The 143,265-nt window shown below is 48.0% G+C and overlaps 3 protein-coding genes across 6 annotated transcripts; 2 read left to right on the plus strand and 1 right to left on the minus strand.

Moving 5' to 3' along the window:
• Positions 1–45,865: 45,865 nt before the first annotated feature.
• On the plus strand, positions 45,866–51,186 carry PCBD1 (pterin-4 alpha-carbinolamine dehydratase 1). Its single transcript, XM_087432997.1, has 5 exons — positions 45,866–45,915; positions 46,115–46,328; positions 49,115–49,246; positions 49,791–49,871; positions 50,651–51,186. Exons 1-5 carry the CDS (start codon positions 45,866–45,868, stop codon positions 50,747–50,749), a joined length of 576 nt encoding a protein of 191 aa, XP_087289123.1. The 3' UTR covers positions 50,750–51,186.
• A 2,639-nt stretch (positions 51,187–53,825) lies between these two features.
• Positions 53,826–106,961, minus strand: SGPL1 (sphingosine-1-phosphate lyase 1). Of its 4 annotated transcripts, none has more exons than XM_004427019.3 (15): positions 106,865–106,961; positions 106,040–106,101; positions 85,545–85,710; positions 80,084–80,151; positions 76,743–76,890; positions 74,005–74,081; positions 72,132–72,260; positions 64,803–64,891; positions 63,299–63,404; positions 61,766–61,864; positions 60,931–61,080; positions 59,370–59,608; positions 58,289–58,435; positions 57,215–57,335; positions 53,826–56,411 (listed from the first exon to the last, which is right to left on the minus strand). In XM_004427019.3, the coding sequence occupies exons 2-15, from the start codon at positions 106,064–106,066 to the stop codon at positions 56,271–56,273; spliced, it is 1,707 nt and encodes a 568-aa protein (XP_004427076.1). In that variant the 5' UTR covers positions 106,067–106,101; positions 106,865–106,961; the 3' UTR covers positions 53,826–56,270. The 4 variants fall into 4 exon arrangements, with proteins under 4 accessions (XP_004427076.1, XP_087288187.1, XP_087288186.1 ...); XM_087432061.1 differs by lacking the exon at positions 106,865–106,961 and adding an exon at positions 106,828–106,846; XM_087432060.1 differs by lacking the exons at positions 106,040–106,101; positions 106,865–106,961 and adding an exon at positions 85,827–85,907.
• Positions 106,962–129,593: 22,632 nt separating this feature from the next.
• TBATA (thymus, brain and testes associated) lies at positions 129,594–143,160 on the plus strand. The gene is made up of 9 exons (XM_087432063.1): positions 129,594–129,640; positions 130,875–131,110; positions 132,819–132,974; positions 133,871–133,950; positions 135,308–135,481; positions 137,431–137,512; positions 138,301–138,445; positions 139,998–140,047; positions 141,132–143,160. The coding sequence occupies exons 1-9, from the start codon at positions 129,594–129,596 to the stop codon at positions 141,215–141,217; spliced, it is 1,056 nt and encodes a 351-aa protein (XP_087288189.1). The 3' UTR covers positions 141,218–143,160.
• Positions 143,161–143,265: the final 105 nt, after the last annotated feature.

Below are 143,265 nucleotides of genomic sequence, written 5' to 3' on the forward strand. Positions count from 1 at the left end.
CAGAGAAGGGAAGGAAGTGAGAGGGGCCTCTAGCTGGCCTGGCCTATCACTGTGGAGAATTCCTGACCCAGGGGCTCCACGTCTGCCCCTCCCAGCTAGAAGGCTACCTCCCCAGGGCATTTCCACCAGCCTCAGAGTGGTCCTGAGCACCAGGCCACGCTGACTTGAGAGGGCGCATTCCTGTGGGACACTCTGTAGTAGGGTAACCATCTTGTCCCAGTTTCCCCAAGCCTTTCCTGGTTTTAGTGCTGATAGTCCCACATCCCTGGAAACCCCTCAGTCCTGGGTAGAGCAGGATGGCGGGTCACCCTGCTCTGAGCGCCTGGCAGACCCTCCAGGGGCTTCCATCTAGGGCGGGGCCAGGCTGGAACCAAGGAGGGTGAGCAGAGTCTCAGAGGCCATCCGGTCCAACCGCCTCACCCCTCAGCTCGTTCTCACCAGCCTCTGCTTGAATGCCCCCCCGCTCCTGGGAGCTCACCACCACATCAGGTGGCTTATTTGTTATGGAATATCTCTAAGTGCTAGAAAGTTCTTCTCACAGCAAGCTGACAGCAGCCTTCCTGCGGCTGCTTCTCCCCCTCCCTTCATCCCACCCCCGAGAGCACCCAGAACATACGTGCCTGCTCCTTCTTCTGGGTCACTGCCCTTCAGACACTTGAAGGCTGAGCTCACACCCGCCGGGGCCTCTTGGGCATATCTTCTCCAGCCGGTGATTTCCAGGTCCCGCTTTGTCCAGCCTTGATGTGCTGATGGTAAGCAGAGTGGACAACAGGGCCCACATCGCAGCCCCATTCCCGCCCTGCTGTCTTCACGCCCTCCCCCGCTCCCCACCCCCCAGAGCTCCCAGTCACAGCCAGCCTCTCCTCAAGCGAGTTCCATCCCAGCGGCCCCCTCCCGCAATCTCACACATTAACTGAGCACCTACCATGTGCTGGCCTATGTCCTGGATGCCGGGGACACAACACTGAACCGGACAGACACCATTCCTGACCTCACGGGGCTGCCGGTCTCCCACACACAGAACACAGCCTCACAAACTGGGGTTTAGGAGACGAGGGGAGGTCTGGGGGGCTGTGAGGCTCTCACAGGGGTGGGCATCCGATCCATCTCCAGGCTGAATGTCACCCTGACCCAGGTGAGGGGGGAAGAGAGGGCTGCAGGGAGGGGAGCAGAGCAGGGGCTTAGAGGCCGGGTGGGGTGGGGAGAGCCCCTAAGTGTAGCAGGAGCCTTTCGGGAGCGGTGGGACCTGGTTTGTGGGAAAACGCTTGCTCTGGCCACTGTAGGGAAAACAGACACGATTGGAAGGCAGGGACAGTGGGGGCACTGCTGTCATCCAGAGAGAGACCACCATGGCTCAGAGCAGGGTCATGGCAGAAGTGATGGAGAGAGGTACAGATCCTAGACGTATCTAGGAGGCAAACCCTTTGGATGTGGCAGTGGATTACACACGGGAAAAGAGGAGAAGGAGGCGCATAGGTGGGTCCCTGGCCCCCCACTGCTGCTCCACACTCTCAGCTCACGTGGCTTGACGCTGAGCACCCTTCTGTGCCTTCCACAATGCACCTCCCTGCCCCTACTTTACCTGGGCCACAGGCGACTCTGGGAGCCTGGTGGGGCAGGTGCCTAGGGGTTGCCCACGTTTTCAGCAGGTGGGGTTTCAGGCAATGGGGGCGACCCCAGACAGTGCCACAGCCTCCTGAACTCACCCACCAACTGGGCCACGGGCCTCGGAGATCCTCAGTGGTTCTCAGCTCCAGGCTGCCCATCAGGGTCACAGCAAACCCCTCACCAGGCCCCCCTAGATCTACTTAGTCCCTGAGGGTTAGGCAGGACAGAGCTTTTGTTCAGAGCTCCCGATCTGTTCTGATGCTCAGCTGGGGTTGAGAACCACCCCTCTAGTCCAACCCACTCGCACTAGTGATGGGGAAACTGAGGCCCAGAGAGGGAGAGCAATTTGCCCCAAGTCACACTGCGTGTCTGCAGTCAACCAGGACACAGACCAAGGTTTCTGGCCCCACCCCCTGTGACTCCCCTAGCCCTCAGAAGCCCCAGGCACTGGTGGGGTGGGCATGGGTGGACCGAAGCCCCTGGGAAAGGAGCGAGGGCTGTCCTCCCAGACTTCATCTGCCAGTCCGTCACCCTCCTGCCTGAGCCCCAGACGGAGGCAGCGCTCTCCCCCCTGCCCTGCGTCCCCGGTCTCCTCTGTGCCGTAAACCTGCCTTGTAAAAGCCGATGGAAGGCCTGGCTGTCAGCCACAAAGCCTTCTCGGGCCTCCTCTCCGGTCGCGTGTGGCTCCTGGAGGAAGCAGGAGGGGGCAAGACGCTGGCATTCAGCTGCTCCGTAAATCTATCGAAGATATTTTTTTATCACTTCCCGACATTCCTCTGTAAAAGCCACTCCGCTGCGTTTACAAATTATAGAATTCATTGGATGTCAGGGCCCTGGCTAATGGCCTGGGTAAATCCGACAGGAACAGATGGGGGTCCTCCCAGCTCAGCTCCTATCCGGCTGGGCAACCTTCGGCAACCGAGTCTCGATGTTTCAGCCTCTGCTTCCCTCTCTGTAGAATGGGGGCGCTGGTGGCTATGAGGATTAACGATCACAGATGTACGTGCCCGGCTGAAGGCCTGGCACAGAGTGGGCCTTCAGCAAAGGATGGTGGTGATGACATGTATTAGAGCCTGTTTGGGGGCAAGGGTTGGGGAACGACAACTGGTGCAGAACACAGGGCCTGGCGTTCCCAGCCCCCAACTGGCACCTCTCTGCAGGCAGGCCCTCCTGTATCTCAGGGCACCCCTGGGTGAAGATGCTCTGGAAACAACAAAGCTTACACACACGGGGGGTTATCAACCTCCTCCCCCTCTTCCTCCTCCTCTTCTCACACAGCAAGCTTTAGATCCCTTCACCATGCAGAATCCACATCAAGACTGCTACAGCCCTTAGAAGTTCCAGCCCTCCATGAACTGATTGGCTAAGGTTCCCTAGGTCCTGGGTTAAGAAGGATTCTGAGGCTGCTTCCAGTTGATTAATGATGTCTGCCACTGACCTTGGAGAGTGCGGTGTGGCCCCAAGTATGGCCTCATGCTTTGCCATCCTTCCAAGTTCTGACCCCCTTACCTTATAGATGAGGAAGCTGATATTCAAGAAGGGGAAGGCTTTGGACTAGGGAGTTAAGAAACGGGTGCCTAATATTTCCTAAGCCCCCACCATGCGCTCCATGCCAGTCACCACGTCCATACATGGACCCTCCCAGCAACTCCAGCCATGTGACTGAGCTCTGAGCTTAGAGCAGTAGCCCAGCAGGCAGGCAGCATCACAGCTCCCAGGAGCCATTGCACTGGATCTCCAAGAGCACAGGACAACCAGAGACCAGATCCTTGGAGCAGAGGGGCTGGGGGGCAGGGGCAGCTAGAACGGTGCAGCAGGAGGCCACAGGGACCTCAGAGAGAGGGGATGAATCATCTCAGGCTGGACTTTCCTCTTTATCACATGAGAGGTAAAAGAGAATAAATTATTAGCAGTACTGGAAAGCCGGTCTTCCTCCTACTTGAGCAGTGCCGGGAAATTTTCAGAGAGCTTTCACATCCGGGACATTGTTTGAGCTGCTCGGAGGCCTTGGAAAGGTGAACAAGGTGACTTGGCCTGTCCCATTCCATACAGGAGGACAGTGAGGCTCAGAGAGGTGACCTGACTGAGGTCCCACAGCCCCATCTCCCTAACTCCTGGCCTAGCTGTGGTGCCACAGGCCACTTGCCTCTGGGGTGAGAAAGATGGGACCACAAACTGTCAGGGACACTTTCCCATGTCTTAGCTTATGTTCTGGAGGAAGGGAGTCATTTTCTCTCCCTCCATTCTCTCTGCTCCTCATCACCTCTTACTCTGACCTCCTCTGTGCCAGCCTTGTACCAGGGGCTTCACACACACCATCTCACTTAACCCCACAAAAGCCACAGGTTCCCATTAGCCCCACTATACAGATGAGGAAACTGAGGCTCAGAGCAGTTGAGGTTTCAGCACCAAGCCTGTGACTCCAAAAGTTTACTCTTTCAGCTGCAAGCCTCTGTTGCCTTCGGCTTTCCTGCCCTGGTATCAAGTTGAGGAAGCTTCAGCCAAATTCTGGCACAGAAACACCCATGGGTCAGAGAAAGTCCTCACTCAGTCTCCTCAGCGGAAATGGGGTAATAATAAAAGCGCCTGCCTCCTGGGGTCACTGAGTCAGATGAGATCTGGGACATGAAACTGAGCGGGACACAAATAGGCAGCTTCATCACTTCATCCCTCTTCCTGCCACTGCTTCTGCTGTGCTGATGTCACACAAGACAACAAAGAGGGTCTTGGAGAACCTTCACCATGCTGTCCCCAAGGCAGGGCGTGAGGCGGCAGGGCTGCCGCCACTGGGATCCAGGGTATGGAGGGCTCAGGGGAGGCAGGAAGATAAAGGTTGCTGAGGTTTCACGTTCCAGCCAGGGGTCTGTGGGAGTGGAGCCTGTGAGGCGGCTCTGGGCTGGACCAGACCGAGGCTGGATTCCAAGCAGCCCAGGGCAGGCCCACGTGGCCCTGCCTCCAAGCCTGGGTCCAGCCCAGCCCCCAAGAACCCTGTCTCCCCGCACTGCCACCTCCTTGGTTTGTTAACTCAGTCGACCCTCAGGCTTTGGTCAAGCACTGCTGGGTGCTCACTTCTGCGCAGAAGCAGCACAGGGCGAGGAATGGCCTGCACCAGGGCAAGGACCCAGGTCTCCTCCAGCCGGGCTGAGCTCCAGGCCAGCTCCCTCGCTCCCCGGTGTGGGCCCAGCACGCAGTGGGCCCTCCATGAAGATTCTGGCAAATGCATGACCGAATGACTGAATGAATGAATGAATGAAGCACCTGGCCTCTCTATTCCTTCATCTGTAAAATGGGGTAATAACAACGACCCCACAAGTTGTTGTAAGGTTCAGAAGCAACGTACATAACAACACTTCCCCACAGAGGGCCTGCGGGGTGCTCCGTAAGCAGGAGCTATTATTGTAAGGAAAGACCTTTGTCCGCTCAGAGATCACAAGCTAATTGCCTCTCCACGGCCCTCCTTCACCCCGAATTCCTGGATGAACCACAGGTCAGCCCGCAGCCCCTGAAACTCAGCCACTGTCTAAGAAAATTCAGGGGCTTGGCGTGCACGCGCGCACACACACGCTATTGGGAGCAGATGTTATAGAAAATCAGGATGGCCTGGATTTGAAAAGTTCTGCATATATTTCTGAGTTTTGTTTCAGAAAATGAAGTCATCTTGTGTGCCAGAAATCAATATAAATATAAATGTCCACCAGCCCGGCCAGCCCACAGCGTAAAGGAGGTCACGGGGCGTCAGCCCACAGATTGCGCCAGCTCACAGTCTCCACCTGCCTAAGTGCCGCCCCCACCCCACCCCCGGGAGACCTGGGAAGCCCAGGAGGGGGAGGGGGCTCTCCCATGAGCTTGTGCCCAGTCCACTCTTGTGGCCTCACGAGAAAGGAACTGGGGTGACAGATCTGATCCCTCCCTAAGGCCAGCCTGGCTGGTTCTCTGTGTCACGGAGACCCTCTGTGTTCTGGGCAGAACTGGGCTGAGGGATGCTTCTCTCCCCCGGTGTGGGCCATGCTGGGTCACCAGGGACCTGAAGCAGCTCCACCTGGGAGTCCCATGTGTCCAAAGTCCCTTTAGCGTGGCCCACCACCCTTCCCTCAACTCATCTTTTCCTTTGGCGAACATGCGCCGAGGGTCTGCTGTGTGCCAGGCAGAGGGGCCCCACTGTGAGCTGACAGCCACAGTTCCACCCTGGGGGCCGACAGACCTGAAGGGGAGCCCCAGCAGGTCACTACACAAATTGCCTCCAGCCGTGCTCAGGGCTCTGGAGTAAGCTGAGATGGATGGATGACTCCAGGTGACATGGGGGTGGAGGGAGACGGGGGAATAGCATGTGCAAAGGCCTGGAGGTGGAAGCGAACAAGACACACTCAAGAGAAGGAAGGGAAGTCGTGTTTTGGGGTGCAGAGAGTCAGCCACAGGCCCCATACTGGGGAGCAGGGCCGAATCTTGCGCCAGGTTCGCAGCTCCCCGGACCAGCCCCCTCACCCCATCTCTGTCTACCACAACCATGCACAGAATTTCTTCTTCTCACACACTCTCCCCTTGCAGATCAACTCTTACAAACGGGTGTCGGGGACTGCTCCTAGCCTCCCCATCCGGCAGGGGGAGTGCGGTTCTGAGTCCCAGTTTAGACTCCCTTGGAACCTCCACGTGAGACTTCCCCAGCTACGTCCCTGCCTGCCCCACATACACACAGCAGCCACAGTCAGAGGGAGCCTGTGGTCCCCACCAGCACCTATGATACAGAGCAACATTGCACAGACACGGTGACACCTCCAAGGCCATGGACACGTGTGGTGTGACTAGCAGCTTACTGAACTGGGCAGCGGGCACAGGACTAGGGTGGGAAGAGTGTCATGAACTGAGTCTCAGCACCTCATATTTCACCCCAAAAGGAGACGAGACAGGCACTTGAGGGCTCGGGGTTAAGATCCACGCCGGCTCCTTCTGGAGCCACAGCAGGGCAGGTTGTGCTCCAGGCCCAAGATCTCTGCAGTCTGGCCTGACTCTCCATCGCCGCCTCCTCCAGGCAGGCTGCCCTCCACTCTCCACGCCCTGGTTGCCTTTGTCACCCTTAGAGGCTGAACCAGGGACTTCATTAATCCTCAAGCGTCTGGGGACCTGGACTGAGACCTCCCTGCCCCCTAGGAAGCTGGTTCAGGGGAGGTTCACAGTGAACAACTCAAGATGAGTTCAAAGGCCACCATCTCCAGTAAGCAATCCCGTCTCCCATTAGGAAAGAAAGCCTTGCTTCTCTGATTTGAGAGACAGAGAAAGGCAGAGGGGGACGGGGAGGCAAAGAGAGAAAGAGACTTGGAGGCAGAGAGAGAAATAAATGTGGTGTCTCTTCTCACTCCTTGTCTGTACCCCAAAAGGCGTCTCATCTGTCTTGCTGTGTCCGACACCCAGAACAGAGAGACACCTGGAGCAGGGGCCGATGAAGTCTTGTTAAATGAAGGAAGGAGGAAAATCATAAAGCAAAGAAGGGAAATGGGAGAAAAAGGCAAGTAGCAGGTCTGGAGAGGAGCTCAGTGAGCCAGTGCCTCTCTCTCTCTCTCTCTCCTCCTGTATCTGCATATTTTGGGTGAGAGTGGAGGGTGGCTATGTGACAGCCCCACCTTTCTGACCAGGACAGCAGGTGTCCCTGGTGAAAGGGGGGACTGGAGGCTGCATTCCTTTCTCCCCACGCCCCACCCGCCCAGTCTGCCCCACACCCACTGCTCCAGCCAAACCTCTGCCCGGCAGGGACCACGCCTGCAGACTCGCTCCTCCTCCAGGCCCGGGCCGCAGGGGGCCCTGAGGAGGCCCGGGCAGCAACGCGGCCCCATCCTCTGGCGGCTCCACACGGCCCATGTGCACAGACAACGAAGCTTCCACGTGGGCGTGTATGACTTATGGCTTTAATCTCCCTGATAGAAGGCCTTTAAAGATTATTTCAGGGATGAAAAAAAATAATCCTGGGTAATGAATCACGGCCTTAAGAAGCTGATAAGCAGCAGGGAAGCCCGAATTCCTGATTTAATTAAAGTCTTACAGATACTCCCTGAAACAAAATCCATTGTAGCCATCAAGGTGATAAAAAGACTGCGGTTCCTTTAAACTAACTCACCTGCCTCGTGAATCTTCTTCGGTGAAGAGGGCAGATGAGGCCGTGTCTTCAGGCCCTGGCTGCATCACTACAGATGGCCCAGTCTGCGGGCTGCTGGGGACCCCTGGGGACAGAAGGTACCTCACAGAGACGGAGAGGTGGAGCAGATCAGAGCCTGGAGGACGCAAGGGAATAAGCTTAGACAGGGAGTGGGACACCGTGCGTCCTTGAGTCACTCACTGCCCCTCTCTGGGACTCTACATCTGAGTCTCTAGTTTCCACATCTAGCATCTAGGGAGCAAGAGATGAGGCCAGCTGGTCTCCAGGAGGTCGTCTGGGAGACTAGCCTTCTGGGTCCTGAGCCCCACGTTCCTGAGGAGATGAGGAGAGACGGACGGTGTCTCCATGTGGAAGGCCCTCTCCTCTGGACTGCCCACAGCACTGGTTTCTCCCAGCCCTGGTTTCCTCTTCCCTTCCCTGCCCTTCCTGGTCCCACTTGTGCACACGACTACCTGGTAAATGTGCAATTGCTGACACTCTTGGGGACACTGAGCCACCCTGGCCGTCTGGGCACCCTTGGTCCACTAAGGGGGCAAGTGGATGGTATGTGTCTAGCCAGAATGCACCATGGAGAGCAGGGGCCTCAGAGCAGGCGGGAGCTGTGGATTCCAGCTGGCTCCACCACCAGGCTCTGCAAAGGCTCCAGAGAGAATCTGGGTGGACTGGACCCAGAAGGACAGAAATGAAGAGAATGTGAGGAGGAAAGTGAGGAGAATGGCCAGTGGTCTCTGCATCCTCAGAGCCTAGCCAGTCCTCAGGGAGAAAATCAGATAGGTGGGTGGGTGGATGGATGGATGGGTGGATGGTTAGACAGATGGCTAGATGGATGGGTGGGTAGGTGAGTAGATGGATTGATGGGTGGATGGGTGGATGGATGGATTCATGGGTAGGTGGGTGGATGGATGGATGGATGGATGGATGAACAGGTGGACAGACAGACAGACAAGCATCCAGGGGAGATGACTGTGAGCTGAAGTCGGGTCCAGTCTGCCCTGTGCCAGCTTCCTCTCTAACAGCTCTCAGACCTGGCGGCCTGAGCCAGTGCCCCATGCTTAGTGCAGTTGCGTGGATGACTGGTCTTGTCCCCCATGAGGGCCAGCACCCCAGGGTCAGGGTTGCCAGAAAAAATTGAATTTCAGATTTATGATGAATAACTGTTAGCATAATTATATCCCAAATATTAGATTTATCTGCTACATCTGGCAACCCTACTCAAGGTGTCCCCTGCGCCCTTTGCCTGGCACAGAGCCACCCCAGAGGGAGATCCCCACAGGGTCAGTGTACGGGTGAGTTTCTCATTCATGGCCTCCCCTGTGAGCTCTGAGGCCCCTGAAGCCTCCAGCTGTACTGGAGCCTGTGGGTGGGAAAGGAGAGAAGGTTTCACAGAGAACTGGAGGCTGGGAGGGGGCAGCGCTGAGCCAGGTGCCCTCTAAAGTCTTCCTGGCCCAGTCTGGGGCTACAGGCGTGGCTGCTGGGGGGGGGCTGCCACCTAGTGGCCAGCATCAGAATGGCATGCTATGGCACCCAGAAAAACGGGGCAGGTCAACGCCACCACAAAACAGGCTCCTTAATGCGAGGTTAGGATTATTACCCACTTGACAGAAAAAGAAATTGAAGCCCAAGGTCATCCAAAAACCTAAATCCATGTCCAGACCTTAGCATTGGTGTAGCCTAGTCCCCACCTCCAGGCCTCCCTCTCCTATTCACAGCCAGTAGGGGGGCCCTAAGGCCTGCCCTGTCATGTCCGTCTCCTGCTCACCAACTTCAATGGCTCCTGATTGCCATGGAATAAAGCAGCCCCTCTTTGTGCTGACGTCCAGCGCCCTCTGCAACACAGCCCAACTTCATTTCCCAGATCTTCTCTCTGCCTTCTAACCCTCCTGTGCTCTGCCTCCTGGAACCTTCCCCTGCCCTCCTCTCCTTCCTTCCCACCAGGCCCCTCGAGCTCCAAGCTTTGTGTCTCCTCTCCTTGACCTGCCCTGCAGCTGCTCCCCTGCCTCCTCATAGCCCTGAACCCCTCAAGTCCACCGGCCCTGGGAGCAGGCCTTAAACGTCTTCTCTGTCTACACTCATGCCCTTGATGAGCCCATCTAACCTCATTCCTTTAGATACCATTTATCCACCATCAACTGCAACATGTATGCCTCTGGCCCAAGTCTCTCCTCCGAATATCAGACTCACACATCCGATGTCCACCAGACACCTCCACTCGGAGCCTAACAGGCAGCTCAAACTGACGATGGTCAGAACTGGGACCCCAGGCCCCCCTGCAAAGCCTGCTCCTCCCGCACCTCTGCCAGCTCAGTGGCATCTCCATCGCTCCACTTGTTCAGGCCAAAAATCTCTTTCTTATACACCCCACTTCCAATCCACCAAGGACTGTTGGTGCTGCCTTCAATAGCAGCCTGGAGTCCGACCCCTTCTCATCACCTCCACCTTGCCCCCTGGCCCAAGGAGGGCCAGCTGTTCACAGTCACCACACCAGGGCACCCGGCCACGGGCAGTGGCGGCTCCCGTGTCCACCGTCACCTCACCTGGACCAACACACAGGCCTCCTGTCTGGCCTCCCCGCTTCCACTCTTGTCGTCCAGCTCAGTCTGGTCTCACACATTCATTCATTCATTCATTCAAGGACAGGCAAGGCCCCCACCGTCATGGAGCTCCCAGAGGGTGGGGGCAGGGGTGCAGGAGGCAGACATTAAACAGCCAACCAGACACAGCGCGTTATTTCACTGGAATCAAGATCGCTGCTACAAAGCACAAGGAGAGGGAGTCACAAAAGCAAACAACGGGTGGACCGACATGGTCTGGGGTGCAGAAAAGGGTTCCCTGAGGAAGGGGTATGGAATCTGCACTCTCAAAGATGAGTCTGCGACGGCTGGATGAAGAGAGGGTGGCGTGTGGAGAGGTGGAGGGAAAAAAGACTCTGGGACAGGGAAGCACCAAAAGGCAGCCTGAGGTGGAAGCAGCGGGCCCAGCTGTCGGGGGTCGTGGGTGTGTGGTGTGAGCTGAGCCTGGAAGGTCAAGCAGGGACAAGACCCTTCCGGGCCCTGTGGGCATTGGGAGGAGCTTGGGGTTTATCCTGAGGGCCACCAGGAGCCCCTCCTCTGTGGGGGGTAGGGCAGCGCCAGGTCCATCCCTCAAGACCCTGGACCCCTCCATACAGGTTTGCCCACGCACCCCTAATTCTGGCCAGACAGGGACAATGAGGGGTGAGTGACACACCAGAGACAGATACATGAGGTCAGGCTGGTGACTTCGGTGCGAAGATCCCAAAGCCCGCCCATAAACTCGAGGCTCAGAGTCCTGCACGTACCCCCTGTCCTGCACTCTTGGGGGTGTAGACATCGCTGCCAGCCCCAGCCTGCCCGGACAACACGGGAGAAGGGGACGTAATGGCAGTGCTAGCCTTCCCAGAGGCAGGGGGCGGATCTAGGGACCGCAGCTGTCCTGCTGGCCGGAAGAGTTCCCAGGCCCCCCGACCCAGGGGAGTGATCTGGGGTTGCCACGAGGGCGCCCAGGGAGTGAGGGAGCAGTTTACTAGGGAGCCTAGGGCTTCCCCAGGGGAGTCACAGGCTGACCCACAGGGCTGTGTGGGAATCAGGGAAGGCTCCCTGGAGGAAGGGATGGGGAGAAAGTCTTGCATATAGAAGGAGTGCCAGGAGCAAAGCTTGGGGGTTTCAGGAATAGCGAGTTGCAGCGGCACAGGGGCCGCATCTGCCCAGTGTGTGCAGCACCCACCTTCAGGAGGGGCTCAGGTACTGAAGGACGGACCGAGTGAGTCGCGTTTGACTGTCGAAGGTAGAGGGAGGCAGGAAAGACAGATGTGGCCAGATGGGGAAAGTGGCTGAGGGGTTTCCCTAACTGGGGTGTGGATGGCACTTTGAGATCAGCTGGCCTTCTCAGAGGGGATGGAGGCAACGACGCCATTGTCACTGCCTCCGTCTGGCACAGTGTGGCTGCACCCATGGGCACATATTGAGGGGAACTCTCTCCCCAGCAGGCCCAGCAGATTCCCAAGAAACCAAGTGTTTTGTCTGGGCAGAGGGGAGGTTACCAGGGGCCAGGAGGGGTCAGGGGTACAGTAGCTCTTGCCTCAGTGCCCCCTGGGGAGGCAGCAAACGATGGACCAAGGGCAGAGGGAGGGCACCTGGATGGCGGTTCTGAGAGGTGACATAGAATCTAGGAAGCAATGACGTCAGAGCCAGGGGCACCTGGGATTCCGTCCTGGCTCCTCGCCTCTCCAAGCCTCATTTGCCTCATCTGCCAACTGGGTGGATGATCCTCCTTCCCCCAAAACCATGAGGGGATGAGTGGATGCTAGCAGACAGAGCTGTCCAGGAATGCCGGGCCTCTTTGAGGGAGGGGCTCCTGTGGGGCTGGGGATGGAGTCAAGTCTTAAATAAGGTCTCTGCCTTCCTTCCATTGGAAGAATCAGGAAGGGCAGGGAGTCGTCCTATTGTCTGGCCTGCTCCCCAAAACCCACAATGGCCCCATTGTCCCTCACTCGCCCCACCCAGGCCTGCCTGACCCAGGCAAGAGCGGGTTGTGTCTTCTTTCCCGCCCCCCCACACCCCCCCCCCAGCAGGAGGCTGGCTCTGGACCTCTGAGGCCGGCTGAGGTGCCTGCTCCCAAAGAAGCTCCAAGTTCTTTGGTAGCTTCTGGTTGTTCTCATTTATCAGAGGAAAACTGAGATTTTCTCAGTTAGTCTTTCTCACCTCTGAAGACTAAGATGGCACTGGGACCAGAGCTCTGGTCCTTGTCCTTGTCTCCAGGAGAGGAACAGGGAGCTCCCCAGGCCCTGCAGATTAGCCTGCAACAAGTCCCTGGGTTAGCCCACAACCCACAGGTCATCTCAGAATACACAAGTTATCTCAATACAGGTTAGCCCAGGCTAGCCCAGAACTAGCTCACAGGTTAGCCCAGACTCACCCATTAGCCCAGGTTAGCCCAGAGACACACGGTATTGCAGAATTCTTGGGTTAGCTTGGAATCCCTGCTAGCCCAGGATAGCCCAGAATTTAGAGGTCAGTTCAGAATGCACAAGCTAGCCCAGGTTAGTCCATAACACGTAGGTTTTTATGGCACACCAGGTTAGATTGAAACCAATAGATTGGTCCAAAAACAATGATTTTTCAGATGTTTTTAAACCAGTAGAACTCTCCTTCAAATGAAATCTTGCCCAGAACCCAATGTATAAAACAGACAATGTGGAGCTGCCGTGGTTGGAGGGGGACTGGGCCCAGGCAGGGGTGGTGCTGGTGAATGTAACACTCAGCATCCAGGAAAAAGCTCCGCCCTGTAGTGCTTGCCGATTAGTGCTGTTAATACTCCCACCGGGGCTCATTTCAGGCTGCCAACCTCTAGTCCCTGAACCTGAACGGGGAGCTGGAAAGAGATGCGCACAGTTGACTCCTCAGCCAGGCGAGCCAGCGCCACACCCAGAGCTGCCCGCTTGGCCTCCTGGGCTCTTCTGAGGACTCCCAGGACTCTGAGGACCTCCACACTCGGAGGCCAACCCGAGTCGGGGCTTTCCTCTGCAGCTTCAGGCTTCTGAAGCCCGGCAAGTGTGGGGCAGGCGGGACGGAGTCAGTGGGGAGAGCTGGCCCCAGGAATTCCCCGGGTGACTTTGACCAAGTCCTCTCTGCCCTCTGGTCTTAGTCTGGGGAGCGTCTGTACCATGAGCGACCTGAGGGCTGTGAGCTCACAGGGGCCTGCCCTGACCTCCGGAGGTCAGCCGAGCTCACCTTTGTCACTTCCCACTTCTGCTCCTCCCCAGCCCTGGGCAGGGCCCCCGGTGCGGAGTCAGTCTTCTCCAGCCCCTCGCACACCTGCCTTCAGCCCGCTGGCATCCGAGGGGCACAGAGCTCATCACACGGGCTGTGCGTCCTCCTCAGTCAGAGCTGAGTCCTGCGAGCCGTGCCGCAGCAGCGTGCACGGGCCTCGGCCGATCAACGTGCGATGTCTGAAGGTACAGCAGGAAGGTGGCCCTCACCAGGCCCTAGAGCACTGGAAGAGCCCAATCTGTTCTTTTATTTTTTAATTTAAAAAATCTAAATTGAAATATTTTGAATGTTCAGAAAAGGACATTCAGCCACCACCCGGATTCAGCTGATGTTAGTATTCAGCCGGTTTCCCCCACTGGGACGGGCTGCTCCCTCCTCTGAGCACGCTCAGCGCCCCTCTCCCAGGGCCCCTCTGTTCTCGTCCTGGCCGACGCGTGTGTCTGACATCTCCCCTCGCAGGCAGAGGCTTCTCTGTGCATCTGCAGTGTGCTCCTGTCACATGCTCATCTGCCATCTCATTTACCTTATATCCACCTGGTAGGACGTAGGTGAAGAAAGATTCATCTCCCCATTTCACAGAAGAGGAAACTGAGGCATAGAGGGTGAGGGATTTGTCTGAGAGCACGTACCATATTTGGTGGCAGGTCAGCACTAGACCCAGGTCTGTCCCTGAAACTAATGTTCTCTCTCCAGTCAATCCCTTAGCGCCCTCTCCTGCTCCCCTCCCCTCAGGGCCTCCAGAACGGGCTATTAGTAACCAGGCTGTGTCAACAGGTGTAAACTGGGACCGTCCCAGGCAAACCAGGTTGTGCTTCCACCCTCCCTGGGAAAATCCCCCACAGAGTGGATTGAGAACCAGCCTTGTGTGATGTGCAGGGCAGCTGTGACAAGAGAAGACCCCGTCTGCCCCAGAGGTTCACACAGAAGCCAAGATGCCCCCTCCTTGTTGTTAGTGCCATCAAGTCGATTCTGACTCTTAGCGACTCTGTGGACAGCAGAGTGGAACCCTGCCTGGTCTTTCTGTGCCATCCTCTCACCTTCCAGCGCTGTATCAGACATATGTTCCTCTGCTAGTCGTAGGGTTTTCATGGCCAGTTTTTTCAGAAGTGGATGGCCAGGTCCTTCTTTCTAGTCTGTCTTAGGCTGGAAGCTCCACTGAAACCTGTCCACCATAGGTGACACTGCTGGTATTTGAAATGTCAGTGGCATAGCTTTCAGCATCACAGCAACATGCAGCCACCACAGTGTGACAACCAACAGACAGGTGGTGTGGTTCTCTGGCCGGGAAATGAACCCGGGCTACAGCGGTTAGAGCGCCAAATCTTAACCACTAGACCACCAGGCCTGGCCAAGATGGCCCCTCAGCATCTGTTTATTGCATCCAAAGGTCTACATCCTCTGTCGAATACAAAACACAGGCAATGGCAACTATGTGGCAGGGAACAGGAAGGCCTGACTTCCGAGAGGAGACGGGGTTTGATTTAGGTCTTGGAAAGCAAGCCCTGGGGAGGAGGATGAAAGTGGGGGATACCACCTGGCAGAGGGCACCCCACATTCAAAAGCTCAGTGGTGGGAAACTGCACTGTCCACATGGGAAGAGTGAGGGGCTCTGAGAGGGTGGGAATGTGGGTGATGAAGGTAGAAAAGCACATTGCCCATACATATATCCAGTAGACGAATCAAATCCAGAATATGTAGAAAAGGAAAAAACCTCCAAATCAAGAGAAAAAACAGACAACCAGATAAAAAACACTGGCAAAACTTGAACGGGCACTCTACAAAAGAAATCCAGCTGTCCGAAGGTGTGTGAAAAATTTTCAGCTGCATCAGTCATCAGGGAAATGCAAATAAAAATCACAGCGAGATCTCACGATACTCCCACCAAAATGGCTAAAATTAAAAAGGAATGCTAACTCCCAGTGTTGACAAGGATTCGAAGCTACCAGAATGCTCACACGTTGCTGGGGGGAGTGTTAATTCGTTCAACCACTTGGGAAACTGTTTGGCAGTATTTACTGAAACTACAGCCATGCCTGTGTTATGATCCAGCAATTCCACTCACAGGTATTTACTCAAGGGAAATGAAAGCAAATGACCGCCGAAGGACATGCACAAAAATGTCATCGCAGCTGTAGTCATAACAGCCAAAACCTGAAAACAACTCTAGTGCCCATCTACTGTAGAGCGGACAAATAAGAGATAGCACATTCATTCAATGAAATACTACACAGCAAGGAAAAAGAACAAATTCCTGATACAGACAGCTATGTGGATGGATTTCACAAACATGATGCCGAATGTAAGAAGGCAGACAGGAATGAGTATATGCTGTATGTTTCCATTTAAATGAAGCTCTAGGGTAGAGGAAATTAACTTTGGAGATTAAAGTCTGAATCGTAGGTCCCTCTGGGGAGATTATTGCCTGGAAAGGGGCATAAGAGAACCTCCTGGGCTGTTGGGATTGTTCTGTTTCCTGATGCATGAGGCATTTAATGGGTTCAGACACAAGTAGAAACCCATTGAGCTATACACTTAAGATCTGAGCACTTTATACTAAGAAATACTCCAATAAAATGCTTTTTTTTAATCCCTCCAGATGAAGATTGAGAACAGAGTGGAGAGGGCAAGGGAGGGACCCGCCAGCAAGAGAGGATGAGCAAACAGCAGGAAACAGGTGCTCGGGGTGGGCTCAGCCGGTCGTGCTGCAGGAGGCCAGAGGAGATGCCAGCAGTGTGGGCAGGTGGGGGAGGCTTCTGGAAGGAGAAAGAGGGACTAGACGAGCAGGCCGAGGCTGGGACTCCTTGGGGCACTGAAGCATTTCAACACGCCGAAGTGTCCTCTAGAACGGGCACCCCTGCCATCCTGTCCCAACACTCTGAGCAGCCTCAGAGGGGGTGAGCTCCCCGTCCCAGCAGAGGTCAGCAGGAATAGTCAGCCCATTTGTTGAGCCCCTCTGACGTCCCTGGATGGCCCTGTGCTGAGGGCTTTACAAGAGCTCTCTCATCAAACCTATGAAGGAGGCCTTTTCTCCCCATTGTACAGATGTCTGTGCAAACCAAGGGTCAAAGAGCTGAGTGGTGGCGCTGGACCCTAATCTGTTAACCCACCCTGTTAACGATGATGACACACCAGAGGGGGTGACCACTTGGCAGGGATACAGCATGGTGGAGCCAAGTGGGCAGAAGAGAGCTGGGAGAACGGGGCTTGGGGATCCGTACCCTCTTGGGCTGCCCAGGAGTCCTGGCATGTCCTGGTTTGGAGTGGGCAGGTTGGAGGACAGTGGCATAAACTCTGAACCTGGGCGTGGAGCAGAGGGAGGCTTGGAAGGTGCCCGACACTGTCCTCAGCCCTTGCTCACCCCCACAACGGCCCTCTGAGGTGAGCACCATTATCCCCATTTTATAGACGAGCAGCTGGAAGCACGAATGGGTCACTCCGGGAACGGCAAAGGCCCAGCCTGCAGTCCCCCAGCCCAGCCTGTCACATTGACTCTACGCCTCCCCCTGGGTCCTGGGCACTGGAAGGTTTGGCACTGCCCGGTGGAGGGGGCAGAGATGACCAATTCTGAGACCCAGAGAATGAGAGAGGGAGGAGAGAGAAAGAAACAGATGCAAAGAAGCTGAGAAAAGCAGGAGGGAGAGGCAGAGCGGGCGGGGACCCTGGGTTGGGGGTGGGGGAGGCAAGTGGTGCGGAGGTGGGAGACCGAGCAGATGTTCGCCAGCAGCTGTGAACTCAGAAGACAGATGCTGTTGACACAGCCTTGTGGGGCGGGTCCCTGCTTCTGCCTGCCCTCCTGCACCCACTCGGTGCCCACCTTGGTCCCGGCGGCTAGGGGTGTAAATGGGGGGTGGTCAGCAGGGGACCAGGCCGGACTCTCCCAAGGAGACCACCACCCAGACTGTGTGACCTTGGGCCTCAGTGTTCTCGTCGGGGCAATGGGCCTCGAGAACCCTGCCAGCTCTGTCAGGCTCTGAGCCAGCAAGGCATGTCCCAGCATCACTCCTGCAAAGATGCCACTCTGCAGCACTCCACCCCCTCACCGCCAACCTGGGGCCTCCGTCTTCTCCAAAGGATGGGGCCAAAGACTGCCTGCCCTGTGGCACCTCTGTCCCCGGGGTCCTCCCCACTCCCCGTGAGGCAGACCCTCTTTTCCGAGCTCTGGGGAGGAGGGAGGTGCCTTGAGACTGACTGGATGGGGTGATGCAGGGGTAGGGTGGGGAGGATGCCAGGGGAAATCCATCAATGTCATTGTCACTTCTCCTTGAACTGGCTGGACTCAAATCAAGCTTTGCCACTTAAGATCTGAGTTACCTGAGGCAGGTCACTCAACCTCTCTGAATTGCTCATCTCTAGTTGCTCTTTGCAGAGCTGGTATGAGGGCTGGCTGACCCTAGAGGAGTGAGAATCCCCGCAGCCTAGTGCCTAGCGCTCTGCGGCATAAGAACATCTCCCCAGGCATGAGAGGAAAGATGAGCGAGGAGCTAGAAGGGCCCTTCGACAATGCTGACCCCAACCCTTACTTACATCCAGAAAGACAACCCTTACTTACACCCAGAGAGGGCAGCGGGGAGGCAGGCCACACAGCCCTCAGGGCTACGACGGCCGTAGCCCAAATCTGTCTCCCAGGCCAGTGCTCCCTGGTCTTGGAGGGGATGGGGTGTGCAGAGGTCGCCTAAGGTCCCTCCTGCCTCTTCTGCAGGTGCAGCGATGCCTGCTCTGTGATGGCATCTGGAGATGCCAGGCAAGAGTGGGCACAGGCCTCCAGAACTGCAGCCCCACGGTCGAGGACAAAAGCACAGCCTTCCAGAGCACCAGGCGGGGCACCTGCAGGAGAAGGTGCGGCTGAGGTGGGATCCGGGCTGGTGGGGCAGGGGGTCCCTCTGTCCCTTGTCTGCTGAGGCCCCCTCTCCCTGTCAGGGCCTCTGGGCTTAATTAAGCTGCCACTACCACTTGCAAGGTCACTTCTGATGGACTCCAAGAGGGACTGAGGGACAAAGGTCACAGGAACCACAGGTCCCTAAAACAGGCTGCCCCTGGTGTCAACGGCCTCCTTGGGTCCTTAACGCCCGCCAGCTGCCCTTCGAATGCCCGGCTCAGCCCCTGCCCGCCTCACACAGAGGAGGGGGCCACCTTTTACAGCCCCTGCTTAATTAAATCAATAAACCACCAATGCAAATCTGGCTGAGGGCCAGCTCTTTACGGCACTCCACACAGAGGGGAGGACTGAGTTAACAACTGCAGCAGGAGAACAAGAAGAGGGGAGAAGGAGAGACAGAGGAGGAGAAGGGAGGGGAAGAGAAAAGCCAACCTGGGAGGGGGCTGAGAAGCAGGTTGAGTGTCCCGGCCCCCAGACCCTCTCTCTCAACCTGCAGCACCCCCTAGCATCCTGTTCCCATCTTCAGGGTCTCCTTCTTCCTTTCTGCCAAAGTGAATTCAGGAAAGGTTCTACACTATCAGCCATTTACACCATAGTAAGAACTTGAAGCTGAACAAGACTGCAGAGATGCTCTGATCCCACTTGATTTGGGGGACTAGGCAGCTGAGGCTCAGAGGGCTAAGTGCCCCAGGGCATCAGTGGCTGAGCTGGAAACTTCCGAGTCCCTCGTGCTGCACAGCCTCCCCATTCTTTGCTGTCCTTACTCTCACAGGCTGGCTGGGAAGTCAAAGTGTCTGACTTGGTGGAAAAGGAAGGTATGTCCTAGTGCCACGCTGGCCGGGGCAGGCTACTGGAGCAGGAGTCCTGTGGGTCCCTGTCCTCAGTGTCTTTGGGCCTGGGAAGGGTGGGGCCCCACAAGGGCCCAGACAAGCAGCCCAGCTCGCCCTCTCTTCTGCGTTCCTAGGGGACCTGGGCATCAGGAAGCCTGTCCTTCAGGGGAGGCCGTGTGGCCTGGGGCCAACCGCTGGCCCTTTCTGGGCCTTGTTTTCTCCATCTGGATCACAAGCGGCTCAGAAGTGACAGCCTGTAAGTGACATTCTAGCTCAGACACTCGCTGCACCAGGGTCCACCGGGTGACCTGCCTCTCTGACCGTCCTGGGGCCTGGCCTGAGCTGACACAGCCTATGCGTGGAGCCAGAGCCATCCCAGCCACCGCCACCCTGCTGGGTGGGCCCCAGGGTCCAGCCATGAACCCCAGGCTCCCTCCCTTTTCCCATCTGTGAAATGAGGACAATGACAGGTGTGGATCCCACGTGAGGCAGGATAGTGCGCTAATGAACGCTCTCAGAGCCTCAGATGAGAAAAAGCGGGGCCTCTGCGGGGGCCAGAGGATCTAGGGGGCAGCCTAGGGACTCCCGATGCCAGGCTGGAGCAGGCCCTGCCCACCAGTCTGAGAAATGCCCCCCAGCAATGCAGCACCCTCCAGTCCCCGCAGAGACCTGCCCAGCACTCACTCCCACTGGGACCTTGAGGAAATGCCCCCCAAGTCCCTCCTCCATAAATGACTCTGAAGCCCTGTGACCCAGGTTCTCAACTCCAGGAACAGCAACAGCATTTTACTCCTGCTCCTCAATCTGACTAGGGTCTGGCGAGTCATCACGCGTGGCCAGATCTATGAGGGACAGAGAGGAAGCATGGGCAGGTGCCTGCCATCAGGAGGCTATGTCTCCCTTGGGGGCAAAGAAATGAGAGCTTAGCATCAACACGTGCACAGATGTGAGGATAAACGGCCACGGGCCCAGATGCCTCAGAGGGAAAACAAACATAAGGCACCAGGCACAGCAGTCTCCCCTTCCCTGACCCTGGCAGACATCACTAATCGATCATGCAACTCTTTCCAGCTGAGCCTCCACGCAGCCTCCCTGGTCCTTCTGTCTCGATGCTCCAGGCAGCCCCCAGCCTGATCTCTGGAGTTAGCAAGCAAAATGGGGCTCCCCTGTCCCCTCTAAGGGTTATGGCTGAGCCAGCCGCAGAAGGCTTCCTGGAGGCAGAAATCTTCACCTAGGCCTTAAAAGAAGATTCCAGATAGTTGAAGGGAGAGGAGAGGGTGTTCCGGGTACCAGGAGCAGTGTGAGCAGAGATCTGGAGAGGAAAACTACACAGCATATTCAAGGACAGTGGGATCAGCTGCCAGAGGGGAGAGATGCTCAGGGGAGGAGGGGGAGGCGGAAAGGGAGGTGGGGAGGGTGCCCAAAGCCAGAGGCCAGTTCCACCCCTCTCTCCAGTCTGGAGGATTGGACCTGCAGCCCCATCGCCTTCTGCACTCACTCCGCAGCCCGGGGAGGCTCTGGAGGGGCCTGGGGTGAGCCAGGTGGCGCTAGCCATGCCTGTCAACCTCCTGGGTGACAAGGCAATTTGCAACCTCATTAAAATGACATGTTGCTGCCTGTTCTGAGTTGCAGGGTAGCTGCCTAGGATGCATAAACCATCTCCACTAGCCTGGCTTCAGGGGTGATTTACTGCCATGTCCAGCCCAGTGCAGCCGCTGGCCCAGGAGAGAGGTGTCCTCTATCTCTACACTCCAGGGACCGAGTGCAGAATGGCCAACTCAGACCCCGGCCCTTGCCCAGGCTTCTAGAGCCCCCGGATGCAGGGGGCACGTGGGCCAAGGACAGGTGCACAATCCAGTCCCTTCCCCTTCCCCTGGGGCCCGTCCCTGGAAGGCAACTCTCCACTCTCACTTTCCTTCAGAGCCTATCTTAGTTTTCACCTCTAACAGGGAGCCCACCAGGATTTACCCCCAAGTCCCAGCCAACTGCACAGAGTGGCAGGAGACCTGTTTAAAGTTCCAACCTAACGCTAACACGCCGAGGGACCTGAGCAGGCCATCCCTCCACCCAGGCCTTGGGTTCTCTGCCTGTCACTGAGGGAGTCAGACAGAGAGCCTACGGGCCTCCAGCAACGAGAACTCTCCTGCTGTTTCTGGATGGAGGAGTCCAGTTGCCTGCCTGGCCTGGGGCCACTGGGTCATCTGGAGTCCACTGCCTTGTCCTGCTGCACTCAGAGCCGAGCCCGGGTGCTGACCGGCAACTGAGGAGGGTCAAAGGCCAGAACCTCAGACACCACAGTGGGAGGGGCCTTCAAAGGCCATATGGTCCAAACCTAGCCCTTTCTCAGATGGGTGGTAGAGGCCCAGAGAGGGCAATGACTCGCCCAAGGCCGGACAGCAAGCCACCCACAGCCAGGACTCCTACCTTAGCTGGGTCTTGCTTGGTGATGTGGCTCATGGGTACAAAGGCTGTGCTTACTGTTCCATCCCTGCCTCTCACAGGAGTCCCCCGAGACAAGGCGGGGAGGGCGCTCGTGGACCCTGACTGTAGGGGACACAGAAGAAACGGTCCCCGCCTGCCAGGAGCCTCCAGTTAAGACGAGCAGAGATTCTAGTGGGAAATGGGGACCAGAGAGAGTCCCTGCCCTCTCCTCTCTCCCCACCAGCTCCCCATGGCTGTCATTCCACCGTAAGCGAAGCACCCTCTGGGTTAGAAACTGCCCTCTCCAGAGGAAGTCACAAATCAGTTTCCTAGCATCTCAGTATAAATGACTTCGTCAGACGTCCTTCTCTGGGGCAATAGGGGCCTGAGGTCAAATAAGGGACTCAAAGAGAAACACCCCTGCTTTCTCTAGGGGTGCAGAGAAAAGTGCCTAGAATTCTCTCCCCACAGGCAACCCTGTGGACTCATATGCTGGCTTACAGCTTACCCCAGCATGCACACACACACATGCATGCACACACGCGCGCACACACATACCCCATGGCCAAGGCCAGAGGGAAAGCGTCAGCAGAGCAAAGACCTTCTCAGCCTCCAACCAGGCTTCCTCAGGGGTAGGGAGCTGCCTGACCCTGGGGGCATCCAAGCCGAGGCAGTGGAATAATGAGAGGGGACTTCTCCATCCCAGAGACATGCAGACATTGGTCACTCGCCCTCTTCTTTTCCTCCATTAGCCCTCAAGGCCTGATGGCTTGAATGCGAGACCACAAATGTCCCTTCCCTGCCCCACCTCGGCCCTGCCACCAGGGCTCTGGCATTTGGAGGTGCTCCCTGAACGGCCAGTGGCCATGGCCGTGGCCATGGCCATGGCCATGGCAGAGGGGGCCCCTCTTAGGGACTGGTAGCCCCCCAGTGGCCCCATCAATCAGGCCATAGCCCCTCATAGCTGCTGGTCCTGGGCTGCAGGACCCCTCGCCAGCACTCGGGGGGACGAGTGGACATGGCCCTTGACCAGGAAACCACAGCACCGAAAGGCCTTCGCTCAAAAGGAGGTCTCGCCACATGCCCTGTGGAGAGTCACTCAGTCAGGGCACCGGGACCTGGCCTGCATCTCTCTCCCTCTCTCTCTCTCTCTCCACTTCCTGAACTTGCACACTCTCTCCTGGCTCCCTACCTCTCTGAACCTCTGAATTTCTCTCCACCTTTTTGTCTTTCATTCTCTGCCAGTCTCTCCCTCACGTCTCTTTCTATGTCTCTGATCTCCTCCTCTCTTTCAGTCTCCATCCCTCTCTTTCTCCCTTTGTATCTTCTTCTCCCCATTCCCACCACCACCTCCCCGCCCCCTCTCTCTCCCTCTCCGCACCCCAGCCTCTCAGCCCCCAGAGTTTCGCACTCGGAAGTGAGCGCTGAATCGGTGTTTCTGAGCACAGCTGTGAGCTGACAGTAACTATCCCTGTCTCCCCACAGAGCCCACTCAGGCAGCGTCTCCCCGCTGTTTCCCACTATTTCAGCACCTGGGTTTTAAACATCTCCTGGGTGCTCAGCCCTGAGCCAGACCCTCGGGCATGGAGGCGAGGAGAGAGGCCGCTCAGGGAGAGCCACGCTGAGCTGCGCACTGTCCCAGGCACTTTCCATCCATTTTCCCTGGTCATCCTCACATATCCGAGGGGGGTTCTAATTTCCCCATTCCACATGTGAGGAAACTGAGGCACAGAGACACGAAGAGACCAGTGCAGCCCAGCTGCTGTTCAAACCCAGACCTGCCTGACTCCAGGGCCCCCAGGCTTTCTGATCTGCGTTTCACCAACCCAGAAAGCTGGGCCACCTGGGCAGCGGTGCAGCAGGATTTGAGGCGCATACGGACTGGTTCTGAGGCGGGAGATGCTCACAGAGACCACCACTGCAGGCCACCCTGTGCCAGGCGCCAAACGAGAAGTTGAAGCCGAGTGCCAAGGGCGGTCAGGAGCCAGGCTCGCTGGGCCGGGGCCAGGGAACCTTCGCAGAGATGGCAGTACCACCAGCAAGAGGAGAGGGCCCTCCAGGCCGGGGGAAGGGAGCGAGCAAAGACTTCAGGTGGGCCCGTGAGAACCAGGTCAGCAGAGCCGGAAGGGGCAGTTGGGACCAGGTCGTGGAGTCCCCAAAGCATCAGACAGAGGAGTCTGAGGCCGTGGGCTGAGGAGGCAGATGCTGGGTCCCACTGCCCTCTGCTGCAGAGCTCATGGGCCTCGGAGCTAGAGCCCTTTGATTTGGTTTGAGGCCCCAGGGACTCACCCAGCCAGGTAAGAAGATCCCAGGACAGGCCATCACAAAGCCACGGTCCTGGACCAGCCTGCATCAGACCTACTGTGTGGCTTCAGGCAAGTTGCTTAACCTCTCTGGGCCTCTCTGTAAATTTAAGTAGTGGAGCCAGATAGTCTCCAAATGCCCTTCTGCCCTGACATTCTGTCAATGCCACAAAGGCCCCAGATACTCTGGGGAGGTGATGATCCAGATAAACCCAGGTGGAGCTCCGGCCAGCAGGGGGCCCAGGCAGGGGCCCAGACAAGCACACATTTGCCAAGAGAGAAGGTGAGTCAGGCAGGGCCAGGGCTGAGTATGGGCACTCAGGCTTCCCAGGAACTGCCTGTAAGAACGTCCCAAGTGCTGGGCTTGGAAGTGCCACTGTGGGCAGTTCCATCTGTCTCTGGGCAGCATCTCCCACCAGACATGCCTGCCGGTGCTCTGGGTGGTGCTGGAGCCCCTTGGATCTTGGCAGGACCCTCCCTTCCTCAGGCTGAGTCATTTGGGGTCCTCCAAGAAATGCCTCTGACTGATGAAGGGGAGAGGGATCAAGGGTGGACAGGGAGAGCCGGTCTGCTCCCTGTGAGAGGAAAGGGGAGGGAAGGAGGATGGGGAGGAAGAAGGAGGGGGAAGATCCCCAGACTCCGGCAGCTCTGGGAGAGTCTTGGCCAGGCTGAGGGGGACCCCAAGCAAAGACCGCCCATGGGAGGAGTCCTGCGATGGGCAGACGGGGACAGCTCCAGCACCCTACCGTGCTCAGCCATGAGCCAGGGGAGCCTGGGGAGAGGAAGGGCTGGGGAGAATGGCACAGAGGTCCTGGGGGCAGTGGCTGGGGGTGGTCAGCCAACTGTGTCCCTTGGGGCAGCTTCTCTTGAAGGGACATCTGAGAGGTGCACCTCTACAGCCGCCCTGCTGACCTCTTGGGCCAGAATCCTTCCAGGTGGCGGCAGATCCACCCCAGCCCTAGGAAGGCTCCCCCTCCTTCATCTCAGCCCCTCCCAGGGCAGCCCCGGCACTGTTCGGCACCCTCGTCTCCTCCCCAGGGATGGGACAGGGACGTTGGCCCAAGGGCAGTGCTGCTGGCTGGGGCTGGGACAGCCTGGCCCCAGAGCTGGACCCCGGCCTCCCAGGCCTGCCCCATGCCTCAAGCACGTGCTCCCACAGGGCCCAGCAGGAGCCCAGGGCCTACCAGATGCCCAGAGACTCATCACTGTGGACCACAAGGTGGGTTCCAGGTCTCTGGTCACCCCCAGATCACCACCAGCCATGGCTCCCCATGGTGCACCTGCATATGCACCTGACCTGGGGGTCAATCACCTGGGATGAGGGGCGGGGGCAGACACTGAGAGCTCCCAGATCCCCCAGCTCCAGGCTCTCTGCCCATAGTTGTCAAGGATAGAGTGGGGCTGGGGGATTCAGAATGTCAGGGAGCAGGTGGACAGAGGTGTTTAGCTGAATGACAGCCCTCAGAGAGCTGAACGTATCTGACCTGCCCCTCACCCACCATCAAGAACGTCTGCTCAGATGGCTGGAGCCATCCCAGAATGGAGCGGACTTAAGGAAGTGAGCGTCCCGTGACTGGAGGCACTCCAGTACTGAAGGTGCTCTGGGGACACCTCAGCCTGAAAACCAGTGGCCTCCCGCAAGAGTGCTCAGGACCCTGGGTGGCTCCTAAGCTGTCTTACACGCCTCATTCCATTCAACAACACTCAGTAAGTGCCTGTCTGAGCCCGGCGCTGAGCTGAGCCCCAGGGCTGTGATGGTGAAAGACCAGCCGCAGCCTCAGCCCCTGCAGCGTGTGGACGCGTTCACAGCAAGGTTCACCTGCCAGCCTGTGGACTCGTGGAGGATGGCCTGGCGGCAGCAGCTGCCCCAACTGAGCGGAGATGGGGCGGGGGTAGAGCAGGCGACCAGAGACTACAGGCTGGTGGTGCCCCGAGTCAGGGCAGGTGAGAGACATGGGCCAGTCTGGGAGCAACTCTGGAGGCAGAGTCAACAGGATGTGGTGACTGTGTGGTCAGGAAGAGTGGGGACATGCAGGACAACTACCAGGACTCTGGCCTGAGCAACAAGGAATCCTGGCTCTCCACTTCCTCACTGTAAATTACTTAACCCCTCTGTGCCTCAGTTTCCTCATCTGTAAGATAGTGGTAATAACACTATGTCTTAAGCTTGTTTTGAGGATTAAATGAGTATGTGTACATTGATTAGAATGGTACCTAGCACCAAGTAAGCCCTCAATAAACATAGGCTATTGTTATCATTGTTGTTATGAGGAGAAGGAGGAGACGGATGGATGGGTGGATGAATAGAAGGACGGGTGGATGGAATGACGGATGGTAAGAAAAAAGGAAGGAAGGGAAGGGGAGAGGGAGGGAGGGGAGAAAGAAGGAAGGAAGGAACAAAGGGTGGGTGGGTGAATGGATGGATGAATGGATGGATAGATGGATGGATGGAAGGAATGATGGATGGAAAGAGAAAGGGAAGGAAGGCAGGGAGAGAGTGAGGGAGTGAGGGAGGAAGGAAGGAAGGAAGGAAGGAGGAAGGAAGGAAGGAAGGGAGGAAGGAAGGAAGGAAGCATAGATGGATGGGTGGGTGGATGGATGGATGTGTGGATGGATGGGTGGACGGATGTGTGGACGTATGGGTGGGTGGACGGACGGACGGACGGATGGATGGATGGATGTGTGGATGGATGGGTGGACGAATGGATGGATGGACGGATGGATGGACGGATGGACGGATGGATGGATGGATGTGTGGATGGATGGGTGGACGAATGGATGGATGGACGGATGGATGGATGGACGGACGGAGGGATGGACGGACGGATGGATGGATGGACGGATGGATGGATGGATGTGTGGATGTATGGATGTGTGGATATGTGGATGGATGGATGGATGGATGGATGGATGGATGGGTGGATGGATGGATGGATGGATGGATGGATGGATGGATGGATAAATAGGTGTATGGATGAGTATTGGAATGAAGGGAGCATTAATCCCCAAGTCAGAAAACCTTGGAAGATAAAGGACATAGGATGACTCCAGTCTGAACACGCTGCATTTCGAGTGCCTCTGCAAAATATCCTGTCAAAAGTGTCAGGGGCAGCTGAAGATACAGGCCTGAAGCCCAGAAGCATGGTCTGGCCTGGGGATTTGGGGATTCTCGGCTACAGGAAAGGAGGAACTATAAGAAAGGGCGGGGCAGTGGGGCAGGAGAGGACTGAGAAGAGAAGCCAGGATGGACCCTAGTAGGCCAGTCAGGACTCTTGCAGTTACAGGTACCAAACCCAAACTCCAGATGGCTGGAGGAAAAAATATATATTGGCTCATGTAACTGAAACATCAGAAAGAGCTGGGTCCAGGCGCTCAGTCGAGGGCTTGGGAATCTCTCTTCTCCTTCCATCATGTGGTTCTGTTTTCCCCCCTGTTGATCTCTTCCTCAGGCAGCCTCGCCCTGCGGTGGCCAAGATGCCCTGGCAGCTCTAACTTGACACCCCATCGTCCTACCAAGAGGAAAGACCGCCTTTCCTAATCCAGCAAAGACCCAGGAGAGGCTCCCATGGGCCAGGCCTGGTCACACACATCTCTGAAGCCAGGAGGTGGGCTGGCCCCACTCAACCAACAGGGACTGAGACGTGGTGGGGAGGGGGTCCGAGGAAAATCCACGTGTCGGTAGCCAAAGAAGGTGGAAGGACGCTGGGCAGGCACCCCCACAGCTGCCTCCTTCCCCAGTCAACACCAGCAGTTAATGGAAGGGACGGAGTGGAACCCCCAAAGGCTTGTCTAGCAAGCTGGGAGGAGACCCAGAAGAGTTCAGGAAAAGAAAAGACCAGGTTCCCAGAAGGAGGGAGTGGTCACTGTGTCAGCTGCCAACACGAAGGTTCCAGGCACCAGCGGTCAAGAGTGACTGTGGCAAGGATGGGCACTACCTACAACCTGCTACCGCCCAGGGGAAGCCATCCCAGACCGGGGTGGGGTCTGGAGGGGGGAATCCTAGGAGAGGGCAGCAGAGACAGAGGGGGTGAGGGACAAGGACAGAGAGCCAGGAGGCAGAGACGATGAGAGGAGCAGGGGAGGAAAGGCAGGTGGGACAGGAGGGCTGTCAGGAGCTGCCGGGGGGGCAGGACAGGCAGAGGACCCCAGAGGAGGGCTGGGAAAAGAAATGAGACAAAGGGAAAGGAGAGAGGAAGAAACCACGGCCCCGCGCCCTTCCTCCTCCCCCAATGCCAAAAGTTAAAAATAGATTGTGTGGTGAAAGGGAGACAGAATGGGAGCAGTCGTGTGTAGAGAGAGGAGGCGACGGAGCTGGGGACGGGAAGGAAGGTCCCTGCAGGCCTCAGGAGGATGAGAAACGACAGCAGCAGAGGCAGTTGCATCTCTCCCGCCCAGGTAGCGCCCCAGGGTCACATATTTGGGGGTGCAGCGGGCTGAGCCCTGCCAGAGGGCTGCGGAAGAACAACCCCCACCGTGCAGGGCCCCCCGGCTCACTGGGCCTGGCGTCTGGGCACCCAGACCTGGCGGGGTGGGAATTACAGCCCAACTGTATAGATGGGGAAACTGAGGCTCAGAGGGTTGCACGACAGGCCTACTGAGTCCTGGGCACCACCAAGAGGACTTGGCCATGGAGAGGATGCCCGTGGGCTTCCCCAGGCTCAGAATTAAAGTTGCAGGGGCACGTTGAGTTGCTCCCTGTGTCGGCGCCCAGCATCAAGGAGGCAGAGAGGGAAGGGCAGGTGGATGTCCCATGATGCCTTACCACCTGCCTGCACTGGCAGCTCTGGTGGGGAAACTGAGGCCCAGAGAGGGCAGGCTGTCTGCAGGTGTTCACAGCAGCGGCACAAGTAGGCGCTGAGAACCGGGAGAACTTTCTGTTCCCAGCCCAGCCCCGCCCCTAACCAGTTGGGTGGCTGGGCAAGAACACCCCCTTCCCGGAGCTTCAGCTCTCTCATCACCCCGTGCCCTTCCTGCCTCCCCCGGGCACGCCGTGGAGGAGCTAATTAGCGGCTGGTTTGCAGAGGCAAAGCCCCACATAAACACAGAGGATTATTAGCTCTCAGAGGCTGAGAGGAAGCCCAGCTCGGAGCTGCCGCCACACTGACAGGGCTGGTTTCCCTGCCCAACTTTAGGGCATCATTACTTTTGTTAGCAGACAGCATGATTATTGGATGCTGTTAATAATCTCTTACGTTTATAGACGGCCTTTCTTCCAAGGATCTTAAAGCTCTTCTCCATTTAGCTTCTCCTTGTTGCCAGGAGGTCAATACCACCACATGGAGAAGCATTTACCTCTGTGTTTTTATGAGGCACAGAGAGGTTAGGCCACTTGCCCAAGGCCACACAGCAAATCAGCAACAGAGCTAGAGTCAGCATTCACAGTCTGCTGGGGCCCAGGAAGGACTCATGTTCTGGACACTCTCAGCCTCTCTCTGGCCATCTCAGGACAGGCCCACCCCTTGCACTTGTCTAGTGTTTTCTTTCAGATGTGACCCCATTTGATGAAGGAAGGTCTGGTGGAATCACTACCATTGTGCAGGTGAGGACACGGGAGCTCAGAGAGGTGAAGTGACTTACTCAAGATCACACAGCAACGGGCAGGGAGAGGACTTGAATCCAGGTGTCTGGACTCCACATCCAGTGCTCTAACCTCCATCCACCCCAAAGGTGAGTTGGGGAGGCTCCAGAGGAGCACTGAGGTGGGAGGAAGACACTGTCCTATTAGTCCTTCCTGCAGGGGGTGGGGGAGGGGCTGAGCCAGGGGCAGCTGGGGTGACCGTCTCCCTCCCTTGGCCCACAGGTGGTTCTGAAGGAGGAAAGTGAGGAGGAATGGGATGGCCCAGCCTAGGAGGAGATCCTCTGCGGCCTGACTAAAAAGGCTGAGGGCTCACCTCTCTGTGCCTCCATGTCCACAACTGCCACATGAGGATGGGCTGGCAAGGTGAGCCCAAAGGTTCCCTCTGGTTCTGAGGTCACCGAGGTCTCTAAGAGCCCGACGTCTGCCAGCCAAGTCCAGCCCACCAGAACCACACCAAGATCTTTGGCGGGGAGTGGGGGCAAGCCCTGCCCCTCCCCTCACGTGTCTGGGTGGCCTCCTGCAGAGGGAGGAACCCAGCCAGTAAGGCAGGAAACATGGGCCCAGGACCACTGGACCACAGTGGGCAGTGACCTTGGGCAAGTCTCTCACCCTCTGGTCGTCTGTCTCCTCACCTCTCAAATAAGGACAGCCTCACCTAATGTCCCTCTGGCCCTGGGGCGGCCACAACTGAGGCTCCTGGGGGAGCAGCCCTCACAGTTCCGGCTGGTTTGGGGATACAGGAGTCTGATTCAGACATGGATAAACATTGATCGCCCAGCCTCCCTGGCCACCGGGCTACAGACAGACACCAGTTAGGCCGTGTGCATCTTCCTTCAAAGCCGCTGGTCCCAGAGCTCCAGCCCAGGGTGCCCAGGCCTCAGGAGGCTCAGATGGGGAGGGCTGGCTCCTCCAGGCCCCAGCTCGGGACCACACTGGCAGCCGAAATCCCTGGTTAATGAAGACGGACGGCTCACCTGTGATGCAGGGGCGGTAAGGGTGGGCAAGGCTGAGACTAATGTAACTATTAAATGGGCAGGGGCTGGAGGGGAGAGGTGGTTAATTATCGAGAAGATGAGGAAAGGGGACTAACGGGGGAGGAGGATCCCAAAGCCTCCTCCTGGGAACCCTGCCCCTGGGGTCACAGGGCTGCAGCCCCAGAGGGCAGCTTTATAGGGTCCCAGGTGGATGGCCCATCCCCCTCTACCCTCTGACTTTGGGGGAGGGAAGGAACAGCAGAGTGGACCTCAGCCAAAAGGTCCAGAAGCGATGGGGAAAGAAAGCAGCTGTGATCTCCTCGTCACCAGGCACAGCACTTCAGAGTTCACCAGTGACTTTCCACAGATGATCCCCCTGGAGCCTCACAGCCACTCCACGAGGCAGGTATGACCACCTCACCTACAGCTGGAGAAACCAAGGCCCAGAAGGGCCCAACACTCGCACCGCGTCACCCAGAGTGGGCCTGACCTTGACCGTGGACCCGCCGACTCCCAGCCCAGAAGGCTCCCACCCCGCCTGGCTCTGATCTGTAATCTGAGCAAGCAGGTCTGTGTGCCCACTGCCCCCAACGGCCGCCGCTCCCCCCAGCTGCTGGCCCTGGGAAGAGGGAGGCTCCACCAAAGCATCAATGCCCGAGAGGACCGGCCAGCCCTCTGTCACCCACCCTGATAACAGATGGGGGGCTTCTATTGAGGCTTGGGGGTGAAGGATGCAGGGAAGCACGATCTTCTCCTAAGGACGTATCACAAGGTCAACCAAAGTGACAATGTCAGCCCAGGGTTGACTGAGCCAGCCCAGTCTAATCTGGGTTTGGAGAGATGCCCACAGTGCAGTGGCTGCTGCCTCCGAGGGCTTGCCTGATCCCCCATTCATACAGAGAACTGGGTGGCCAGTCCACTCGGATCTTTGGAGTCCCGCCTCGCCTTGGGAAGGAGGTCTGGGCCTCCACCGAGAGAGGAAAGGGAGGGAGAGGAGAGTTGGTTGGAATCCTTGGTGTGTTGCTGGCACAGGTTAGTAAGTGGGACCCGCACCACCACGCCCTCCTCCACTCCCCATGGGCACCATGGGAGTCGGGAGAGCAGACGGCTCCCTCCCCTCCCCTCACATCAAAGAGCTCCCTCAACACCCCTGTGCCTGAGCCCTGCGCCCCATTCTGTGGCCCGAGGGCTGCAAGGAGGAGTGCTGGCCCAGGTGAGGAGCCAGGGCTTCGGGAACACACAGCTCTGCAAGGTCCCAGCTCTGTCTCCCTGAGCAACTCAGCCCCCTGAGCCACAGTCTCCTCCCCTGTAAAGGGGGAGATAACAAGACCTCCTCCCGGGGGTTGTGAGGGTTGATTAAGACGACGTGTGGAGTGTCTGGCACTTGGCTCCTACCTTCACAGCCCTGCCTGAGCCAAGTTCAAGTCCTCATTGCTTTTCTCCCAGACTCTCATAAGTCGCCTGGCTGACGCCCCGACTCCAGCCCCGGTCCCCTCCTTTTCCTCCTCCACGCTCTGCCAGGGTGACCTTCCTGAAATGCTAATCGGACCCTGGCCATTCCTGGGCTAAAACATCTGTCAGCCCTGGATATGGGATGAAATTACAGGATGACCGTTAACTTCGTTCAGGTGCAAGCATGGTCGTGTGATTATATATTTTTTAAAGAGTCCCTAACATTTAGAGATACATACTAAACCATTGTCATATAAAATGATATGTGATTCGCTTCAAAATAACCTGAGTGTGGGGAGAGTGGGCCAGGGTAGAGCTAACACAAGCTTGGCAAATTTGTCATTGTCGAGCTGAGAGGGTGGTGATCTATGAGGATCATGACACCAGCTCCCTGCTTCTGTGTGTGAAATTTTCTATAATAAAAAGGTTTTAAAATGTGGAGGTAGAACGGATGAAAACGTGGCAGAACGTGCGCATTGCGCGCACCTGGGGGGTCATCGTACTACATACTTTGGCGTATATTTGAAAGTTTTCATAATGAAAAGTTTTTGTTTTTTTTAACGGAAATTCTGTCTGCTCGTCCCGGTAGCCCCAGGATGGAGCTCCTTAGCACAGCTCCGGGGTCCTCCGTGAGCTGTGCCCACAGCCCTGCCGCACTTCTCCGGGTCCCAGCACCCCCGTCCCTCATACCGGACGCGCTGGGATCCAGGCTGCGGTCAGCAACCAGACACTCCAGTCCTGGTCACGCCTCCACGCGCCGTGCTGCATGCCCTCGGGGTGGCTGTCAGCCCAGAGGGCAGTCTTGGTTCAACTCAAGAACCGCCTCCTCTAGGAAGCCGGTCCTCCTCCTCTGGCCTCCACCCTGAGAGAACTGACCCCGCATCCCAGCAGTCCCCACAATGCACGCGGCCTGGGACACAGGCTGCAAGGGGTGGGGTTCGTCTTAGTGCACCCAGAGCCCAGCGCGAAGTCTGAAGCTCAGCAGACGTCCGTCGGGTATTGAAAGGTCTCACCCAGCGCTGCACTTCCTCTGGCTGCCTGGATCCCAAAGAGTGGGTTCATTTCCCGAGGTCGCCCTGCCCCCTGTGGGTGGAAAGAAGCATTGCAGAGATGGCTGGAAGCAAAACTGGATTCCCCTCTCCCACCCGCCAGGCCACTGAGCAGAGCTCTGAAGGAGGCTTCATGGGGGAAGCCCCGCACACAAACATGCAGAGCCTGTCACCATGAGCCTCTTCTGACCCCGCCGGGCCCGGCTCTGACAAGGGTCCCATGGCAGCCCACCGAGGACTCGCCTTAGGAACAGGCCACACCCTCCCTCAGGCCCCCTGACCTTTGCTCAGGCCACCTTCTCTGCCCAGAGTGCCCGTACCCCCCACACCTGTCTCTGCCTGGCCAGCTCCTAGTGAATCTTCAAGACGTTCACCAAACAACCCTCCATGTGAACACTTCACTGTCGCCCGCACGTAGAGTCACTCTGTCACTCTATTACAGCCTGACCACAGCCCGCTCTGATAGCACTTGTCACCCACATTGTTGGTGTGACTGTCTAATTCCCTAGACCACAGGGTCCTTGAGAGAAGACACTGGCTCTCAGCATGGCAGAGACCCACTAAGAACGGAACTCGTGTGTTTGGTTTCTACCACTATTGCGGAATGCTCCCTTCTGTCCTTGGGAAGGAAGGCTGACTCATCAGAAAGGAAGAGATGGCAGTCTCTGTCCCCCTGAGGAGGAAACTAAGACTTCCCATTTCTAGTGTCTAGACCTGTGCTGTTCTGTATGGGAGCCACTAGTCACACATGGCCCTCAGACAGCTGAACGTGTCTGACCTGCCCCTCACCCATCAAGAACTTCTGCTCAGACGGCTGAAGCCATCCCAGAATGGAGCAGACTTAAGGCAGTGAGCGCCCTGTGACTGGAGGCATTCAGCGGACCCTGGGGGGCACCTCAGCCTGAAAACCACTGGCCTCGCAAGAGCGCTCAGGACCCTGGGTGGCTCCTGAGCTGTCTTACATGCCTCGTTCCATTCAACAACACTCAGTAAGTGCCTATCTGAGCCAAGCGCTGAGCTGAGCCCCAGGGCTGTGATGGTGAAAGACCAGCTGTCCTCTGGGGGACAAAGTCACCGCCATCACTACCACCCTGATTGAGAACCACTGCTACAGATCCTTCTGATGGGTAATCGCAGTCCCTGTGATAGGTGCGTGGGAAAGAGCTGTTTGTGCTGGGGGTGGAGGAGGGGAGCAGCAGCCCTGGGGGTGGCTCCGTGGGCCGAGGAAGGCGCCAGAGGTGGCCGGGTTCAGGGTTTCACCAGCAGGGCCCTGACCCTGCTGTCCTCACCCACCGGCTCTGAGGCTGTGCACCTTTGGAGGAAGAGGCCCCTGGGGAGCAGCCTGGTGCTGAGGGAAAGGGGCTCTCCTTTGGGGCATCCTCAGAAAGGCCAGTTGCTGGAATGGGAGCATCGGCAATAAGCAGAGGCCCAGGACCCCACAGCAGCAGCCTCTGCGGCAAACGTCCAGACAGCAGCCCAGGAAAGGAAGCAGGACTCTGGGCTCGCGGAGAATGGGGGCCTTCCTTTGGGACTGTGCAAGCCCTGGGTTCATGAACCCCTCAGGGAGATGGGGTGGAGAGTATAAAGCCATTTTGGGGAGTGGGTCTCTACCACACCGTAATTTAATTTGAGAACATTTTAAGTGACACTGCTTGCATCCCAAGGGTGTAGGCATTACACCTGCAACTGTCATCTCAGTATCTCCATCCCCTCCTTCCTGCCCCTCGGCGCTGTGCTTGGCATGTGGAAATCAAACAAGAACACCGGCCCCGTGGCTTAGCGGTTAAGTGCGTGCGCTCCGCTACTGGTGGCCCGGGTTCGGATCCCGGGCGCGCACCGACGTACCGCTTCTCCTGCCATGCTGAGGCCGCGGCCCACATACAGCAACTAGAAGGATGTGCAACTATGACATACAACTGTGTACCGGGGCTTTGGGGGAAAAAAAAAAATAAATTAAAAAAAAAAAAAAAAAAAACAAGAACAGATGAGGAAGGAAAGGGGGGAGCTGGGGAGGGAAATTGCCCTTAGTATCATGCAGCTGGGGAGACAGTGCTTGAAAACAGACATGGAGACCAGAATTACGAACTCGTAGAAGCTTAGAATCGGAAGGGATCTAGGGGCCATCTGGTCGAAAGCTCTGCCCCATGCAGCAGGCCCCATAGCAGCCCAGCAGGGTGGGTGCCTTCACCCACTGCCATCCAGGTGCGATGGAGCTCTCTGCTCTCGAGGGAGGCCCATCCCATGCGGGACAGGTGTGCTGGTTCAAAATTCTTCTAATCCACCGAAAAATATGAGAACTAAACAGAAAGCCCATCAGCGTGACTGCAGACAAGATGACATCAAAATTCATACCTCTCCTATGTGCCCAACAATAACCAGTTAGAAATGTAATGGGGAAAATGTCCCATGCACAATGGCCAACCCAGGCTATAAAATACCTAAGAATAAACTTAATGAGAAATGTCCAAGTCCCATATGAGGACACAATAAAACTTTACTGAAGGACATAAAGGAGGCCTGAATAAATGGAGAGATATATCATGCTCCAGGATGGGAAGACTCAATAATACAAAGATGTCAATTCTTCCCAAATGAAATCTATAAATTCAATGCATTCCCAATCAGAATCCTAAAGGGATTTTTATAGAACTTGACAAGCTGATTTGAAAGCTCATCTGAAAGAGTAAACAAGTAAGAATAGCCAAGAACATTTTGAAAAAGAAGAAAATGAGATGAGACTTGACCTACCAGGTATCAAAACATGCTATAAACTGAGAGTAATTAAAACAGGGTGGAGCTGATGGATCAAAGGAACAGAACAAAGAATCTAGAAACCAAGCTACAGGGATCGAGGGGACTTGGCATAATACAAAAGTAGCATTCCAATCAGCAGGGAAAAGATGGACTAGTCAAGGTATTGAAAAATAGTACAGGATGAAAATTGGAAAATAAAATAATAAGTACTGTTGTTGTTGTTGTTATTATATCTCACGTAATTTCCAAAAGTAAATTCCAGAGAATTTAATAATCTGAACACTTTTTACCAACTGTCAAAGTATTATGAAGGCAATAGAGACAAATATTCGTTAATCTTGGGGGGAGGAAGTCTTTCTAAGCAAGACATGAAATCCAGAGACTTCTGTGAAGGAAAAGTCAGAGGGATCTGAAGATTTAAAAATGAAACATTTCTCTACGTCATTAAGCTAAAAAGCAAATGAGATTCAGAGCAAATATTTATAACACATGTAATAAACGAGGGGCTATTTTCCTACAAATCAACAAGAAAAGGAGCATCTTGAATTAAGAAAAATAAAAGATGACAGCAGAGTGTTAGTGGGGGAGGGAGGAGAGCCAAGAACATGTGTGTTATGAGCAGGATATCGCTGAGGGCAACGGGCTGATCCTGAGAGACTGTGTAGAACACTCCAGAATTGTTCCACCCAGGGGCAAGGAAGCGGGTATTTACCCACTAAGCCCCAGCCCCCATGGGTTGGGAGTGGGGTATTAACCCTCTTACTTATATCCTCTCACTTACATCCATTATGGGGAGAGAATGTCCTCAGGTGAGGGAGGCAGAAAGGCCTCAGTGGGAAGAGAAACTGTGTGCGGGTGACCTTCAGCGTGGTGTTGAGAGGACACAGGTGGCAATGCCGGGCTCTTGACATGGAATATCCCATTTAGTCGTTACAAAAACCCTACAAGGCAACTACTATTATTATCCCCATTTTACAGTTGAGGAAACTGAGGCTCCAAAAGATTAAGCAACTTGCTCAAGATCCCACAATTAGGCAAGTGGAGGAACCAGACCTCAGAGCAGACGCCGCCCCCGGTTCCTGTGGTCGCCTCTGCGTGGCGCCCCTGGGCAGGTGCAGAGCGGGTGGGAAAGGTGGTTTTATCTTTCTCTTTATGCCCAACCATATTATCCTTGCTCTTTTTGCTCTTGTTTTTGTTTTTTTTTTTTTTAACAACGAGCGTGTGTTCTTTCTATAATTTAAAAAAAGTTGTTTTGTTTTAACTTTTTAGATCCTTAGCCTAGGAACTGGCAAAAATTTAGTTCTACGTAAATGTTAGGTCTCAGAGTCGTCACTGTTAGACAGTCCTTCCTGAATACAGTTTGAATGTTGCTCAGTGGCCATCTCAGCTATCAGAAAACCATACACAACAGGGATTTGGGAAACACTGGGTGAGAGGGTATTAAGTACAAGACAGAGTTCCAGATACCGTGGGGGATTCGGAGGTGCCGTTTTTCATCCTTCAGGAGCAGGGAAAAGAAAGGACGTGTGCTGAGGAAAGAGACCAAATAAAGGTTGGTGCAGAACTGGGTGGGGTCCGCAGGGAAGGCTCCCCGGCAGAGGTGGACTTCCTGGGGGAGCAAATGAAGCCCGAGCCTCAGTGCCCTTCACTTGAATGGGACCCATTCAGGAAGAAATATGGTCATGTTTTTGTAAAATTTGCAAAAGATATTTTTAGTGCAATAGGTTAAGCCCCTTGTCTTTTGTCCCTGCAACTTTCCCTGTGTCACAGCCCTCACGTTGGGCCGTGTTAGAGTTGACGGTGGGCATGTTTGCGGATCAGGCTAAGGGCAAGTCGACTTGAGGATACGCTTAGAGGATACGTGTATGTGGTTCCCAGGCACTTCCATGTCTAGATTAGTTACTGCTGGCCCTTCCGTTTATAGGAATGCCTTCCAGAAATACTCCCACCTCCCGCTGTACTGCTGCTCCAGCGTTGTGACATAAAGGTGCAGGGCCAGACACATTAAGGATGTGTCCCTTGGCTCCTGGCAGAGAGGCATGCGGGTAGTGCAGGAGAAACAAAGCTCCTTATGTACAGAGCCAGCATCTAATCTCTGGAAAATTCTTCCAGTCATCAGATGTGCAATATTTGTAAGCAGATGATTTCATGTTCATCAACATCTAGTCAGAAAAGACATCCTCTCCTTGTTAGGAATATTCTCAACAATGTAACATCCAATTATAATGCACTGTCACTTTTTTCTTTTTGTATTTCACAGATAGAATTTCTCAGAATTTCTTTATCCATCAAGCCCAGCCAGCAAACACATGTATGTGTGAGGTCAGTTTATGCATCTGTGCTATCAACAAAATAATCAGTCGTCTAGCACGGTTATCGAAATTTATCTTCCTATTCTCACTTTAGAAATTGCTAATGAAAAACAATCATTGTACGAAAAGGCAATCAAAATGTAGACAAAACTGCAGAAAATAAAAACTATCATAGGTGTGTGTCAGGGTCCTATTAAAATATTATGTTATTTTTCTGAACTTTGTGATGTTTATAGTAGTTCTTTTAAATTTGCAATTTGTTGCAACTTTCTTTCTCCTTCTGAGTACTCATTTGTACTTAAATCTTTTTTTCCTTGTAATTTGTATTCATTTTCTTGAAGAGGGCCTCCAAAATTGTGTAAGCGTCAGGCTGATACAAAATTCTGGATCTGCCCCTGCTCCGTGGAAGAGATAACTCAGTCATTTTAATGGAGGGGTGAAATTCTAGGGGTGGACTGTGATAATCAGGAGATGGCTCACACAAACCCGGACATCACAAACCTCTGGACTCCGAAGTTTCCCTGGGCCAGACCTCACCCCTGGAGCCTCGCACATTGCTGACCTCCAGTTCCAGGCTGTGTAGCCTACAGGACAACCTCTCTTTCCCCAGGGGTCAGCATCCAACTTCTCTAGGTGCTTCATCCTGGGGGTAGTGGAGCCACTGGGAGTCCTTCGTGTGGTTCATCAAATATTTCCAGCATTGCTTCCCAGGCATACAGTAGAATCGCACTCCCCACTCCCTCTGAAGCTAGGCACAGCCCTGTGAGCTAAAACCTAAGAGCCAGCGCCAACTTTCCCATGCCACCTGTGCAGTGATTGTGGAAATACGTAAGACATGAAACCTCTGTCAGCCTAGGTCCCTGTGTGACCACAATAGATAGAGTCCCCCGGTCAACCTGCACCAGACACATGAGAAAAAGAAAGAAACTTTCATCGTGTTGAGCCACCGAGATTGGCGGGTTATTTGTTACTGCAGCATGACCTAGTCCGTCCTGACAGACAGAGGCCTCAAACAGAGGAACTGAGGCTGCGCCAGCCCAACAAGAGGCCCCCAGACTACCTGTTAGTTCCTCTGTTCCTATTCCTCCCCACAGAACATGGCTCACGAGTCAAAGCATTCCCCATGGGGGCAAAAAGGGCTCACAAGGAATTGAAGTTGCCTTCAGGAAGACAACAGGGCATTTTCACTTTCACCAGAGCCGTTGCCGTATTTAAAACTTGCCGTCTTAACCCTCCCACGCCCAGCATACAATGGCAGGATAATTGCAATAAACATTCCTGTTCAAAAGAGGGGAAGGGGAAGGAGGCACAGAGCAGTTACTGGGCCATAGCAATTCTGAAACCCAGCAGGGCACAGGTTGCCAGCTCCTGGATCGTAGCCCCGTCCTACCCCCTGGGAGTAAATCTTTAGCTCTCAGTTTAGGACACTGAGCTGTTGTCTCTGAAATCTGATTTATTTTTTTCTTTTTGATAAGAAATGCTCATGTTTGAAATGGAGTAGCTTTTTCAGTCTGATTCCTACTCCTAGAAGGTAGGAGGTATAGTGGATTCTTCATTTTGAATTGTCCTGTCCTTTTCCATCCAAGTTGGTACTGCTATTACCAATACAATTCTCTTGAAAATTTTTTGAAGTTCCTATGGATCGAATTGAGGTTCATTCTATCAGACAAAAATGACATCCACAAATCTCTTCAAGAGAGGCCCTCTCTACCTTGGGCCATGAGTCAGAGTGCTGCAGAACAATGCCCTTAAGATTTTTAACAGCCCTCTTGTCCAGCAAAGTTGGTCTCAAGAGTCACATCCTAAAGATTCTTAGAAGCCCTATTGTTTGTCTGAAAGTGTCTGTGAGACACAGACTTAAACCACTCTAAGGTCAAAACAAAGAGTCTTACAGCTTCATCCTTGACTTGATCTTTACCATGAAGCCCTTTCTTACTTTGAGACCCTTTTGCCACTGTCCTGGGCCCTCTATGTTTCCTCTAAATTCTCTTCAAACACTAAACAGCTCATTTTTCAGTTCATTGTTCTCTGTCTTCTCAGTGTTATCATAGGTAGCTAGAAGCTTAGCCCAAGTTCGTTAGGTACCCTTTCTCTCGTCCAGGTTACTGAAGAGACAGTGTCCTCATTGTTCTCGAGTCTTCTTTTTTCCAATAACAGTTTTCTCACTGTCTTGCTATAAAACTTTTTCCTATATTATCATGTCACTCAATCTTCACAACAGTCCTGTGAAGAACATACTATTACTCCAATTTTGCAGATGAGAAGACAGAGGCCCAGAGAGTAGCTTCCCAGCGGTCTCACAGCTAGACCGTGGCAGAGCCGGCCTGCAAACTCCAGCGGTCTGACTGCAGAGCCGTGCTCTGAACCCTGGATGTAAGACCCATCCCACGTAACCTTCGCAATAGCCCTGTGGGGTCTACATTACGCCTGCTCTTTCACAGGTTGTAATATCATTATTACAGATACTAGGAACAGAGGCTTGGGGGCAGTTATTTGCCTGCATTGGGTAGGTCAGAGAGTCACAGTTTGGGCCCAGGAAATCCAATGTTCTTTGCTGCTATACTCTACTGCTAGTGAGTGCTGTGAGAGGTACTCAGATCCTACCTGACTTTTTAAAAACTTTTTATTGAAATATAACATACATACAAAACAGTACAAAATTCATAGATGTGCAGCTTGAAGAATTTTCACAAACTGACATACCCACATGCCCAACATACAGATCAGGACACAGAACATTACCAGAAGCCCACTCACAGCCTTTTTCTGTCACTGATTCGCCAACGGTAATGACTGTCCTGAGATTTCACACCCAAGATTAGTTTTTTTATTCAAGTTTATTGAGATATAACTTACATATTCATCCTTTTCGGCAAAGGCATCCAGTCATGTGGCCACACCACAATCAAGCTATAGAATATTTTGGCCCAAAATGTTCGCTGGGGCCCCTCTGTAGTCAATTCCCTCACCTCCAGCCCCTTGCAATCAGTAATATTTTCTCTCCCTATAGTTTCGTGCTTTTCAGAATGTTATATAAATGGAATAAGACAGTAGGTAGTCTTTTGAGTGTGGCTTCTGTCACTTAGTAATGCTTTTAGGATTTACCCGGGAGTGTCAGGGTTTGCTGTCCCTTTCCTAGTGACTTAGGCTTTTGCTCCTTTGAGACGAGGGTCTGGAGAGGATGGCGGGGTTGGCCACTTCTCCCACAGCAGCACTCAGTCCCCTCCGGCCTTGCTCAGATGAGAGGGTCTTGCTCCCATCCTTCGCCCTTCCCCCACTGTTTCTCCTGAGCACCCAGCGGAGGCTCATAAATAAAAGCTGTCAGTGTGTGCAAACTCTGCCAGTGTCTGGGGTCCCCAGCTATTCCAGACTGATATGCCAGCACCCACCTGGCCTCCAACAATTTGTTAAAATGTTAGCTGATTTCTTCTTCCCCACTTCTATGGAGGCTGTGTGTCTCCCCCTTCCTCCCCGAGTGCTGGCACAGGGAGCCAGGCTGCACATCTGTGTCTGTCTCTCCTTGGAGGGGCCCCCTTGGAATTCAGGCCATTTGGCTGCACTGTGAACTCAGCTCCTTAGCAAGCTGAAGGAAAGTGATGATTTTGTAGTATATCCAAGCTTTTCTCATTGTTAGTGTGGGAGCCACACTCTTTCCAGCTTTCTACATCCCAGTGGAAGCCCAAGGCCTCCTTACCGTCTTTGAACCCTCCCTCCCATCTTCTACTCACCTCCGCTCCCAAGCTAATGCTACACGTTTTCGGTCGGTCTTAACACTCCACTTCAGGTACCAGCTTTGTTCAGAATCTATTTGTCCTGTTATCTTTCCTGTATAACAAGCCACCTCAAAATTTGGTGGCTTAAAATAAAAATGTGCTACTATTTCTCATAGTTCCGTGGGTTGCCTGGTTTCTGCTGGGCAATGTTCTCGCTTGGGGTCTCGTATGTGACTGAAGTCAGAGGGCTGCTGGGGCTGAAGCCATCTGAAGGTCTGGGCAGCCAGGAAGCCCCACTCCAGTGACTGGCCATGAGTAGCAGAAGCCATAGGTGTGAACACTGGGAGTCCAGTTTCATGGGCTAACTTCCCGCCTAATGCTGCATACCAAGGGGACCTTTCACATCTAGGTCTTAAATTTACCTAACTATAAAGTTAACAGAAGAAAAGAGAGAATATTTTTATGGTAGAGGTGGGAGGGGACTAATCAAATAAATCTTCAAAAGCATAAAATTATAAAGTAGAGAAAAAAAGATAAATCTTATTACACCAAAATATAAGATTTCTGCCAACAAAGGACACCACGAAAGAAGTTGGTATACGGATGGCTGAACGGGTGGAGATATTTGCAGTATCTAAAACTGAAAAGCAATTAATTTGTAGCTAGAAACACCTGCAAATCAACTAGAAAAAAGAGCTGTAAGTTCTTAAAAATTGGCAAAGGATATTAAAAAGCAATTTACAAACAGTAAGCCCCAAATGCTAACAAGCATATGAAGAGGTGCTCAGAATCATTAGTAATCAGCAAAATGCAAAGTAAAACAGTAAGCTGTCGTTTTATACCTATTAACTTGGCAAAAATTAAAAAGTTAGATAAAGCCAAGGGTGAGGATGTCTGGGTGAGGAATGCAGGGAAATAGGAGGCCTCCCACACTGCAGGTGAGATGAGGATGGGTGCAGCCACTCCGGACAGCAGCTGGAACTATTCTGGGAAACGTACCCATGAGGCTGATTGCTGGATTTATAGGCTATGCACATATTTAAGTTGTCTAAGAAACTTCCCACAGGCCAGGGAGCTATTTTTTTTGTGTGTGTGTGAGGAAGATCAGCCCTGAGCTAACATCCATGCTAATCCTCCTCTTTTTGCTGAGGAAGACCGGCTCTGAGCTAACATCTATTGCCAATCCTCCTCCTTTTTCTCCCCAAAGCCCCAGTAGATAGTTGTATGTCATAGCTGCACATCCTTCTAGTTGCTGTATGTGGGACGTGGCCTCAGCATGGCCGGAGAAGTGGTGCATCGGTGCGTGCCCGGGATCCGAACTCGGGCCGCCAGCAGCTGAGCGGGCGCACTTAACCACTAAGCCACGGGGCCGGCCCAGGCCAGGGAGCTGTTGAGTTGGAAGAGATGCTCACTGCACCATCACCTCGTTGTTTTGCCCTGCATGTGTGTGTGTGTGTGGCACACTCACGTGTTCGGGGAGGTGGTGGTAGTGGTGGGACTTGGAGGCAACCTGAGTGTCCATCACCGGTGGAACAACAAAGCGTGGGGGATTCCCGCCACGGAATAGTAAGCTTTGGTTAGAAGCTACAGATTAAGTACACACATAGCAACGTGGATGCATATTAACTGTCCACTAACCAGTCTGTTTTGAAAGAAAAAGAATGAGATAACAGCATATAGTACTATTTAAAAAAACAAAAATACATATGGATGAAACAAGAACACACATTTTATTTTTATTGTGAAATTTTTGTTGTACATTATTGTTTATCAGTCACCATATAAGTGCATCCCTTCACCCCTTGTGCCCACCTCCCCACCCCCCTAGCCCCTGGTAACCACCAAACAGTTCTATCTGTCCGTGTGTTGGTTTATCTTCCACATATGAGTGAAATCATGCACTGTTTGTTGAAAAAAACAAAAATACATATAGATGAAACAACAACACACATTTTTGCAAGAACAAGTACAAACAAAAATGCATATTAACACATTAAAATGGTCACTATTGGGAGGAGAGGAATAAAAGTGGAGTTTAGGGAGAAAGGTTAATAGAAAAAAATATTTTTTAATGTTAGAGGACTTATATTACCTGACTTCAAGACTTATAAAGCTACAGTCATCAAGACAGTGTGGTACCCGCATCGAGATGGACAAATAGATCAATGGAACAGAATAGAGAATCCACAAATACACCCACACATAAACGCTCAATTGATTTTTTACAAAGGTGCAAAGGCAATTCAGTGGAGAAAGGAATAATTGAATATCCATATGCAAAAAGTGAGTTTGGATTGATAAATAAATGAAAAGCAATAGGATATATTGGAGTATGTGAGGAAGCCATTTGGTTTAAAACTAATTTGGCCTGACCTTGTTTTTCCAAAAAGGCCTGACATGGCCTGTTGAGCATGCATTGTACATCCGCTTTAAACATTTACAGTGTCCCAAAGACAAGAATGATGCCCTTAAAGATAGGGATGTGGCTTTCCCCCCATGTCAGCATTTCTTTAAGCAGAAGCATCTCTTCCTAGAAACTAAGGATTGATTACCCACCTGCTGTGCTCACCGCGTGACCACTGACCTGCTGTGCTAGCTAAGCATCTTGTGAGAGTAGTAAAAAAGATATTCCTGTCATATGTGATGTATGCTCTTTGTTCCAAGACAGTATTTAATCACTCTGTACACTCCTCTTCTTTGGTGTGCTTCCTTCCTTGGGTAAGGAAGCCCCTGGCCTATAGTCCTCAGACCTGGCTCATAACAAACTCACCCCAATTTTGATTTATAGACTGATTACAGATTATTTGCGTCGACAGGATCCATAACTCAAAGCATATAAAAAATTAACTTAAAATGGATCATAAACCTAAATGTAAAACCAAAAACTAGAAAACATAAGAGAAAAATATTTGTGACCTTGGGTTAGGCAAAGATTTCTTAGTTACAACACCAAAATATCAATCTATAAAAGAAACATTTGTTAAATGGGATTTCATCAAAATGAAGAACATTTGCTCTTTGAAAGACACTGTGAGAATACAAAGACAATACGTGCAAACCATAAATCTGATAAAGTGCTTGTATCCACAATAAAGAACTCTCAAAATCCAATAAGAAAACAAACAACTCAAATTTTAAAAAATGGGCAGGAAATTTGAACAGGCAATTTATCAAAGACGTACCAATGGCAAAAAAGCACATGACAAGATGTTCAATATCATTAGTCATTAAGGAAACTCAAACTAAAGCCACAATGAGATACCGCTACACACCAATTAGATCGGCTAAAATTAAAAGAACTGACCAAATCAAGTAGTGGGGTGGCTGTGAGGGTGCAGGGGAACTAGACCTCTCCTGCACCGTTGGTGGGAGTGCAAAACGGTACAACCACTTGGAGAAGTGGTTTGGCAGTTTCCTAACAAGTTTTTTTTTTTTTTTTTTTAAAGATTTTATTTATTTATTTTTTCCCCCCAAAGCCCCAGTAGATAGTTGTGTGTCATAGCTGCACATCCTTCTAGTTGCTGTATGTGGGACGCGGCCTCAGCATGGCCGGAGAAGCAGTGCGTTGGTGCGCGCCCGGGATCCGAACCCGGGTCGCCAGCAGTGGAGCGCGCTCACTTAACCACCAAGCCACGGGGCCGGCCTCCTAACAAGTTTTAAACATACACCTGCCATATGACCTGGCCATTCCACTCCTAGGCATTTACCCAAGAAAAATGAAAGTGTATATCTACACAAAGACTCCTATGCAAAAGTTCATAGCATAGTCAAAAACTGGAAACAACCCAAACGTCCATCAAGTGAATGGATAAACAACTTGTGGCATGTCCAATACAATGTACTATAAATTTTACTTAGCCATAAAAAGGAAGAAACGATTGATATATGCAATGCCATGAGTGAACCACAAAGTAATTATGCTGAGTGAAAGAAGCCAGACACAAAAAGAGTATAAACCGTAGGATTTCTATTTACACAGAATTCTAGAAAATGCAATCTAATCTAGAGTGACCAGAAGCAGATCAATGGCTGTCTGAGGATGGAGAAGGAAACTTTTAGGGGTGATGGATGTGTTCATGATCTTGATCCTGGTGATGGTTGCACGGGAGCATATGTATGTCAAAACGCATCAAAGTGTACACTTTAAATACGTGCAGTTTACTGCAGGACAATACCTCGATAAGGTGTTTGTAAAAAAGAAAACGGTAATCTCGCGCCCAGGGTTACACAGTTGGTAAGTGGTAGAGCACGATTCACAAGCAGAAGTCCGCATTTGGAGCCGGCGTACTTAACCTCTGAGCCCCCGGTAACAGCACCCAGGAAAGTGCTGGAAGGGAGCAGAGGCCGAGCGCGCGGCCGCGGCCCGAGTTAAAGATTACCGCTGGGCGGCCCCTCCCCGGCCGCGGCCCCGCCCCGGGGCGGCCGGAGCGCGGCCCCGCCCGACGGCTGCCCAGGGCGCCCCGCGCCGCGCCCGCCTTCGCCGCCGCCACCTGTCGCCCGCCCGCGTCCGCGCCGCGCCCCGACATGGTGAGGGGGTCGCGTGCCGCCGCCACCGGGGCAGCCCCGTTGGGAACGGGCGCGTGGGAGGGCCGGAGGAGAGGCAGGGGTCCGCGCGGGGTCCCCGCCCAGGCCGGCCGCGCGGGCGGGGCGGGGGTGGGGTGAGGGTCCCTCCCAGTCCCTGGCAGACCAGCCGCCGCCGGCCTTGGAGAGTGGGGGTCTGCGCCCCGCTCCCACCCGCGGTGGTGCCCCGGGAAAGCTGAGGCCGGGAGGGGGGGCGGCAGGTCCGCGTGTCAGAGAGGCGGGAGCCCAGGCCTGCCCCTGCTCCCAGGCCAGTGTCCCCTCGGCGCCGCAATGCTGGGGGCGGGGCCTCGTGACCTCCAGGGCGTGCGTGGGGAGGGGCAGCACAGTGAGCCCGCAGATATAGTCCCCTCGGAGGCACGGTTCTGCTCCATATTGGAGGTGGGGGACGCGTGTGTGTGAGGGGAGACCGAATGTGTGTGTTCCTCTGCATGCCTGTCTACTGCCCTCCTCGCTTGCACGTCTGGCCACAGGGGCTGGGCCCCGACCTCAGAGCCAGCCCCTGGCTCCTGGTTTGAGGCCTGTGCCCAGCGATGGGGACATGCTTGCTCAGGATCATGCCTCCTCTGGGCTGAGCCTCCCCACAGCAGGGTCTCAGGCCCTGTGCTCAGCTTTGCTTCAACCCCGCCCCCCTGCCCTAAGCTAGGGAGGTGAAGGGGAGCCCGTGGGCAGCGAGGAGAGGATTGGCTAGACCCGGGAAGCCCTACTAAACAGCCCATTTCTGGCCCAAAAGCATTAGGAGCAGTCGGGACTCTGGTGACACCTGAGAGGGCATTTTGAAGGCTGTGGCTTGGAGGGAGGGGAGGTGGCGGGTGAGGTTGACTGTGAGGGGCACTGAGGCCCCAAGGATGGTAATCAGTAACCTCTTCCCACAGTCTCCCAGAGACAGAGGCCACCAGGCCTGACCTGTGATTTACTAAGCAAACACTACCCCTTCCCCCCTCTCTGATCCCAGATCTCAGAGGGGCTTGTCAGTTCAGTCCCCAGATGTGAAACTTGGGGGATTCCAGAAGACTCGGAAGAGAAGGGGAGGCCTCCTAGGAGCTCACTAGTACCCACCCACTGCTTTCAGAGCCAGAGAACTAAACAGTGGGTTCTGATACCTTGGCCGATGTCTGGTCATCCAGCCGGTTGCCTGGATACATGGACCAGGCTTATCAGCCACTGAGAAAGGGCCAGCTGTGGAACAGAGATGGGGATGGGCGCGTGATGCAGATCTCTGCTGCCGGCTCTAGCCTTCTGGAACTGAGAAGACGGACGAACCAGATCAGTCCAGAGAGAACAGGCGTTTTCAGGAGGGAGGAAAAGATTGACTTAAGAGTGCCGCCATGCTTCTGCAGTTCTGCCCCAACCTGCAGGGCCCATGGTAGCCTGCCTGCCCCAGGGAGTCTCCTTTTAACAATGCAGATGACATTCCTTACTAACCGTGGAGTTGACTGAGTGTCCCACTGGCTCCTCCTGCTGCTCTGTGGAGTGGAAGTTCTTGTCCCATTTTACCCAAGAAGCCAAGAGAGATGAGTTCCACTGGGTCACCTGGCTGGAGAGTGGCAGAACTGGGGCCTGAACCAGTCCTGCCAACCCACCCTGCGGCTTCCAGTCCGCGGTCTGCCTCATGAAAGCTAGATGAACTCCCTCAATTCTTGCGCAGAGCTTATTGATGGTTTTTAATTTAGCTCTCTACAGCTTCTGTCCTTGGGTAGTTGTTTCAGGAGCCTAAATTCTGCAATCCCTTAAGCTCCTGGACCTGGCTCCTCCCAGAGGGTGGAACTGACCTTTGCTTCCTTTCGTTCTCTGAGGCTCCGCTCATGGCCTCAACTGGGCCGGTTTGTGCCAAGGGCCCTCACGGCCGCCCAGTAGGTACATAGGATGGGGCACTAGGTTTGCCAGTTGTCCTTGGCCAAGTGACTTCCCCTTTTGGGACTGAGCTCTGTGGCTCGGGCATCCCAAGCCGAAAGAACAGAAAAGAAGGTGGAAATCAGAGAAGCCTAGGCCTGGCTGCTGGGAAGCAGAGGCTGCATAGGAGCGTGATGGAGGACCCACTGGGAGGTAGTGCCCATGGGTGTCAACTGCAGCATGGCTAAGAATTACCTGGAACGTGTTTTAGGTGCTGGTTCCTTGTCCTGGCCGCAGGCATGCGGACACACATACCCACCTTGAGAACGATGCCTGTGCCCTCCCTGACCAGGGGTGAGGGGGTAGGAGAAGAGTGGTCAGTTCCCCTCTCTGGCCTCTTTCCTCTTCCATACAGCTGACAGTGAAAAACAGTAGGGGCGTGGGGTGGACTAGATAAGGTCCATAATAGAAGACGACGGTTGGACTGTCGGGGGACTCTTTCTGAAAGGTTGTGTTGTAACACGTACACATTTGGGCTTGATTTTGCTTTTACTCCCTCATTAACGTAAGAGACCTATTTTTGGGGGTGGCGGGGGGTCCTCTGTAAGGCTTTGGGGGCAGGGGGAGGGGAAGAGTGTTTCTCAGTCCCAATGTTTGCATTACACCTCAGGATTTTCTGTGCTCTGAGTGGGGTGTACAATCTAAGAACCTATCAGTGCGTGAGCCAGGGCGCCACCCTCCACACCTCCCAGTTTGTTGCTTTAGACCAGCTGCCCTTTGACTGTGTCACCAGCGTCCAGAGCAGCCAGTAGAGGCTGGCTAAATTTCCCCAAAGGTCTGGGGCCCTTTCTTTTGTCCTGTAAAAAGAAATGCCCTTGGGCTCTGTTTTTTTCCTCTCCTAGGCTGGCAAAGCACACAGGCTAAGCGCTGAGGAGAGGGACCAGCTGCTGCCAAACCTGAGGGCTGTGGGGTGGAATGAGCTGGAAGGCCGAGATGCCATCTTCAAGCAGTTCCATTTCAAAGATTTCAATAGGGTATGGCACCAGGGTGGGACAGAGTTTTCTGACCCTGGGCTGATGGGGTCACATTCCAGAACTTGTCCTCTCCCTTAAAGTCCTGTTAGCTAAGCCTCTCAGACACGACACTAACCCAGTTTTCTTGGAAGGTGTCATTCTTGGGGATTAGAGTGAGGTGATGAGTCTTGGGCTCTCCATACCTGGAACTTTGAGAAACAGTCCTTCAAGGAGATAGTTCAAGTAGGAAACAGATGTACATCTGAAGACATTTTGGTGGATAGCCATTTTGGTGGACGTTAAGAGTGACCAAGACTAGAAACCTCTCTGGTGCTTCCACCTTGTTAGTGATCCTAGTAACAAGACTTCCTTCCTACTGCGGAAAGACCGCCTCCAACTCTGCCCTCAGAACCAGGGGCAGGATGCCAGGGGGGATGATGAAAGTTAGAGGGGTCTCCTTGTAGAATGCTTGTCCATACTCCTGCATGGTGGCCTTACACCGGGCATAAGGTGCCCCGCAGTCTGTCTCTCAGAACACTAACCTGGGTCTCACTTCACTAAATAGGCGTTCGGCTTCATGACAAGAGTGGCCCTGCAGGCTGAGAAACTGGACCACCACCCCGAATGGTTTAATGTGTACAACAAGGTGAGCGACGCGTGCCTGCTGCACTCCGCCCAGCCCGGGTTCTGAGAACTCCAGCTGATTCTGAAGGCCCCTTCCTTGGACTTCCCTATGGGCCCTTCTCACCCACAGGTTGACTGTCCACTCTTCCTGTCCAATTCCTCTCCTTCCTAGAATCAACACAGACTACTTCCCTCTCACTACAAATTAAAGAAATGCAAATTAAAACACTTGTGAGAGAACCTGTGGTCAAAGTAGACATTAAGAAAGCAAAACCCAAGGAAGGAAGGGCTGTGGCAGTCAGGCCTGGTCATTGTTAAAAGCTTCCAGCTTTCTGGAGCTATGGAAGAATGAAAAAGAAAGAAACCTGAACTAAGAATACCCATGTACAGCAAACACATTGTCTGCTGAATTGAAACAGTCGTTAAATGCCTGCCATGTGCCAAGAGCTATGCTGGACTCTTTCTAAAAACGTTAAGGCTGGAAGAGATGATCTGTAAATGGATAGTGTTTTGGAGCTGGAGTTGGTTTTTGGTCTGGTCTTTAGCTTTTAGGTTGCTCTTGCTATTTGGATATTTCATTTTTATCCTATAGCTGGAGTCACCATTGTTTTTGGAGATATACTAGACGACAGTTTTGCTTTGTTGTTATAGAGACGTCAGGAGGGAAGGCCCTGGAGAGACTGTGTGACTGGCCGCTGCTCTGGAGCTCTTAGTGTGGCTGAGCCCCATAGCTAGTGACCCTCCTGCTCTTAGGTGAAGTCAGTGGAGTCGGCTGGCCCTGAATCTCTGGTTTTGTTTCAGGTCCACATCACCCTGAGCACCCATGAGTGTGCGGGCCTTTCCGAGCGGGACATAAACCTGGCCAGCTTCATCGAACAAGTAGCAGTGTCCATGACCTAGACCCTGCCCTTCCTCTCTGATTCTTCAGGGGACAGGGCTACTGCACAGGAATGGAGAGAGGGAACTAGGGGGCCTCCAGATGTTGCTGCAGGCAGAACTGCCAAGTCGACCCTGCTGCCTCCATTTAGGGGTGAGTGCCTGCTGTGGAAGAGGAGACGCCAGCATCACAGCTAACAGTAGGAACTTCGACCTTTTTCCCCACACCACTCTCTTCATCCTTGGGGCTCTGTTACATGTACACTAATTTGAGTAAGATCTTCCCTTTATAACTTCCCAGCAACAGTAATGATTTTCTTTCCAGGCTATGCCTTGTTCCCTTTTTAATGCATTTCCCAAGAAGCTGTGATAGAAGCTGTGTCTACAATAGAAACCAAGACCCTAAAGTCAACCTTACACATGTGCTTTTATGCCTCAAATAAAACTATGGTCTCACTTGGCCTCAGCCTCTAGAATCTTCTTTTCCATAGGTCAATCCAAATTGGAGTCAACAGGCATTTAAAGTACTTCTTTTGTGCAAGGGCAGTGTTCAAGGCACTGAGAGGGAAAAAGGACCAGATCACCCTGCCTTGAAGGAGTTCATTATCATCTAGGGGAGTTAAGCAAGAAAACAGTTAACTATTACTAGGCAGGATGAATTAACACTAGATGCAAGGATAAGAAATGAGCTAAGGGGCGCCGGCCCTGTGGCTTAGCGGTTAAGTGCACGCGCTCCGCTACTGGCGGCCCGAGTTAGGATCCCGGGCGCGCACGGGCGCGCACAGACGCACCGCCTCTCCGGCCATGCTGAGGCCGCGTCCCACATACAGCAACTAGAAGGATGTGCGACTACGACATACAACTATCTACTGGGGCTTTGGGGAAAAAAGGAGGAGGATTGGCAATAGATGTTAGCTCAGAGCCAGTCTTCCTCAGCAAAAAGAGGAGGATTAGCATGGATGTTAGCTCAGGGCTGATCTTCCTCACATAAAAAAAAAAAAAAAAGAAATGAGCTAAGGTAACACAAAGTGTTCCTCCTCCAGTTTCCAAGGGGAATCTGGAGGCTTCGTTTGAGATGTGCCTCAAAGACCTGAATAGAATGCTTGAGGCAGAGACGGCTGAGGGAGCATCATGAACAAAGATGAAGGTGTATAGAGGACACTGTGTCACCTGCATCATGGGACCTACGACTAGACAGGCAGTAATGAGCCGTATTCTCTTCTTCTGGTCTGCAACATCCAATGGTGAGATTTTAATCCTGATGGTTTCTACAGTTTCTTAGAAACTTAGCCAAAGTCTCAAGGGTCACCTGCTTTTACTTTATAAGGGAGGTGACAAAAGCACAGCTGAGGAGGTGACAGGCTCTTTACCATCTGAGCAGTTAAGGAGCTGATTCCACAGATCAGTCCTCCAACCCAGGACCTCTAGGACAGGATGTTCCCACCGTTGTGCCGACTAGAAGGGGGCACCGCGAGCAGTCTCATCTCTACCCTGTGTGCATGCCACGTGGGCATCGTTCCACGTGTGCCGTTACGCAAGAGAGACTGGGAAGCCCTTCTCCCGATGGGCGCTCACCCATGACCCCTAACCTAAAGCTAAGCCAAATGCCAAGGTCACCTGGAGCAGGCATCTAGCAATATCAACCCGGTCACCTGGATGAGCTGGTCCTGCAACAAGGGCCAGAAAAGAGGCAGAGGCTGGAGGTTGAGAAATAAGCATACTGTTGGCAAGAGGGACTAGCAGGACCCCCTTCCTAGCCTATATGCCAGTAAGGATTATCAGTACCTATGTTAACAGCATGTTCTCAGCAAAGCTTAATATCAAAACCAACAAGGTTCAGACAGCAGTACTCCATCTGCTCCACCTCTGACTTAAGTGTGCTTTGACCTGACGACTGTGCATTAGCGGACAGAAGCCACCAGACCTGGAGGTATGGACCATGTGTTGTCACCTCCCTGCCTCTGCTTACTCTCATGGATCAGAGGTTGAAAAACGCCACCCTAGAGGATATTCCAGTTGTATTAAGCACCTTTGTGTGGGACAAAGACACAGGCAACACTTTTTAGAAATAAATATGTTTATTCTAAAATTAATGGAAATAATTGAAATTATAGGGGAGAATGTTAAAGAAAGATTATGAAAAAGAAGAAAGCACAAGTAGGGCAATTAAGACTCCAACGCAAGAAAAGGCTCTCAAACACCGGACTTTTGCTGACCCAGGCTCGAGTTGGTGGCTATCAAATTAGGCCTCCGTCATTACTTCCGTCACTACTGCGTCTAGCTAAAATCAGCTCATTGCTACCGAGAATCCAGAGAAGGCAAAGGGGCTCCCAGCTGTAAGGAGTGGGTACCAGTATCCAGACACCACTTCTTCGATGGGCCAGGCCTCCTAACCAAGCATATCTGGCCCTTCTTTCTCTAGGGTTTACCCCAAAGCAGGTAGGTGCTCAGGAACTGAGTCATTTGGCAGAAACTATAGCAAAGGTGGCCTTCCTCGGCTTGATTCTGGCAAAGTCTGCATGGGCTGAAAGAATGAAAAGCTGGGTTATCTGAATGACGGCCTTCAGAACCCGAATAACCCTTTGGAAAGACTTCTCACTTCTTACTCCTAATGGAACGAGATGCCCAGCAGTGACATGTGCAAAGATAATCTGAGGGGTTCTACCAGCTCCCAAACCAAATACAGGGCTTGAAGTCAGTGTCCTTTGGTTAGACAGAGCCACACTGCCCAGGTGGCTGGAGACTACCGCAGACAGCTCAATGCATTGTTAGGGTGTAAGCAGAAGTGGATGATGAAGATGACAGAAAACCTAAGGCAGGGCCCTGGCCCTGGGGAGCTAAAGACCTAAGTTACAAACCACCTTAAAACAGGTATGACTGCCACTTCGGTGGAGCTGCCTATGAAAGTGCTTGGAACTGAGCCGGACTGCTGCTCCCCCTTGTCTGCCTATTGGCCCTAGTATCAGTGGTCACACACAACCATCTCGCCACAAGGGGGTGGGGGTCTTTCACCAGCAGGCAGTTCACGAGCTGCCACCACCGGATCTGGGATCTCACGTGTGTGCCTAAATAAACAAATGAATGCAACCATCCACAATGATTAAGATTTGGGACATTTAATTATTTAATTGCTTTTTAAGAGATTATTGCTGCAATTAGGAAGGGAGCGTTGAGATGGGAAAAGGGAGGTTAAAGACAAAAGCTTTAAAAGAGGCAAGTACCATTTTCCAAATATAAAACTGGTAATATTAAAAGTGACATGGCAGTATATTCACACGACTATGTACTTCTAATGCAGAAACAAGACAGTATAGTTTTTGCAGAGGCCAGCGTGACATCTGCGAGCAACATGATATCATTAAGACATCCTGCCCACCTCTGCCAGACTAGGTGTTACCACACGTACAGATACACGGAATGGAAAGCCCACAACTTTAAGTCTAACTCAGGCTCATGATCAGAAATTAAAGTGGCTACAGTAGGTCCCTTTGAAAAACACCACTGCCCCCCGTGGCAATGCTGCCACAGCACAGAAAAAGGTCCTGGGGAGACACTGGAAGCAACAGCACACTCTCTAGGGCATATGCTTCTCCATTTCAGCAGCTGACAAACCACAGTGGTGCCTGCTGGGTGGTTCTGGGTCCCTGGACTTCCTCCAACATAATGAATGCACTGGAGACCCAAGAGACAATTCATGCGCAGCTCCGACCACAGCTCCTCTCAGGAGGTAGCCACCAGTTCAGCAACTGGAGGGAATGACTCCCATGTCCAGAGGATCTCAGCTCTCCCCCTGCACACGCACACACTCACACCCCGCCCCCAAGCCCTGCAATGACGTGGCCAGCCAGTCACAGTTATTGTAGCAAGTACAGTGCTAGAGAACACTTCAGACAAACGTGCTAAGGAGCTTGGAAAGTCTGGTCGTCTTGGCTCTCCCAGCCAGCATTCTCAGTGAGGGAGGCTGGAGGATAGCAGCCTGAAGAGGCTGAATATTCAGGAGTCCCTGAGAAGGGTAATGGAACAGAGGAAAGTTTCTCCTGACTTATCCTCAGTACTCCCCTACCCAAATAAAAACCTCAAAGACTGACCCATCTCCCCTAGGACCTAGTCAGGAACAGCCCACCACTGCTCACTGCTGAGGAAAAAGGCACACGATATGTCGTCATCAGAGTAGGACAGTGGCTCAGCCTAGATCAGGGCCCCATGCAGGGCAGACGAGGGTAGGAAGCAGGCGCAGGGTTTGGTCCTGTCCCTGCACTACCCTGAGCAACTAGTCTTATGAAGGGATCCCAGGCCCTAGACCACAACTGACACTTGCCATCATGTTTTCCTATTCCAAAGTTTATCTCGTCCTAGACAGGGCTGAGAAGCGTCCAGTACCTGAGGCTAAGTTGCCAGAGTACCTTTGGGAGCTGAATAAAGGAGGAAGCGGCAAGAAGAACACACTAGTGGAGACAGAAAATTTTCCTTGTCTTGGGGGCTTTCTCAGGCCCTCCTCACACCCACCTAGGGTAAGTCAAGGCAACTTGTGAAGGTGCTTTGAGCTGTTCCTTCAAACAAACATATTCTCATACATGATGGCTTAAAGCAATGGAGGAGGAGGGGACCACCACCAACTTTGGTGACATTTATTTGAGTTTGGGTGCTCATCCTACTCTGATACTCAGAAAAGTTTGCAAAAGGGTCTGGTTCGGCATCATCACTAGCCCAGGAGAGGGTTCAGGTGTGCTCTGAACACTGCCAATTCAGAGAGGCAGCACCAGGGCCACAAAGTCCTAGATTCTCTGGAAACCACGTTCTCTTCCTAGTCCATGGAATAAACCAGTGGGAGCATAATTTCAAACAAGAATCTCCAAAGATGGTAGCAACCAAGTATCAAATGGGGACTGTAATCACACAAGAGGACCAATGGACCACACCAAACCCTGCCTTGTAGACTGAGCAGATAAGCCTAACCAATCGAATCCTGCATAGTAGGCATAATGGCCTGGTCAATACGTGTCCTAGAAACACAAAACGAGTTGCAATAAAAGTGACTCTAAGAGAGACAACTAAGCTACTTAACGAGGAGGGCTGAAAACGCCTCCTGCTTGTACATCCCATGCCCACCCAGAAGACATCAGCCTCCTCGACACTTCCTATCCGACCAGCCCATCTGCCTGAGATCACGAACAAAGCCTTTTTTGATCTCATAAACTGAACTCAGCTTCCCTAAGGAATCAGGTCAGGTCAGAGCTGCCCCACAATGACTAAGTGAAGTTGGAAGCTAGAGGTTAGAGAAGGAAATGGTTAAAACAGTTGCTAGGGTAATATTTAGAACAAGGGCAAAATAATTACGTAACGGAATCTTCAGGGTTGTCACTTTAAAAACCACAAAAGGATGATAAAAACGAGGAACAAGAATCCTGAGGGTCAAGCTGTCTCATGGTCTGTCTCACTGTGCTCTGTGGAGCAAGACCAGATGTTGAAACTGTGTGTGGCCTGTCCCACACCCTGAGAACCTTCTGGAGGCCAGAAGCCCCTCAGAGCTAGAAAGGGTTTGGGTTCAGCGGGGTTTTGGAGAACCATTCATCTGGCTGCCCTGAGTTACAGTGTCTGTGCTGAAAAGGCTGTCCAAGAAGACCGAGGACAATTCTGCCACCAGGTTCCTGTCAACGGTTGTCTGGGCCATGCCGTAGATCGCACCCTACAAATCCAGTCAAAGCATGGTAATTAGTGACGAGGGGTACAGGAACAAAGACGATGCTGGGGTTCTGTTCTCCTTCTCCCCCCGTCCTTGTCTCCCCTGTGCCCTCCTCTCCCCGACTCCATTCCCACCCAGGAACCATTCCATCAGAAGACAGCTGGCACAGTAAATTTTTTTTTTTTTTTTTTTTGTGAGGAGATCAGCACTGTGCTAACATCCGCCAATCCTCCTCTTTTTTTGCTGAGGAAGATGGCCCTGGGCTAACATCTGTGCCCATCTTCCTCCACTTTATATGGGACGCCGCCACAGCATGGCTTGCCAAGCAGTGCGTCGGTGCGCGCCCGGGATCCAAACCAGCGAACCCCGGGCCGCCGCAGCGGAGCGCGCGCACTTAACTGCTTGCGCCACCGGGCCGGCCCCTGGCACAGTAAATTTTTCACGGGTACTTGCCATTCTGCCTTTCTGCCCAAAGGAACTCTCCTATGGATTTTGCCATAGAAAATTCAAGAGAAAACTAGTTTATTGCCTTTCCTGTGTCAAAATTTTCCTTTCAAATGGACACCACCACCATCTGCCTTTACAGCACTTTCAAATTAACAAGGTGCTTTATATATAGTATATCTCATTTGAAACTAAAAAGCCCTGGGAATGGGTGAGGCAGAGGCCACCAGCTCCAATTAAATAAGGAAAGAGGTTTGTGGATACAGAGCAGAAGAAGGAACAGACTCGAGGTCATCTGATTCTTTCAAACTCTCACCCACACCTAAACTTGCAGAGGAAGGAAAAACCCAAAGTGTCCCTACCATTCCTGTGGTCTTCGCTTTAGGATTCTTCATGATTTGAGTGACAGATTCCCGGATGTCCTTTAAGAACTGTATGGCTACTCGCTTCCGGGTGTGTACTAACGTGATGCAGAAATGAATACTATGGGAGAAGAAAGAGACAGACAGAGATGAACCTCAGAAAAAGAAAAAAAATCCTAAAATAAAGCAGCCCAAAATACAGGAATTTATTGGTTGCTTCTTCATGTTATTTGTGACAAGTGTAGTCATGAAGTTGTTCCCAGTCCTGGGACCCAGGGCTCTCAAATACATGTGTTGTCAAGCATGGGCCAGCAGGAGGGCTTCTGAGCGTGATCAAGAACCATCTGGATACAATGACTACAGCTGGCTGTTCTGTCCCACCCCTCCCCTCCAAAACTGTCAACTGCTAGTCCTTCAACCATGTGACCACCGAAGGGATGCTTTTATCTTAGATGATAAACCCTCGTGGGGACAGGGCCGTAAGGCTGGGGCCTTGAAGGACTTCAGGGCAAACAAGGAGCTCTAACTCCCCTGGAGGGAGACTGGGGCACAGAGGGACTGTAAAGAGGCAAGAGCCCAGCTGGGGCTGGCAATGCGCCAACATGTGACAGGGCACGGGCACATGGAGGACACGGGGAGACCTAGTCCACTGGAGTGCAGTGTTTATTTAGAGGCATCATGGAAAATTAGGTCAGAAAAGCATATTAAAGAAGACACTAGCGCCTGAATGATGAGAGTCCCTCTGGAAGGTTCTGAGCTGAATATCACTCAGGTACTGAGTCAGTTTATAAGAGCAATCTGATGGCTGTATACAAGACGGACTGGTGAGTATGGAGCCTAGAAAGAGTGGGGTGGGGGATCTCATGACCGACCCCACGTCTCAAGAGGCTGCCATCTTGATACTGTTCAGTATCAAGAACAACTCCAGGTGGCAAGAGAGATCCTGCAGACACCACAGCTGCCACTAATGTGCTGGGCTCTAAGAGTCAATCTCTGTAGTTCAGGTCACCTTGCTACCCAAGTTGTTCACAAGTCATGCAGCAAAGGAAGGGAAAGAGGCTTCTTCAAGCTTACCTGGGTGGGAACTGCAAGTGGTTCAAGTTCCACCCCTTCGCAGTCATCAGGTTAAAGAGCCGGTAGATGTCAAAATCCCGGGAGCCCAGAGCAATGACTGACAACTGAGGATTCCCAAAAACAAAGATGCCTTTGATGTTTTCCAGTCTTAAACAAACAAAGGAACAAAAAGGAAATTCAGCCACAAATATTCCTCTGGTCATCATCTCTCTAATCTTTTGCCTCTGAAGCATAAAAGATGTACTTTAAAAAAAATCCTGGAAAAATAATTCCTCCATCTCTACGGTTTAAAAAGTCATCTATGTAATCCCTAAAGCAAGAAATGGTACAGCATTTCTCAACAGACAGATCCATCAGAACCCTATGCGGGCCTTTCTCAAATGAGAAGCACCTACTGGCCGCTTTCGTTCACCCTCGAGATTCTGAAAAAGCCTCCCCATCCCGGTGACAGGCAGAGAGACAGGCAGGTAATACATGAACAGATAGGCAAAATAAAGCATGCGGCCCAGTTCTAGCCTTAGCTTAACCCCAGATTTCATCACCCCCTCCTCCCCACCCCTTCTGCCCCATCTCCAATTCTTTTCTCATTCCAGTGACTCTCCAAGTGTGATTCCTAGACCAGCAGCATCAGTATCTACAAGGAACTTCCTGGAAATAAAAATCCTCACACTCCTATTCCAGACCCAGTGAATCAGAATTCCAGGAGTGGGGCCCAGCAATCTGCATTTTAACAAGCCCTGCAGGTGAGTAGGATGCAGGCTCTAGTTTGAGAACCACCGTCTTAACCACTCAATACACTGTATATTAGCACTTGGTAAGAGCTGCAAGTTATTAAACACACCCTTGGAGACAACGTGGCCTACAAATAAAGCCCTGACCTGACCCTCCAAGTCACAGCAGAGCAAGGGAGCTTATCCTCCCAGGCCAGCACCACGCTCCTAAGCTGCCGTCCTAAACCCCTGGTTTCTCAGAGGATGGCAAATGGGCTGGGCTACAGGTGCTTGGCCAGGTAGATGCCTTGAGCCTACTCTACTAGCAGACAAAGCAAGAGACAAGGCAGATCCCGATCTTCCACACATACTCAGACTTGAGGAAGCGAGCGGTTTTGATGATCTGTTTGGTGGCTTCAACATAGCCGCTCTCACCGAAGTGCATCAACGCGGCCCAACAGGCAGCACTGATGCCACCAGGCCGTGAGCCCGCGATGGTCGGGGAAGCGTAGATGCCACCTTGCCAATCTGTGGCGACGAAGAACTGATAGCTCCGATACTTCTTGTCACTGTACAACACCACTGAGGAGCCTTTGGGGGCGTAGCCATACTGAGGGCAGAAGCAGATGGGTGAGTGCACCGTTCAAGACGCAGACCTGTCCAGAACTCTCATCATGCAGACTCCTCCTTCAAGTGTCAGCTTGTCTCTGTTTCCCACTCATGTCAAGAATTCAAACTTAAATTGTTAAAGGGTAAAGAGAACTTAAGGGATGGAGTTTAAATCTCTATTTTAGGGATGAGGATTCTGAGGCCCAGGAAGAACAACGTCTTGCCCAGTTAATGGCTTTACTTTCTTTCTCTCACGCAGCATGTGGTTTTCCTTATTTAAAACATTACTCCAGGGTGGTATGTCAGCATGGAAACAAAGATCAATTTCCACTGGAAGCCAGGAAAGGATGGAATTCAAGTCACCTGGAGCAACTAAAATCATGATCTGACTCCCTTTCTCATCTTTTGTGGTTAGTATTACACTTCCTTTTTAAAAACATTGTGCTCAGAATCTAGAAGCCACTTAATCCAACTTTAAAATAAACTACATACTTCGTTTCCTTGCAGCAAATGTGCCCTCCTAGTTAACTCTCAGTGAGGCTAACACGGAACTAACCTCACTCCCCGACCCACACAAGGATGGCTGGTAAGAAAGAGGGCACAGGAGCTGTCTGGGTGCCCAGGCAAAATGAAGTCAGATCCTGACTGATGATCTGTTGCTGATGATTCAGAGTTTGAAAAAGAAGTCTTTACTACACTCTAGTTTAAAGCAAGCTCTGAAAGTGCAATCAAAACAAGGCGCACATTCCTGAGGCTGCTGCTGCTTCCACATCTGGATACGTTTAAAAGGGTTCCCAACTGATCTAGACTTTGTCTCAGTCCACCAGGGGTGGCAGGCATGGACATTTCAAACATTACAAGCTGAACATTCCTGAGCATGTAAGTTCTTCCCTTTTTCCAAACATACGCCTGTCACTGAGGTGCAGGAGCCAGTGGCACGGGAGCTGCAGCATTAACATAGCTCCGCTTAGGAATTCCAACATCAACCTCACCTCCACCATCCACCCCACATAACCTCAAGGCTTCAGGGAGCTTTTCTATAAAGGCCACTACACTAGCACGTCCCAGTTGCACATAGTCAGTGGATACAGAAATTCTCTTGGCCATATGACACACAGATAACAGGTTCCTTTTCACTACTGCTTGTCATCTCTATCACTATACCTTGTCACCTGAATCAGCTGTCCAGGTGAGAGCAAAGAGCCAGACTTAACTTTATATTTTGGGGGGGAAGCTAATGCTTTAACCAATTTATTTTGTTGATAATAGTCAAAATAACCAACTGTCTACTCTGACTAACATTTGATCTCTGCCCTTGCTCACCTTATGAGTATCAGCTGAAATGCTGGTCACACCTTTCACCCGGAAATCGAATGGTTGCTCCAGTGGGTATCCTGCTTTCTCCATAAAGACGATGAGGAATCCCCCTAGACAAGCGTCTACATGAAGAGGTATTTTGTATTTGACAGCCAGCTAGTGCCAAAACAGAAAGACCATAAGAGAATTTCATTTATTGCCCTCTAACAAAAACTTTGCAAGATGTGGGTGGAGAGGTGGGCTATAACCACAAGGCCATTATATACTCTGTCTTCCATCTTTAAAAAAAACTGGCTATTTTTGACACTCCTAATAAAGCTCAACTTTCAAATGTAGTTAGCCTTCAAAATAATTCATCTGAAATGTGATACCTATTTCATATTTAAACATGCAGGCCCTCAAACTCACTGCAAAATCAGGCAGGATGTGAGCAGCACTCTGACTCAGGCTGCCTCTGGAGGGGGAAAGGTCCTGCTTTAATAATGGCGGGCGGGGAAGGAGGGAGGGGGTGCTATGGGGCAGCATGCTGAATACCACCCTCTGGTAGGCATGCTTCTAAATGCAGATTATTTCCTGATCTGAATCAAAAGTCAGCACTCTGTTAGAAAATCCAATTTAAACAGTCTTCTTCCTTGTATTACCCCTCCCCCACAGCAGCAGCTAGTAACTTTCAGAGGCTCCAAACAGAGCTGCAGGGCTTAACACAGGGCTGCTGAGAGCTATTCATCACTACTGTGCTTGAATCTAAACTCCGAATCGCTTCTATCTGCCAAGCACTGCACCATTAGATTCTACTCTAAAATCTCAATTGATTGCCTAGTAGCCCGTTTCTCTCACGTACCTTGGCCACTTCAGGAACAGGATCTATCACACCATGAGGAAACTGTGGGGTAGAGCAGACGAGCATGGCAGTGTTCTTGGAGATGGCTCTTCTCATTGCCTAGGGGTTTAAAGTTTAAAGGAAAATGAGAAGCCACATCACAATTACTCTTCTCTTCCGCTGCCAAGAGCAATCTAGGCTACCATTCGAGTTTCAGTCCACTTGTGCGCCCTCCTTCACCTCTCCAACCTCGGAGAAAACCGCCTCCCCAGCACGGTGGCAGAATTACAAACACGGCCAGATGGGTCCATTTGGGGAAAATAGTCTGAGAGCACAATACAAAAACAGCAAAATCATTGTGGGGGTAAAAAGAATATTGGGCTAAAAGGCAAAAGAGCCACACGTGAGGCCCAGCCCCACTCACCAGCAGTGGAACCTTGAGGAAACTACTTGACCTCAGCCAGTCTATGTCCTCATCTGTGAACTGAAATAACACTAATAGCTCCTACGACCTCCCTGGGCTGTCATAAGGCTCAAATGTGATTCTACAGCACTCTGAAAACTGGAAAGTTCTACACAAATGCAAAGCATAAAAATAATTACTAAAGGGATATTATTCAGCCTTAAAAAAGAAAGAAATCCTGCCCTTTGCAACAACACGGATGAACCTGGAGGACATTATGCTAAGTTAAATAAGCCAGGAATAGAAAGACAAATACTGCACGATCTCACTTATATGTGGAATCTATAGCAGTCAAACTCACAGAAGCAGAGAGTAGACTGGTGGTTGCCAGGGGCTGGAGGATGAAGGAAATGAGGAGATGTTGGTCAAGGGGTACTGAGTTTCAATTATGCAAGATGAATAAGTTCTGGAGATCTAACGTATGGCCACGTGACTATACCTAACCACGCTGCACTGTATACTTGAAGTCTGTGTAGAGATCTAGAAGGTAGTCTTAAGTACTCTAATCATGAAAGAAAAAGAAGACAGAAAACAGTAACTATGTAAGGTGATGGATATGTTAAACAACTCGATTGTGGTGATTATTTCCCAATGTATACGTACATCAAAACATCAAGTTGTACACCTTAAATATATGTAATTTTTTGTCAATTAATTAATCTATCAGTTAATACCTCAATAAAGATGGGGAGTGGAAATGCTAGTGCTAATAAACTGGATAGTTTACTTATGAAAAAAAAAATTACTATTATAATGGCAACAGTACTCATCAGGCCAATCAAAACCAGAGCGGGAGTCTTGATGCTCATTTTACAAACAGAGAAGAGCACGCGATGGTGCTGAAGCAAAACTCAGGTCTTTAAAGTCTCAAGTTAGGGACCAGATCATCCTCCTACGAGAATTCCTGAGTCTGTGAAGAGACTGAAGCTGCAGTTCACCACCACTGCCAGCGGCAGTTTTCACAAGTTTGGCTGCTACCATCAAAGGCATTTCGAGCCCATCTGCGTGTGACACGGAAAAAGACGGTCAATCAGGTGCTCTTCTTGCTTCTCACAGCCCAAGGCAGGCAACGGCCCTTCAGAGGAACTCACCCGAACATCCACCTCCATCATTTTGTTCAGTGGAACCCGAATAATCTTCATCCCAAAATAATTGGCTGCTTTGTCAAATGCAGCATGGGCACTTTGGGGGGCCACACTAAACGACATGGAAGAAGAGAAGAATGAAATTCAGATCAAAATAGGGCTCAAGAGAGAGCACAGCAGCAGCTAATCTAAATCACCAGAGTAAATGTCTCATTATTTTTCCTCAGATTTTTTAAAGTGCTTCTATTGTTTTACTTTTCTTTTTAAGCACAAACAAAAAGAAGTCAACTGATTCTCTACAGAAATCTTCTCCCTACTACTTAGGAAATCATTTTGGCAACAGGAAGAACAACATGGAACTAATCCTACATTGGGGATCCACAGCATAAATCAGGGCTGACAGGCAAAGGATGAGGGGCGGGGATTTTGGATCAGATCGACACAAGGCAGAGCCTTCTACGGCTGGCTATCCAAAGACTGTCCCTCAACGGGGAACAAGCTTCCTGACACGTTCAAGCAGAAAACGTAAGACTGCTTGGCAGGGATGTCAAAGTGGTAGTCAAGCATCAGAATAGTGGTCCCCTCCATCTCTGAAAGACCATGATCCTATGAGAAACTAAAATCCCCATTTTTCCTACATACTTGGAAGCAGCACTTCAAATAGTAATGAAAAAGGAAACTTGTCACAGTTAAGTAATATTTGCTTCACAGTTAAGTAATATTTGCTTTCAGATTTCTCTCAATTACTCCACTCTTACAACTGATCTGTTCCCTTTAAGGGAGAAGACTCTCTATTACTGAGTAAGCACAAAGCCCAAGATTTACACACGAAGAAAGATGGCGGCCTGATTTATTCTCTTAGGCTAAGTAAGAAGCATAGCATGAGATCATGTGCAGCAAAACCCTTAGTCACTGACACTTGTGGGAAAAACATTAACCTAAAAGATGTGGTATAAACACACTGTACAGGGAGAGGGTCAGGAGAAAACAACACAACCAGATGCCAAAACTACGTCCATGGAGTGGCAATATGGGTAAATCTCCAAAAGATTTTTGAAATTTTTCCTCCCAGAAAACACCCCTCATGCTGAAATGTTCTTAGGGAGCACCCTGACGCAGCCTATTATGTTTTAGTAACTTTCACGGAACTAAGACAAGTTGAGAGCTTTCCATAGGCTCCAGATAATTTATAATAAATATCACAGAATTCAGGGATGTAGTCCTGTAACTCTGTTACTTTTAGAAAAAGAATCTCGTTCTTGTTTACAGTATATACCATACATAAACTTGGAGGGTTGGGAAAGGGAATGATCTTTAAAATTAACTGGCTGATCCACCTAGGATTTTGCTGAATGTCAAGGGATAAGGGTCCAGGGCACAGGACAGGAGCAAAGAGGACTGGAATTGCCAGAGGAAGAGCAGAAGCGGAAAACAGACTGTCAGGCTGTGTCACACAGCAGTACTCCCCACAGACAGATCCAAAAGGGGGAAAAGACAGCCACATACATACATTTCAGGAGTTTTTATCCCGTTCTCGAAGGCCAGGTCCCGATAAGCTTTGCAGGCCATCAATATGCTTTCTGTCCCCCCAGAGGTCACCTGTAAAAAAGAAGAGGTGCCATCTGTGGAGGGGAGTTAGAGAGAGCTATCAGCATGCGCTTCCTGCCTTGATCTCGTTGGTGTCTGACGGAGAAACAGATGAGGTCTTGGATGAATGCTGCAGAGCAGACACTGCTACGTCTTCCAGAAGGAAAATCTGGCTTTGTTGCTAAGCCCAATCTCGGTTCAGGAAAAGAGGAGAAGCTACTAAATAAGAATGGGCAGAAACTCTGCACTGTATGCACAAACTCACATCCACCCAGACCGCACCTGTGCACACTCCACTTACATTTCCGTACCCCGTCCAGGTACAGATAGGACAGGGCATTTTACACCATTCAGAAGCATCAGGATTACTGACTCTGATGTAAATTTTCAATGTCCACTGAAGAATATGAAATTACAAAGTTACAATCCTAGTAAACTATGCAATACATTAGAAGACCAAGAGACATTCATACATTCCAAAGTGAACTCGTGGTTTTGACAAGTTTGAAAGACAAAAGTAGAAGCCTCTACTTAGATAAAGTTTGTTGTCTTACTTATCTGAAATCAAAACAAAAATCCTCATTTTTTAAATGAAGTAAAATGTTTTCCTGAAGCTAGGCCTAGCCCCTCTGATACAGGCGAATTCTTTACCAGAGTTGACACAAAAATACTCAGAGGTCGTTTCATTTGTCCTATTTTCCTCACTGGACCACAAACTCATGAAGGTGGAGACCAATCTGTTCATGACAACAGTCCTAGCACCTAGCCTAGTAGCTGACATCTAACAGATCTTCAATTAACATTTCTTAATGCCTGAGTTGACTCAGTACACCACGACCAACACAGCACACCATACCCATCTGGCTATCCTTTGATAACATCTAAGAATGAATCATTTCAAAATGAACAGAAAAAAGAAAGCTAGGTGAATATTTTCTTAGATTTATCATCTCCAAAGATTCATACAACCTTAGACAGTCTTTTCATTTTACAGGTGAGAATGGAGCCCCTAACAGACTAAAGTGATTCGCCCAATGTCGTCCATTAGCATCTGCTAAGAAGTAAAACTTTCTGTGTTTTCATATTTAGTGTAACTTAATAAGAGATGGAATGAGAAAGTGATTACTGAAATTTAAAATAATATCCATATATAGGACAAAAATACCACTGGATACAAAATCCCAGTGGTCAGGAGTTATATGGCAGATTAGCTGAGAAAAGTTAGTCGTTTTTTGATTCAGGAAGTCTTCATGAAAATGTGACCATCATCCACATGGTAATGCAGTGTCTTAGGCACCAGACCCCTGTTTTGTAGGTCTCTGCATTTCTATGTTAGAGAAGACAAAATGCTCACAGTTGGTCAGCTCTGCAAATCAGCAGCATGTCCTGTGGTCTAGCATAAAACCTCAGAATGTCACATGAGCTGTGAAGAAAGTCAAGAAAGGACTAGCAAAGTCCAAGTCTGCAGTGCGTCAATCTCTTACTAAGGCCCAGTAATGACCTAAGCAAAAATGTTTCCAAATCCCCTAGTCACCCACTTCACGTGACCTATTTTTAGTCCTGTAACTAATCAAATCAACATCATTATTTATCAGGCAAACAACAGTGTACTTTTCACTGTAAAAGCAGGAACACCTATATTCTACTCCTAACTTTTATTTCTGATTCCCACATTCTGTGTTTAAATATGCTGCTACTCTCCCATTTCCCTCCATCCTCCGTACCCAAAGAAAAACAGAAATTTACCTGTGAAGTAAGAAGATACAGGTCTTATAACTACTTATGCGAGTCAACTTCTTTCAACATGGCCCGCTGGCGTAGTGGTCAAGTTTGTGCGCTCTGCTGCGGTGGCCCGGGGTTCGTGGGTTCAGAACCCCAGGCACGGACCTATGCACCACTTATCAAGCCATGCTGTGGCAGGTTGTCCCACATATAAAGTAGAGGAAGATGGGCACGGATGTTAGCCCAGGGCCAATCTTCCTCAGCAAAAAGAGGAGGATTGGCAACAGATGTTAGCTCAGGGCTAATTGTCCTCACCAAAACTAAATAAATTAATTAAATTTAAAAAAATTAAAAGAAAAAAACTCACTCTGATATAGGATATGTATGTCAGAAAACAAGAGTCGAACATGGCCTATTTGGAAAACTTTCTTTTAGATGCTGTTTGGGTCTGATGGCATCTGCACAAGCCAAGACTTTTCTGCGGCAACCTAATTTCCTTCAGTATATGGAGGCACTTCTCATCCATTCTGAGGCAAATGAAGTTAACACAAGGAAAGCTAGTTTAAGGTTTAAGAACAATGAACGAGAATAGCTTAAGACCTTAGTTGGGAACAGGCTCAAGACTGCCCAGCCATTTGGCTTCGTCTTCTTGTTTCCCACATCTGAACTCAAGAGCGTTCTTCACCAAATGCGGCTCATCAAGAGAGACAGAGACTGAAGATACAGAGAGAAACTCAAATAATCCCAGAGGTAATTAGTTCTCTTATAAAAATCTAAGTATTAGAAGAGACTGGGGACCTTAGACTCTACCCTCCTCCTGATCCTGACATAGCCACTAGAAAAGATCAGAATAAGAGAGGCATAGTTTAATTGTAGCAATGCAAAAAAACCCCCATGGGTTGGACTTCCAGATTAACAAAGACTGAAAGTACTTCACAGATTCTCTCTCCCCTAATAACTGTAAGAATGAAGGAAAAAAAGGAGTAATAACCTGCAATAACGACAACCAAACAAGGAAAGAGATAATCTAATGCAATAAACTTCAAACACTGACAATGAAAAAAAGAAACAAGTTTCAAAAGCACAGCAGAGAGCAAAACACAGTGCCTAACCCCTCTTTCAAGCCCTGGAGATTGTCCAGTGCGTCAGCAAGATCCTGAGAATTCTCAGTAATACCCCCTAAATCTTCAGAAAAGCAAGTGGAGGGGGTTTCCTTATCTTCTTTCCTTATCTTCAGATCAGTGAGTGGTGGACATGGCTGCTAGGGAGAAATAAGCAAAATGGAGAGAGAGAACATCAGGACTGGCTCCTTATTTCAAGGGAAGACTTGAGGGATGCAGGATGGGCTAAAGAAATCATCACAGCCCAAAGGGTATTATTCTCTCCCAACTAGGCAGAGTGAACTCTGGTAGGTAACTTTTAACAAACTCTCAGAAGAGACCTAGAGATTCTAATACAGGTGGAACAAAGCTTCAGCTGAGCCCTGCCCTCAACCAAATACAATCAGACAAGAAATCACCCACCATGTATCAGAACAAATAGAATGTCTAGAGAGTCACCCAAGCATGAGCTGAGATGAAAGAAAATGACATGGTAACTACATAGACATATAAAAAGAAAACAAAGTAGTATGCAAAATAAAGGCCCAATTCAGAAGGTAACAACCTAAGGACAGAAGGAAATTCCTCATGACTGTTTCTCCCTATTGGACAATATCATAAGAACATGAATTCAATAAAACAAGAGTTGAAAGACTGGACACTGAAACAACAGAATGAGAATGCAGACCTGAAAAAACAAAGTACCAAACAGCATCAACAAAGAATTAATAAATATATTAGGAGCAACAAGGAGCAGAATAAACACTGCTGAGAATAAAAATACTAACTTCGAGGAGAGGTTAAGATAAGTTTAGTGAACCCAGGGCCGGCCCCGTGGCTCAGCGGTTAAGTGCGCCCACTCCGCCCGGGTTTGGATCCCGGGCGTGCACTGATGCACCGCTTGTCGGGCCATGCTGAAGCTGCGTCCCACATACAGCAACTAGCAGGATGTGCAACTATAACATACAACTATCTACTGGGGCTTTGGGAAGAAAAAGGGGAAAAAAAAAAGGACGAGGATTGGCAATAGATATTAGCTCAGGGCCAGTCTTCCTCAGCAAAAAGAGGAGGATTGGCATGGATGTTAGCTCAGGGCTGATCTTCCTCACACACACACACACAAAAAAAGTTTAGTGAACCCAGATAACAAAGAAAGAGATTGAAAGATAATGCCATTCCACCCTCGGAGAACTATGTCCATCTGGCTAGTCAAAGAAAAAACAAAAGGCATTCAGAAGAATTATGGGGATGGCTGGAAATCTGTGAAACTATATTCTCTAAGGAACAGCTGAGTATCCTAGGAAATACATGGGAAAGAGAAGATTCAAGGGGAAAGGCTTTCTAGTACACAAAGGTCTCTCACATGGAAAAAAGACAATTATGGAACTTCTACTTCCAGCAATATAGATCACATACCTTATACAACCCTCCTACCTGAAACAACTAGAAAGCCTGAAAAAACATTTAAAAATTTTTTACCTCCACCACTACGCTAACATAAAGGAATATACCGAACCCCCAAACAAAGCAAAATCAAGAATCCTACTACATAAGGGAGTGCCAAAGCTGGCTTTAACTTTAAGGGCTGCTGCCAACCCCTAGAGCCCTCAGACTCCCACTCGGACAAATGAACAGGAGATAAATTCAGGGCCTGCCCAAGGGAAGGGGTCTAACAGGAGACAGCTAAAAAAACTGGGACTACCTCCACACTCTTAGCGGTACAAGAAATAAACCCCACTGGTGCAGAAGGGGACAGCAAGAAAAACTGCTTTTATCAACCCTGATGTGCAGGTAAAGAAAAATAAGAATCTCTCAAGAATGTATAAGAAGACAGCTTTTTTGTGAGTTTGTGGTCTGAATTCACACTACCTCTGTAGTACAAAACTACAAGCTGAGAATTGGACTTAAACTGGTTCCAGTGCAGCAGCACTTCCCAGCAACTCCCCAGCAACTGGCAGAAGTAATTACAAACCTCCTCTGGAAGAACTTAACCTCAATCTAGGCCTCACAGTTAAGTTCCCAGGAAAATAAGTGGCTCACAGTAACAAAAAAAAAAAAAAAAGAAAAGGACAAATATAAGGATACAAGACAACATGAGTGAAACCAGCAGAAATAGACAGGTAAGGCTCAGGAATAATGGAATTATCAGACAGACATATAAAATAATTATGTGCAATATATTTAAATAAACAAAATATAAGCCAAGGAAAGGAGCTATAAAGAACAAGACAGATTAAAAAAGAAATTCTCAAGAATGGAAAATAAAAAACAGTAAATGAAATTTAAAAACTCAATGGAAGAACTAAAGAGTAGATTAGACACAGCTCAAGGGGGAACTACCCCTCTACTTACCGCCTAGCTCCAACAATTATCAACTCACAGCTGATCATTCGTCTACCCCCAACCACTCCAGCCATGGCTGCTAGTGAGAATATCAGATGTTCTAACAGTTACAGTTTACAGGTTACCTATTTTTTTCTGGCTGCTTTTAAACACCAATTAGATGTGTGGTTAGCCCTTCTCACTCTATGCTGCATGTCTCTTAACCTCTTTTGTATTTTCTATTAGTCTCTCTGGATTTTATTCTGGTTAATTTTTTTTTTAATAATTTTATTTATTTATTTATTTTTCCCCCCAAAGCCCCAGTAGATAGTTGTATGTCATAGCTGCACATCCTTCTAGTTGCTGTACGTGGGACGCGGCCTCAGCATGGCTGGAAAAGCGGTGCGTCGGTGCGCGCCCGGGATCCGAACCCGGGCTGCCAGCAGCGCAGCGCGCGCACTTAACCACTAAGCCACGGGGCCGGCCCTGGTTAATTTTTTTTTTTTTTAATCTGCCTTATTCCATAAATTTGACTTATGAACCATGTAAATATTTTATATAGTTATAAAGGAACCAAGACTCCTTGGACAAATAGCTGATTCTGGGTCTGGAGCAGGAAATGTACAAGGTGAACCTGGAATATTTCATCAAATAAAAATATTTTGTCAAAAAAAAAGGAAAGAAAGGAAGCTTTCAAAGACTACTTGAGTCATAGAAAAGGACCCAGGAGCCAAAATTAAGAAGCTCCCACTGGCCAAAAATGGGGTAATTTGAGCATTACTGAGTAACAACTACAGTGGACTGAAGCATATACAGTATTCTACAATTGATCTACCCTACTGCTGACAGACATTTGAGGTACCAGTTTTTAGCCATCATGAACAGTGCTGATATCAATATACATCTATCCTGACACACACATGTGCTAGTTTTTCTAAGATATAACCTGAGTAGCAGAATTTCAGGGTCATAAGATTCGTGTATCTTCAACTTTACTGGATAATGCCAAACTGTTTTGTGGTTAACCTATGGTCTCTTAAAAGTTCATAAAGAGTCTAATGGCACAAGAGAATACCTACGGACTGTCAGTATATTGTCATCTCCCCTCCACGTCACCCCATTCGTCTAAATGCCATAAGGGAATCCACTGCTAGATTATGGTTGGTTCAATTTTTAACACCTCTGGAATGTTTTTTGGAAAAATGAATGCCAGGAATACTGGTTTTGTCAGCTACTGAATATTTGAACATGCTGATTTTTCATGGTGCCAACATAAAAGTAAAAGAACACTGTTACTGGAAAAAACAAAAAAGCAACTATAAAATGTTCTTGTTTTTAGATGGGCCCTTTAATAATTAAATATGCAGACTTTATAATGATTATACAAAAGTATCTGATAGGATTAGCACCTCTAGGTTACCACTACAGCATAATGGGTCACATCTGACTATCCTGCACAAGCTGAGATTTAGTTTTTTCCAGAGAAGGCATTATCAGTTTGTAGTAACAAATCTAAGCAGAAGTTTATCAATCACACTTTAGGAAAACTAACAAACATCTACTGGAAAGAATAGTTGAAACAAGGAATCCTCATATGTGTTTTTAATTATAATGATACCCTCTTCCTTTATTCCTAAATCAACTAAATGAGATTCAGTTTATAGCAAAATAATCAAGTAAACTTCCAGCTCAAGTAAAATGAGAAGTATATCAAAAAAACTATAAGATGGTTTGACAAAACTATATAGATAAATGGGCAGTGAGGTGGGTGGGGGATAAAAGAGAGGGAGGGAGGGAGAGAAAGGAGCAAAGAGTGCAGATGCAGCAAAATATTTACATTTAGAGAATGAGGGTATTCTTTAAACTATTCTAGCAACTTTATGTCAGTTTAAAATTTTTCAAAATAAAAAACTGAAGAGAAAAAATATCTAGGAAACACATATTAAAATGTTGATACTCTAGATTACAAATTACAAGTAATTTTTAAATTGCTGTTAATCTGGATCCTTCTACAATAATCACATATTACTTGTCTAATAAAATGTTAATAAAATCTCCTACATTAACTACAAAAATAAGATTATTGGATGCCACTTGCACATACTTACACATCCACAGGAGTCTGGTCCCCCATTGAAGAGGGAACAAGCTATCCTCACAATCTCTGCCTCGATCTTACGAAGTCCCGGGAAGATGTCTGGATGCAGTGGATTACTCCAGGCAAAATTGCCATAAGCCTGCAAAGAAATGCAAGCAGACAGGAAGTAAGACAATTACACCGTATAGGACAAAGAATCATGCACTAAACAAAAGTTTCTAGGTATCAGGCACAACACTAAAAACTGGGAAAATGGTAAGATATGTTCCCCAACCTAAAGAAGATCACAATATAGTGGAGGAGACAGACACAAATAAATTATTTTACAATGTGGTAAGAGAGGAAGTATAAATGTGGTTAAAAGCACAGACTAAAACATCAAACAGATCCAGTTTGAAATCTAGGCTTTGCTTATCACTTCTAGCTGTGTAACCTGGGGTCAAATAACCTCTCTGAGGCTCAGTTTCCTCATATGCTAAAGGGGATAATTATGGTACCTATCACATAGGGTTCCAGTGATGTCAATAACAGGAGGCATGCAGAGCACTTAGTAGAGTGTCTGGCACAAAGCAGCTACTGTTCTAAGTGCAATACCAGATGTATGGACATGATGGTAAGGGGCCTTAAAGAGGGAATGACGGACATCCCAGGTGGTCTGGAGCTGTCTGCTGAGTGGAACCTTGAGCGATAAACAGGAATTCATCATTTAGAACAGGTGGAATGAAGGAGGGAAAGGAAGCCAACGTAAGAGCAAGGTGTGTACTCGGTGAAGACAAAAGGTGGAGTTAGTGTTTACGCAGGAAAGTAACAGGAGTGGTTGAAAAAATAAGTGAGAGCGGGCTCCTGGCCGGACTTGTATTTTCTCCTACATAAGCAGCTTGCCTTTTATCCTGGAGGTAATGGGAAGCTACTGAAAGATTTTTAAGCGTAGATGTAAGATCAGAGCATGATGCCAAGATATAACCAAGCAAAACCTGTAATATTCAGTAAGGTATGAGCAGTTTCATAGTTATAATAAAACACAAAGACCTTAGAGACCATCAGTCCAATGTTAATTTTATATGACAAAGTGGAGTGTAAAAACTAAATTTGATTAGAAATGGAAGAAGCTAAAGGCAATTCTAAAGTCAACAAAAAATGAGAACTATGTGAATTATAAGTGGGACTACTGCTCATTCTCAGATCATCTGATTTGAGACTCAGGTAGTATAAGAAATTATGACCAAGTTTCCATCCTTGTATCTTTTTTTTGTGTGTGAGGAAGATCAGCCCTGAGCTAACATCCGTGCTAATCCTCCTCTTTTTGCTGAGGAAGACCGGCTCTGAGCTGACATCTATTGCCAATCCTCCTCCCTTTTTTTTCCCCCAAAGCCCCAGTAGATAGTTGTATGTCACAGTTGCACATCCTTCTAGTTGCTGTATGTGGGACGCGGCCTGAGCATGGCTGGACAAGCAGTGCGTCGGTGCGCGCCCGGGATCCGAACCCGGGCCACCAGTAGCGGAGCACACGCACTTAACCGCTAAGCCACGGGGCCGGCCCCATCCTTGTATCTTCTTATCAAACAAAATTTTGTTTGTCAATAATAACCTCAAATGATGCAACTACCTTCCCTAGTAATCTGCCTTCTACACAGGGCATCTATAAGACCTGGAGACACAAGTAATATTTTACTTTTTTACAGACTGAAGATGTCTTTGACAATATTACACATACTCGTCTATGTTTGGATGAATAGAAACTTCCTAAACTTCTTTAGTTTTATTTTAAAAATAAACTTTCCTTAAGTAACTTTGTTTTTTAATTACAAAAGTAAGGAGGAAGAAGTGAGGTAATATAAACTGGCAGAGAACACACACACTCCCCTTTAGTACTGGACACTCACCTTCACGAGGAGTTTGGTGAGCTCCTCCTCCCCGTTGTACACTGCTCCGGAGGCCTTCCCTTCCTGCCACAAGACATCTGCAGAGAAAGTTAAGACCACCAGGTCAGTACGCAGGAACCTTTGGGAAGACAGGTTCTAATGAAGAAGAAATAGGAAGAAACCTCTCTGGGTACAAAAGAAAAAAAAAAGTTTGAGTGGAAACCCAAAGGCATTCATATATTAAATCAAGAAAAAGAATTCCAATAAAGAGCCATCACAGCAAAATAAAGATGAAAGATTAATTACTATCAATAACAGTGTGAAAGAGATTTTAACAGCATCTAGGACAATAAAGATAGCCCAATAATAACGTTGTCATCACCCCCAACCGTTTGCTAACACAGAAAAATTTTCCTTGATCTATACTCGTTTCCTGTTCTCTGTACGGTTGAGCTAGACCTTATTCTGCAATTGCTTCCTTCTTCTCTCTCTCCCCATCCAGTCAAAGGAAGTGTGGGAACTGTTATCAGCAGAGTTAGCAGAAAAAACCGAAACAACAGTGTGAAATTTCAGCATACCATCATCAGAGTTGGAGGCAGGGAACTGAATCCCTGACTAAACAAACCATGATGCGATATGAACCACCAGCATCCTGGTCTCAGGGGCCCCTCCTTCAGACGAGCCTGGAAACCTACACAGAATTAGCCATCTGCTTCCAGCGACACACGCTGCAGCACTCAGGATCAGGAACACAGTCACACGGGATAAAGCTCAGAGGAAAGGTTCCCAACCAGAATTTAAGGCCCGACTCCACTTCCTGTCTGAGGTGTTCCCCCAGAGATATTCTACATCACGCCTACAAATCTAGTGATGTGAGTGTCTCGGGTCCTTTTGTGTGTACAGCATGGCTGTGCCCCATTGAAAGTGGGTAGTGAGAAAGCTATTACAGAAACACATTAACTGAAAACTACAGCCATGGGCCCTACAAATCTAAGATCTTCAGCTCCAACAAGAGAGCACAAGACTGAGTAGTGAATATCCAGACAAACCCCTCATTCTCACGCAATCTGCCCAGCTGTGGCTTGCTGCCAGTTTTACTTTCCCTCTTTCCTTAAAGGACACTGGTCTGTACCATGCATGTCTTCAGACCAAGAGGTCTCCAGCCTTTCAAAAACAGGATACATGGTTTCATTTCCTGTTCTTTTACTGGTGCTACAGAGTACGGCAATGGACAGTGACTTAAAAACGGAAGGGAAGGAAATCTGGCGGCAGCAACCAGCCCTCATAATCACGGAAATCTTTAATATACACATCTCAGAGTGCTAATCCCTGCTTTATATCATCTACAAATCCTGGACTGTATCTAAATTTTGTACCATCCAATGTCAAAAACTCAACAGACGTCAATTAGAAATTTTAAAATGTATTTGTTGAACTGCAATGTGGCATCCCGAATTGGATCCTAGAACAGAAAAAAGGACACTAGTGGAAAAACTGGTGAAAGAGGAATAGAATTTGTAGTTAACAGTACTGTACCGACATTAATTTTTTAGTTTTGAGAAATATACCATGGTTATTTTAGATGTTAACATCAGGAGAAGCTGGGTAATGGGTATATAGGAAATCTCTGTATTACCTCTGCAAATTTTCTATAAATCGAAAATCATACCAAACTAAAAAGCCTATTTTAAAGAAGTATTTGTAATATGATCTTACTGTGTTTGTGTTAATAATTATAGCTAACATTTACTGAGCACTTACTGTAAGCCAGGTATTATATGTACATGTATGATCTCATTTAATCTCTATAATCATTCTTTTAGATAAGTACTATTATTATTATCCCCATTGTAAAGAGACAAAAACCAAGGCACAGAGAAGTAACTTACCCAAGGTCACACTTCAAGTGGCTAAACCAGGATGCAAATCCAGGCGATTCCATGGGCTGTATTCTTAAACATTAAGCTACCTGGTGCATTTATCCTTCTCATGCATGTATGTACATGTGTATGTGTATTTATGACACAAAACACTATTAACATTCTGATATATACATGCATATACCTCTCATCTATGTTTATCTTTTGATGATGGAATTATAGTGACTTTTTCTTTTCTTTTGTGCCTTTATGCAGATTTCACAATTTTTATAATGAATCTGTATTTCATTTGTTTTTTTGTGAGGAAGATCAGCCCTGAGCTAACATCCATACTAACCCTCCTGTTTTTTTTTTGCTGAGGAAGACCAGCTCTGAGCTAACATCTATTGCCAATCCTCCTCCTTTTTTTCCCCAAAGCCTCAGTAGATAGTTGTATGTCATAGTTGCACATCCTTCTAGTTGCTGTATGTGGGACGCGGCCTCAGCATGGCTGGAGAAGCGGTGCGTTGGTTTGCGCCCGGGATCCGAACCCTGGCTGCCAGTAGCGGAGCGCATGCACTTAACCACTAAGCCATGGGGCCGGCCCTGTATTTCATTTTTATTACATATATTCTCTTTTAAAAAACAAATGTATGTTTTATTCAGACTTAGAAAAGGAAACAGAACCAAGTTCCACTGTCTCTGCAATTTGTTTGCTCTCTGAATGATGAATCTAAACATAATTTCTAAAATATGAAATTCAGCCTTTGAGACAGGGAGTGAGACCTCCTAAACATATACGTACCAAGGATGAACTACTCTTAACCTATGCAAACAGAAACAATGACCAAACGAGCCACATGAAGGAAGGAGAGAGCACGCATTTGCTGAGAATCATACCCAGACAGCTGTAGTCCTTGAGCTTCTCCAGAACTGCAGACGTGCTCAGACCTTGAGAGGGCAGAGCTTTCACATATTCTTTATCCACTTTCAGGAAGGACATGTTCTTGCTAATATCATCCTTAGTCTTGTTCAACTTATCTTGGATCTGCAAAGGTAAGAAAGACAAAGTTAAAAAGGAGACGGAAGAATACAGTGGAGAGAGTAGAAGAACCAGTTATGACACCAAGTCAACTGCTCGAGGCTGGGCACCGCACAGATGCTACAGAACAAGGATGGTGTTTTTTCTTAAAGAGATAGGGTGGTGTTTTTTCTTAAAGAGATAGGGTGACATTTTAACTGTTTAGCTATTTTCTGGCATGTGCAACAGTCTCTTAGAAGTGCAAAAAGTCAACCTTCTCTGAAGGTCAAAGATGCACTCAATCTCCCCCTGCCCTTTTCCTCTGCCATGCTGACATCACCAGGGCTTTACTTGGGTTTGCATCTGCTAAAGTCAGCACCTCTCGGAGGGCAGTATTTGGACCCTGTTCCTACCCCAGCAGCAGCTACAATGTGTGTGCTAAAGAAACAAAAGTAGAGCCATGAACAGCAGCCATAAAATAGGCCAAGCAGCAGTCAAATGGATTCTGGTGTTTGTGCAAGTGATGAGCTCCTTCAATAGACATGCACAGAGCACACCAGGAACTGGGCAACTCCCCACATACAAGCCCAGGCCATGCTGGGAAGTACCAGGAAGACTGCATTCTGTCTCCTCAGGTTGTCCACAGCTTGTCCTGTGTGATCTGTAAGTGCTAGGAGGAACTAAGGTCCTTTTTGCTACCTATTTATCAACTATGGCTATTCCTCTTTCCTCCTCACAGCAACAGCTTCTGAGACCTTTCCTTTCATACATTCACTTACTCACTAAACATCACAACACAAATATGTTGACCTACTACCGTGGGCCAGGAAAACACAGTGAATAAAACAAACTTAGGCAGTATACAGTGAAAACAACTCCTGTTCTCATGAAACTTATTTTTAGCAGCAGAGACAGAAAATGAAAGGTACTGAAAAGTGCTGGGGGAAGAAAACAAACCCAGAGCAGAGTTGGGAGGTGGAAAGGCAAGGGCTGCTGCTCGTGACAAGAGACTCTTGGGTGGTAGGTCTGGGGAAGAGTGGCGATGTGTCACAATTTGTGTGTGTAATAGTGATATGGTCTCAGCAATGTCTGTTAAAGTTTGATGCCCTAGATCTCACGCCAAACATTTAGATTTCCTCATCTCTAGCTGTGGATGATTAGCTTAGCATACAGGAGGAGCTTCTTGGCTGTGGCCCTCAATGAAACCACAGGGAAGCCACTCCTTTAAAACATGTCTCCAATAGGCTGACAGGCAGGCACTGGCAGGTAGCAGAGTCCACACGAGTGGGCAATGCTGTAGCATGTGATGGACATGAAGATATTTTTAAAGTTGTAAATAAAGAATTATGCCGCATAAATGGTGACCACGCAACAGGAGCAAACTCTGAAAGCTGAGCTTCATGCACAGACTAAGCTGTTGGAATAAAATAAAACAGACAAAAAATGACAGTGAGAGGTATATTAGAAAAGCACAGCAAGTACGTCCCCATTCCCAATTCTTGCCTCAGAACCTCTATCACATTTTAATTTTTTCACAGCATTTATTTCAAAATGAAATTCTTATGTACCTGTTTATGTCTTTATTTTCTGTCTTTCCTACTAAAATATAAGTTGCAGAGAAGAAGCACTTGGTCTTGTTCCCCACTGTATCCCCAGCAGCCAGAACTGTACCTGACATAGAGCAGGTACTTAATAACCACGTGCTGAACACATGAGTCTAAGTGATGAATGAGAGAGGGATACACACACACACTCACTCAAAAAAAGGAACTTTTTGTCTCTGAGCCTCAAAATCTGCTTCTAAAAAATGAAAGGTGATTATATAGTTTCTAAGTACCTTCCAACTCTGTTATTTTATAAATTTAAGAATGAGTTCTGGAACTCTAGCATTTATTTGTCTCAAAATCTCAAATTGAAGGAGAAAAGTGTGAAGCGTAAAGGCAGAAAAAACACAGGGAATGACAAAAGGGGAAATGCTATTATCCTTTGTGTCTTCCCTCTCCCTACCCCTCACTCTATAAGGACAAAAGGAGATTTAATGTTAGTAAGATTTCAGGTCAAATAAAAGCCTATCCACTCTCATTCCTCTTCTCCACCCCAGTTATTACTTCCACTTCTCCACAGGAAATGAACCTGAAAATCCACAGTTCTAGGAGGGTTAGCACAGTGGTCTGAATGGATTTTGGTCAAAGGCTAAAGATAACCGACATCTTTTCTGGTTTGGCCAGGAAAGGGAATTGAAAGCCAAAAGTGAAAGAGAGCTTGCAGGAAAGTCGAGGGGCAGGGCAGGGATTGGGGGAGATGAAGACCTCAAGGACTCATGTGCTGTCTTTAGAGCTTGCAAGGCGGCCTGTTTATCTGCACTCGTGATAAAGAACTTGTGGGAAGGTCTTGGGGGTGACTGTCTTATCCTCAGTATGGGGAAGGGTAGAGAGGGGAGAGTGAAGGGAACACATCCTATACTATAGATGTACTACTATAGTATATACTATCTATAGGTACAAAGGGCAAGAGAAGAGCTCTGTTATCTCTCTAAGTTTCTAAACCTGGGATCAGCAAACTACAGCCCAAATCTGGCCTATGCCTGTTTTTGTAAAGAAAGTTTCACTGGAACACAGCCTCATCCCTTTACCTATTGTCCTGTCACTGCTTTCCCTCCACAAGGGCAGAGCTGAAGAGTGTGACAGACACAGTATGGCCTGCAAAGCCTAAAAAGTTCCATATCTAGCCCTTTACAGAAAAAGTTTGCCAACCCGATCTAAACCATGTAAGCACCCCACCCCCAGATAAATATTTAAATTCAGCCCAGCCAATATGGCTCCAAAGCATCATGTCACTTCTGTCAGGTTTTCTAATTTCAAATTCTTCCTTAACAGACATCTCCTTTCTCCTTTGGTCAAATATGTTAGAGAAAGGGTTAGGTCAGGTTTCTCAGTCTTGGCACTTCTGACAATTTCAGCCAGATAATTGTTTGTTGTGGAGGCTGTCCTGTGCATTGTAGGATGTTTAGCAGCATCCCTGGCCACTATCTACTAATGTCAATAGCACCCCTCTCCAGTTGTAACAGAAATGTCCCCAAACACTGTCAAATGTTCCTTGGAGGTGGGGGACAAAAATCACTCTTCCCCCTTGAGATTACTAGGTTCAGTAAACAGAAAGAAAGAGGCACAATCATGGACAGGGGGCTCGGGGGAGGAAACGCTATACAGATTCCACTTACCTTGCGACCAACAATAGGCAGCTTCCTGATGAACTTAAAACATCTCTTTTTAAACCTTGACCATAAACCTAAAAGAAACAAATGGTTTTATTATCCCAACAAATCTCCACGAATATGACCCGCTAGTCATAACGTCTGAACTATTCAATGTGTCCTCTGCAATCTCATTTGCCTTCAGATCGCAAAGGCAGAGTTTCTTTCCTTTAAAAAAAAAAACCTTTTGGGGCCAGCCCGGTGGCACAAGCGGTTCAGTGCACGTGCTCCTCTGCAGCGGCCCGGGGTTCGCAGGTTCGGATCCCGGGCGCGCACCGACACACTGCTTGCTAAGCCATGCTGTGGCGGCGTCCCATATAAAGTAGAGGAAGACGGCCACGGATGTTAGCTCAGGGCCAATCTTCCTCAAAGAAAAAGGGGAGGACTGGCATCAGATATTAGCTCAGGGCTAGTCCTCCTCACAAAAAAAAAAAAAAAGCCTTTTAAATTTAATTTTTTGAATAAGTAATATATTCACATGGTCCAAAAAAATAAACAAACACACAGAGTTAAAAGTTCCTCTCTCATCTATCCCCCAGACCCTTATCCTATCCCCAGGTAAACACTACTATTAAGTTTCTGGAATACCCTGCTAGAATTTCTTTATGCATATAGAAGCAAGAATAAAGATATATTCTTATTTGTCTCTCCTTTTACACAAAAGGTAGCATACTCTAACACTGTACTAGACCTTGTTTTTCTACTTGGGAATATTCTCTTAAACATCAGTGCTTCCTCATTCATTTTTACAGCTGTAGAGTATTCCATTATGTGGATATACCATAATCTATTTAACCTGCTCCTTCCTGATGAACACATAGGTTATTTCTAATATTTGCTATTACAAACCATGCTGAAATAAATAACCTCATAACACACACCATACTGCATTCATGAGAGTATCCTTACAGGATAAATTCCCAGCAACAGAATTGCCAGGTCAAATGACATGTATTCCAGAGTTCTTTACCTTCCCAAGGTTTCCAGGTGTCCAACATTTCTCTTCTCTCCCCCAAAACAAATGACCAATCCATGCTTCTTTTCAAGATCTATGCTCCAGTCTCTCATTCAACACACATCCTAGCAACATTTTCTGGACCTAAAAAGGCCTTCAGTATCACAGATACCAATCAGACTATTCTGTCAGGCGGTACACAGGACAAATATGGAAGTCTGATCCTGTCAATCACAATAATTATAAATACACGGCACTAAATAGACCATTACACCTTTCAATGAATTCACATTCGATATATCTCAACTGACTCTGACAACAAGACTTTGATGCTGGCACAGAAGGCACTATATACTATCCTAAGGCAACTAAGGATCAAGCATTAACAACTTGCTCAATGTCACGGATCAAATCAGTGATGGAATAGGGATTTAACTGAAGTCTTTGTTTTTCTAGTCCTAGACTCCCAGGACTCCACGCTGCTTCAAATGCACAATAGGAATTTTCAGTTATCCCAAATGAGTCTATAAGGAATCCAGACTAGCTTTTACGAAGGTATGAACTGCATATGAACCTTTACTGCATTCCTAGGAGATCCGGGCACTCCAATTTCCCTGGCGAGAAGGAGCTCTCTCTCGACAACCACAGAATGTGTCTGGACCTTCTTTTGGTATTTATTATATGATGCTTGTGTCTTTACCAGTGATTTTTGCTTAGGTTGCATCCCTTTCTACTTCACTCTATAGTGCCTACTGCTGTAGTCAACACACTGTAAATGTCTGGGACAAAACCAGGTAATTGAGACAGACTGATAAGAAGACAAAGGGATTGAAACCACTTGTTCATAATTACTTTTTTGTTTAAATTTTGGGTATTTCCTTTCAGTCCTATGTTCTACACACTGTAATACACAGCTGAGATCTTGTATGTACAATATTGTATGTTCTTCTCACTTACAGCATTTTCTACATTATTAAAAACTCTTCCTAAACATATTTTTATTTATTTTTTTTTATTTTTTTTTTTATTTTTTTTTTTTTAATTTTTTTGTTTATTGCAGTAACATTGGTTTACAACTCCTAAACATATTTTTAAATGTTACCACAATAGTCCATCAGATGAGTATAACTTAGTGTTGCATATTTAAGCTGCTTGTCATTTGACTATATCAAACAATGTAAAAGCTGTAAAGATTCAGAACCACTTCCTCATTTAATAGATAAAGTAATTAATTAATGAGGTAGAAAGAGATCTAAAAATCAGCAAACTGAGTCAGGTGTCCAAAAGAACAGTTATGTGACTAGGTAGAGGAGAAAAGAACAGACTAATTTTGTGCAAGTTGTGAGATAAAATGGTACAGGGTAAAACAAACAGAATACCAGATCAGAGATGGTAAAAATGAAAAGATTGTGTGGTCATGACCTAAAAAGATTATCTCAAAAGTAAAAGTCTCCAGAGGTACAGAAAGAAAAGTCATTAGAATGTTTTAAGGTAATAAAACAGGAAACACCAGAGTAAGAGCAACAATGCGTGGCTCTTTACAGTTCACAAATTCCTTTCACACAAATACGCCACTCAAGCCTCACATCATCCTACGACTAGGTGAGGCAGGGTTATTATGCCCATTTTATTGTGACGAACACGCTAAAAGAGCTTAAGGGTGTTGCCCAAGGTGGGCATGAAACTGGAGTTTCATAGCTAGAAACTGGAGAGTTTACCACCTCTTCCTACCACGTAACTCTGATTTCTGTTAGTGAACTATGGACAGCCCCACAGTTAAAAATCAACGTCCAGTAGTAACGATATGAGCTGATGATCAGAGAGCAATATTAAGAGAACACCTTAGAGAACTGCTAACCCCTGCCCACCACCCCACCTCCACCCTCCTGCTGCTTCCAGTTCTTAACTACCCCAGTGTCCATCCAGTGTTCCATAATTACCCTCTCTCCCTCCGAAGGGTAGTCAGAGTTTGAAGATCAGCAAAATTTATCACTAGTCCAGACTTTAGACTCCTAGGGGCAATGTACTAAAAATAACTCAATTGTTCAGTGATACACAGTATACTCCTACATGAGCAAGGTGCTGAAAAAATGGCAATTCCATCAAAATTATCTCCGATCTCTAGAGAGAAGACATTTTTATCTGTGTCTAAAATTCAAGTTGGAAATTACAAAATAAAAAGTGTGTTATGTGTGTATATGTGATAAACTACATGAAACTGTGAATATTCAACAATTTTTGACCTAGAGAAACTACATTTTGTATAGTTCAACCTGATTCAGATATAAAAAGAGATAGATACGTAAATAGTGGTTATCTCTAGGTAGCAAGATTTTAATTTTGTTCTTATGGCTTATCTATATTGTCTGATTTTCTACAATGAACATGTACTACTTTTGTAATAAGAAAAAAATGTTATTAAAACAACTGAAATGGCCTGGAGTTCAGCTCACAGAGATTCAGATGGCACACACCACTAATACACTCCTACTACTAACTTCTCACGGAAGGCTCAGAGGCCAGCATGTTCTGTTTTGAACACTAAAGGCAGGTAAGTAAGTACCAGGACCTAAGATGACTGTGCTTCTTTTACCAGTTAAACAAAATGCACACGGGCACCAGGGGCTGCAGAACTGAAAATAGAAGTAAATACCTAAAGCTAACACTAATCATAGAAAAGAAATATAAATCTAACCTGAGTCTGGTTTTACAAACGTACCACCTTAAAAGGAAGGGCACACAGAATGGTGGCTGTCAGGAGTGGGGGGAGGGTGTAACAGGGCGTTAGTGTTTAATGGGGACAGAGTTCCAGTTTGGGATGATAAGAAAGTTCTAGAGATGGATAGTAGTGATGGTTGCACAAAAATGTGAATGTACTTAACGTCACTGAACTGCACACTTAAAAACAGTAAATTTTGTCATGTATATTTTATCACAATAAAAAAAGAAAAGGAAAAGTACATTCATTGCTACTCCTTAAGAGTCCTCTGGAACAGGTCACTTCACCTGGAAGGACAGGAGGGTGAGCACCACTGAATCCAATGCTTCCCAGGAAAGGAATAAGCCTGAGCAGAAAGACAAGGGTTGCATCCACTTCCAAACCACAGAGCAGGTGCAGCAGAAGGGTTAATCCGTCTAATTTGTGAGTTTGTGAGAAAATCGTTCAACGTCTAGGAGCAGAAATTGAGGACAGGGTTTTTAAAGCTGGAGTGAACTCAAATTTGGACAGGGCAGGCATGTCTCATTTCCACTTTAAGTGCAATGTTTACTACGCTGTAACTCTGCAATGTTATTAAAACAGCTCACTGGCTATCTGCATGCAAAGAGATAAAACAGAATCTGGCTTCTAAGCTGACCTTCCTGGGGGAAGAGGAAGAAAAGCAGAAAAAGTATAGTGAAAGAGCCCCTTCAGACAGATGTTATCAGGGAAGCAAATAGTTACAGAAATTTTTAAACAAATGAGAAATGACAAGCAACTCTTTTCAATGTTACCGATTTCTTATCCCAAGGAAATGAACTCAGATACCCTACTGAGAGTGGGAAAGGGGTGCAGGGGAAATGAACTCAAGATACTCTACTGAGAGTGGGGAAGGGGTGCAGGGGAAATGAACTCAGATGGCCTACTGAGAGTGGGGAAGGGGTGCAGAGGAGCATCACAGAACACCCACCACCACGCCTACCATTTGTATTTAGGTGAAATCAAGCAGAACTTACCAAGCACAGCCTGCAGGAGGAAAAGAATTCACAAGGTGGTAACATGCAACCAGATCTCCAGGTTGGGGGAAGAGGGGTGGGCAGGAGAGGAGCTCAAACCTTAGGAAGGATGGAGGATTTATAAGCTAATCACTGAACGACTTCTCATCTTTTTCTGTATTCCCTGAGAAGTGGCCTCTTTCTTCCCCATGTCAATCTGGCTCCTTGAGTCACTACCCAGGAAGCTCAAGGTATACTGTTCCCTAACATTAGAAGTTCAACTCAAAGAGGACAGGGACCCTGTATTACTTGTGTAATATTCCCCAGAGCCCAGCACAGTGCCTGTCACATAGCAGGCACTCATATGGTCACTGCATGAGTCCTGTTCCAATTTCCCATAACCTTTATTGAAAAGGATGGCCTAAAATGAAAGAAATAAATTCCTGCTTGGGGAACTCCAAGTGAAACAATTATATTCTAGGCAAGAAACCAGAACTAAAGAAAATTAAGCCACACTCTGAGATATCTGTGGATCCTTAAAATGACTAATTTATCAGGAGTTTTTATGTAAGCTGCAAATCCAGAAAAATCAACAAAAGCAGTAATAGTTACACAAGACATAACTTTACCAGTTAGAAGACAATGTCCCACTTTCTATTTAAATAGATTTAAAAAATCAGAACCAAACCAAAAGGCAAGAAATTAGTCCAATCCGTCAGCCATGAATTCCAAGGCTAGTGAAACTCCACTCTGTCTTTATAGAGGGGACACTATACTTACTTTCAGGCTGGAAGACAAACTCATATACCCAGACTATCAGCAGCGTCCACATCACACTCCACGCAATCAGCTGCCAGGGCTCATACTTGGTGCAATGCCCATTCACATAATTCTTGGCTTTTGTGGAATATACTTCCAAAATCTCGAAGTAGGGCTCAAAGGCCTTCTAGAAATACAAGAGAAAAAAGAAATATTACATTCAGAGAGAGAAAGGAAGTCTGTTCTGAGTCTGTTCTTCAACTCTCATTTTTCAAGGGCAGGCCATTCACGATCTGGCCCTACCTCAACAATAATCTTATCATCCTCCAAAGCCCGCAAAGTGTCTGCTCCAGCCACTCCAGTGCACATTGCCCCTTACGAGTCATGTGGACTTTGACAAGATTTCTGATCTTCTGCCTATTCTGTAACATACAAGGTTAAGCTAGGTCATCATTTCAGCTCTACAGCCTCTACACAGCAGTATTCATTGCCCACTCTCTTAACTCAAACTACTCCTCTCAGTACGAATGTCTTTCTCTACTTTATCAGAATCTTTCCCATCCTCTAACCCAGGGGGGTCAGCAAACTGTTTCTGTAAAGGGCGAAAGAGCAAACATTTTAGGCACTGCAGGCCAAACGGTCTCTGTTAACAACTACTCCACACTGCTGTGGCAGCACAAACACAGTTAGAGAGCGCCAGTCAGCCAATGAACGGGCTGTGTCCCAATAAAACTTAATTATAGACGTTGACATTTGAATTTCATTTAGCACAAAATATTATTCTTTTTTAACAATTTAAAAATGTAAAATATCATTCTTAGTTCACAGGCAGTACAAAAACAGGCAGCAGGCCAGATTTAGCCCATAGGCCAAAGTCCGCCCATCTCTGCTCAAAGGCCCTATCTGACTAAAAAACTCTTAAAGCCAGGCTTATCATTATATGTATCCCTCACAATACCTGGCACAAGCAAGAAAAAATCCTCTCATTTAAAAATTTACCAGAATATCTCACTCACAAGAATTAATCTCCCCCATTAAAATCTCCTCAAGTGTTCATCTGTGCCTCTACACAGAGCATATCACAACCTGCCCGCAGTCGGCTCATCTCCCTGACTACACAGTTAGGTCTCTGAACACAGACCAGATCTCAGTCATATTTACAAGCCCCACAGTGCCCTGCACAAAATAAGTTCATCTGATAGCTTGTTATTCATTCACTTATTCAACACTTATTAAGCATCCCAGTGTGTAAGGCATTAAGCTGGGGGAGCATTAAGGTAAATATCATAATTCTTGCCCCTACTGAGTCTCCAATCTAACGATGTCTCTATGGGTATGTGTGTGCCTAGATATACACACACGCACATACACAGGCAGACACATATATAAACGAATAATTAAAACTCTTCAGGATAAACACTATAAAAAGGATGTAAGTGAAGTGTTAAGAGAGACCACTGAGGAAGGCTTATCTAACTTTACCTCAGGGGAGACGGGGAAGATATGACAGAGGATAAAATCTCAGCTGCTTAAAGGGTAAAAGAATGATCAAAGAAAATTCTGAAGGCAGAAAAGCTAAAAGAAAAAAAAGTCATACCAGGAAGAGAGAATAGTAGCTGCAAATGCATAGAGTCTGGGAACGGCGGAAAGAGGCACATCTAAGAGTGTGCGCTGGGTCAGGGCAGGGAACAAATCTGTTAGATCCAGTGCTACATCTCCAACACACAGCTGAGTGCCTGGCCCCACTCGTACTGAAATAAAACATGGAGAGTGGCTGACAGTGACCAAGGAAATGAGCGAACACGTCGATCTGAGAACCGAGGCTGGGAGAAGGGCACTAGGTCCAGATTAAAAATGGCTTTGAGGGCCGGCCCCGTGGCTTAGTGGTTAGGTGCATGTGCTCTGCTACTGGCGGCCCGTGTTCGGATCTGGGCACACACTGACGCGTCGCTTCTCCAGCCATGCTGAGGCCGCATCCCACATACAGCAACTAGAAGGATGTGCAACCATGACACACAACTATCTACCGGGGTTTTAGGGAAAAAAAAAGAGGAGGATTGGCAATAGATGTTAGCTCAGAGCCGGTCTTCCTCAGCAAAAAGAGGAGGATTAGCATGGATGTTAGCTCAGGGCTGATCTTCCTCACAAAAAAAAAAAAAAAAGGCTTCGAAAAAAAGAAAAAAAGCATGGCAAGTGGGAGTACAAATTGATAGGCACTTCCTGTAAAATGATTTACTGGTATCTATTAACATTTTAAATATATGTTCATTCTGACCTAGAAATTCTACTTTTTGGTGTCTACATACTTGTACATGTGTACAAAGAGACATGTTCAAGGGCAATCATTTCAGCATTCTTTGTAAAAAACAGCAAAAGAAAAAACAGAAATAACATAAATGTCCATTCATAAAGGAATGGTTAAATAAACTATAATATGCACATTTTATGTACCCATCCTATGCAGCATTAAAAAGAAGTCAGATCTATATGAACTACATGGAAAAACTTACAGAACATGATGCTGACTTAAAAAAAGCAAATTGCAGAACAACAACAAAACAACAGGCATGAGTTGTTCATGAGAAGAGTATTTTTTTTTTTCTGGATAATTTGGTGGGAGATGAATAGGAGGCAGACAGAGATTAGAAACAAAAATCTTAGTTAAGTGGATTGCTGGTAGTCCAGGGCAGAATAAACCGGGTTTGACCTTCAGCAGTATGACACTGGGGAAGAAAAAGCAATATGGATTCGAAAGACACTTTTGAAGGTGGAACAAACAGGGTTTGATAGCTTATTAGATACAGGAAGTATGGAGTGGGAATAGCATAGATAATTCCAAATGTTCAAGTTCAAGTTTGAGAGACTGGGGAAGTGGTGTCACCATTAACCACGGTAGACTAGAAAAGGAAGAGAAGCTGAAGAAGGCAGAGGAGATTCTGAGAAAAAGATAATAATATTGGTTTGAATTATGTTCCTATTGGATATCTACATGCAATTTGCTAGTAGGAGCATGAAAGCTTAGAAGCGGGACAGATGCTCAACAAATGTTTGCTGAAAACATTTATACCCTTAGCAATTAGGATGTGGTATACGGTAATTAACATTAGGCAAGTATTGGGTTCCCTAGAGGGCTATCCAGGGAAACAGTTTGTCTGCAACCTTCTCCTAGTTCTCGGCGGCCATTCCCCAGAGCCCACTGTTACTGTCAACAACCTCAATCCTGCAGAGCAGTGCTAGTGCTGGACAAAAGCTGGGAAAGACCAGAGGAGTCTATTATCATCAAAGGTATGTCGTGATTTCCATCATTATTAAGACTCTTCTAGTGCTAAAGCTGCGATAAACCAAATGGTTGAACAGTGTGTATCAGTGGGATGATGGAAGAACAATCATTCTGATCAGCTTTTCCTCTGGTGATACTAGTTCCTAATTCACCCAGAAAATAGAGGCTACCACTATCAAAAGAGGACTGTAGATATTATCAGCTCTTCACAGCACGGAACAAAAAAGTCATAACCAGTATTAGAGAAAGAGCAAAGAATCAGCAAATCCAAACTAAAGTAATTTTTTAAAAGCCTATTAAGATATGAGGCATTCCTTGCTAACATTCACAAAATTATATTCAACAAGAATATATCTCCTTGGTAATTGCTATAGGAAGATAATGGGAGTCCTTGAATTCAAAGTCCTTGAATATTTCTCTTTAAGAGGAGATATGTTTCTATATTCTCTTACTCCAAAGACAGAATGATACTGTACTTCGATGGGTCCTAGCAAGCTTTTTGAGTAGGCAACTAGTTGGTTACATCTCCTGGCCTCATTCCAAAGTCCTTGTAGGTTACTGCAAACAACCCAGGCTCAGTCCCCAGTGAAGAAGCACCTCACAACACTGACAGCTCACTGCATTATTGGGCTCTGTGGGGTAATGTATGCTCTCTCCTTGGAAAAAAGGATGAGGCAGTTCCTCGGTGCCTTGCAAACACCACAAACCCCAGGCTGGGTCCTGATGCAATACTCCAGCCCTTGGGAAGCACAGAATCTAAATGCTGCAGGGAACTTTAGACACCAAGCCCACATTTTAACCTTACAAAGAGAGGCCCCAAAGTGAAACAGCACGCCTAAGCTCATACAGAGGGGCTTGTGTCAGAGTGCAGAGTAGGAACCCGGGCCTCCTGACTCAGCAATCAGTACTCTCTCAATTCTTCAGTCTCAGTGGTCACAGGCAGAGGGCCCCTTAACACATTACAATCCAGTGCCATCCCAAGAGTTTTCTTTTGACAATTTATGTTCTTGGCAGAATCTACCTTGGATATATGGTACTGTTCGTAACAAACTAAAATTGTATAGCTAGGTCATCACTACCGATAGACTTCTAGATAGAGACAGCACAAGAACTTAACATAACTATAATTATTCTTTCTCACTACTTCTTTTTGCTCACAGTAATACATTTTTGTCTCTATACACCTGCACATATACTTATGACTACAATATTTAGGCTTGTGTTTATTTCAACTTAATCTACATTTTGTGTCTCTGGAAACACAAGAACTATGAACAGTTATCTACGGAGGCCACTAGCTTACTGTGCAACCCCAGGCAAACTATCTCACCAATCTGTGCCTCCATTTCTTTATCTAGAAGAAAGAACACAGAATAATAGGGACAAAATAAACTGTGTATGTGTATACGTGTGCCTCTGGGTGTGTGGGGGTATTTATCTCCAGCCCTTGCTTAACAGAACGTAGTTTTGGTAAAATTTCCACAAGTAAAGCATTCCTTACTTCACACTTTGTTATAAAAGTGGAAATGTATTCTTCTAGAGGAAAAAAACAGAAAAAACAAAATACTTTGCCCAATGAATGTATATAAAATGATAGTAAAGAATACCGTGAAGCGTTGTTTTTTTTTTTTTTTTGGTGAGGAAGATTGGCTCTGAGTTAACATCTGTTGCCAATCCTCCTCTTTTTGCTGAGGAAGATTAGCCCTGAGCTAACATCTGTGCCCATCTTTCTCTATTTTACATGTGGGATGCCACCACACATAGCTTGATGAGTGTTTTGTATGTCCTCGCCCAGGATTCAAACCTGTGAACCCTAGGCCGCTGAAGCAGAGCACACAAACTTAACCACTATGCCACTGGGCTGGCCCCCCGTGAATCTTTTAAAAGTATAATATTAAAGGAAAAAACAAGATAAACCTTCAAAGTATGAAGATTCAAAATATTAACTACTTCAAGAAGCTACTGTCAAATTATGATGAGTAAACCAACCAGGCAGAGCATCATTCCATTTCCAATCTAATGATTTAGGTTTTAGCTGATCCCTAAAAGACATCAAAATAGTTCTCAATAATCCTAAACGTTATTAGACACAAGGCAGCTGCTAGAATTTAAGGGAGTTTAGTAGCCTACTACTCCCAATCATATTGAACTCTTTCAGCCCCCAAATCACTTTAAGGGAGCAAGACACTTTCATGAATATAACATGATAGTGGAAGTCTATGAGTTTTGTAAATTTGGGGCATGTTACTTGTTAAACCAATGAGTTTCAAACTTTTCCAATACAGTCCCACAGAAATGTATTCTACAACACAATCTAGTACACACAGCAACAGAAAGACAGAAAACCAAAACAAAAGATTCCAAAATAACACCTCACACCTTATTACCTGTGATGCACTTACATTTCTTTTCTATTTCTTCCTTCTTTTTTTAAATATTTGACACACTAAATTGATTCGGCATCCCTCTAAATGGATCATGACCTTCAGGTTTAAAAACAGTGCCTGAGAGTGATTTTACTCCTGGCTTCCTTAAATTTAGGATGTGGTTGTGCAATGCAGTGAAGGAAGTTAACACTAACATTATTTTCCACTCTACACAATCTCAGTGCTTTTTATACTTAATGATTTGTTCTCTTAACATGTTTGTGAGGCCAGGATTATGATCTGCTGAAGCAACTAAGTCCAGGAGAGCCAAGATTCTTCAGTCTGAAGTTACTTTTCTATCAATACTAGCCCACAGCTATCCCCAGTGACATGACACGCTTTTAGTCCCCAAATCACTTCAACAGAAGCAAACTTCCCACAGTGGCACTATCCCCCTAAAACACAAAAAAACTTCTTTGAGAACCAGTACTGCACTTGACAAACTGCCAATAAGGTAGTGATATTTTTTTCCCATTAATTTCTTAATTACCAATTTATACCAGAAGAAACACCCTAAAAACAAATATCACTAAAAGAGAAAAGCCGTCTGGCAGACATTTCCAGACCCACACTGGACCCACTTCTTTCCTTGGAGCTAATACAAATAGTAACCATCCTTTCTCCATTATTTAACAGGGGCTAACCATCCGTATTTGTTTTATTCAAGAGCAGTGGCATCTCCATTTGGGCAGCCCCTAGAGCTGCCTACCACACCACCCCAGGAAGAGATCTGCCCTGCAATGCTGCCACTGCTCTAGACACGCCTCCTGCTGTTCAAGCGTCTCCACCATTCAATGATTATTTTCTGAGTGCCTACTATGTGCACGGCACTATTTTATAGGGATCAGAGTTCACCTGTTCGTTTCACTTAAAACTTCCTCTTCCCTTTAAAACTCAAAGACTAGGTGACCACCTGACTACAGAGGGGCTAGAACTAATTAAGAAAGGGGCCCCAAAGGGGCCATGACAACATACACAGGAAAGGGTGAAGCACTTGAGCGCAGACTTATTTGTAGAGAATACATGGTAATATTTATACAACTTAAAATTGTAAACATCTTTCATGTTATTTTATTTGTACTTTATAACCTTGTGAGGTTCTTAGGTTAAGATGAACAGTTTCACTTTACAGGTGGGGAAAACTGAAGTCAAGAAAGGTTAAGTAACTTGCTCTATGGCAAAGTGACAGTAAGTGGTGGAGTCAGGACCAAAACCCAGGACTGAACACTCAGAGCTGAATTCCAAGACGTCTGCAACATCTCTCCGGGCTTCACAACATTCTAAATATCTACACATTAACTGGAGGATACAACTAAGAATGCCAAAGAGTTGTAAAGCCAAGCAGAACCCACAAGACATTCCAACATCCTCTCTCCTTCCCGCTCCTCTCACTTCAAAGACAAACATTCCTGCTGTCAGACTGATCCACTCCACTAATAACTTCTGAACTGCCACCGAGACACAGATTCCCTGCCAAAGAAAATGGAGTAATTCTGCTCAGCTGATTATTACACAGCACAAAGCCTGCTAAGGTTGTCTGGTCAAAACTAAGGTGTGTACAGGCTAGTCTGCTCCAGCTCCAATAACAACTTGTAGCTCTCAAACTTCCTGCTTGTCCAAACGTGGACTGCTGGCCACAACACAGACGTGGGTCCCAAGTGTAAGTCTGTCACTCACTAGAGGAAAACTCAAGACAGCAATGCCTAATAATATCACTGTAGAGTCTTTGTAAAACCAGGATTCTGGGAAAGCTACTTTCCCTCAAAAGGTTCATCTTCATATCATAGCACAATGTCTTCTTCGCATTGCTAATATGCCAAATATCCAGTCTGCCTCAACTCAGGCTATTTCTCAAGAGTCCATCAGGGCCAAACTGCATTAGCCAACTGCATTGTGAGTTAATTTGTCCTAGAGGCACAGCACTCGATGTTGATGAGGGAGAATCACCGAATAATTGTTTTAACATCCGACAACAACGTTGAACATCTTTAACTCTCTTATGGTACCAGGTGCTGATAAGAATATAAACAAGAGAGAAGACATAATTTTTATATCTCCTACACCATGCTAAACAGCAACTTCAACAGGGTAAGAACTCAACATTTATCAACTAAAGTGAAATAATTACAATACGACATATACTTGTGGCAGTTTGTTTTGTAAGATCCTAGGAAGTTTCTGCCTGCCTCCCCCTCTCCCACATCTCTCCTGGTGACCGTGGCTTGAACCTGCAGAAGAGAATGGCTGGTTATTTGTAACCAACTCTGCACACACCGTCACCCTTCGGAGGAGCTCACAAGATACATCACATCATAGGCCATCAGAGCTGAAGGGGAAGTTAAAGATCAGTTCATGACTGCTCTCCATCCTTCAAAGATGAAGACACTGAGGCCCAAAGGTCACACAGCTCAGAAATGGCAGAGCCAGGACTCAAACCTTCTGGCCCAAAATGCATTGCTTCTTCCACTAGATTTTCCACTGCCCAGTTTTCCAGAGCCAAACTATCAGTGGCACAAACTATCAGAAGACCAACAGGTTTAAAACAGACAATTCGCATCGCCACGTCGTCTAGTTTACTATAGGAGCCAAATTAAGAGCCCACAGCTTCACTACTCTCCCAACTAAGAAAGACAACATTGCCAAGTGATCCGAACCCAGTCCTACAGGTGCGAGTGCTTTCGGGCTGTGGACTGCTATTTTATGGCTTTCTCAAACTACAAACCCCATTCTTGTCTAACCGGAGACTTACAAACACGGCTCATCTGCTTCCAAAAGAAAGACTGAAAGAAATCGTCTGTTTGAAAAGTACTTTAGGAGAGTTATCTTCAAAATCATAAAACGTTGCTGTTTGAAGGAACCTAAGAGACCACCTTGTCTAAACCACTTCAATGATGAAGAAATTGAGGCTCCAAGACTAATACAACTGTACCTTCCCTGGGGTCAAACTAGAGGCAGAGTCCCCATCAGAAACTAACTTCTTGTTCAGTACTGTTTCCATTTAACCAGTGGAGTGTTACAAAATCATCCAAGGAGCTTTTTCAGAATACCCCACCCAGAGGGAGTCTTCTGAAATAGAGTAGAGTAGAGAAATAGAGTAGAGCCCAGAAATACGTATTTTGGAAAACCTCCCCCAGGTGACTGATAGGTATCCCTGATTAAGAACCAGTCTTCTACACTATAACATGCTCCCTCTCTCCCCATCCCCTTCTTGTATAAAATAATTACCCAATAGTTGACTGAACATATTACTGAGACCCAATTACCAAACTTACTGGCTATCCATCTCTTAGCGGATAAAAAGACATCTGCTAAGCTTCCTTGAAGTGTCCAAGTCAGGGCCCAGCCATATCAATCAATGAGATCAACTCACTATTCCTGGCTAATATTTATTCTTTGGCCAGATACTAATGAAAATCAAAATCCACCACCCTGCAATGCTGCAGAGAAGGAAGGATTTATTTTCCTCTTTCTTCCACTTTCTTCACCTCCAATACAACTGCGTGATTTAACACTCAGTAGTTTTTCCAGAAGAGCCAGAAATCTGAGCTTTCAAGCAGGAATGGGCTGTTGAGGAAAAGAAAAACCCGTTTTACCCAATTCACTCACCACTTTAACGTTTTTGAGAGCAAATATACTCTAAAGACTGAGACTCAGGCTAGCGAGTGAAGTTAAAAGACAAAAGAGATCCAAAGAGTTAACGTATTTATTCTTACTCTACTTCCGCCCTAAAACACTGAAAACAAAGCTAACAGAATCTGCTTCTCTTTCACATCACAGTCTGCACCACTTCAAAGTGCAAAGTAAACAGGTAAGAAAACACTATTGTCTTTAGAGCCTCAAAAGGCATTAAAGTTTATCAGCAAAAACAGACCACAAGCCCAAAGGGAAAACTCCCTTGGGTCATTAAAGAAGTAAGAATTGAGCAACAAATCCAGACAGCGTTCCAACCAACCCATAATGACTGTGATACAGAAATTTTGCTGTTGCTGTTGTTTTCACTGAGGTAACTCTAGTTTATAACATTATATAAATTTCAGGTGTACATCATTATATTTTGATTTCTGCGTAGACTACATCACGTCCACCACCCGAAGTCTAATAACCATCCGTCACTGTACACGTGCCCTTTTACCCCTTTCAACCTTCCCCCTCCACCCTTCCCCTCCGGTAACCACCAAAATGTTCTCTGTATCTATGTGTGTGTTTGTTCTTGGGTTTTTTTTTAATCTTCCACATGAATCATCATTTCTTAGAGGGTAAAGAGCAAATCAAATACTTCCCCCAAAATTCCACCATGTGAGTCAAGAGATCTAGTATCTGAGAAGTTCATTTCAAAAAGCTTAACAGTCCAAGTTTTCCCTTCCAGCCATGCCTCAAGAGTCAGCTATACATGCTCAAGGCTATTCCACAAGCACTTACAAGCCTAATTGCTCTACACTCAGCACTGAGTATTCAGGCAAAGTACCTTACTATCACCGAGATACAATCTTGGCCTCAGAAAGGAGACAGACATGCAATATTCTCAAGTCATTAGTAGTGCACTCATGGAAAATCAAAGCTTCTGAGCTCATAAAAGCTGATGGCCCTAAACACTGCCAAATGGTCATTTAAAATATTGTATTTATTTACTTATATTTACATGCATAATCTGCCATGTCCGGTAAAGGTTCAAAGGACTTCCCTCTCCACTATGGAAAAAACTAGTTTTGCCTCCCTCTGCATATTCATTTTAATATTCCTGATCATATTATATGATTCCATTTATATGAAATGTTCTGAATAAGGAAATCTATAGACAAAAAGTAGTTTGATGTTTACCTAGGGCTGCAGAGGACCTAAGGAAGTGACTGCTAATAAGTATGGGGGGTTTCTTCTGAAAATGTTCTAAAATTGATTGTGGTGATGGCTGCACAACTCTGTGAATACATTAAAAACCACTAAATTGTATACTTAAAAAAAAAAGCATTACGACCCAGCAATTCCATTTACGTTCACCAAATGTTCTCTCAGCTAAGACCAAACACCTAAAACACTTTGGATTCCCAGGCTTTAAAAAAAAAAGGCTTTTCTGAAAAAAGTTTCCAAATGGGCCAAAGACAGCAGAAATTTTGTAATTCCAGAAACAGAGAGTAAAGCTTTGGACTCCAAATGAAAGCAAGCAAAAGTATCTAAAAATAACTTAGAAATTTGTAGAGCAATTATGTATAAACCAGACAAAGCAGGTCATTATTGTTTAAAGGTATATTTTTTTAAGTCTATAAACAGAATTACCAAGTGCTAAAATGATGAAACTTTTAAAAAACACTATTCTTCCTTTGACAATTCATAAACATGTACTCCAGCCACTACCCAGGATATATGAAAAGGACAGCCCCCTCTGGGTGTTGTCCTGAACTGACAGCCCATCACTACTCCTGTGGACTCTGTAAGAGTCATGTTAATGGTGTTTTACAGACTGCTGTGGTGTCCTAGAAAGTCTGGACTGGTAATCAAAGGCTTCAACTCTTAATTTCAGCTCTCACTTAGAACCTGTGTGACCTCTGGCACATTACTTAACTTCTATACAACTGGATCTTTTGCTAATCTGCAGAAATAGATGTTACTGTTATAATTCAACAAAAAATTCACAAGAAAAAAAAAGATACCACCGTCCACACACAGGGTTGTTGTGAATATAAATGAGGTAAGGTAATAAGAAAATGACTGCAGATAATAAACACTAAATATTTGATAAATCTGAATTCTCTGATGATAAACATTTTCCTTTCCTGTTCAGTAAGATGCAAGGGAAAACAACCTTCACAATGTCCCAAGCAGAGTCACAAAGGTGGCGCTGGGAGAGGCTTTCAGTAGTCTGATTCCCACGCCTATGCTGTATTTTCTTACAGATAATGATAATAAAATACATGATCATAGTGAGCTGCTCCTCAGTTTTCTAAGATGTTAAGTCAACTCTTAGCCCTCAACAATCTAATTCAGTCAGAAGGTTGCAAGTGCCCCCTAAACTACCTACAAAACAGGATTAAGTCACTTACCTACTACTAGGTTTATAGATCATAAACCTGATTTCAGTCACCCAGCTAGATTGCTGTTGACTGCTATAGTCATGACTCCTGGGAAAGCATTTGAAATCTTAAATTTATCCAAAAAGGATGGGTAATATAATCCTAGGCTTTCTTCCACCCTGGCTGCAATACAGCTACACAAGGAGCACGTCCACGGTGGCGCTCTCATATCTACCCCAGATTCCTTCCTATTAGAGTCTGAAAACAGAATTTTCTATTTGCCTCAACTGTCTCAAAGACACAACACCATTAAGACTGGAACTCAAGACAGGACTGATGTGTTCCTTTTTAGACCCACCTGCCAAAATGCATTTCAAAGGAGTGAAGTTAAATGCTTTTGGAAAAAGCCTCCAGAGAAGAAAGTGTCCCCAATACTGAGTGCAAAGTGTAAATATACCACAGCAGCTACTCAGATTCCAGAGTTCCAGAGGACTTGGATTTTAGCCTTGGAACTAACTGCAACAAATGGTGTTTTACAGATCGAAACTCTGCCCTTAACAGAGCCCTCTTAATAGTCAGAAAGAACCAAGGCCATTCTGTTTCCCAAATGTTTAACAACACTTATAGACTAGATAAACAAGAATGCAGTAGGCTTGTACTTTCTAGGGAAATTACAGAAAAGGGCGGGCATTTCACATTTTAAAAAGTACCTATACTACTTCAAGAAAGAAATCTCAATGCTCTCTCCAACGTTTTCTACGCAGAAATTTAAGATTTGTCACCCAAAGCTAAATCCACAAGTTATATATTAAGAAAACCCTATAGGAGTGTATATTGGTACTACCACTTGGGAAACCTGTTCAGCAGGATACCTCATTCTAGCGATTCTATTTATGTTTGCCTAAAGACATGTTCGAGAACGCAGCAGTGTCACTCATAACAGCCAAACCCTGGAACGTAAATGTGCATCGACTGCAGAATGAATCTACTGCAATACTTCATACATTGTAAAACGACACTGCAGTTACTCAAAAACCTACTGCTGGGGCTAGCCCGGTGGCGTAGCAGTTAAGTTCGCACTCTCCACTTCGGTGGCCCAAGGTTCACAGGTTCAGATCCCAGGCGTGGATGGATACACCACTTCTCAAGCCATGTGGTGGCATCCCATATAAAGCAGAGGAAGATAGGCGTGGATGTTAGCCCAGGGCCAATCTTCCTCAGCAAAAAAAGGAGGATTGGCAACAGATGTTAGCTCAGGGCTAATCTTTCTCACCAAAAAAACCCCTACTGCTACACAAGAGCATAAGCCAGACAGAGAAAAACAAATACTGTATGACTTCACTCATATGTGGCAGATAAACTAACACATGGACAGAGAGAACAGTTCGGTAGTTACCAGGGGGAAGGGGGTTGGGAGGTGGGCACAAGGGTTGAAGGGGCACATTTATATGGTGACTGACAAATAATAATGTACAACTGAAATTTCACATTATAAACTATTATGACCTCAATAAAAAAAAAAAAACCTACTGCTACACAAGGGCATGGCTGGATCTCACAACAAGATGCTGAGCAAAAAGGACATTCACAAAAGAAAATATACTGTATGTTTCCATTTATACAAAGTACAAAAATCAGCAAAACTAACCTCTAGTGCGAACGATAACCTTTGGTGGGTATCAGCTGGGAGGGATATGAGGATATGCTGGGATGCTGGACATTTTTCATGTCTTAATCTGGGCAGTGAGTACAGTGTATCCATATGCAAATATTTATCGACTTGTACAATTAAGATTTGTGTCCTTTACTGTATGCAAGTTATCCAAAAAAAAAAAGCTATGTGCTTTTTTTTAAACCCAAAGTGACTGATTCACCTCATGGGATAATGGGACACATAAATAACAGTGCACCAGAAGAACAGCCTAGGAGGACCATTCTGCCGTTTCTGCCTGTACAACAGACAAGTCGTTCATTCATCAAACATTCACAGTTTGCCTATTTCATGACAAAAAGCTCATGTAGCTATATATATTAAGTCATAAAGCATTATTAAAAAGCACAACTTGCTAGGTAAGATACAACAATTTTAAATTTGTACGAACTTACTAACAAAATCTCAAAATATATATAACAAACTCTAATAGAACTATAAGGAGAAACAGATAAATAATTGATAAGGCAAAGACTTGAAGACTCAAGACCTCATCAGTAATCAGAGAAATACTTACGGAAATAATTAGATTTCACCCCTACTGAGTTGGCAAAAAATAAAAAGCCTTATAAATATCAAGTTTGTCAACTTGTATAGGAACAAGAACTCTCATATACTGTTGCTAGCAGTATAAACCATATCAACCTCTTTAGTAAAGTCTGGCATTATCTAATGAAGTTAAGGATGTACACCCTTTACAATCTAGCAATTCCATACCTAAAAATAAAGCCCAGAGAAACTCATACTTGTGATCACTTGTCACACACAAGAAAGCTCATAACTGTAATGCTCAAAAAAGCCCCAAATTGGAAACAATCCAAATGCCCATCATCATAATGGATAAATTGTGGTAGTCACACAATGAAATACTATACAGCAATGAAAATGAATGTACTAAACTACATGCAACAACAAGGATGAATCTTACAAATATTGAGCAACATAGGAAAAATCACAAAAAATATATAAATATCCATTTATATCACATTAAAAAATAAACAAAACTAAACTTAGGATTGCATACATAGGTGGTAACACAATTTTTTTTGAAACAGCAAGGGAGTAATTATTATTATTCCCGCTTTCCTTTAGACCAAAAGTCAGGAGAGTAGTTATCCCCAGAGGGAAGGAAAGGAGATGTAATCAGGGTGGGGCACATGGGGTTGAGGATAAATATTCTATTTCTTAACCTGGTGGTAGATACATGATTGTTTTCTTCATTACTATTCTTTAAAATGTAGATATGTGCTTTATACACTTTCTGTTTGTATAACAAATTTCACATGAAAATATTTTTAATTAAGAAGGCAGGTAAGCCCTTCTTCCTTTTTTTTTTTTTTGTAAGGAAGATCAGCCCTGCGCTAACATCTGCCAATCCTCCTCTTTTTTTGCTGAGGAAGACTGTCCCTGGGCTAACATCCGTGCCCATCTTCCTCCACTTTATATGGGATGCTGCCACAGCATGGCTTGCCAAGCAGTGCGTCGGTGCGCAACCAGGATCCAAACCGGTGAACCCCAGGCCGCCGCAGCGGAGCACTCGCACTTAACCGTTTGCACCACCGGGCCGGCCCCTCCTTTTCTTTCCTCTTCCTGCTGAATGAAACATGAACCTGATAGCTAGAGCTCGAGGCAGCTACGCTGGTCCAGGAGGGGATGCACTGTGAGTGCTGGAACTTCCTCAAAGACCTAGGAATGGCCATATTCGCCAGGAACTGTCTGCTCTGGATTTCTTTTACTTTAGAGAAATATATTTCTATCTTTTAAAAATCTCTATTTCTTTAGATTTTTCTCTTATATACCGTTACGCATCACTTAACTGTATAATTCTGAGAAATGTGTCGTTAGGCGATTTTATCGTTGTGTGAACATCAAAGAGTGTACTTACACAAGCTAGATGCAATGGCTTCCTACACACCTAGGTTATATGACACTAATCTTATGGGTCCGCCGTCATATATGCAGTCTGTTGTTGAACAAACATCATTATGTGGTGCATGACTGTACAGCCAAACCCAATCCTAACTGATACAGTCAGTGATTTGGACAAAGGAAAAACTTTCTAACAATTAAAGCTGTCCAACAAGGGAATGAACTCCCTGAGAAAGTATTCTGCACCCGCTCCTGGTAGTGCATTGTGGAAAGGATTCCTACAGCAAGGGAAGCCAGACTGAGGGATTTCTTAAGGCCCTTCAGGCAATTAAGATATAAGGCTACTACAACAAAGCAGCTCTGGGCTTGCCAAGCTTCTGTGACACTTCTCCGCTGAATCTATCCGTCTGTTATCAGTGAGAACATTTCTTTTCTATAACATGCCATGTCCTATCCGTTCTTCCAGGCTCTGCTCAAACACTATCTTTTCGCTGTGCCTTTCAAAATGAACTTGACCTTGACTTCAGCATGCTGGGTCTCCTCCTTTGCTCCTCCAGATCCTCCATCTACCCAACCATCTCCACCTCTGCTATGTGCCTCACTGGGCTGGCCTCCATGAATATCACCCAGGCTCCCCTATCCTCTGGTTTCCAGCTGGGTTTAACCAATGAGAGACTCCAGCAGGAGACCAGAGGGTGGGAAAAGAAAGAGTTGGAGGTATTTATTCCCCTTGATTCCCTTCCAGCGAAGCCACTGGTTGGCAGTGGCTGCATTCCTACCGGTTACCCACTTCTTCAGCTAAGCTCTCTCAAGGTTCCAGAAACTACACCCTCTCTTACCCCTTCAGGCCTAAGAGTGATAATGGCTCTCAGCCCTGATGTGTTTCACTAACCCCCTGCTGGTCTTTCTTTATCCTGCCCAGCTTTGTAAATAGTCCCTTCATGCCTCAATCACACTGCTGGAGTGTGCCAGGAGATAACTGATATACCCAACAAACCGCTTTCTGCCTGCACTACTCCCATCTTCCCAGATGGCTCCTATCTCCCCTCACCCCATAGCATGGTTTTTCTCTCAGTAATTGGGTTCTATATGTTTCCACATATGATCTAATGCACTGCAAATCAATGCCCTATGGAAAATTCTTAATCCCAGGCTGATTCCCAATTCTGCCACCAATGTGTACAAACTGTAATATTACATTGGGCAAAGCCTAATTAAGAAGGTAAAGGTTACTAAAAATTCCTGACACATAGACTGCAAAGCCAAGCTAAATACTGGGATTTGGGGTTTATCTACTTATAACTCCACTTTCCTTTAGACCAAAGGCTAGAGAAATTATCATCCTTGTTATTATGGTTCTGCTTTACTTATAAGATTGGAACAATGCCAGATACAGTGTTCATCCTACAACTGCCACTCGAATTGTCAACAAAATTTTAAACATCCTATCAGTTCCAATGAATTTTACCTTTCTTCTAGACAATCCTACAAATAAGACACCAGATTCAAATAACAGAAATGAACTTGTAGCATTGACCTTTCAGTTTATTGCTTAAATCTCATTTGAGATTCAGAAGGAAAGCCTCCCTGAAAAAGATTCAAGGTTCAAAGATAAAGCTCTAAGATCTTGAAAGATTCAATTTTTGAACCCGAAAAACAAAACTGAGAGAGGTTTGCTATTTCCAAATCGAGAAAAGAGTGCTGCAGAACTGTTGCAAAAGAAAGCACTTCTTAAGAATGTTACCATGTGGCAGAAGATCCTGCTGTACAATCTCCAAGATATATTCCAAAGCAGCAGGACCTGCTCCATGGGCCTAACAACCCCAAGGAACACTATAACAGACCCAGTAACTCAAAGAAAAGACTCACTCGCCCCCTACACGAATGCATGGGCTACACAGATACCATTACCTATGTTACAGGGTTTCTCAACCCGGGCACTACTGATATTTAGGCCTGATAACTCTTGGTTGGGGGTACTGTGTGCATAGTAGGATGTTTAGTTGCACCCCTGACCTCTAATACTCTAGCGTGACAATCAAAAACGTCTCCAGACATTGCCAAATGTCCCCAGGGGGCAAAATCACCCCTGGTTGAGAACCACAGCCTTAGATAAACAATCTTCACTCAAACCCCACCCAGCACTACCACAGTACCTACGGTAACCTTGATTCACCTATTTGGATGGGAAACGAGGAAAGCCACCTCAGGAGGAGACTTGGCGTCACAAAATACCTTTTTCTTAAAAGCTCCATTTGGCAACTTGCAAAGTGAGATCACGCCCTGGCACTGGAGGGGACGAGAATATGGATGGAAAGAACGGGTGCCAAAAATGGAAAAGGGTTGCCAAAAAACTGCCCGACTTGAATCCCCTCTGAAGCATCGCAATTCTCAGATGAACACACTCAGTCATCTTATTCTCTGTGTGACACAGGCAGAAAGTCTCACAGTCCATGACATGTCATATATGAGCAAATGAAAAAAGGCAAGCAAACCGCCCTAATCAAATGAGGGCAAAATTAAGGGCAGGAACACATTGAGGGCCGACAGCCCAAGCTCGTTAGTCTGGAATACGAGGTTTGTCATATATGGACTCCAGTTGATCTTCAAGTGTTATTTTCATAGCATGCTACCAACACAAATGGTTTTCAACCTTATCAGACCAAATGCCCTGTTTTTATAACAAATATTTTGCAATTTCACTTTATTATTCTTTATTATTATTTCACTGTATTATTCTGAAGTGAAGTTTAAAGATTATAACATTATACCCAAAGATATAACTTTTTAAATTTCAATATAACACGTTAACTGCAATGTAAGGGAAAACTAACAAGATTTGTATAATAAAACATGTATTTTCAGACAAGACTACACTAGAAGACAAAAGTGCACACACACACATTTCCAAAGTGCTCCCAGAGGGCGGAGCTATCCCACCCCCTCTGCTCTACACAAAGCCTCTCCCGTCAGTCATGGAGGTCAGCAACCTCTGTCCCTTATGGTGAACATGACCCAGAGGCAGAGCCACAAAGCAGGTAAGAGAGAGAGATCTGAAGTCACCAACTGTGGTTAAAAGGTAGCTCCACGACTTCACTGCAGAGGTACCCTCTCTAAGCCTAGTTTTTCACCTATAAAAGGAGGATGCTGGCACACTTTTCAACAGGTTTTTGTGAAAATCAAATCGGTACATAGAGTATCTATTTCTGCACCTACCATGTAATACACGCTCAATAAATGTCAGCGATCAGACAACGCAGCTATCCCGAATCCACCTTATACTGTCCTAGCTTGTGCCCATCTTATCTTCCTAGCAGAAAGGATGGATGACTGGACTTCCATTTATCAGAGATATTCCAAGAAGGATTCATGCACAACATAAGCAAGAAGTTGCATCATATGACTTCTAAGATTGTTTCTAGTTCTGAGATTATAAGACACACTGCCCTGCCTTGAGGTTATTTTTTATTAACTGGGGTCCTTTCTTCCCCATTAGAGGGCCAAGAACATGTCTTACACATCATATAAAGTAGCTAGAGAAACAAACACCTGGAACTCAAATCATGACAGCTGAGTGCCCCCACTGAACACCCAGGCCTGGTCACTGGCTCTCCACCGCTCAGCCTCAAATAGCATAGGTAAAGTCAAGGAAGGAATGACAACTCATCCAGTGAAAATACCTCAAGCAACACATATAGTGTCTTCAGAGAGTGATTCTCAAGGGCCAGTCGTTATCCATGTGAATTAATTTGAGGAAGTGAAAAGTAGTGGCAACAGCTAGAGAAATATTTCAAAACAAAACTGATTCCAAAGTTAACATTCTGAATAAAAGCACTCACTGCTCAAACTGTTGAAGGGAACGCATAAGCCCAAGAAGCAATGAGCACATCTCTGGGTGTTAGAGGTACAGCCTACTTGCATATAGGAAGCTTAATTTACATAAACATACTGATCTATAAGAGGAAAACCAGAAATTGCCAGTTGTTACAAATCATTCCGCACTAACCTTTCAAGGTGCAAACAAGTGCTTATCTCTGAGAAGGAGAATTATTGGGCATTGCTTCCTTTTGCTTATAGTTTCCAATTTTTCTAACATATTGCTCTTGTAATAAAAATTTTAAATTAAATAAGGCTATTTATTATCTACTGACAATTCATGAAATTTGAGGCAGGAAACTTTTAGGTGAACTCTTCACCATGATCTGTGGATAAACCAAGGATTTGTCTATGTCTCTAAAATCATCCTTGCTCCTCGTCTCAAACCAGAACTAATCACGACTTAGTTCCCCTCTGTATCCTTCCCGCAGACCTCACGGGTTCTGCCACTATAGGAAGTCAGCACTGGGTATAAGAAAACCTCACTATTAGTTTTTACCAATTTCCCAGTGACAGCTACCAACTCTCTGGGACAGTGAAATAAGGAGAGGGAAAGGAGTTGTTTTTAAATCAATATTTTTGCACAAAGAGACATCAAACTCAGAGAAGTGACTTATTAAAAACTAAACGCAGACACTTTTTCTATATAGCTATTTGAAAACCGTGGGCTCCCCACAATTCTCACATTAAAGAGCCTCTTTGGAATCATAAATGTCCCAAGAATAAAACGTCCTTTTAGGAAACGCTCACTTGGCATGCTATTCTCTCTGCTCAGTGAAAAACAACACAGAAAGATCTCAGAAGGAGAGGAAAAAACAGCCTCTACCAGAGCAGGCATACACCTCGGCCCAAAAAAAGAACTCAAACTACTTCAAATCGGCAAGCCTCTGCTAAGCACTTGCTGTTTACAAAGCACAATAGGTATTTATTCATCTCTAAACAAATATGGCATGATATGTGCCTTCTGGGGAATCATAACTCTAGTGTGGGAGACATACACTTATAAATTAATACATGGCAGACCCAGATAAAATTAATACATGGCAGACCCAGATAAAATGTAACAGAAGTTTTAAAACTGCTCTGGTAGTATGGGAAGGGAGAGATTAAAATCAACTGCCAGAATTTTGAAAAAGATTCTTCATATATATTAAATATCTATATTCATATATTTAATTCAGTCATTTATCCATCTTAATCATTAAACCCAAAATAAAACGTGGCAGAAATGCTCAGCTACCGAAAGCAAGCATCAGAGGTGAAATCTACACACTCAGACCCTTTGGACTAAAAATAAAACTTCAGGGGCAAGTGCCTTATAACCAGGAGGCCGTCTGGGAAAGACTCACCAAGATCAGAAAGTCCGTACCCGGCATCTTCGCCTTCTAGCCCTCCTGTCAGCGCCTCCTCGCTGCAAAAGGGAACCAGGTTTGTTTACTTCTAAAGCTTTAAACTGTCTCTTCGGCCCGCCTAGACTCGACAGAGCAGTCAAGAAATGGTTTTCTCCCTCCTTTGAGGGCTCAGATTTCACACTCCACCCCCCGCACCCCAAACCAGCGAATCAGATCCTGCTGGCACCATGCTTCCCTCCCACAGCTAACCAAATACATCCAGACCCAGCCTCCCACAAAGCAATCCACCCAGGTAGATACCAGGGGAGACGCCCAGCCCGCCCCCGACCAGGCCCGGGGCCCCGAAGCCCGGCCCATTTAACCCAACCCGGCGGAGGATCGGACACTACAGGCAGCCCAGTGCCAGGGTGAGGAGTCCCTTTAGAAGCAGGCTGGCCTCGCTCGACTTCATCTCTCCCTGCCCAGAACCCTCTCTGCCCCGGCGAAGGGTCGGCAAGTCCTGCCTGCCCCGAGTGCACTCCCACCCCGCCACGAGTGGAGCTTCAGATCCCGCTCCATCTCCGCCCTGCGCCCTCCCTCACCCACTCGCGAACCTTCCACTCACTCAGACCTCAGGGGTCGGCGTCCCCACCTCAGCCCGAGCCCCCCCGCATCCGCTAGCCCCTCCGTCCCGCCCGGCCCTTCCTCCTCTCCTCACCGCTCTCCACCCAGGACCCCCGCCCCCCGTGCGGACCCGCCTCCCACTCAGTCCCGACTGTCCCCCGCCCCGACGCCCCCGCCCGGACCCTTCTCCCTCCTCCGGAGCCGCGGCGCCCTCTCCACCTCCTCAGCCCGGAACCAGCTTCCCCGCTCCTTTCCTCGTGCACTGTCTCTCGCCCGCCCGGCTCGCCCTCACCGCGCGACAGACTCGCGCGCAGCGGGGCGCGAGCTCCCCCTGCCGCCGCAGCCACCGAGATTGGAAGTCCGACCGCCGCGGCCCCGCCCCTCCCCTCTCCTCCCGCCCGGAAATGGCTTCCCCGCCGCGGCGTACGCGGCCCCGCCGCCGGCGGCGCGCACGCCCCGACCCGGGCGCTGGGCCGCCTCTCCACCGCGCCCCACGGCGCGTGCGCGCCGCCTGCTGGCCTGGCAGGGGCCGGCACCCGGGCCCTCCGAGGAAGGGTGATCCCGCCTACCGTGACGGTCACCAGCTTCTCCTTCAGGCTGCCTTTTTAAAAACCAGCTTACGGGTCCCGTTTGGTCACTTGGAGCTCCTGAGAGAGTCGGTCTGCAGAGCACTGTACAAAGTGATCCACAGTAACGACTCAAGATGGGTCTCTAGAGAGCCTTGTGGGATTTTAATAGGTGACTCAGAGATTTGCCTCTTGTCTCTTTCCTGGAAACTTCCATTGAGGTCAGTGATGCTTGAAGAAAAGCGATGTGAAAACTCCCTTAATGGAAATACATCCCCAACCTCCCCTCCTCCCACAAAAATGGAGAACAGAGACTACTCTTGGTGTTGGTGTTGGTTTTGGGCAAAAATGTTACCAGTCCTACTTTATTTTCTTGGGCAGTGTTGGGAATCATCTAGTATTCAAATGAAAGTGTCCACCGGGATCATAAAGGTCACCCTTCATTTCCAGATGAAATAACCAAATCTCAAAGACATTTTTCATGACTTGCCCCCGTTGTCATGACACTAATTCAGCAGAAGCGGAAGGCAGCATAGTTAATGTAACTGATCAGTGACCTACATACAGTTTTTTTTTCCAACATATTTTTAAAATGACACCTCGATGGAATCTTGAAATCTTAACAAAAATGACGCTAATGAGAGTACCAAATTCCATCTCCTTGCAAAATGTTGTCATGACACTAATTGAGGGTGTCATCACTACCATCATTATCCTCATCTAGTGCTCCTAGGATGGAATTCCTTGTTATCACAACTGCCCTCCTCTGCACACCCACTCAGCACTTCCCAATTTCCCAGCCAAAATGATTAGACCCTAAAAGAGTCAAGCAGGTTGTCTCTGGGCTTCCTCACCCTCACCCCCACCCCATCAGAAGTCCCAGACATCTCTACCATCCAGAGCTCCTGAATCAGACACTGACACCCCTATACCCTTACCCTCTTGCTGCTGTTCCCACAGACAGGCATTCTCAGCATTGAAGGGTTAGAAAATGTTCTGGGGTCTCCTGCCAATGCCTACTCATCAAGAGTTACTTTGGGATGCCAAGCGTGTCCTCCCCCCTCCCCATCCTCACCCCCCTGCTTTATTTCTTCTTCAGATCCTAGGATCTGTTCTCCCTAGTCTCCTTCTTAGCTGCCACCTCCCATCCTTTAATCTAGAATCTCTGTGCCAGCTGACTGGAGAGCAGGGTCCATGTCTGATTCCTCCCTATACCTCTGTGGTACAACTTCACTGCTTCTCACACATACAGCAGAAGTCTGTTCATTCTTCCCAGATGAACGAACCAATTCAACCATATTGGCTAATCCTAATTGTTATAAACTGAATTTTTGTTCCCTCCAAAATTCATATGTTGAAGCCCTAACCCCAAATATGATGGTGGGGCCTCTGGAAAGTAATTAGGTTTAGATGAGGTCATGAGGATGGAGCCCCCATAATAGGATTAGTGTCCTTACAAGAAGAGAGAGATCAGAGCTCTTGCTCTCTCCTCACATGCACGAAGGGGAGGTCATGTGAGCATATAATAAAATGGTGGCTATTTGCAAGCCAGGAAGAGGACCCTCACCACAAAACAAATCTGCCAGAACCTTGATCTTGGACTTCCCAGCCTGCAGAACTGTGATAAACAGATGTCTTTTGTTTAAGCCACTCAGTCTATGGTATTTTGTTATAGCAGTCCAAGCTGACTAAGATACTTACTTTGCCAAGAACTATGCTAGGCACCTTTACATCCAAGACCCTATTTATGTCCTAACTTGCCCAGATTAGGTGAGTCTCATCATCTCCTAACTTGTAAACAAGGGCACTAAGGACCAGAGAAGGTAAATGATCATCCCAAAGACACAAAGGAGGTTGGAGTGGAGTTCGGATGGGAAGGTAAGGCTTCAGATTTTGTAGGGAGGACCTAAAATATGCTTCTTGATTACTTAGAATCAAAGAATCTCAGAACTAGAGGCATCTTCAGCTATTTACCAGCTCAACTCCTTAGTATATGCAGGAAGAAACCAAGGCCCAGAGAGGAACATGACTCCTGGAGGTTCCTGGCAGAGCCCACAGGCTGAGTGTGTGTGTGTGTGTGTGTGTGTGTGTGTGTGTGTGTGACTTCAGGCCCCTCTGCTCCTCTACCTCACACTCCTTCTGACTGCTGAATAACATCAGGGATTACAAGAGGGGCATCAAGTAGAAAGCAGCCAGAGATAAAGGATGCATGAGGATTAAGGGAGAAAACTTCAGCCCTCACAGGGGAATCACATTGTACCAAAATGAAACAAAATCCCCACTGACTCTTGGTACTACATGTCCTGGCTATATTGGTGGGCCCTTGGGAGAAAGCAAGAGAGAAGAGAACAAAGGGGATATAAATAAAAGAGAGAATTTTAGTTCAGAGAGAAGAGGGATATGAAAAAGCAAGAAGAGATGGCTAACAAGGCCCATGCCGTCCTCCTTCTCCTCTCCCCTAGAGGCTCCCACAGTAGGGGCTTCAGAAGTTCTAGGAAGGAGGGGCTCAGCTGGCCGGTGGGGTGCAGAGGTGGGGTTGCCTAGGGCTTCCATAGGCAAAATGTGGTTTCCCAGTGGGCAGTGCTGGCATCGCCTGGGAGCATGTTAGAAATGCAGGTTCTTGGAGCCCCACCTCAGACCTGCTGAATCCGAATCTATGTTTTAACAAAATCCCTGGGTGATGTATATTCACAATAACGTTGAGAAGTGCTTCCCTGGACACCCTGCTTGCAGAGAAAGCACAGTGTTTGTATAAGATTGTGTGTGTGTGTTGGGATGGTTTAAGGGAGTTGATGAATAAAACTATCGGGGGGTGAGGAGGAGAACTAATGATCCCCCAATGGCCTTTGGTGCTATCATGGTGCCTTCCAGGATAACAAAAGATTGGGAGGGATTGGAAATGCTGTGAGGAACCAACGAGGGACTGAAATTCCTGCTGATGACAAAGGGCTTGGGGTCGCAGGGGGCACAGTGCAGAGGACGATGGGCTGGGACTTTTTCCCCATGTGGCTTCTTTTAAAACAATTCGTGCCAACAAATCTGGTTCTGCTTAAAATGGCAGCTCTCCTTGGCCAAGTTACTGACACCCCTCCCCCATACACAAGCACACACTCCCCAGTCTAAAAAGCAGGAACACGCCACCCACGCCTCCCCTCCTGTCCCTGACACCCCCACCCAACTGGGGCCCTTCTGTGGAAGTTCACCTCAGGGCAGAGCTGTGGGCAGATCTTAAGGAGTTTGTAGCTTCTGAACCCCTCCTAGAAAGGAATGTCCCACAGGAAAGCCCCCTGCAGGACCTCCGCTCATGGAGCCTAGAATGCCCTGCCCAAGGAGGGGCAGGAAACCATCCAAGAGCAGCAGGCTGGGATGGTCACAACAGAATGGCCACCAGGGAAGGAGAGTTAAGGGCCAGCCAGACATGGGAGCACCCGGGGCAGGGAGCATGTGCCACCCAGAGATGAACAGCAAGACACAGTGGGTGACTGAGGTACATGTTCCAGGTACCAATTCAGCCAAAAGTCAGAGTGGACAAGCCCTGAGAAACAAGAGTTATTTCCCAAGGAAGCCCCCCGTTGCTATCCAGGCTGCAGGATCACTCCCAGCAAAGCATCAAAACCAGAGAGTGGCTGCTTATCAAAAACCAAATAAATACAAACTTCCTTGGACAGAAGAAAACCAGCTGGGGCCGGCAATGACAGAACAGCTTTGAAGGCAGACAGACCGGCCTCCACCTAGAGATCACTGGGTGGACTCAGGCAAATTGGTTTAACTGTCTGAGCCTGGGCTTCCTTGGTTATAAAACAAAGGTTAGTAGCATCTACGCTAGGACTGTGGTGGCATCTGCGGGAAACGGATACGTGTACCCAACACAGTGCACAGTAGGCACTCAGAACTGTTAGTCTAACCCCTCCATGCACGTCCAGGGTGAGCCCAGATAAGACTCCAGTCTGTGCTCTGTGACTGGCGAAACCAAGTCCAGCCCTCTCACCTTGTGGCTCTAGGCCTAGTTTTAATCCCCATCAGGCCCTGATCCAGACAAGTTGATTAGTCCTTCCATTGTGCCCCTTGCCCCATCTAGGGCACCCTAGGCCTTTTCAAGGCCTCTCCAAGAGCTACAGATCCACTGTTTTCCTGCAGGTTTTGTTGTTTGTGCATCAGTAAGTCCCAACCAACCCCAATACCCGATATTCAAACCAGACCCAACACCCCCTGTTCATAGCAAATATATTTTGTAACTCCCTTTTAGTATTCTGAAATCAAATTCTTATGCACCTACCTACACATGTAATTCTTTTATAAATATAATGCCCTAACTTTGAAAGTGAAAAGCATGATAATAAAATCGTACATAAAGTTGGCAGATGCATGAACTTAAAATGGGGTAAGTATGCCTTTAAGAGAAGGCAATATTTGTCTTTTTCCTCTATATTTGACATTTTGAAGCAAAGGCTAAATTAGGATCTTTACAGAGCTACATAAAATCATCATGAATGGGAAAGCTACAAATGCAGACAGGTGTAGAGATGTTGTCTTGGTGACTCAAATATTGTGTTAGCAACATTGCCAAAGGTGATGTGATTTTCCAAAACAGTGGATTAAGAGTTGATGAGATTCCAAACAAAATGGAGGATAACTTACATGCAACTTTCAACATAGTAGTTGCACTCCAGGAAGGGTGTATAATAGAACCATATTTTTAAAGAAACCTACTACTTGTATGTTAAGTGAAATTGAGTTTTTGACTCATGTGCCTATGAACTGGCTTTTCACCCACATGAATGTTCTGGCAGGACATTCAAAAGACGTGCAGGACTCAGGACAATTCCTCATTGTGAAGGGCTGCCCTTGCAATATCTGCATTGTAAGACATCTAACATCCATCACTGAATGCCACAGGAACTACCCCCATCACTGTGACAACAAAAACTTTTTAAATTTTCAGGATGCCCCCAGGGAGCCTAACTGTCCCACTGAGACCCGATATTGGACTGATAACAGAAATGCACTCTAGCACAAGCCTCATTTTAATATCTGTAGTTAAATATTTGTCAAGCTAGAAGGGACTTGAGCATCATCCAGGCCAGTGCTTCCCACCTACCATTAAACATCAGAATCTCCAAGGAGCATTTCAAAATCCATGTCAGGGCTCTCCTACAGACCTAGTGAGTGAGGAGCGGGGCCCAGACATCTGTATTTTGAACACTCCTGGATCAGAGCTGCTAAATTCTGTCCATTTTCACCCATTTCTATGCCTTGGTCCAACAGCTAGTGGAGGGAGACTGAACCTAGAATTCCTGACATTCCAGCCCAGAAGCCCAGGCCCAGAAAATGCAGTGAAACCTTTGGGTTCTTGTGCTGGCTTTGGGACTCATGTGATGTGTGGCTCTGAATGCACCATTTACTCTCTCTGGGTCTCAATTTCCTCACCTCAAAATTGAGTAGAGAGGGGAAGCTCCAGCTCTGTCAGTCCAGAATTCTCTATGCCCCACTTGAGTTACACTTCCCAGAAGCCTCTGTTTGGAAACTCTAGGTTCCCAGGAAGGGCCCCCGATCAAGTGGTTATTTGACTGGGGAGAGTGTTGTTGGTCCTGCTCTGAGGATGAGCAGCGTGGCCAGAATGCCGTGGGAGACCAGGCCCCCTCTCTCCCTGCCCCTCAGCGTTGACCCAGATAGGGCACAATGAAAAGGCCCACGTAATATAAGTTGTGGGTAAACAGAGGACCAGAAAGGTAATTATGAACCTTGGCTCATGGTTACTCCCTACCCGGCCACACAGCACCGGTTTCCAGGGCTGACTCACTCGGAGGGGCTGGGCTTTGGACAGCTGGGCAGCACCTGTGCCCCAAGCTCAGGAGTCAGGGTAGGAGGAGAGGGCCTCCGTCTCCACAAGGGGATGAAGAAGCTTTCATGTCTTTAAAAATGCAACTAAATAAATTTTCTCTAATAGGTTTTTTAAAAACTAAGGGCAGTTATTCTCCATGCTCAGGGTAACTGCGGCAGGCAAAGGGATCAAGGACGGCTTGAGCTGGGAGTGCAGAATGAGCAGGAGTTAACCAGGCAGAGAGGGGCAGGAAGAGTGTTCTGGCTGAGGGAACTGTATATGCCAAGGCCCAGTGTTCAGTGCAGGAAGCCAGTGTGGCCCAAGAGACAAGATTAAGGGGGAGGAGAGGGAGAGGCTGGTGTGCAGGTCAGATGTGTAGGGCAGGTGTGCAAATGCACATGCCTTCAGGGACCCAGGCAGGTAATGTGGCTGCTACCATTTGGGAATGCAGGCCTTAGGTTCATTCGTTCAATCAACTATTAGATGCTAGGTTGCAAATCCTGGGCAGGGAATACATCATTGAGCAAAGATCCCTGCCTTCATGCAACTTACATTCTAGTGGGAAAAGACAGACAAATAAACATAATAAGTAAACTGCATGGTAACTTAGAAGGTGCCAAGAGCTCTGGATAAAGAAGCAAAGCTGAGTATGGGATACGGAGTGTGGGGCCTGGGGCAGGATGTCATGGGTGCTGCAATTTTCAATAGAATGGTAGAGTAGCCCTAACATTTCAATTTTCCAAACAAAGTCAGAAATCCCGACTTTTTGGTAAAATCTTTCAATTTTAAAATTGTGATATCCTGGGAGCCTGCCAGAGTCAGGGATTATTCTTGTTCTCTTTGCTAGGACTACTTTAGTTCTTTATGGTAAATAATGAGAATAGTTTCAGTAGTAAGAGGCAGAGCCCAGCAAAAGGGCTTGTCACTGCCCCATAGAAGCAACCTTCAGGTATTACCAGCAGTGCCTCCGGCCGTCTGTGGGAGCTCTTCCTTTCTTCCATACGCCCAAGCTGTTCAGAACTACCACTTCCTTGGGGCAGACATGGAGGGGTTGCCCACAGCCCTCTGCTTGCCCATGTTCTGTTAGGAGGACAGGGTCATTGCTTCAGAGGGGAGCGATGCCCTCCCTAGAGCAGAAATGATGTGCAGTGCTGACCCCCAATCACATATCCTCACATCCTCTGGGCACTGGGAGGCAGAAGCAATGTGCTGATGACTCTCTATTCTTAGTTAGCAACAGAAAACAGCAAGCCAGCATAATTTCGACAAAAAGAGCTCAAAAATATTGTAGGACCATGTTGTTTTCTTGTCACAATCTGCATAATTAATCTTGTGACCATGACATAACTTGCTGAATCACCCCTTTTTGTTAATTCCATCTTTTTTTCTCCAAGATAGAGTAAAAAATCTCTATTTGTATGGTGATTGTCAAGAGATCTAAAAGGTCATATAGGGGAATATGACTAAGGAACTCCCAGAACTTTGAACAACTCATTCAATTGTTTTGAAGTTTTGTTTTTTAATGGAAATATATCATACAGACAGACAAGTCCACAAATTCAGCACCAGATCAAGAAACAGAGCATCGCCAGTTCGATTTTACTTTTTAAATAAATGCAACTGAGAACCTCAGGGCCTTGTAGGATATAGTATTTTGATCTTTGTCCAAAGAGCAGCAAGCAGCCATTGAGGTCATTTTCATCAAGAAGCTGACTGTATCACATCTGTGTTTTAAAACAATCCCTCTTCATAGTGTGGAGAATGGCTAGGAAAAGATCCAAATGGACAGACAGGTTACAAGTCTTCTGCGTTCATCTAGGAAAGAACAAAGATAACTGATTCTAGGGTAGAATAATGGCATAAGCTTGATGATGGACTCTTGGAGAGTCAGATAACAGATTAAAACAAGATTCTCAGAGCCACAGGCTACCCTGTTCCCTGGCGAGCATGCTCCCATGTGTGCCCTCAGGTTAGGAGCCTTAGGGGAGAAGTCACATTAAAATCTCAAGGCAAACTGACCCATATCTAGTGGGCTATACTTTTAACTTGTTACAGCAGGATTGGGGTACCTCTCCCTTAGCCATGGGATTCTGACTTGATGGTTTCCCAAAAAATAGAGTTGGTTGCAGTAGTAATCAATAGAGTGGTTGCATACATGCTGATGCTGTTTCTATCTACTCTAGTCTTACAGGTTGAATTGTGTCCTCCAACAATTCATATGTTGAAGTGCTGACCCCCAGTACCTCAGAATGTAACTTTATTTGGAAATGGGGTCACTGAAGCTGTAATTAGTTAAGATGAGGTGATACTGGAGTAGAAGAGGTCCTTAATCCAATGTAACTGGTGTCCTTATAAAAAGAGAAAATTTGGACACAGACATGCACACAGGGAGAAGGCCATGCGAAGACGAAGGCAGAGATCGCAGTGATACTTTTACAAGCCAAAGAACACCAAAGACTGCCAGGAAATCACCGGTCTAGGGGAGAGGCATGGAGCAGATTCTCCCTCACAGCTCTCAGAAGGAATCAGTCCTGCCGACACCTTGATCTCACACTTCTAGTCTCCAGAGCTGTGAGAAAATACATTTCTGTTGTTCAGGCTATGCAGTTTGTGGTACCTCGTTTCAGCAGCCCTAGCAAATTTATATACTTAGATTCCCAAACTAGCCCCAAACTTCAATAGGCTGACAAAGGAGGAAAGGGAAGGGTGGGTTGACTCATGTCCCCTCTCAGCATCCAAGTGTGGTTAGGGTGGCGGAACTTCCAGAAGCCCGGGGATCCACTGCCAACTGGGGACAAAAGCAGCCTGAAGCTAGTCCTTGTAGACCTGCTTGAGGGGATTGCTACATTCCATTTTGGCGTACAAACCAACACCTGCCACTTAGGGACAGATGTCACGGGGGCACGACAGAGGAAACCACTCACTTGGACATATTTCAAATGCCCATTCTTATTATCTACTTTCCATGTAATTCAAGTATTTCAAGTATTTAAACCATTTCCACTGGCTGCCCATTCAAACATCTAACTCCACACTCCCTGGTTACTGCATCATCATAGAGCCAATTAAACTCATTCATCTGAATATTCTTACAAGTCCCTCCAATACACAAACCATGCCAGTCCTTTAAAGCAAGTTGTTTATAGCTAATAGGCCTGCTCCTGACCCCAGCTATCCCCCTCCAGGGAAGCCTTAACGAGTTTCTAGTTGGGAACAGAAGGCCCAGAGGGGATTGTCTGATGTTGTCTCTAAAGATCGGACCTCACAACCATAAAAACAAGTCAAAATCAAGGCCTAGTGGCAGACGAGCAGTTACAGGACATACCTGAAGCAGGGTCAGCAGACAGTCAGCTGACCGCACCCCAGACTACATGGAAAGCACTTACCTGGTAAGTCTTACATAAATGATAACCCATAGCAACAATCGTCTTCAATAGATGTACTGATCTATCTATGAATTAGATTATACCTGGAGAAAAGACCTCAAAGAGAAGACACCATATGAAGCCCAGTTAACTAAATGCTCTGGCCCAGAAGGCTTCTTATAATCAGCCTCTGCCTCTCTCCACCGTCATCTCCCCCATTTCCACTTCACCCTCAGACGTTATGCCCCAGGAATACTTAGAGTGACCATATAATTTATTATCCAATGTAGGCCACTTTTGAGACTGAGGACATATTAAATGCTTTTTGGGACAGCAGGCACAAACTGGACTGTTCTGCGCAACATGGGACTTCTGGTCTCCCTAGCCAAATGGAACTACTTAGAGTTCTCTTTCCATGCCCTGGACTCTTACATCTCCAGACTGTCGCATATGCTCTTCCTTTCTCCTGGAACATCCTCTCCTCCCTGGTCTGCTTGGAGCACATTCTATAGCTCGCTCCTCTGTGGAGCCTTCCACAAGTCTCCTAGGTGGGCTTGGGGTCTCCTTCCCCTGCGTCTCCACCATCCCCAGCACTTATCACATTCTCTCTTAATTTCTCTGGCTCCCCAAGACTGGTGACCTCAGGACAGGTATTATGTCTTTTCATCTTTGTGTTCTCTAGCCTATTCCTTGCTGCAGGTACTCAATAAATATGTGTCTGATTAATGATTTTGTGATTAGCTTGGAGAAGAGGTGGGTGTAAGAATTAACTTCAAATGTCTAAAAGGTTGTCATCACAAAGAAGGCCTAGGCTTGATTTATGTGACCATAAAGATAGAACAAGAAACTGACTGGAAGCCTCAAGGAGATATAGTTTCAGCTCCATATTAAGAAGAACTTTTTAGCCAACAGGACTACACAGAAAACACACAGGCAGCCTTGGGCAGTAGAGAGCTCCTTGTCACTAGGGTTGTTTTGTTGAGAAATACTAGCATACACTTGGTAGGAGTTTTGAGGAAAGGATTCAGGCATGTAGTGGGTGAATGGCCTAGATAACTACCTAAGACTCTGTGATTCATTCATGCATTCAATGAATATTTACTGGGCACCAGGCATTGCGCCAGGAGCTCGATGAATTAGCACAAAACAAGCACGCCCATGTAACCACCACGTACAGCAAGGCCTTATGGTTGTTGATGAACAAGACAGATGCAGCTTCTGATCTCTTGGAGCTTATAGGCTTGCGGGAGAGATATATGTCAGTGTCAGAATGATCAGATATTAAAAGAGAGTGTGAGGGGAAAACTTGGGGTGCGGGTCAGAGAAGACACATTTGAATTGAAAAGGCGTGAATGTAGGAAGCTTTTTTGGTTCCACAACCTTAGACTTCTTTGGAGACCTCAGGCTTCTTCTCTGTTCTCTGATGCCTGCCTTTCCAGTTGGGTGACCTTCGTAGTGCTGGCTTAGACCAGTCTATACCTGTCAGCTCCAGAGCTGTGAATCAATGGTAACCAGGTAACTTTGAACATCCTAGGGGAGACAGGTGGGTGAGCCATGTGGGGTCTTTAGTCGCTCCCCTTTCTTTCCTCCCCTCTTCTCTGAAAGACCATCAGAAAGCTAGTCACACAGAGTTCGGGACAATAGAGGCACAGACAATGCCACAGTAGGTGTACTCCAACAGCCCGGCAGAGACTCAAACTCTCAGAGCAGCCAATCCTCATCAAAGCACCCAATGGTACTGGCCACAACCCAGAACTCCATGTACAAAGCAGAAAAGGCAAAGCAGGTGAGCCAAGGGCCACGTGATCACAGGATTTTCTCCTGTACACTAATGGGGAATAGCAACAGGATAATACAGGGGCCATTCATGAAATGTTTGCTTGATTTGGGTAAACAATAAAAAAAATACTATGCATCAAGCCTTCACTATGCATCAGGCACTGTGCTGGGTGATTATATATGCATTATCTTATTTAATCATCAAATAGCCCCATAAAGTTGGCAGAATTTTTATCCTTATTTTACGGATTAGGAAACTGAGGCCTAGAAGTTATCAAAACTTCTCTAAGGTCACATAGCTAGAGAATGGCAGGCTGGAGTGTCTCCAAAGCCTGTGCTTCTGGCCTGTGTTGTGTGGAAACTTTCATGGGGTTAAAAGAAAGCCCAAAAAAGCAGAGTGGGTTGAAATAGCTACCATCTCTGAACTCCAAAGGTAGGTGAGTAAGCCCTCAGCAGAGTAGCAGTTTAGCAGGAGAGGAATCTAAAATCTGAGTTCACAGCATAGACAAAGTCAGAAGAAAAATAATGAACTAGAAAACATTTTTTTATTACTCACATTACCAAGGGATAATCTAATATACAAATCCAAACGTCCATATAAGAAGGACTAACAAACCAACAGAAAAATAGGCAAAAGATGTGAACAAAGATCACAAAAAAATATACAAATAGTGCTTAAACATATGAAAAGATGCTCACTCATTAAACAAATGCAAATTAAAGCTATACTAAGGTAGGATTTATCTCCTATAAACTTGTAATACTTGTGGGATGCAGTGATTATAGCCTTAAACATATAATACATTTGAAAAGAAGGAAACTGAAAGTCAATGACTTAGGTATCCATTTCAAGAAATTATAAGAAGAACAGCAAACTAAACCCAAAGAAAGTGGAAGAAATGAAATAAGAGGACCAGAAAAACTAAAAATTGGTTCTTTGGGGAAAAAACCAAGAAATTGATCAAGAAAAAAGAGAAAGAGAGAGAAAATGAACAAATTCAGGCTAATATCAGGAATGAAAAAGAAAATATCAGTACAGTGCCTAGAGACAATACAGATATGGTCAATGTGATAAACTTGAAAGTGTAGATGATATGAAAAGTTTTCTAGAAAAAAACAATAGATGCCAACACCACAATGACAGAGATATTAGAATTATCTGACAAAGATTTTATAACAGCAGTGAAAAAATATGCTTCTGTGAGCAATTAGGGACACACTTGAAATAAATGGGAAAAAAAACAGAAAGCCTTAGCAAAGAAATAGAAGATAAAAAGAACCAAATGGAAATTTTAGAACTGAAAAATACAATAACTAAAATAAAAGCCTCAGTAGTGGGGCTCAACAGCATAATAGAGATGGAGGAGTAAAGAATCTGTGAACTGGAAGATAGAACAATAGAAATTACCTAGTCTGGGGTCAGCCCCATGGCTGAGTGGTTAAAGTTCCACGCACTCTGCTACAGCAGCCCGGGTTTGCGGGTTCGGATCCCAGGCACAGACCTACATCATTCACTAGCCATGCTGTGGTAGCGTCCCACATACAAAGTAGATGAAGACTGGCACAAATGTTAGCTCAGGGCTAATCCTCCTCAAGCAAAAAAAGAGGAAGATTGGCAATGGATGTTAGCACAGGGCAAATCTTCCTCAGCAAAAAAAAAGAAGTTACCCAGTCTGAAAAACGGAGAAAAACTAGACCAAAAAAAAAAAAAAAATGGACAGAGACTCAGGGACCTGTGGGATTATAACAAAAGATCTAATGTTTGTGCCATCAAAGTCCCAGAAGACTAGGATAAAGAAAGCAAGCAGAGCTGAAAAAGGACTCAAAGAAATAATGGCTGAAAACTTCCCAAATTTGGCAAGAGACATAAACCTAGAGATTCAAGAAGCTGAGCAAACCAAACAGAATAAATTCAAAGATATCTGCATCCAGATGCATCATTGTCAAATTTCTGAAAACTAAAGACAAAGAAAAAATCTTTAAAAGCAGCCAGAGGAAAACAACACCTTACCTATAGGGGAAAAAACAATTAGAATGACAGCAGATTTCATCAGAAATCATGGAATCAGAATGAGGTAGCACAATATTTCCAAGTGATTAAAGAAAAGAATTGGCAACCCAGAATCATATTCCTAAGCAAAAATATCCTACAGGAATGAAGTGGAAATCAAGACAATTCTCAGATGAAGGAAAACTAAGAGAATTTGTCACCAACAGGCCTGCCCTAAAAGAATGGTTCCACAAAGTTCTCTAAACAGAAAGGAAATAATAATAGAAGAAACCTTGGAACATCAGAAAGGAAGAAAGAATACAGTAAATAAAAATATGAGTATTAAATATAATAGCCTTTACTTCTTGTGAGTTTTCTAAATTATATTTGACAGTTGAAGCAAAAATTATAACACTGACTGAAATGGTTCTAAATGTATGTAGAGGAAATAGTTAAGATAATTATGTTATAAAGAGGGGAGGATGAAGGAACATAAAGGGAAGTAAGATTTCTATACTTAGAAACCTTCACTTGAACTGTAAAATAATACCAGTAGAGTGTAATAAGTTTGTATATATGCAGTTATGCACTGCATAATGACATTTTGATCAATGATGGACCACATATACGATGGTGGTCCCATTAGCTTAGTACCATATAGCCTAGGTGTGTAGTAGGCTATCCCATCTAGGTTTGTGTAAATATACTCTATGATGTTCACACAATGATGAAATCACCTAGCAATGCATTTCTCAGAACTTATCTTGTTGTTCAGTGATGCATGACTGTAATGTAATACCCAGAGCAACGACTAAAAGCTGTGCAAAGAGATACACTCAAAAACACTATTAATAAATCAAAATGGAATTCTAGAAAATGTCCAACTAACCCACAGGAAGGCAGAAAAAAGACAACAGAAAAACAAAAACAGATTGGTAGAGTGGATTTTAAAAAATGACACAACTATATACTGTGTACAAGAAACATTTCAAATATGACAATGTAGGCAAGTTGAAAGTAAAAGGATGGGAAAAGATGAATCATGCGAACATTTATTAAAGAAAAGCAAGAGTGGCTACATTAATATCAGATAAAGTAAACTTCAGAGCAAAGAAAATCACCAGAAACAGAGGAAACATTATATAATGATAAAAGTGTCAATCCACCAAGAAGACATAGCAACCCTAAACGTGTATGCACCAAACAATAGAGCCATAAAATATGTGAATAAAAAACTAATAGAACTGGAAAGAGAGATAGACAAATCTATAACTATAGCTGGAGACTTCAATACCCATCTCTGAACAATTGATAGAACTTGACAGAAAATCAGCAAGGATAGAGAAGAACTCAACATCACCATCAACTAGCAGGATCTAATTGACATTTATAGAACACTTATAGAACACTCCACCCAACAACAGCAGAATACACATTCTCTTCAAGTGCACATGGAACATACATCAACATAGACCATATCCTGAGCATAAAATAAACTTCAACAAAGTTAAAAGAATTAAAATTATACAGAGCATGTTCTCCAATTATGATGGAATCAAAGTAGAAAACAATAGCAGAGAAATAACAGAAAAATATTCAAACATTAGGAAACTCAATAGTAAACTTCTAAACAATCCATGAATCAAAGAGGAAATCTCAAGGGAAATAAAAAAATACATTAAACTAAATGATAATGAAGATATAGCATATCAAAATTTGTGGGGCTCTGCTAAACCAGTGCTGAGGGGGAAACTGATAGCACTAAATACATACAATCAGAAAAGAGGAAAATCTCAAATCAATAATCTAATCTCCCACCTTAAGAACCTAGAAAAAGAAGAGCAAAATAAGCCCAAAGCAAATAGAAAAAGGAAATAATCAAGATAAGAGCAAAAATCAATGAAACTGGAAAAAAAATAATAGAGAAACATCAATGAAACAAAGAGTGAGTTCTTTGAAAATACCAATAAAATTGACAAATCTTCTACAAGACTGACAAAGAAAAAGAGAAAAATCACAAATCATCAACGTCAGGAATGAAACAGGATATCACTATAGACATCAAAAGGATAATAAAGGAAGACTATGAACAACTCTACATACATAAATTTGATAACTTAGAAGAAATGGACTAATACCTTGAAAAACACAAACTACTACAACTCATCCAAAATGAAATAGATCATTTGAATAGTCCTAAAACTATTAATGAAATTGTCTTCATAATTTAGAAACTCCTCAAAAATAAGTCTCCAGGTCCAGATGGTTCCGGTAGAAATGTATAGCGAACATTTAAAGAATTGACACTAATTTTACACAATCTTTCCCAAAAATAGAAGAGGAGAGAACACTTCTCAATTCATTTTATGAAGCTTGTAATACCCTGATACCAAAACCCAAGACAATACAAAAAAAAAGGAAACTACAGACCAATATCCCTCATGAATACAGATGCAATAATCCTTAACAAAATGTTAGCAAATGATCTAGTGAAGTTCATTCCAGAGATGCAAGGCTGCGTCAATATTCAAAAATCAATCAATGTAATCCACTATATTAACAAGCTAAAGAAGAAAAATTACATGATCATATCAACAGACAGGAAAAAAGCACTTGACAAAATTCAATGCCCATTCATGATAAAAACTCTCAGAAAAATAAGAATAAAAGGGAACTTCCTCAGCTTGATAAATAACACCTACAAAAAATCTACAACTAACATTGTATTTAATGGTTAAAGACTGAATGCTTGCCCCCTAAGATCAGGAACAATGCAAGGATGTCCATTCTCACCCCTCTCTATTCAATATAGTATTAGAAATTCTAGGCAGGGCAATAAGGCAAGAAAAGGAAATAAAAGGCATACAGACTGGAAAGAAAGATATAAAACTGTTCCTATTTGCAGATGATATTATTATCTACATAGAAAATCCCAAGAAATCTACAACATATCTCTTAGAACTAATAAGTGAGTTCAGCAAGGTCACAGGATACAAAAACAACATGTAAAAATCTATATATTAGTAATGCACACATGGACACTGAAATTAAAAATGCAATACCATTTACAATTACTCAGAAAAACCTGAAATACTTAGGTATAAATCTAACAAAATGTGTACAGGGTTTGTATGCTAAAAACTACACAATGCTGATGAAAGAAATCAAAGAAGATCTAAAGAGATGGAGAGACATACCATGCTCGTGGACTGGAAGACATAATATAGTAAAGATGTTAATTCTCCTCAAATAGATACTCAGGTTTAATTTGATTCCTATTAAAATCCCACCAAAAATTTTCGTAAATATAGATAAGATTATTCTAAAATTTATATGGAAAGGTAAATGAACTAAAAAAGTGAAGACAATCGTAAGACACAAAGCTGGAAACCTATGATATTTTGATTATAAAAAGAAATATATATATATTTAGTTATCATCCCCATTCCTAGCACAGAGCTCCTAAAACTGTTGGAGTTTCCTAAGAAATAAGAGAGACAAAGATGTCTTTTGTTGCTCATAACTAGCTCCTTTCAATTACACCAGAATTTATGTTAATGAGGTGACTTTTGGTTGCTAGGGAAGTTTTCAGCCCTATCCCCCACCTTCAGGAAGGGGAAAGGGGCTGGCGTTGGAATCAATCACCAATGGCCAATGATTCCATCAGTCATGCCTACCTAATGAAGCCTCCATAAAAACCCAAAAGGATGGGGTTCGGAGAGCTTCCAGGTTGGTGAATACATCCACGTGCTGGGAGTGGAGCACCCTAGTTCCTCAGGGAGAAAAGCTCCCACACTCGGGACCTTGCCCTACATACTTCTTCATCTGGCTGTTCTTCTGTATCCTCTATAATATCCTTTATAATAAACTGCTTTAGCAAATTATTGAACCCAGGGAGGGGTTTGTGGGAAGCCCAATTTATAACTGGTCAGTCAGAAGTACAGGTAACAAGCTGGACTTGTGACTGGTGTCTGAAGTAGGAGCAGTCTTGTGGGACTGGGCCCTTACCCTGTGGGATCTGATGCTATCTTCAGGTAGAGAGTATCAGAATTAAGTTAAACTCAGAGAGTGGAGGATAAAAATAGTTTTCCCTGACAAAGTCTTATACTAGATATCAAAATTATTTAAAACTACAGTTATTGGGGCCGGCCCAGTGGCATAATGGTTAAATTCGTGCATTCCACTTCGGTGGCCCAGGGTTCACAGGTTCAGATCCCGGGCACAGACCTACACACTGCTCATCAAGCCATGCTGTGGCAGCGTCCCACATACAAAATAGAGGAAGAGTGGCACAGATGTTAGCTCATGGCCAATCTTCCTCACCGAAAAAAAAACACAACTACAGTTATTAAGAGAGTGTAGTGTTGATGCAAATAACCAATAACCATTCTATAGATAACAGTAACAAGGTGAATTTTACTTGAGCCAGGCTGAGGACGATAATCTGGAAAGCCAGTCTCTACAAAGAAAGAAAGCATTCTGGAGATGCATGGTTTTCAGTACGTTTTTATATCTTTTTAGAACAAAACACTTACATCAAACACACCCAGCATGCGTATTCATCAAAGTTTCAAAGAGATATTCAGTTGCAAGTTAGCAGGTCAACATGACCCTGATGTCCAGGAAAGGAAATTTATCTTCAGGAGTGCTGACGCCGGCGTTACTGGCATCGTAGGAAAGGAAGTATGCATCCTTATCTTCAAAGAGTGCATTCTTTCACTTTGAGATAGTGTTGAATGCTTTCCTTACTTTAATGGTTAAAGCAGATGTACAGCATATGTTTTAAAGGCCGTAAGTCAGGCTTCTTTAGTTCAGGCCAAATCAGGTTTAAACCAGAATATGTGAACTTATGAATATTTCTTGTCAGTAGCCTGGGTGGAATGGTAGACCAACGGAGCACTGGAGAAGAACAGAGTCCAGAGACAGCCCCACACATATATAGACACTTGAATTTTGATAAAGATCATAGTACAGAAAGGCAGCACAAGGACAGCGTTTTAAATAATGGTGCTGGGTCAAATGGATATTGACGTGGGAAAAGTATATGGCTCTTGACCCCTACCTTACACCACACACAGAAATCAATTTCCCATTGATCACAGATCTAAATGGGAAAGGTAAAACAACAAACCTAGAAAATAATATAGGAGAATATCTTCACAACCTTGGGTAGCCAAAGATGCCTTAAATAGGACACGAACACCACTCATCATCAAGGACAAGATTAATAAGTGGGCTAAGTTAAAATTAGGAATTTCCCTCCATCAAAAGACTACATTTGGATACAGAAGAGCAAGACACAGAGGGGAGAATATATTTGCAACGCATATAACTAAGGAGCTCTGGGATCATCAATTTCCTCATCTATAGGGTTAACTGAGATTATATACATATTTTGTGTGTGTGAAGAAGATTAGCCCTGAGCTAACATCTGATGCCAATCCTCATCTTTTTGCTGAGGAAGATTAGGCCTGGGCTAACATCTGTGCCCATCTTTTTCTGCTTTACATGTGGGACACCGCCTCAGCATGGCTTGATGAGCAGCACGTAGATCCGCGCCCGGGATCTGAACCTGCAAACACCGGGTCGCTGAAGTAGAGCATGTGAAATTAACCACTACACCACCGGCCCGGCCCCACAGAGATAATATATTTAAAAGGGTGGGCACAGTGCCTGGCACATAGGAAATGTTCCACAAAATTTTATGTTGCTTCTCTTAGAACCAAGGCATCCAGGCAGGAGGACTGTACTTCAAACCATTTCCAGGCAGAGAGAATCTCTCTCCTATTTTTGATGCTCTACAAAGAAAGAAGTCGGCAGTTCCTTTATAAACGTTACAAACCAGTGTTGAGGGCATTCCCTAAAGTATCCCCTTCATCCCCCCAGCTGCAATCTGCATGCAGACCCAGTGTTCAGTTCTAAAAATAGCATGAAAGGGTTAAGAGGTGCAGTGAGGAGGGTGACGGTGGGTTTACTCTTGGCTGTGTCAGGTCACAGTGTGGGAAACTCCCCAGGGAGCTGAGAGCAGCAGGGGGCCTGGTCAGGAGGGAAGAAAGCCCTCTCTTCTTTCAAACATAGTGTTTTTTATCATAGTAGTCATCAGCATACCCATAAGCGTGGAAGAGGGGGATTTCAGAATGGTTTCGAAGGGGTCGCCTCAATCCTGCAGAGACAGGCTCAGGAGAAGCCAGAGCTTAAACGGGGAACAATCTGACCTGTGTGAAAGGAGAAGCATTTGAGGCAAGGCCAAGATCAGAGGCCACCACCCAATGAGTCCCCACATTGGTTTGAATCCCCACCCCTCAGCAGGGAGGGGCAGAACTTTTGAAGGACTGGGGTTTGCCTCTAGCTCTCCTCCTTCCTTTTCTTCCTCCCCAGTGGAAGATGCAGAGTCTAGAAGCTCCAGGGCACCAATAGGAAGCCAGGGGTCCTGAGAAGGAAGACCCTCGAATAGGCCTGTCCCCATCAGTTTTGAGGGCCAACAGCCTCATTCTTTGGTCTGCAGACCTTAAGACCTTTCCCTAGTTCACTGAGTTTACGCCCCTCGCATTCTCTATCTCACCACAGTCCACCACAGTGGACTAAGGATTATTCTTACCCCATTTTACAGGTGCCCAAGTTGAGCCTCAGAGAAATAAAGTGAATTACCCAACGTAGTTCTCAGACTAAGGACTCATCGCACTATGTAATCCTGCTTCCATCAAGATACCAATAATAATGATGATTATTACAATTTTTGAGCATCTCTTGTGTGCCAGGCATATGACTAGGTGCTTCACTTCCATTAGCTCATTGGTCCTTCAGAATGACCCCAGAAGTAGGTGAGAGGACCCCATTTTACAATCTCAAAGAAGGTTCTAACAGTAAGAGATCATACTTGGTGCCAGGCACTGTTCTAAACTCTTGAATGCCCATTAAGTCACTCAATCATCCCAACAATCCTGTGAGAATAAGTGCAAGTATCATCTCCACTTCAGAGATATGGGAACTGAGATTCAGAGACATCAGGTAAGTTGTCTGAGGCCACACAGCTAGGAAGTAGAACTGGCCTTTGAGCTGAACATTCTTACCACTATTCCGCATCTCTGGCAGTACAGGCAATTTACCCAAGGTGACACATCTACAGAGTGTCAGAATCCGATTGAAACCCCTGCCCAACTAAAAACTCAGGATCTTCCCACTCAGCTATGCTGCCTAAAGTAGGGCTGGAAGAATGCTCTGGGTCATGTTGGCAGTTGCCTGCTCTCCATCTAAGAGACGGCTCTGCAAATCAATCCCCAGAAACAGGATGCATGGAGACAGACCCCTCCGTGGTGGCATCCGGCCCAGTCGGCTGACGAAACTGGGACCCAGCCCAACCAACCTACTTTGCCAGTTTTTCTCTTTCGGCCTGCTGCTCGCTGGCTGAAACCGGCCCCTGACTCCCATTCTCTCCCTTGGTCCCCTTTAAAAGAGCTGAATGCAGGGTAGGGAGGGAGCTTGGAAGGAGAGCAGGTCCTCAGTGAGCCCTGCCTGCCCCTCCAGGAGGGTAAGAGGAGCTGCGTGGGGGTGAGAGAGGGGTGCTGGGGAGTGGTTCTGGAGCTGTGGGGAAGGGTAACCTAGCAACCACTGGCTCATGTAGTCACAAAGCTGACGGGCTTGCCCACAGAACCAATGAGTCTTCCCATTGACGTGTCCTCTTGCTCCTTCCTGCTCGGGTGGCAGGGGCTTCTCACCCACATGCTGTAGCGGCCACTTTCCTCGGCGAGTCTGGGGATCTCTCCAGGGTAGGAAATGGACACTAGAGCCAGACCAGGGCCAGGGGGAGGGCCCAGAGGGGCCAAGATGGGGACAGGGAAGTTCCATCTCTAGATTGGTGTGAGCCTTCAGACCCCTTGTGCCTGGCTGGCTAGGGGCCCGGGGGAGAGGGAAGCGAGGACTGGCGCAGACTCAGTGGACCCTGGCCTGTCCCGCTCTGGAAAAGGCAGGCCTGGCCCGCTAGGGTCTCTATTGACCTCTCTATAGCAGCTGTGAGGTGTGACCCATCAGTGGCTTATAAAATCAGTTAAATAGGTCACATCTAACATTTACAAAATGAAAACAAAAAGTAGGCTGAAAACATCAGTGTGCATACATGTATTGCTTCGGGATATTGTTGCTTCAGTTTCACATACACGCACACAGGCCTGTACACACATATATGAACTGGGTCATGATGTGAAAATGAATTTCTTACCATGCTCACAGTCGAAAGCATTTGAAAGTCTCTGTTCTCATGAGTACCTTTTCCTGTAGGCAGATGGGTTTGGGGGCTTCCAAATGCCCTGTGCTCAAGCCTGCAGCATCTCAGTGCCCAAGGGCTAGCCCCTACCATCAAGGATGTCCAAAGCTTCCTTCAAAGGAAGCTCTGCCAACTGTTTTTCTCTTTAGAGAAAAGATCAGGAGCCGTCGAGTGAGGATGCCCAGTTCCTTGCCATATGATCTCAAAGTCTCTCCCCTTCCCCAGCCTCAGGCAGTGCTGCCTGCCCCCCTGCACCCTAATCTGATGAAGGGCTGGCCCTGGGGGATCTCTGGGGTGCCTTGCGGATTCTGTGAGTCTGAGGGTTAATTCTCAGAATGCACTGATTTTCTGTCACAACCTCATCCCTGGCACCTGCAACCCCAGCACAATATCTATATATATGCAGGTCCATATATTTAGATGAACCATAATTCTTGGCTTTGACACCTATCATCTTCCAGCCATGTCATTTAATTAGTTTCCTTAATAATATAATGAACACCAGTAAATGTACCTCCCAAACCAAGAACCAGAATATCACCACTGAGACATCTTATGTGCTCCCCTCCTACCCCCTCCCCCTCTCCACCTGCCGGCAGAGATAGCCACTAGCCGAATCCTCTGTTTAGTATTTCCTTGCTTTTCTTTCTTGTTTAATCACATGTTTATGATAATTTTGCTTGCTTTTGAACTTTAATTTTAAAAAAGATTCTCAGGTATAGGGTCTTCTGCAACTTGCTGTTCTTGACTTAGCATTATAATATTTGTAAGATTCATCTATGTTGCATGAGGCTGTGGTGCATTCATTTTCACTGCAATATAATGTTCACTTGTCTGAGCGTACCACAGCTTATTTATCCATTCTTCTGATTTTGAGCATTTGGGTTGTCACTAGGTTTTTGCTAATTTGAACAATGTGAATTTGTTTGTCTTACACACAGCCCCAGTTGCACATCTGAAAGAGTCTGTCTTGGGTATATATCTGGGAGAGGAATTGCTGGGTCATACGGCACGCATATGTTCAATTTGACAAGATATTGCCAATTTTCTTCCCCCAAAGTGTTTGTTCCCGTTTATACTCCCACTGCCAGCCTACGAGAGTTCCTGTTTTCCATCTTCAACACTAGTATTAAGTGTACTGGCCTTTATTCCATTAGAAACCCTACAATGGCTATGGAGGTGAGGACCCAACTGGCTGACGATCCACTGATGAGGTAAGGCCCCAGTGCCTACCCTGCTGACCGAGGAGGAGGTGAGGGTGGGGCAGGGAGGATGGTGTGGGGGTGGAATCCAAGAGAGGCAGTACTTGCTCACCTTCCGCTGCTGTCAGTCAGGCCCGCAATGGGTTCTCAGGCCTGCGTTAGCACAGGTCACAGGCTGGGCCCCTCCCTGGTGGCATGGGCAGGAACATTAAGCACAGAAATTCCAGGGGTTTTCAAAGGATGACTTCTTCTGTTAGTTGGGGACAGGGGAGGCCGGCTAACTGTGACTTTCAGAGAAAGTTTGCTTTTATTTCTTTAAGTCAGAGATCACTTAGAGATGAGTCAAAGACAGAACAGGAAACTCAGGGGCCTGGTCAGCGAAATCCTCAGAGGGTCCCAGGGCAGAACGCCTTGCTTAGCACATCCAAAGTCCATCTATACTCTAGGACTCCCTTCAGCCAGGGCCGCCAGGAGAAGGGAATGCAGACAGTGAGCAGGCAGGTGGTCCCACTAAGCCTCAGGCAGAGAGTAGACCACCTTCGGATCCTTGCTGGACCGACCTCAACCTCTTCCTCCAGGGGCAGAGGCACAGAGTCCTCAGGAGAGGGAAGGGGTGCAGGGCAGAGGACAGAGAACCTGAGACGGCTTGTCTCCAGCAAAGCGAAGCAAAGCTTGAAGCTTCCCTGCAGCGTTGCAGCCCTGATAGCTGCCCCATCAGCTCTACATCTCCTGGGAGGGGCCCCCATGGGAAAAGGACTAGGATGCTGACTCTGGGCCAAAACTGCTCCTGAGGGCATTAGGGGGAGGGTAACAGCCGATAGCTGGCTTCTCCTGGGCTGCCAACAGTTTGGCTTGGGGAGAGGCCCTTGCTTGGGTTAGCCCCCGGCCCTAGAGGTGTATATAATGTGCCTTTGCTCCAAGTCAGGTATTTGGATGTGTAGGTGGGTCTATGGCTTCTCTTTCTGGCTTTAGAGACAGTTTGATTCCATCTGAGTTCTCTCAAATGGATCCCAGCTCCCTGCTAAGGCACCTCAGAAAGACAGAAGACTCCTGGGACTAGATTGCACCAATAGGAAAAGACCCTGGGGGAGGCCCAGCTTTGGGTGTCATGGGGGTGGTGGTGAAATCCCGGAAACCAGATTTCAGAGTCTCAGGAATGGACTCTATCACAAGCGCTGAGCTCTGAGCTAAGCTGGGCACCCCTGCCAGGAGGCTCCATAAGCTTCTCCTTGACCCTCTCCTTCAGGCCAAGGGCTGAGCTGAAGCCTGAGAATAAGTCAGGGCACAGGCCAAGGAGCCACGGGGACAGCGGGCCACAGAAAGAACCGATGATCCCAGGGATCGTGGATTTTGAGCTGATCCGGGAGGCACTGAAGACCCCCAAGCCCCAAACCCCTGGCATCTACCACTTTGGCCGCCTCAGCCACCACTCCTTCTTCTCCAGACACCACCCCCACCCCCAGCACGTGACCCACATCCAAGGTAGGGCAGGGGAGGCCAGCGCCTCCCTGGCAGTGGTGGGGGGGTCTGGAAAATTGGAAAGGGAGGACCCAGCCTCTACTTCTAGGCTGAGGTCCAGAGAGGATGGGGACTTGGCCAGGGTCACAGAGCTGCTTGGTCACTTGCAAGCACTTGGCCAAGCCAAGACTCGACTTGGGGAGCAGCCTCCAAGGGCAGGCTGCACATCCCTACAGGATTTCTCTCATTGCCCAATCTCCCATTTTACAAATCAGAAAAAGGGATGAACATTCTGCCCTAGAGCTGTGCTCTGTTCTCTGACTCAGGCCACTTCATCCACTCAGCCACTCATCCATCAAATATCTACTGAGTGTGAACTATGGGTAAGATACGTTTTTAGACCTTGAGGATATGACAATGACCAAGACAGGCAGTCCCTGCCCTCGTGGAGCCGACTCTCTGGTGGGGAAAGATAGGAAACAGATAAAGTGTCAGAGGTGGTAGGAAGAGAGGGTGTGAACCATGCGGCTATCAGGGGAAAGGATGTCCCAGGCAGAGAGCACAGCAAGTACAAAGACCCTGAGGCAGCATCCTGGCCCTGCTGGAGGAACAGCAAGGTAGCCAGTGTGGCTGGAGCAGAGTTAGGAGGGTGAGAAAGGAGATGTATCAGAAAGGCAGTGGGGTCCCAGATCATGTGGGCCCTGGAGGTCACTGTAGTCAACATGAAGCCGTCTCGCTGAGTCAGATGGGAGCCACTGGAAGGTTGAGAGCAAAGAAGTGCCAGAAGTGATCTATTGGCTTCTGTCTGGGTGGTGGCTCGGACCAGGAAGGTAGCAGTGGAGGAGTTAGTGGCCTTGCTCTAGCAATATACAGAAGGGAAAGCCAGCAGGATTTGCTGATGGATTAGAAATGGAGTGTGAGGGGAAGAGAGGAGTCAAGGCTGAGCAACTGGAAAACCGGAGTTGCACTGGCCGAGACAAAGAAGGTGACAGAAGGGGTTAGTGGAGAGTGGGGGAGGAGTTAGGAGTTTGGTCTGGGACATGAGAGATGCGAAATGCAAGATGCCTTTTAGACATCCGGCTGGAGGTGCAGAGTGGGCAGCTGGGTCTGGAGTTCAGGGAGGGGTCCTGGCACCTCAGGAAAGTGCATCAGGAAGGACAGCGTGAGCAACCGTGCTGAGTCCTAACCATGCGGCTCCTCAGAGCTTAACTATCTAATGATATTAGAATAGCACACAGACTTTGGTTGGAAGGGTCCTTGCATGTAAACTGCTTGCCACCAACTCCCGGCTGCCGTGCACTCAGCCCTGCACAGGCTGACAGATGGCAGGAGGTTTTATCCAGAGGGTCTGGCTAAATCTCCTCACAGACTGTGGCTTAAGGCCCCCCTCCACATGCCTACCTCTGTGTGCTCACATCTGCAGTTGGTTGCTCTGTCATAGAAAACCGAAAGGACCTCAGGACTCGGGTCCCAGGAAGCCTGGGTTCTTGTCTCATCTCTGCCTGCCTCACTGTGTGACCCTGAGCACGTCCCTTGCGATGTCCGTTCTAGGTGCCCCTGTGGGTAAGGTCGTGGTGGTGGCAGAGGCCCTCCCAGCTCCAATGATCCGTGGGCTGTAGGTATCAGCAGAAGTGGGGCCAGTGCTCTCCCTGCCCACTAGCCTCCTCCTGGCCTCACAGAGTTCTTGGGCTCCAACCAGGCCTCCCTTCCCACAGCCTCTAACCCTTCACAGATCTCACCGGCAAGCCTGTCTGTGTCGTCAGGGACGAGTTCTCTCTGGCCCCCCTACCTCAAGCCACATTCTTATCCCGCTATCTGATGGGGATGCCCACCGTCTCTCTCCCTATCGGAGACCCACAGTCCAATCGGGACCCCCGGCTTTCTTCTGGTGGGTACTTGGGCCACAGCCCCTCTACCTTGGAGTTACACCTCCCCCCACGGGCTGCCCCACTTGGGCAGGTACCTGGGAAGGAAAGGGCCATTGCTCTTAGGTTGGGGGTGTCCAGTGGGGTACCCCATTTTTTCCTCATTTCCTCAGACAGCTGCATTATTCCCACCCACCCACATCCTCAGAAATGTGCCCCTGCTTGGATTTGAGGTGTTGGAGAAGTTATAACAGGCAGAGGACAAGCAGATTTGGGCAGCAGTCATGTGACTTACAGCTACAGACAGGAACGATATTTGCAATATTTAGTCACTGGTATGCTCAGGGTCCAGTCTGTCAGAACAATCAGCCAGAGACAGTGCTGGAGCAGTGTTCCAGAGACCTCTGCTCTGCCAAGCCTTCCTCTTCCCTTATGGTGGGGTGGAGGCAGGGCGGCAGATCCTGAGGAGGAGGCTGGGACAGGTGCAGGACAGAGAGGTCTGGAAGGCTTGCTGCAGTGCTCCATACCAACCCCTCCAAGAGCAGTTCAATACTTCAGGACCTGGTGTAGCTTATCTACCGAATCTCAATCCCAGTCTCAGGTTCCTAAAAGAGGCAAGGCTAGATTAAGCCACATGCATCTTGGCACGCAGCCAAATGCTCTCCAGCATCTCCCAGTAAAGCCACAGTTTAGGACACCAACATCGGCCCCCTCCAGTAGCCACCCCGCCCCCACCAGTGGTGTGATTCCTGATTCTTACCCCAAGGGCACTGCCTCCCCCTTTCCCTTTAAGATGCGAGGAAGCCTGGGAGGAGAGGAGGCTCTTCCACACACAGCCCTCCCAAACCCCGGAGCCACAGGGAGGGCAAGGAGGAGGGCCCCAGGCGTCAGTTGGCAGGATCTTATCTCCTCCTCCCAGAGGCCTGGAAGAAGGAGTTGAAGGACCTGGCTTCCCGGGTGGCCATCTTCACCAAGGAGAACGAACTGAAGAACAAAGAGGTGGGTGCAGAACAAAGGAGCTGTCTGGGAAGAGAGGAAACGGATCCAACCCTTTGTAAGGAAATCCCTCCCCAGTGGGTTCAACTTAACCAGCAGTAGAGCAGGTTCATGCAAGGTGCTACTGTTGACACTGGGGAGGAGGGGCCGACGAACACAACCGAAGGGTGAGGGTCGCAGTGGTGGCTCAGAGGAGGAGAGGCCGCACTGAGGTGGAGAAATCCAAGAAGGTTCATAGTTTAGAAGTGCCCGGGGGAGGCATTCCTAGTGGAGGCACACAGCACAAACGCTCAGAAGTCAGACACCTTTAGAGACCAGGGGGCTGAAGTACACGGGATAAGTGGGCAGCAGAGAGTGAGAAGGTGAGGCCGACTTTGAATGCGGGCAAGACCAGCTTGTTCTTCATTTCTGAACTTAGTGTAGTGTCTAGTGTCATAAGCAGCAGAGAATCATTGAAGGCTTTCAAACAGGATGGGGGTGGCCTCATGGGTGCTATTGGCCAATAAACCAGTAAAGACAAGTGAGAGGCAGCTTGAAGGTGGTTGGAATTGGTCCTAAGACAGTCTTGGCTGTTCGTAGCTGAGTCTGGTCCTGCCCTTGCCTTGGGCAGCAGAGTTCTCGTCACTGCTCTGCAGCTAATTCACTCAGGGCAACTCAGCTAAGCTGTCTAGGTCTCAGTTTTCTTACCTTTAAAATGGGGAGAAAGACACCATCAGTCTTAACCGGAGTTGCAGGGGCAAGAGGCCCCAGGGGTTGTGCCCACAGGCCTGGCTCGGGAGAGTTTCCCAGGGCAAAGAAAGGAACATGGGGACAGGTGAGCTAGAAATTAAGGTAGCCGGTGGGAGCCTTGGCGTAGGATACTGTTCTCAAATCTCTGATGGGCTGGGGGCAGAGGCACCAGTGGGCCTGCCCAGGAGGAAGCATGAGGATCACCCAAGGACTACCAGGGGCAGCCAGGGTTCTACCAAGTCCCAGGAGGAAGATCTTTGGCTATAATGGAAGGGCTCCCCACTGGGTAGGAGGGGTCTAGGACAGAGTGGGGCTGGCCTGGTCAATATTACCCGTCCCTGCAACACTGTGATGCTGGGATTCCAGGAGTGGAGGTGGTGGGTGCTCTGAGGATGTGACCTGGCCTCCTCTCCTCTCTTTTCCCCTTCCCCTCCCCTCCCTTCCCTCCCCCTCCTCTTCTCTTCCTTTCCCTTCCCTTCCTTTCTCTTTTCTTCCTTTCTCTTCTCTCTCCTCTCTTCCCCTCCCGTCCCCCCCTTCCCTTCCCTTCCCTTCTCTTCCCCCTGCCTTCTCCTCTCTCTCTCCCTTTCCATCTCTCACTGTCTGGAGTCTCTGGTCACTTTTCTCCCAGCAGAAGGAGGAGCCTCAGCGGGAGCAGGGGGCAAAGTACTCGGCTAAGACGGGTAGGCTTATCCCCGCTGCCACCCTAGCTGTCAGCCGCCGCCACTCCCGCCAGGGCCGGCGGGACAACCCTTCCAGCAGAGATGGAGGAGTCCAGACCTTTGTCCTGCAGGATCAGGAGCTGCTGGTGAGGCCCTAGGAAGGCTGGGGGCTGCAGGCCCTACAGAGGCCCTAGACTAAGGGCAGAGAACATGGTAATACCTGCTCCTAGGCTCATAGCAATCCCAACGAGGACTCTTACCAAATGCCTTAAAGTGTGGCCTCTCCCAGGGAGCATTCACCTAAGACTGTAAGACATGAAAACCCCAGGATTGGGAGTCAGGAGCCTGGATTCCAGGCCCCTGCTGCCTCGACGTTTCCGTATAAGCCTGACCCTCTCTGTTAAGTCCCTTCCCCTCTTGGGGCCTTAGTTCCATGATCTAGCCAAACTGGGAGCATGAACACGTTCCAGCTCGCCCTTGACAAGTTAATGAAGGGAGCTGTAGTGGTGGAATGAGAAGCGTGGAGACAAAGGTCCTGCCTAGTGTACCCTCAGACCACGTCCCGGGATGCTGCAGCTAGCAGCCTGCAGGCTGGTCCCAGCCTGGTCTCCCTGCACTGCAAGAGCGGTCCAGTCTGCACTACAGCAGAGCACAAAGCCCACCTCCTCCATGTTCAGGTTTCCCCATTCAGGCCTGAGATGAGTCCATGACTCATTCTGGTGGGTTAAGGCGATGAAAATCGCTGTTAAAGTGCACACGTATTCTCCAGGGAAGGCCAGACCGTGAGCCAGCATCTTGACCCCTGGCCTGTGACCAGCGCTTCCAAGCATGCAATCCCTTTGGAGCCTTATAACAGTCCAGTGAAGTGGATAGAGCAGACAGGGCCCGGGATCCCCATTCCACAGGTGGGGAGGCTGAGGCCCTGCCAGGTGACATTCTGTGGCCCAGGCCCCCAGAAAGGGAGCAGCAAAGCCGGGACTAGAACACAGTGCTCTCTCCGCTACAGGGCAGCCTCCCCTTGCCTGGAATTAGGTTCTCAGGTCCTGTGGGGAGGGGGCTCAGGGCAGGTAAGTTGGATGCGGAGAATGGAGAAGGGCTCCAGGGCAGATTGGAGTTGTGGGCGGGGGTCTCTGCAGCAGGTGGGTATGTGGGGATGAGGGTGGGCGCCCTGACAGGCATAGGCCTGGAGAGAGGCCCAGCCCAGTTCCCCCCCACCAGGGATGAGGCAGACCCATCGGGTCCTAGGAAGACTGAGCACCAAACACTGAGGAGACCCCAATTTCCTAGGACTCCAAGGGCTCCACCTCCCACCGCGGGCCCCAACTCCAGCTCACCATAGCCACAGCCTCCATCAGCACTGCGGCCTGGGGAGCCCCCATAGCCCACCCCAGACAGAGCTGGATCCTTTCCTGGTGATACTTGACTGGAGAACACAGAGGGAAAAGGGCCCTGAAGCAGCAAAGAGGCCAAAGGCTGAGAATGTGGCCGGGAGCAAAGTGTGTAAGCTGCTCGGCAGCAAGGAGCCCCAAGCTGAGCAGTTTGCAGAACCAGCGAGCCCTGACCCTCAGGCCTCCCACTGGGATCGCCCCACCTCTTACTGACATCTCCAGACTCTGAACTTGGGAACTTCAGAGTGGGGAGTTCTGTGGGGTCCCTGAGATCCCCACGCCAATGACCTAGGCATTCGGGACCTGGTGCATCTCTGAGGAGCTGATGGGCCAGCTCTGACTTGGCGCTCCCAGGGAGGAACTTTGGGGTACAGCTAGCCCAGCATGGTCCAGGGATGAGGAGTCCACACACCTGATTCCAGGGCTTACTTCTGCCACAATCCCCCCTGCTAGGTGTCCTCCTCTCTCGAGTCCTCGGATTCCTCGTCCACCCAGTGAGGAGGCTAAGAATCTCCCTCCAGAGCTGTCAGGAGACAAAGCCCTCTGTAAAGTGCAAAGTCCATGCAGAGGGGAGGCAGGGACCCTCGTGGGGACCAGTTTAGCCAAGCATGTGGCTCTGGGAGCCACTTTGTGGGGGAAGGGCTTGTGCTGCTGGCTGGAACGTGCAGTCCAGGCACGCTGACCCAGGCCTCTCCTCCTGCCCGCAGATCCTGGAGCTCCTTTGTCAGATCCTGCAAACAGACTCCCTGAGTGCTATCCAGTTCTGGCTACTCTCCGCTCCCCCCAAGGGTGAGGACACTGCCCGGTGCCCGGGTCCTTCTCTGAGTGGAGGCTGCCGAGGGCCTTGTCCTCGGTTCTGCAGGACTCGGATGTCACTCAGCTCCCACCCCAGGGCCTTCCACCTGCGCCTCTTCTCCTTTTTGGAGCCCCAAATTAACCTTTTCCATCTGGACACTGTCACTTCTCCCTCCTCCACATTCCTCAACAGGAGGCCCCCGCTCCTTGGAGGGGACCCCTCCTCCACGCTGAACACAGGCCTCAGCACCTGGGAGGGGGAAGTCCAAAGACCGTACTTAGCAGACACAGCCCCTCACCCACCACTGTGGAAAACACACACACACACACACACACACACACACACAGATGCAAATACATGCACATAAGAACACACACGTATATGCACATGCACACACGCATGGACATACACACACACACTGGGACAGTGGGCAGAGGGTGTATTTAAGTGGGAGGGTGAGGAGTGATGGGAGCCAGAGAGATGATTGGAGAAGGCTTCCTGGACGGGAGAGTGGACGGGGAGGAGGGCAGGTCCCCAGCAGGCTTCCCAGAGAGGGCCAGGGAGTGTGGTGGGCAGGTGGGCCAAGAACCAGCTACACAGGAGGGAGGTGTGAAGGCTGGGCCAGGAGAGCAGAGGGCACCTCCCCACGGGGACCTGTGGGCAGAGTGTGGGACGGTTAGAGAAAGCTGCCCTGGGTGGGGGTTGGGCAGAAGAGCTGGAGGCCCTGTTCCCTGCCTGTCCCATCTAGGACTGAGGACTCTGCCCCTCACTGTGCTTGCAGAGAAAGACCTCGCACTCGGGCTCCTGCAGACAGCAGTGGCTCAGTTCCTTCCCCAGCCCCTAGTCTCCATCCCTGCAGAAAAACTGCTGAACCAGCTCCAGGAAGTCCAAGAACCACCTCAAGAGAAGCAACAGCCAGCCTACAGGTGTGCTTTGTGCCCCTCACCTGCCCCTGTGTTCCCAGAACGGCTTTCTCATGTTCAGCCACCTGTCCTCCCAGGTGAGGCCAGTGGGGTCCAGAGAAGGGAGTCTGAGGCTGGCCAGAGCCTGGGCTGACTGAGCCCATCCTGGAGGAAGGCCTAGAGACCCTCCCCAGAGAATCTCCAGTTCCACCCGTGCTGCTGGAAGGCCCACTCTGCCAGACCCGACTCTGCTGCCAGCTGTGAGGGATCCCTGAGGGGGTGATCTGTATCAGTTGTAAAGACAGGGCTGGATAAGCCATGTGTAGGCCTCCAGAAGCTCTTGGTCTTTGGGAAGACACTGTAGAGAAGGAATGCTAACACGAGCAGGCGGAAGTACCTTCATGCGGGTGTTAAGTGCCCTGGATGGCTGGAGAGAAAGAGATTCCTGATGAGCTGGGAAAAGGGAAGATGAGGGCTGGCCTCACAAAGCGGTGAGCAGGGCCTGACTGTCAGCAATGGAACCTGCGATGTTGAGTGCCCACGTGTTTGCCTGAGTCACAGGGGCTTTTAAGACCACCCACGGAGGCAGTATTGCCTCCATTTTACAGAAGAGAAAACTGAGGCTCAGGAACAGTTGAATGACCCCCAAAGTCACCTGGCTGGTCAGCAGAAGAGCTGGGATTCAGACTCCAAGCCCAGCAGTGCTCAGATTCACCAGGGAGCTTGTTAAAAATGCAGACTCCTAGAGATTCTAACACCGCAGGTTGGCGTGATCCCAGGGGATGTGTATTTTTAACAATCACCCGAGTATTTCTGATAGAGCTCGGGGAATGCTGCTGGGATGGATAGGATTTGAACTAGCAAAGGAGAGGGTGGGGAAGGTCAGGACTGGAAGTCAGGAATGCGCATGTCTTAGGGAACGTGAAGTTTGGGGGTGCTGGAGTGTGGGCGGGCTTGGTGAGAAGGGGTGGGTGCTTGTGTTTGCTTAGATTTGTTGAAGGCATGGGTCTTGCTCTGGCCCTGGACTTGGATTTCTTTTCCACTTTGAGAGACCAAGAGAGGCACAGGAGGAAGGCAGGCTTCACTGTGACCTTGGGCAAGCCACCGTCCATCTGTGAGCCTCAGTTTCACCTTCTCAAAACCCCCTCTCCCAGAGCTGTAGGGAGGAAAAATCATATCAGGCGCATAAAAAGGCTTGCTGAAGTGTAAAGCCGACACAAGACATAAAAGCATTATTCATGCTTGTAAGTAATTCATCAGGCAAGCAGGGGTTCTTGTCTTCTCCACTCACACTGGAAGGCTTCTTGTCTCCGAAGAAGCAGGGGCCTCCCTTGCAGCTCCTGGGACAGGAGGGCCTTGCTTCCTTGTGGCCACAGCAAGCAATGGAGTCACAGTGGTCGGGTCCTGCCTGGGGTGGTGCCAGCCAGGGACAGACTCCTGCTGGCTCTCCAGCTCTCTGGGAAGGGCCGCTCCTGCCTCTTCCTGGAGCACCTGCCTCACTTCCCCGCCCACCCCGTCCCTCTGCTGCGGTGGCTCCAGCCTGACCTTCCCAGCCTCTCCTCTGTGTTGGTTATAGCCAGTCCCCGAAGACGAAGACACCACCTCTACCAAAAAGCGAAAAACCAGGTAAGAGTCCATGCGGCAGGTCACTCATGGGGGTCACTGAGGCCCAGCCTGGCTGGATTCCTCAGGGGATTCAAGGCATCCTGGAGATGAGTCCCTGCCCAAGGAAGCTGTTCACTTCATCCATTCATCCATCCATTCGTTCATTCACTCATTCATTCAGCACAGACTTATTTAGCACCTGTGTGCTAGGCTCTGGGAATCACTGGGGAAGAACCGAGATAAGCTTCTGCTGCCGCGGAGCTTCCACCCTAGGGAGGAGGAGTGCAGGTGACAAATAAAAACATCTAGGGGGATAGGTGTAGTAGGGAAAATAAAGCAGGGTGACATGATAGACAGTAAGAAGGACTGGCAGGGTGGGGAGAGGGCTCCTTGAGCTGAAAGACAGGAAGGACCCAGCCCTACGCAGGTCGAGGGAGAGCCTACAAGCAGGGCTCCCAGCTCCTGGCATGTTGGTGAAAGGGCAAGCAGGCCAGGGTGGCCGGGCCCTTGAGGGTGGGGACAGTGGTGAAATGCCATGAGACAGGTGGGCAGGGCCGGCCCATGGGAAAGCAGGCATATGGTCTCATGCAGAGGGCATGGGGGTGCACTGGAGGGTTACAAGCAGGGTGGGGGAGGCACCCCTCTGGCTGCTGTGCAGAGAATGGACTGTGGGGGCACGAGCGGATAAGGGAGACCAGGCAGAAGGCCGCTGCAGTCATCCTGGTGCCTTAGACCAGGGTGAGGGGGACAGTTGGAGGGGACAGAAGAGGATTGACATCTGTACCTCCATTCTTCTCCCCACTAGACTGTAAAGGGTCCTGAGTGGTGGGCAGGGCCTCTGGCATGGAGTAGGCACGTCACAGATATTTGTTCCCTGCACGTAGAAGGAAGACGGTGGTGGTGAGGCTCAGAGAAGGGCTCAGCTCCTCCCCAGCCCCCAGCAGAGCCCAGAGAGGAAGCCGGCTTGACGCAGGCTCTCCCACACCTCCCTCTGCGCTCGCACATCCGCCCGGGGCCGCGAGGGGAGAAGGGGTCTGCTCGCTCTCGGGGGAGCGGCCCGGCCCCCCTCATCCTCTCCTGCCTGCTGTGTCTACCCTGTCCCCAGAGTACATTGGGAAAGCCCAAGTCCTCCGGATGCATTCCAGCCAGAACACAGAAGAGAAACCGGCAAAGCCAAGGGCCGAGTGCTGAGGACTGCCCGCCGCTTCGCCCGCCTTCCTCGAGACCCAGGCTCGGGGTTGTTTGCGCACCTTCCACCTCAACAGCAATACCTGCTTTCCTATCACATGGAGCCTATTAAAATGCTGTCTTCCCTTTAAGAGGACGCTTCCACTCTCCCCTCAGTAGTAGGTCTGTGCTCCGGTCCTTTATTCCACGAGAGGGGACGAGCTGCACCCAACCATCCCCGTTCCCTTGGAGAAAGCCCAGATGCCGCCGTCCACGTGGGCCTCCCTGGTTCTTTTCTGTTCAGGGAACTGAAGGGCAGATGGTGATTGGGGCGGCCCCTCCTTGAGCCAAGACACACAGGGCTCTGAGTAGGTTAGAGCAGTGGTCCTTAGAATAACCATCAATACGGTGATTGAGTTCCTACCAGGCACTGAGGCAGGGACTTGAGTAATAGCTAATGATGAACACTGCGTGAATTGTTCTACGTGCTTCATATGCGGTACTATATTTGATTCTCCCAAAAGATCTATGAGGTAGAGTATTAATATTGTCACTCTCAGTCTATAGATGGATAAACTGAGGCTCAGAACGGTGAAATAGCTTGTCCAAGGCCACACAGGAAGTGGCAGAGTCTGGATCCAAACCCAACGTGCATGGCTCTGGAATCCCTGCTCTTATCCACTGTACTCCACTGTCTTACAAACCGCAACCCTCACCAAAAGTTGTGGTTACATTCCTGAAAAGCATAAGGGTTAGCAAAATAGTGATTGTCAAGATCAAGGAGGAGCGGGGCATTATATAACGTGACCCAGATGCAGCTGGGGTGTCTCTATCCTTTAAGATCTAGAGAAGATGGCCTTGACACTTCGGAGAGTTCAATGTCTTCCTTGAGATTTCTGCAAATTCCCTAGAGACGTGAAGGGAGGGAGGCATTGAGGTTTCACAACGCCGTGGTCACCTATGCCTCTGAGTGCCCCTTTCTGCTGAGTTCAGTCCCTGGATTGTGGCTCCATTCTTTACCTGCAGACTGCTCCACCTCACAGCAATTCAGATGGCTTTAGTCCCTCCAGGGTTTCCCAAATACCCCATTCACACAAAATTTTCTGTGCAGTAGGCTTCAGTCATAATCAGAGTGGGGATTTGCTCTGAATCAGGCAAACACCTTCACGGTCCATATGAAATTGCCTTGTCTTTAAAAGTCCTTGGCAACTCTCCCACTGGGGATGTTTCTCTGGCGGCAGCTTCTCATATAACAACTATGCCCCTTGCCATCCTACTGGCTTTCTCCTCCCCTGTCCCCACCCCTGGCATTAGTTTGCCCCCAGAAAGCCCACATTTATTTTATTTTTTTCCATTTTTTTTATTGTGGTAAGATACACATAAAACTTACCATTTTAACCATTTTTAATTGTAGTTCAATTAAAGTTCGGTGGTGTTAAGTACATTCACGCTGTTGTGCAACCATCATCACCATCCATCCACAGGACTCTCTTCATCTTGTAAAACTGAAACTCTGTGCTCATTAATAACTCCCCGTCCCCCTCCCCTGTCCCTGGCACCACCACTACTTTCTGTCTCTATGAATCAGACTACTCTAGATACGTTATGTAAGTGGAATCTTACAATCACACATGTTTGTCCTTTTGTGTCTGGCTTATTTCACTTAATGTCCTCAAGGCTCATCCATGTGGTAGCGTGTGTCAGAATTTCTTGCCACGTTTATTTATTTTTTATTGATGCAGCGGTTCAGCTTCCTCCAGCCTCTGTTCTCAAACCCTCCGGCCCCACCTGGCCTGTCCAGCCTCGTCAAGGGGCTGAGCTGAACAGAAGGTCTGTGCATGGAACAAGGTCTTTGCCCCTTGGCAATTGTGGTTGTAATAGTATACTCTCCTCCATTATGAATAATTTTTTAAAATCCACACAGTAAAAAATTCTAGAAGATATCTGCTTCCAAAGTAAATCATACGTGTTGGCACAAAAACCCTGGCTCTTTGGGTAATCCTTCTGCGTCACCTTTAATTTTTCAGGAAATATTGCCATGAGATTAATATTTGCCACTGCAGATGCTCATA

The sequence above is a fragment of the Ceratotherium simum genome, chromosome 6 (genome assembly GCF_057802395.1).
Source record: "Ceratotherium simum simum isolate JZ-2026a chromosome 6, ASM5780239v1, whole genome shotgun sequence".
Taxonomy (NCBI): Eukaryota; Metazoa; Chordata; class Mammalia; order Perissodactyla; family Rhinocerotidae; genus Ceratotherium; species Ceratotherium simum.

Bases quoted from the DNA above. Each gene is read 5' to 3' on its own strand.
- PCBD1 (XM_087432997.1), top strand. From the start codon at position 45,866: ATGGATGTGTTCATGATCTTGATCCTGGTGATGGTTGCACGGGAGCAT. The intron at 46,329-49,114 runs GTGAGGGGGTCG...TTCCTCTCCTAG, and splicing joins CCGCGCCGCGCCCCGACATG to GCTGGCAAAGCACACAGGCT. The intron at 49,247-49,790 runs GTATGGCACCAG...TTCACTAAATAG, and splicing joins ATTTCAAAGATTTCAATAGG to GCGTTCGGCTTCATGACAAG.
- SGPL1 (XM_087432060.1), bottom strand. From the start codon at position 85,892: ATGTGCACTGGAGTGGCTGGAGCAGACACTTTGCGGGCTTTGGAGGAT. The intron at 59,609-60,930 runs GTGAGCAAGGGC...TTCTGCCCTCAG, and splicing joins TTTCAGCTGATACTCATAAG to TATGGCTACGCCCCCAAAGG. The intron at 58,436-59,369 runs GTATGTGTGGAA...TGTTTGTTTAAG, and splicing joins GCTCGCTTCCTCAAGTCTGA to ACTGGAAAACATCAAAGGCA.
- TBATA (XM_087432063.1), top strand. From the start codon at position 129,594: ATGGCTATGGAGGTGAGGACCCAACTGGCTGACGATCCACTGATGAG. The intron at 138,446-139,997 runs GTGTGCTTTGTG...TGTTGGTTATAG, and splicing joins AAGCAACAGCCAGCCTACAG to CCAGTCCCCGAAGACGAAGA. The intron at 140,048-141,131 runs GTAAGAGTCCAT...CCCTGTCCCCAG, and splicing joins ACCAAAAAGCGAAAAACCAG to AGTACATTGGGAAAGCCCAA.